At 42.0% G+C, this 143,603-nt stretch overlaps 5 protein-coding genes across 12 annotated transcripts in view; 3 read left to right on the forward strand and 2 right to left on the reverse strand.

The window, feature by feature from the left end:
* Positions 1-4,386: 4,386 nt before the first annotated feature.
* ipo11 (importin 11) lies at positions 4,387-68,422 on the reverse strand. Its single transcript, XM_037258685.1, has 30 exons — positions 68,292-68,422; positions 65,588-65,737; positions 64,394-64,494; positions 62,912-62,984; positions 60,867-61,073; positions 59,139-59,271; positions 58,016-58,074; positions 55,637-55,685; positions 54,520-54,590; positions 54,249-54,441; positions 53,586-53,738; positions 53,103-53,146; positions 52,336-52,426; positions 51,203-51,250; positions 48,905-49,010; positions 33,157-33,283; positions 29,404-29,437; positions 28,948-28,988; positions 28,759-28,875; positions 27,067-27,180; positions 26,260-26,375; positions 25,551-25,627; positions 19,105-19,184; positions 18,908-18,988; positions 17,766-17,861; positions 16,997-17,110; positions 16,429-16,550; positions 14,608-14,703; positions 13,497-13,581; positions 4,387-6,002 (listed from the first exon to the last, which is right to left on the reverse strand). Exons 2-30 carry the CDS (start codon positions 65,723-65,725, stop codon positions 5,838-5,840), a joined length of 2,931 nt encoding a protein of 976 aa, XP_037114580.1. The 5' UTR covers positions 65,726-65,737; positions 68,292-68,422; the 3' UTR covers positions 4,387-5,837.
* A 1,012-nt stretch (positions 68,423-69,434) lies between these two features.
* Positions 69,435-75,239, forward strand: hsd17b3 (hydroxysteroid (17-beta) dehydrogenase 3). 2 transcript variants are annotated; one of them, XM_037258824.1, is made up of 11 exons: positions 69,437-69,855; positions 71,450-71,496; positions 71,781-71,856; positions 71,941-72,048; positions 72,155-72,222; positions 72,344-72,388; positions 72,652-72,686; positions 72,921-73,002; positions 73,078-73,143; positions 73,209-73,358; positions 73,899-75,239. In XM_037258824.1, the coding sequence occupies exons 1-11, from the start codon at positions 69,702-69,704 to the stop codon at positions 74,022-74,024; spliced, it is 957 nt and encodes a 318-aa protein (XP_037114719.1). In that variant the 5' UTR covers positions 69,437-69,701; the 3' UTR covers positions 74,025-75,239. The 2 variants fall into 2 exon arrangements, with proteins under 2 accessions (XP_037114718.1, XP_037114719.1); XM_037258823.1 differs by having other exon boundaries at positions 69,435-69,855; positions 72,921-73,143.
* Positions 75,240-78,453: 3,214 nt separating this feature from the next.
* Positions 78,454-88,948, reverse strand: ercc6l2 (excision repair cross-complementation group 6-like 2). Of its 6 annotated transcripts, none has more exons than XM_037259299.1 (20): positions 88,714-88,948; positions 88,086-88,495; positions 87,257-87,373; positions 86,877-87,070; positions 86,626-86,719; positions 86,455-86,522; positions 86,098-86,305; positions 85,882-86,022; positions 85,496-85,612; positions 85,228-85,347; positions 85,033-85,104; positions 84,122-84,267; positions 83,883-83,978; positions 83,715-83,814; positions 83,298-83,444; positions 83,036-83,113; positions 81,565-82,300; positions 81,342-81,496; positions 81,071-81,198; positions 78,454-79,656 (listed from the first exon to the last, which is right to left on the reverse strand). In XM_037259299.1, the coding sequence occupies exons 1-20, from the start codon at positions 88,739-88,741 to the stop codon at positions 78,786-78,788; spliced, it is 4,026 nt and encodes a 1,341-aa protein (XP_037115194.1). In that variant the 5' UTR covers positions 88,742-88,948; the 3' UTR covers positions 78,454-78,785. The 6 variants fall into 6 exon arrangements, with proteins under 6 accessions (XP_037115194.1, XP_037115193.1, XP_037115192.1 ...); XM_037259298.1 differs by having other exon boundaries at positions 81,071-81,195; positions 88,086-88,498; XM_037259297.1 differs by having other exon boundaries at positions 88,086-88,498.
* A 12,060-nt stretch (positions 88,949-101,008) lies between these two features.
* ptch1 (patched 1) lies at positions 101,009-139,456 on the forward strand. Of its 2 annotated transcripts, XM_037258587.1 has the most exons (24): positions 101,398-101,595; positions 103,016-103,208; positions 114,120-114,309; positions 114,391-114,460; positions 114,777-114,868; positions 115,919-116,117; positions 116,223-116,344; positions 117,458-117,605; positions 118,837-118,968; positions 119,049-119,204; positions 119,284-119,382; positions 120,324-120,449; positions 123,210-123,328; positions 123,925-124,525; positions 125,091-125,400; positions 126,042-126,184; positions 129,175-129,358; positions 130,772-131,052; positions 132,328-132,465; positions 132,542-132,684; positions 135,054-135,153; positions 135,243-135,587; positions 136,118-136,571; positions 136,658-139,456. In XM_037258587.1, exons 1-23 carry the CDS (start codon positions 101,398-101,400, stop codon positions 136,568-136,570), a joined length of 4,542 nt encoding a protein of 1,513 aa, XP_037114482.1. In that variant the 3' UTR covers position 136,571; positions 136,658-139,456. The 2 variants fall into 2 exon arrangements, with proteins under 2 accessions (XP_037114483.1, XP_037114482.1); XM_037258588.1 differs by lacking the exons at positions 135,243-135,587; positions 136,118-136,571; positions 136,658-139,456 and adding an exon at positions 134,593-134,629 and having other exon boundaries at positions 101,009-101,595; positions 135,054-135,139.
* Positions 139,457-141,762: 2,306 nt separating this feature from the next.
* fancc (FA complementation group C) overlaps positions 141,763-143,603 on the forward strand; it is a 19,102-nt gene continuing 17,261 nt past the window's right edge. The window contains exon 1 of the mRNA XM_037259768.1: positions 141,763-141,842. The gene's annotated coding sequence lies outside the window, so the exon portion shown is untranslated. The remainder of the gene's footprint in view (positions 141,843-143,603) is intronic.

Raw genomic sequence — 143,603 nt, forward strand, 5'->3', positions numbered from 1 at the left:
GGAGTCATCAAGTATTTCAGAAAGATGTCTGCACCTACAGGCAAACATTAATTCCACTTTACGAGAATAAAACTATCAGAGGCAGTGGGAGTTGAGAAGCTTCTGACATTTTTTTATTTTTTTTTAGAGGAACATCATCATGCTGTCTGCGATATTAAAAGGCTGTGATCAGAATTTAAAGGCAATCTGAGGTAGTTCAACAGTTTGGTATATCTCATTTTTGTCAGAGTGCTATACTGTTGGGGAAAAAAGATGTCTATATTTGTCGAGGCTAATCAAGTGACCCCCTTGAAGCGGACGACACCCTGCCGTCTGTCACATTTGTTTCAAAAGATGGTGGCAAAAATTCCCACATGTTCGATATCAATCAGCCTCCAGGGGAGAGAGGTGACCATTCAGCACATTGCAGAACTTAACGGACGTGTGCGATGATGACAGACCCTCATCTAAACATCTCAGTAGGTGGATGATGTAATTACCAGGAACACCTTTCGCAAACAAGTCTTTTTAATAGATGCCATTCGGCCAATTATCAGGTAATGAAGTGCACTCATCCCTATCGGCCACTGGATTGGAAAATAACCCAGAAAGTGGATGCATGAGCTTATTATCTCCACCCACAAAGTATTCTGAATTGTACCTCTGAAAATGTTCTGCGCCATCCTTCCAGTGCTTATCCAACAGTGCCGATGGTGACTCCGGTGTCTGTCGAAGGTCAGAAGATAAGACAAGGCTCAAGGGAAATTCACTGGCAGCTGCAAACATGGGCAGGGAATATTGTCTTTTTCTGATAAAAGTTATCAAGTACCATCTCATGCTTCGGTGTCTTAACAAAATATTTGCAGGAGGAGACAATCATCAAGTAGTGACAGGGTGGTTTTTTTTTTTTTGGGTCACCTCCAAAAAGAAAACAAGAAATGCAGCTTTAGAAAAAAAATCGATCGCCCAGCCTCAAGTTTGACTCAATGATGTGACACAGTTATATCAGAGCTATTCATTTGCTCCAAGCTATGTAGGGGAATTAATTTATTTAGTTTGCAGTCCCGGACCCATGGGAGCCCACAGACCTCAGTTTGACAACCACTAATATAACAACTAAAACCGAGTAGGAAAAAAATGGTCATTTGGTGCTAATTGCAGCATAGCATCTATTAAAGCCTAGGGCAACGTTTTGGAGGACATGCAATATGTATCTGAGTCAAGTATTTAGTATCGACTGTAATAACTTTAATTGGGTTTAAACAGAGTGCTTGGTGAAAAAGCCAGCTCAGTGCTTCTCTGTCCTTCACATTGATTATCCTCTTTCAGTTGGGCCCCATTCTTCTTGTTTCGCATAGGCCTGAGTGCCTTAAAATGGCGCGCAACTGATAAGAGGATGTTTTAGATTTAGAACACCACCGATAAGAGGATGTTGCGGCCCTTTTTTTTTTTCTTTTAGATGCGACGCTTATCTGTTGTCTTTTGTGTGTTTGCCGCTTATCAATGATTCTTTTTTTTTTTTCTTTCCCATTACGGGGGAGGATTAGGCCAGATTTACGGAATTCTGCCTGTTAATACTGTCATGTCAGGGAGCCCGGTGATAACGCTGACAGCCGCTGCATTTGTTTGTGATACAACAGGTACTATTTTGTTCGTAATAATCTCCTGGTAACTCAATGTGAGATGATTGTGATTTGGGTGACTTTGAACAGAACTTTTATTTGTTGATGCCAGACAGATTGGCCTAGTTTCACAGCCTACAGGGATTTTTTTTTTTTCAACACGCACACAACCTTGAATCTTTAACCCTAACAAAAAAAGCAACTGGAGCAACAGACCACTTCGGAGCAAAAGAAATTGAGGTCATTATTCGCAGCGGAAAAGATGATTATTGTAAAAACACTTTGTGCTATCTCTGCTGTGACATTAGAATGCTTGGGTGTCAAAGTGAAAGCAAAAATGCAGTTGGCTTTCCTTTCGTTAATGGTCGTGAGCACGTATGGTGTCATCCTATAGTTAGTTCTTCACAGGAAAAGGAAGTCAGACTGTTCATTATTTCGAGATGCTGTCTTCAACATGTCACAGTGGGCTTGACACTCACTCGTTTAAATGGTGTGAAGGAAAACCGAGGGAAAAAGAGAACGCAATAATAGTTTGATAATCCTGAGAAAAGAAAATAGTGTTCAGAGGTCAACTCACCTTATGGACTCCAGCCTGACTCACAACAGTCTTTAGCGTCCTTCTTCAACTGGTTCCATCAGCCAAAAGCATGAAAGACTTGTCAAAACAAATAAAGACTGACTACTTGGTCAATACACAATTTCCCACAAAGTCTCAGCGCTCATTGATGGGTACCACTGGGAACAGAAGAAGCAAAGAACATGAAATAACTGAGACATTTCTACCGGTGACCAAAGCGGAAACAAGATAACTCAATTGGAAAGGAAGAATAAAAAGGTTTCTCCGCATAAATGGCATACAGTGTATGCTTCATTAACTAGTGTCAGATCAATTTGGACAATGCCAAGAATAGTTTAAGATACAACAGGCTGTGCCAAGCATACAATTATTCCTTACATGAAGACATGTTTAGTGTATTTTAATGAAGCTCTCTTTTATATATTTATTTTTAAATACACATACCTTGCATGCTGACTTTCTGTCTGGCTCGTGTAATTTCTTCAGCTTCATGAAAATCTGCATGCAGAATCCGGAGAAAATAGAAACCTTGCAGAAACCACTCACATTGAGTGCATATGTGAGTGACTAAACTGATACAAAATGAAATGTAAAAAAATGTGCTGTGGGTCAATAAAGGTTTGTAAACATTCAAATAGACCAATGGCCATTATTTGAGGAAAAGCTACAGAGGGACAGTATAGCATAGCACAAAGAGAAAATCATTTTTAATTTGCTTTGGACCAGTTTGTTTGTTTTAGCCAGCAGCTACAACAAATCAAGTTGAAGAAAAGTTGACGTGACATCTCACCCCTTTGATTCTTCCCCTCCTTCAAGACTGACATTTTAGTATTTTTCTCCTCTTCAACACAGCAGGAGGATTGAGGCTCATAAAATATTTGGCATTCAGGCGTGAATCAAGTTCCACCTCTGTTGTTTTATGCCGCTCATATCAATGAGTTTTACGCTGTGTAACCATAATGGATTTTTCACAACTTGGAGGGAAAAAGTCATTCATCTTGTTCTGATTAGTTTTCTGCTTAGAGAGTGACGTGTGGTTGGTTTTAATAACAGACACCAATGTGATAAAAAAAATTTAAAAAAAAGTGGTACTCACCCATTAGGCCACTGCCATTGGAATGGTCTGGCTGCAAAAAGAACAAACTCGCTCACAGCTTGAGGTAATTGTCTCAAAGGTCATTTTTAAAAGCTCTTTTCCAGTCAATAACACGCACGTTACACACTACTACCCGGTTCGACATATGCCATCCAATTATGTTAGCCTAGTGTTAATCATTTCGAAAGCTGGACAAGACTGGTTAAAAGGTTTTTAAAGCCCGGTCGGTGTAACAACAGGGCCAGCTGTTTCCTGACCTGTCAATTGACAGAATCAATTGGAAACGGTGAAATTGACCAATGTGACTTGTCAGAAAAAAAATGGACACTGTACTGTATGGGAGCAGTACTCCAGTCCAAGGTGCAGTACTCCATACCGAGGTCAACACTTGCTGGAGTTCAGCTCAAGTCAAATGAATGCCTCTGTAAACAGAATTCCTTAGAAGTCTCTTCGCACTCCATAAATCACTTAAGAGGCCAACGTGTCCGAGAGTACATCGGCTCCTCTAAGATAAATTGGTGCGGGCTGGGCCACTAGCGAGTGTCCGCTGCCTTATCGTCGCAGTGAGGAGAAACAAACAGTCTTGCTGAGAAGGACAATAAAATTTCTGTGTTTCAAACTTGGGCTTAATGGGCTACACTGTTGGTATAATACAAACAGTATTAACATTAAGAATCTAAGTTTTTGATCCAGGCACCTGTAACGTAAGCCGGACACCAATCAAACATAATGTGTACCCCAAAATGCAATGGGGATTTAAAAAATTGTCTTCTGCGGGGGAGCTACTATTAAAAATATTTACTGCTCAGCCAATTTTGCAGGATCTCTGAGAAAGATGCTCAAGAAATGGCTCTCAGTTGGAAGCAGTGCAGTTCACTACAACCACAATAGCCCAACTATTAAAAAAATACCTCTGTCAATCAAACAAAAGGCAGATATTGTGATTCAGCTTCTATATTAGTTTCCTTCAAGGTGACAGGTGATAATGTGTTGACTGATATACAGATTGGTCACGGCAACAAAGCAGTAGAGAAAAAAAAAGCACCATGACTCTTGGGATGATGAAATCACAGTAAACAAATATTGCGTTTTCGTCATATAGTCATAGAGCGTTTAACTTTTGGACTGAACAACTGCATTTTATTGAAAGCATAAGGGGTAAATAAGGATCATTTTATTTTGTGTTTTTTTCCCCTCCCCTTCCCAACAAAACACAAACAAAATTCAAAAGCAAAGTTGTCCTAGTAACATAATACGAGCAGAGAGATAATCTAGTGTTAACGGAATCAAGAAACACACTTTGAAAAAAGAAGAGCCGTGTTTTAAGCTAGAGGCCGCAAGGCGGGGAGTAGGCTGCATGTTTATATCCATCTTGTGTAAAACTAAAACTATTACGCAATAAAATAGAACTCTCACCTAATTTAATTATTATGCTCAACCAAAGTTCCCTTATGAACTCCAATTTTCCACACAATCGCTTTCAGTTTCGGAGTTCAAAAAACATTTAAAGACTTAATATATGTTGATCAATGAATGAAATTAAACTGTACTGAATACTGGTTCCACTACTAAATCAAATATATTCTCACAAGGAGTGGGCAAATAAAAGTCAAAATAAGGTACTGGCACATTAATTTGACAAAAAAAGTATGACTCTTAAGTGAAGGCATCCTGCTGATAGTCATTGTGTTGAGGAACACGTAGCAGTGATGAGAAGGAAGTTTTTGGTTATTAAAGTGCTCCGACACGCCCACAATTAGCAGCAGTACACATATATATATATATATATATATATATACATAATGTGGTTCCACATTCGAATCAATGGCTTGAAAAAAGGAAACATCACCAATTTTCAAGACGAGAACATAACCAAAAAAAAGAAAAGAAATTCAACCTCAGTAGTTACTTCAACTTGACCTCTGGTTATGACAACATCACTTTAAAACATGGAGGGAGGGGTGGGGGGGTAATGCAAAAGTAAAAACAAACTAAAATAGCCATGCAGATTATTGTCCGTACTTTACATACATACAAAAATTACATTTCTTTTTTTTTTTTTGGCTAGTTATTTTTTTTTTTTTTTAAGAATAGATTTTGTAAACACTGTTACAAGTCCTTCTGGTTTCCTTTCGGTTCGGCTCCAGTCTGTGGAATATTCCTTTGAACAGTCCCTTGCACGCAAACGATTTTTGGTTAGTACACTTCCACTCATTCCAATTCGAAACCACACAAACGGAAGAAACGGCAAGTTGAGAAGATGAGTGGAAGCTCGAGCGAGCTGATGTTTTACAAAATCACGGTAAATACAGACATGGCCTATATTTGTTTTTTGTTTTTATAAAAGAAATATAAAGCAATCGAGTTTTTTAACGGAGCAATGTGAGGCGTTAGCGGGGGAATGGGCAAAGCTCGTTCTGAATATAGATAAGGCATAACATGGGCAGCGTTTGGGAAGATTCGGATTGTTGGGTCGGGTATCTTTTCTTGAAAGGAAAGAAGGCGTCGAGAATTAAACGGCAGCCGTGTGTTGTGAACGGTGGTGAAGGACTGTGGATGTGGTTCAGAAACCTTGCAGGAACTCCTGGAGTTGCTTTACGAGCTCCGTGTCCACGGTCTCCATGAGGCCGCTGAAGCTCTGGTCCCCTAGAAGGGTCTGCTGAGCCTTCAGCTTCTCATAAACAAACTGTTGAAGTGAGACACTGTGCACGGGGTCCTCCAGGGCCAACTGCAATACAAGACAGAATGTTTTTTGTTTTTTTTTATTTATCAGTGAGGGAAGCGCAGCCATTGCACAGAACAAGAACCATTGCTCACTTTCTCGTTAACACACACAGCCCAACAAATTTGATAATCCAGAATTGTGTTATTGATTTAGTCACATTCCTTTGGGAGTTTTGTCAAAAGCAGGTCACAAACATGTTATGAGGACAGCTAGGATCTGTTTGAAATTGCGGGGGGGGGATTGCATGCCTCCTTTAAATAATCGAGCCGGTCCAATTTGAACCATTTAATTACTTTGATCAGCAGTTCACACATCACATCGACCATGTTTCACAGTGATAAACTGCTAAATGGCACAGCATCAGCTTCTTTGAACCAATGTGTTAAGGGCTTCTCTCTGCCAGTTTGACCACAGGCAATTTGTTGTTCTGTTAGCCCGCAGTACGAAACTCCACAGATCCACTTGGCTCGACTCATCTGTTTTCTTGCCGCCTTGAGTCTATTCAGTAAAATCATTTCACTATCATGGCAGGCACATGGCAAGAAGTCAAAAGACTTTCTGACCGATGCCTTCAGTGTGGTGTGGTTTTTGCAAAATCAATCCCGAATAACATTTCTATCATGCATGGTGACCACAGCAGCAGGGTGACAACTCTAAGGCCCAGAGGCACAAAGTTTGTGATGGCAATGAGCGTAAAGTAGATTTTTGACCAGTTCTCTGGCAGCCATAGAAATGATTCCACATCCTATTAATTCCTGCCAGGGTTGTCATCATAACATAAACAACCTTACAGTGTTTCACGCTCACAAACTGAAAGGAAGAAGGCAACAAAGATGAATTGCAATATCCAATTTCGATGTCCACCCCAAAACCTGAGGTTGAAATAATCCCCCCCCTGTATATTCAACAGCTGCCAGGTATCTTATAATGAAAGCAGCACGGACAATTGCAAGAAAAACAGGCAACAGAATTTTTGAAATATAAACCCAGCAGCTCAGATGAGTTATTTTTTCAGAGTGCAAACATCAAACGGAAAAGACAAAAGCAAAGAAACGTGGAATTTAAATTATAAAGACTAGTGGAGCGACAAATGCACACTAAAAAAAATCTGTTGCTCAATACCGGCAGATCTCAAGGTTGCAAAACACGATTTGATGACGTTGTGTGATGAGGACTAGTTATTCAAAAACTTTGGTAAAAATCAAAATCGCATTAGGTGACCTTTTTCACGTCCCCTCAACAAACAGATTACGGTGGTGTTGTTTTTTCCTCAGCCTGCCCTTTGAAACTAGGTCGGCGTACGGAGCCATACAAACAGCGTGCGGCTCTCTTTAATCACCTAATCAGCCAAAGTTGCATATGCCCTCACTGTAGACGGGCATCAAGAGAGGTGGAAAGGGCATGAAAAGAATCATTTGGAGCCCTTGGACAGCAACATTATTGTAAATGGCAACTCTTGGTCCCTTGCCAATCATGACACTTGTACTGCTCATTAGCTTGCTGCCATTACAGAGCAATCAAACTCCCGAAGAGTGGCTGCGGGAGTGTCTTAATGAGAAAAGCATATGACCATCATAATTTACTAACTGACGACTCTGCGCTCTGCTCTGTGTTTTCAGCTTACCCGTCATTTGTTGGAGATAGCAGGCAACATTTTCCGGGGAAAAAACAAACTCTATTGTGGAGTCAATTATATTACGATGCGCCTTGGGTAAAAGTTCGACGCTGAAGTTACCCATCTTTCAATCCAGTAAAAAGCAATCATTTCTCATATCTAGTACTCAATACATAAAACACTTGTTTGTCGAAAACGTCAACCTAGATGTGAATGTGGACTCCAGTGTGTCAAACACGGGAGGGGATGGATAAGATTGAGCAGACAGATATAGGAGCAAAACTAACAAGCTTGAGCTAAAACGATGAGAGAATGCTGAGGGGACCTGCTGCGCTAAGACACGAGCTACTTATCTGGGAAAAACAAGCGCACTCCGCTATCATCCCTGAGGAAAATCGGAGGCCCGAGAGGAGCACGGAGCAAAGAAGAACAAAGGAGAAATTTGAGAGGCGATGCAAGTGTGAGATTGAGGGAAGGAAAGGTGAAAAGGCGAGAAGAGCAAGGTGAGGGGGGGAATCATACACCAGTGAAGCAGAAGAACATTGTGTGTGCTAGTAAATCTAATAAAAAAACTCTAGGAAAGCTTTCGACTATGGGGAACATTACTGTAATAATAAATTTATCAATAGGGGCTGCGTGTGAACGAGTGGTATCGGTTTGAATCTCAGATTGCTTGTGTAGGTTTTTTCCAGCCACTATCAATTGCGATAGGCTGACAACCACAGGATCAGCTCTGTAGAAAACACATCAATGGATTGAATTGACAGGAATTTTAAGTCAAGGCATGACTGCAAAGACTTAACAGGGGGCCATCAATCACAGTAATGCGCAGTAATAACATATGCATGATTTTGAACTGAATGTTAAATATATTCTAATGAGTTCCTGCTTTTCTCAGAGTGTTGACAAGCTTCCCCCAGCCATATAACATTCACAGAAAAGAGACATACGGGAAGTCAAGGTGGCCTTGACATTTGGTCAACAATCTAATCAGTAAGTGAAACTTGAGTCAGGAACTCCTCCCATGAATCTGGAGACGTTACATCTAACAGAATGGCGCAACCATAAAAAACAAAAAACTTGCTGCTTGAGAGGGATTTGAAATGTAGCACTAATCGCCACGCAGATTTACCACATGTCGGCAACACGGTGTGTGCCGACACGCTCACGTGAGGTCTGATGAATTCAAGCATCAACCAAGAAGTGCCACAGATACGTTAATTCGATGAGCTCATATTTGACACGACATCTGCAACCGCGGCCAGCTGCGGAACTTCTCCGCCGCAGCGTGACACGACCGCCACGCAGTTCTTAATTTGTCCCATTTGTCACAAGCAACGTATCATCCACCGTGATCGATTCTTGTCGGTTTGAGTTTTTTTCCAACTCCCCTATGTGAGAAATTATAAATACATGAGGTGTGACCCACAGGGGGATTGACGGGAGGAGGTTCGGCCTGAGCCGTATCGATTGGTCAATAGACTTAATCCTTTAAAAGGGTTAGCTGATACTCGAGGGATAAAAAAAATTGACTGCATCTTTGAGCAACGTTAAATTAGCAAGCAGCTCATTCAAGGTATTTGATTCAAGATGATGAACTGTCAGGAAGTTAAACAGTTTGTGTCTGGGTAAAAAGAGGGTGAAAAAGACAAATGCTGAAGTGTTCTGCCCTTTAGTGAAGAGGGTCTTTGGCAACAGCAAGTGGAGAAAAACATGCACAAGTGACGTGCAAAACGATTTAGGCGGTGATACACAGCGCAAATAATATGATAGAGGGCTGAAGAGAGGCTTGAAGACTAAGTGGACTTGGAGGGATGATGAGAAAAACAACATCGATACAGAGGGAGCCCAAGGCTTTGACAAAGTCAAAGATAAATGAGGCGGATTGGTAGAAGCGAATAATCAGACGGGGGAAAAAGGAGATTTTTTTTTTTAAATTGCCTTGTTAGCAGAAGATCTAAATTAAAAGATAAACAGGTTGCATTTATACACAGCCTTTCTTGTTTTTTTTAGTCACCTTTACAACATTGACTCGTTCATAAAAGAATGGCAGAATCAGTTTAATATTTTGAAACAACCGAGGCTTGATTGTAAAAGTGTGAAGCTCTTTAAAGAAACAATAATTGGAGGTTTCCCCTCAAGATTTGACAACAATGTGATCCTGCTTTGACATTTCTTAAAGGATGGTTGGACAGTCTAAATGTTAAGTCGGACACAGATGTGACATTGATCAAAATGTCCCGAGAGATCAATACAATCATTACCGTAAGTGACCAGCGTCTAGACTTAATCGATGGCTGAGGTGAGACATGTAAGAAGGGTGTAACGGGACCAAGAAAAAAAAATACTCTTCACTGCCTGGTCTTTCTTTTATGGTCTCTTGGTTTAGTGGGAGGATTACATTTTGATTGCAGTCATTTGCTCAGGAAATGAGGCTGCACAAATTGGAATACGTCTCGCTAATCGGAATTGGTGGAGGGCGTAAATGCTGGTTATCCAACCAGGACTAGTGTACGCTTTCAACACAAATCCAGCCCACGCGTATGAAACCGAGACAACTTATGTCTCGCCGAGCGAGTATGTGACAGGCTCGCGTATGGTTGAGACGCTTGATGTCAAAATTTAAATCCTCCACAAGGTTACTTGTTTGGACTGAAAATGCACTCTGGAATACAAAATGGATTGTTGACCTTTGAGGCAAGTGTTTACAAGGAGTCAATAAATGTGTTTTGTAAATAAACATTATTTTGCTGCTACTATTTTTGTATGTCATGTAGAATGATTAAACAATAAAAAAAAAAAAGCATTTGAATCAATCTTGTATTTCCATATCTGACAAAGCCCATGTGAAACGCAGGCAGACTAATAACTGTTACTGCCAATTATTCAAGGTGAGTGTTTTATTTAAATGACTCCCATCTGTTCTCAACAAATCCCAATTAATCATAAATTGTGTGACAGTGTACTCCGAGTACCGGCAATATTTTACAAATCCCGGTGGAGTTTTAGGCTCAGGTTGCATCTCCAATTACTTGCTTCAAAGTCTTCTGAGCAAACAATCAACCAGAGATTAATTTGTACTGTAATGAGCCACCGTGAGCCATATCGGTAATTAAGATGTATTAGGATCAATTTAACAACTGAATCATCTGATCTGATATTAACGACTCCCATTAACTCGGTGAGACAAAAACCCCAATGAAGACCTAAAAGTGAGAATAAAAACTTAAAGACAATTATGTTTCATCCGAACACAAGGTAGAGCCTGAAAAAGGATCATGCCATTTGATATTGTGGTTCTGTCTGAGAATGCAATCAGGGGCATCATGAAAACAGTTAACTCTGAAGATGGTAAACACCAGCGTACGGTATTTGCACAATTTCCCCGCCCCGTGTGGGGACTGACATGATCAAATGGCAACGTCGAGATGGGAACTCAATGAGATGGTTGCGCATTGCCTCTGGCAGCAGAATGGCTAATCTTTCTAGGTGCTGGGGTAGAATAGCAGTCAGAGAGGTCTGTAATTCCCCCCCAAAAAAATCACATTATGCTAACACTGGCGGTCTGCTGAGATTGCGAGCAATAACAGAGCAAAATGCAAACGTCTTCATTACAAATGCCTTCTGTATCTCAGGGTGAATACATAATGCACAAAAAGTCATTTCGTATGAATATACGTATATCTCCACAAGAGGGACAGATGAGCTGAAGGAGGGTAATGGTTCATAAATATAAGAATAAAGGGGAGACAAAAAAATCGAATAACTAACAGTTGTGAATAATCATATAATCCATTGATTCATCTCGATAAAAATCTGCATCTCGTTTACCTGATCGAAGCAAACTCACGAGTGTGGACTCAATGTGAATTGTGCCAGTTTTCTTCCTGTCTGTTCATTTGAGTAAAATGTGCACACAAAGAGGAACTCGCATCAAAAAGTCACTTTGGGAGATGTGCTAAAGGGACAGTCTGACACCTTAAGCTATTTGAGGCCATTGAATATTTATTCCACTCTGATCATCGCAAAAATAGTTTAACGCTCTTCTTACCGTGGGCAATAAGAAAAAAAATGGCTTCATAAGAGCTGAGATATTATTTAAAAAAAATTCTCAATGCATGTTTCATATTAACAATAAGTGTAAGACGAGTCTAATAGCGTAAGAAAGGGTTGAACACACATGCGCTCACGCATTCACACTCTGCTGGTGGTTGAGTAACCCTCGTGAGTAGCCACAGGCAGGCTGACAGAAACGTGGCTACCAATGTGCCCCTGCGACCACCACCAAACATTTGCATGCAGTGCGAGTGGCACGGGAGGCGAGGTGTGTCAAGTGTTTTGCCCAAGGACACAACAACACATGAGTCAGACAGCGCTGGATTCGAACAGTACGGCAGGGTATCCCTTTATAATGTCCCACAAAGCACAATTTTACCATTAGTCTGTGTGAAAAGATCCATTCCAAATGTAAATTGCTCCTTTTGTGTCTACAAAATGGCTTTAAGTCCACTTCGTCTCTTGTCAGCAAAGTGTGTGTTCCCCTCTCCCCCCCGCCTCCTTTGGGTTCACTTTCTAAATTTGGAATAAGTAAGCGCATTATTATGCATTTTTTACTTGGAACTTTCAAAGTCTTCCAAAAGCTGTTCTAAGCAGTACGTGCTTGCATGTGTAGGAAACAAATATTTGATGATCATATCGCCCAGCCAGAATGCAATGTAAACATTTTTTTATGAGGAGTTTGAATTATCTACAGTCCCAATTAGAATGTATTATACACACTATTTTACACAACATATCCGCAAAAGCATCAGCAGCAGAAAGTCCAAAAGTCCTGTAAAATGTCAAAGGCAGTCCTTTCCCTCAAATTCTTCTTCTCAAAGTGCATTGCACACACACACACGCACACACACGCATTATCAAGTCGGGAGACGTGCTACTTTTAAGTCTCCTCTCTTCCTTGGAGCAAGAAGTCAGTGTCTGGGATGTGGTGATAAGTGCACCGGGAAGCACGTACATCCACGCTCAGTCCCTGAGAAGAACAAATGGTTTGGGACCAGAAAAAAAAAAAATAGACTGCTGTACGTTGTAAACCAAACAGCAATGGAATTCACTTTGAACACACGCAGTTTTGTTCAGGGATTCATTCCAGGTGCTGTATATAAACAAAGAGTATCGCTATTAAATATGTTTCCAAGGTGTTTATATTGCACCGTGTCAGTCTAATCCCAGACAGCATGCATGTTCAAGGGTTTTTGTGTTCAGTTCTTATTAAAGAGGCTTATCAGTTCTCTTTCAACATCTCGCCTCACATTAGTTGCTTCTAAACATGCAACCCTGACTCATCTTGTAAGAGTTGAACTTAACATGATGATGCAGCACCGTGACAGCAACTGAATCTCAAGATGGGTACTAAGCCTGAATGTGAAATTCAATTCAAAACTTGGTTACTCCCCAGCACCCAAACTTTCCCAAATACATCTTGGATTGCAAGAAGTAGTCAGATTTTCTTTTTATCCCTGGAGCCTTTCCACAACACATTTAGACAAACTCAAGCAGTGGCGTGAGAAGACTTCTTATGTGCTTTTGGCTGAAAACAGGATGATGATGATTTCAAGTAGTTAAAAAAGACAAGCACTTATGCTGTTGCTATTTCCTATTTCAAAAGAGTGGGTCAAAATCCAACAAATCCCAGAAGCATAAACTAATATGTATTCAAGTAAAATGAATACCGTGTCCAAAAGGGATATTAAATGTATTACTTTATAATTATAGGTTTGCAGTTGTTTTGCCCAGCTGCCTTTATAAATAAATAAAATCGTACTCTGGCGAGAATGGGGCATGAAATAAAAGGTGTAGAGTACTGCGTGTGCTGTTTGACTGACTCGTTTCTTTCTCTTGTCCTGTTCGGTCGGCGGCTCCTCGTCGTCACTCAGCTTGGGCTCCTCAAAGTGGCTCATCAGCATGCAGCTGCAAACACAATAATATTCCATTTAATATTAATAACCATACATATACTTGGACTGCGGGAGCTCACTTCAGAACAGGCATTATGCGTACACACACGCAAATAAACGCGGAGGGAAAACATAAGAAGCCTTCTGAGTCTAGCGTCCTGTAGCTATTAGGAAAAGTGTGTTTACCTACCACTGAGCTCACATTTGGCGATTTTGATAAGAGTTGCATTGTTCTTAAGATCTAAATAGAACCTCAAGCGAGTGAAACTTGTATCTGAGCATAAAGGGTCCAATCCAACAGCAATTTTATTTGTTTGATTGCAAAGTTGAATGCTGAGTTTTGATATCTAACTCATCTGGTTCTTTTATTCACATTTAAAGCTCATATATTTGGATTCAGGATGCAACTGTGTCCATTATAACAAGGTTGATGCAAAAAAAAAAAGTTTTGCAGGTGGTGCAAATACCCATGGACAGTTTCTTACATATTTTGAAGCCTAACACTTAAATAAATCTCATATAGGCATTGACGAGCAAACAGATACATCAAAACTAACCTTTGTGTTAAATCTATAAGTGGATTTTTCCCTGACACGTTGAGAGCCAGAAAAGAGCAACACCGACAGCAAGAAGCTCAGAAATGAGTCTGATGCCTCGGCCAGACAGAGCGCAGACATACTCCGAGGCAGATTTGCTTTCAAAGGACGGCAGGCTATTCCCTTCCCACATCAGGCTGATGTGCATGGGCCATTTTCTCTTCAACTGATTGACTTTGACAATAATGTGCTCCCACCAGTGTCGCGCGCCCTGCCTCAGCCCATCAATCACTAGCCAGGACTAAAGGCATGCACTTTCACCCTTGCCCTTATCTTGTGAGTGGGCGCCACGCTGATGCCAATCATGGCTTAATGAAAAGATGCAGTGATGAAAGTTCGTCTTCCATCACCGCATTCTTGGTGCTGGCAAAGTTCTATTGTTCTTAAAACTTTTTGGAGGAGAAAAATATCCCTTTTTTAGGTCATGACATAGACATACTTACTCTTTGTAGGTGCTCGTCTCGGGATCTTCCGTCATCACGTCATGCAAAGACTCGACGGAGACGTTGACAATCCCGCAAAACTTGTCTTGGATCACGCTGCGTGAGACATAAATAACCGGGTCATGACTTATGGTCACTGATGGCACTTGGACATGCAGCCATTTAATCAAATGGCTGTCAAAAGACACACGGCAACACCAAAAAAAAAAATCGTTACCATTCATCAATACTCTGTCAAGCGCTTATTTTAGGAATCACCCTCGACACTTCCCTTCTGACATTTGAAATTAACCTTTCTATTTGCGACATACACACTTGAGAGAGCATCTTAATATATCACAGTTCAAAGAGCATGAAGTGGAAAAAAAAACTCGTCCAAAACACCACCCAGACTTGGACAGCTTGCAGAGAGCCTTAATGCATTAATAATAAGCACATACTGTACTTGATGACAAAACTTTAAAGTGAGCCCAGAAAACAAATAAATGACCAAAAATGCACCGGAACGGCAAGACTGCATAATCACCGCTGGATACTAAAATCCAATTAAAGACTCCTTCACCGCACCGTTAAACGTATCCGTCAGTTGTGATTTTATCCAACGTCTCCCGTGATTGCTTTTCTAACGACTGACGACTAACTTGTGCCTTTGATTCAAAGTCGGTGAAATTTGATCTCAGAGTCAACAAGGTGCATGCAAATGACAAATGTGTTTCTGTGACATAAAAACACAGATAAGTGACCATTCAGGGTTCTTAAAGCAGAACAGAAAAAAGAATTGATGATGTAGGCCACAGGCCACACTAAGCAGCCAGCCAACTTAAATCACATTGAGCGAAAAGGGTGCCTGGACGAGACCCACATAACTAATTTGCAGTGCTAAACACTGCCCTTATCCGTCGCTCTTTCTTGCTTATTAGCAAATTAGCACTACAATTACCAACGACTGACAGCAGGAGTCAGAAAACTTTACAAACCTTTGCTCTACTCAACTTTAGTTTAACAACTCTGTCGCTCTTAGAGAAAGAACAAAATAATTAAATGCATAATGGGAAATGAAGATCAAGATACAAACCCCTTCCAATTTTCGCTGCGATTGTCTGCGGGACAGTTGATTTGTCATGCAGCGACCGACCAGCCAAGGCTGTCAAATCCAATTGGCAATGTCGCGCAAGCATGAGGGTATGACAAAGGATTTCATGGTTGTCTAACATTACATATTCAGGGCGGCGGAAAATGTCAGTCGTCTAAAAATCTTGCTGAAAAAGTGAATCGCTATGTAAGATCACCAGAACATGACGTTTCATTCAAAAATATGACATTGCTATTTAAACTGTCAAATTGGTGATCCTCTTTAAACAAAACAAAAATGAATGGATTAAAAATTCCTGCTCTTTACTCACCTTCTTTGTTTCAGTTACATTGGGAAACTGCAAAAAAATAAAAATTGCCGCATCCAACGGCAATGGAGGAAAATGATTGTCTCTTACATTTACTTCCCTACATGTGAGTAGGCACATTGTACAAAATGAGACTATTGGCAGCAAGAAAACAGACCGCTGCAGTAAAATGTCCTGCATTGCCCTTTACTATAGACTCCCTTGACACAAGATACTATCAGCAGTCACATTGTGGCATGGTGGAGCTTTAAAGAAAGCACACAAACAGGTAAGGATCTCAGCAAATAGCTGAGAATAGGAAAAAAATGTGAATTATACCATGGAAAGGTGGAGCGTGTATACTGTGCATCAGCACAAAAAAAAAAAAAAACTAGAATGGCTTCAAATCCCCAAATGCCTGTGACTGACAGATATGTCTTACCTGTTGTCAGATGGTAAAAGGGAAAGCAGGGCCAAAGAGGAAAGCTTCCTCCTTTCAGGCTGCGTGATGTTGTCCATGCGGTCCACCCACATCTCAATCACACTGCCTAACAACTGGTCAATCTGGTAAAGCAAAAGAGAAAGGAGTGGATATTAACAGTCTTTGAGGGCGCCTGAATTAATCTCACTGTTTATGAAAATTGACCTTCCCTATTTTCTCCGCCTCATTTAGCAGCCGGCGTCGAAGAGAGCGGCTTGGCACCGTAGAGTGACGGTTGAGGGATTTTTCAAACGGCCTATTCTTTCCTTTTATCCATTTCGATTAAGGCCAAACTATAAACAGTAGGTGATTCATTCCCCCTCTAGCGGGGGCAAAAACAATTTCAAAGTTTCAGAATCAAAGAGGGCGAGAGCTTTGACTTAGTGCCAGGGAACGGTACTATTTGCAATTCCATGGCTCCTCGCTTTGAGCCCACTTTTTGAATGATTCCATTTTCACAGGCATCTTCAACGGGCGTTGAAAGAGACCGCTGAGAAGGCGGAAATGAAGGCCGGGCGCCTATTCTCACCTCCTGACCCAACTCGGACGCCATCTGAGTGAGCAGCGATGAGAAGAAGCTGGAGTTCTGCAACAAGATGCGGCCCATGATGCCCAAGTAGGTGGACATCACCACAGGGTATCTCTGTATGAAACAAAAAAGAGCTGATTGCATATAAAGAAATGCAGATATGTGCTTCAGTAGGGCACTGCGGGAGGAAAAGGGAGCTGACGCAGCAGTCTAGTAACTTTTAATTGTGCTGATTGATCGATAAATGCTATCATAAGATATCTTTGTGACAGAAGAGGACAAGAAAAAATACTAGGGCATTTATTTACTCAAATCCAGGCTGGAAGAGGTGTCGAAGGACTTTATTTAGGATTTATCGGATAGCAAAGGGAATATTGCAATTTAGAAGACGGTCTATTATGGAGAAAATAAGTTGACTGAGTGGAGCAAATAAATTGAGTAGATGCACACAACTGTGGTGTAACCAAATGTCGGCGTTTACATAAAATGCAATTGTTGTTAAACGGCAATTGTCTCTTGAAATTTGTCTTCAATTTGACACGGGATCGCCAGTCTGCTGTTTTAATTGGCAACAAAACTCAAATATACCTTTTAAAGTCTGCGTATGAAGATTATGCCATTTATTTTCCATAATTGCATGACTCACTCTGTGGATAATTGTGGGCACAGCTTCTATTCGAGGGACAGCCAACCTTTGAGTCAAATGTATGTTTACAACCATACATACATTAGGACGGGGGTGGATGGGGAAGGCGGGGGGTCAACTCACCTCGCCATTCACAACACCTCTGAGGACAGCTGGCAGCAGGGATTGGAACATGTGGGCACCCAGTATGGGGCTAACCTTTAAAGCTATTTCTACTACCTGTCGAAACACACAGGTAGAAGTTGAAGGACAAAGCAGCAAGGACAATCACAGGAAAAATGCAAGGAAACCTGTTATGTAAATATTACCTATTAGAAAAAATAAAAAAAAGGGAATAATGGAATGGTTGGGGAGGGGAACAAGTGTCAGTCAGAAAAACGTATTAAAGGGAAATTCTTTGCTTTTAATTGGGGCTGTGACCTGCAGTTTGAGCGGAAAGGTGAAGTTTCAAGTTATGTTTCCGTGAGGTGCATAAGAAAGATGAAATAAAAAGAGGAACCGGCTTCGGTGCGAAAGTAAAAGCAAAATTAGAGCAGACTCACACTTCATTTTTATTATAAGTGAAGTGTACTTGCAAAATATATGAATAAATAAATAATATCCCGCTACTCAAGCAGCCTGCGCTTCACTAAAAGTCACAGCTCTGTTGATTTTTCCGGACTTCAAATGAATCCAATAAATAAGCACTCTCCTCGCTCACTAGCGTTCACACAATTAAACCTCTGCAGGAATCATCAATGGCATTTTCCTGTGCACTCAAGTGTGAGAGACCAAAAGGAAAAGGGCAGATAGCTGGCCTATGACACAAAATGTGAATTTTTCAAAGAAACACACACATGTCGCAAAGGACACGCATGTGTGTTATTGAGTGACACTGTGCGAGGTGACGTGTTCCTTTCAGCCAGAACAAAGGAGCTACATGTACTGGACATTAAGTATGCGCTGTGCACAGAAACATCACTAAAGCGTGAATATCATGCTGTGATGGTGGTGGAGGATGAAGAAACACTGTTGGTATTTGCCTGCTGATGCGCAGAAAGAAAGTCGGCTCTTGAATTTAGATGGAACAACTCGCCTCATTCTATCACTAACCTGAAAAAGATCAAATAAAAATAAAAAAAATCCAACGACGAAAGTAAGGAAGATGGTAACTGAATGTGCTTCCTTGTGCCGCTTCACAACGTCCTTAGGCTTCTGGCCAAATTAGTTCTTGCGCTCCATTTCTAACCTTAAAATGTCAGATGTCAGCATCGATGTAAACCAACCTTCAGAACTTGGACCTGTCCCTCGTTCGTGATGTCTTTCAGCAGATCACAGAAGGACTGGCATAAGGATTCGGCATAGTTCTGCAAAAATAAAATCATGTAAATACAAAGAAACTGAAACGGCAAAAAAAAAAAAAACATTACATATCAAAGATCAAATGATGTTATCTTCCAATTGAGCACTGTGGATATCTCACCTGAAGAAACTCCGTTGGAGACAAGTATAGGTAGGCATTGACAATCTGGTAGCACGTGCGCAGATTCTCTGTGCTCAACTCTGCACAAAAGAAATGTTACATCACAGTTTGTAAAGCTTTGACTGACAACGCCGACAGGGATACAAAAGGAAGGGAAATGAACAAGGGCAACCGTGAGCGAATGACAATGGTTCTACTTAATCATGGATCGGACAAAAACTAACTTGCCCGGCAGCGGGTATTGGGCTTGTAATGAAAGCAAATTTAGACAATGCTCCTTGTATAAAAATAGAAGACAAAAAAGGATCAACTCAGAAATCAGCTGATTCAGCCTTTTTTAATTACCCATCTCAGGATACGAGTAAATGAACAGCACAGCTTTGGGCTTAAGTGGCTCCAAAGAGACTGCTCATCTGCCAGCGCTAATGTAAGGCGCAATATTAACCTGACCTTTATTTTAACGACTCAACACCTTTGACTCCTTCATTAGGCAACTCTAACATCATTCATCCTTGACCTCCAGTATTTGCGTGACCTTCGCTGAAGCTTGTTGACATTCGAGCCTACTATTCGGGGTGATACGATCACCTTTTTTTTTTAATATCTGTTCATTTAATTTATCTATGCTACAGAAAAAGATAAATATTTTAAATCATCTCCTGGCGTGGGATACTATTTGATAGAGAATCGAAAGAACGCTAACCAACATGCTTCCTGTGAGAGGCGATGGATTTGGATGTGTGAGTTAAAACTTTAGACCAGTTGTTCTAAAAGTGTGCAATGTACGTCCCTCCGCTGTCAATCATATCGGTCACCGCTGGCACGAGCAATCTGCTGATGACCCACATCAAAAGATCCTGATCTATTTCTTCCAGGCCAGTAGTTTTTTTTAGAGGGCAAGAATCCCACGGCTGCATGCATGCTTCACTAACCGACGCGCCAGTGAGCTTTGAATCCAAAATGATGCCGTGAGATCGTTTTTTTACCTGTGACTAACATCGCCGGAAGGAAATTGAGCTCGGATTGCTCCACTGTCTATAAATGTGGGTGCACGCTTTTGGTTTGGTCAAGCCAAATTGACAAGCGGAAAAGAGGCAGAATCGAAATCAACATGGTTCTTTTATGATTCAAAACATCCCTGGCAGTTCAAGACATGAAGCAATCTGAAAGTGTGCAAATCTGCAATTCAAAGAGGAATTGAATGGTAGGAAATGAGCTTTCATTCCTACACACGCACAGAATTCCGTTGCCTTAATTATGAACTGACCCACTCACTCAACAACACATCCAGTAAAGGCGACTGTGTGACATTTTCAACTCCTAAATGGCCAGCCAAGACATCACATCGTAAAAATATATATCGTACTAAATTATTGCTAAACTACAATGTGTTTAGAATTGTGTGCAAATTCAGCTTACGTTGCCACCATGAGAACCAAAAAAAATTGTAAACCAAGGACCCATTTTACAGAGGCGTTAAAAGAAGCCATGAGAAAACACATTGAGAAGAAATTTGTTAAATCAGCCTGACAAAATAGTTCCATGCGAGGAACTGTAGCTTGATAAATCAGCCAAAGAGCAACTCTATTTACACCTTCGCTTGAAAGTAAGCCAACAGGCTCGACATTCTCTCGCATATAGAATAATAATAGCTTAATATGGACAAAGTGCACAAAGACGCACATCGGCAGGAAACAGAACACTTCAGAGGACCCGGAGGTACTTACTAAGAGGCTGTTGCTGTCGCCTCGAGCTGATCAGACATAATAAACAGCATCTAATACGTTTTGTTTTTGGCATATAGGTTGAACAGCTATGATAAACAGCATCCAATATGTTTTGTTGAATCTCAAGCCAGCCACAATGAGGCAAAAAAAGATCATCTTTGCTGCCATCCGTGCAAGTACGCAGTGTGCTCTCGAGGCTCTTTAAGTCAGCATGCGCCACCACATGAATATTCACATCAACAAAACACACGATGTGTTACACACAAGCAGAAAGCATCAGGATGAGAGCAAACTTTGGAAAATAATTCAAAGCGGAGTAGAATTGATGCCACACGACAACAAATGCCTGACCGCCGCAGGCCATTCATTTTGATCAGAAACAAGGTAAAGCTAAAAACAAAAACAAGATGAGCTGGGATCACACATGACACTTACGATAAAGGACGAGAGCACAACGTGCTCAAAACATTGCAGAGTAAATGAATGCCCTTGGACAAGTGGCATATATGGTCACTGTTTGATGAAAACCATGTATCTCCATTTTACACACTCTTCTGCACATATTCTTAAGCGCTCAAAGCTCAACAACCAACCAAATAAAAATAAATGCTCGGCTAAGTTTATAAACATCTTATTTAACCTCGGAAATGTCCTTCAAATCCTTTTTTGCTTTCTATTGAACACGACTGGACTCCCAAAACAACCTTTACTTTTCGTTAATAAACAAGTAAAGACAATCTTGTTTTAAGTATAAGGGTAAATTTCCGGTGAAATTAGTCCGATCGATGTGTGCGGGTCATAAATCGAGTGACTAAATTCACCGTTAATTAATTTTATGCATCCTATTTGAAGACATTAATTTTTGTAGAGACATTATTATCTCTACCCACCGAGAGGATCATTAACGGCAAGTATCTGCTTGTCACAGGACGCCATTATTTACCAGTCCTCATTAAGACGCGGACACTCCGGACAAGTACGTATAAACAGCTGCTTTAACGCTGCCAATGAAAGATGGGAATTTTCCAAAGTTTTCCCTCCGACATTGAATGACATGTGAAAAACGTGTGATCAGAAATGAAGGACAGCCAGAAGAGTGGTGCGCTATTGTTTCAGTCATTGCGTCTTCATTTGTATTCCAAACTGATTCACAAATGCCCCGCTGTTTTTCACATAAAGCTTTCACCACTAGCTGAAAAGGAATGAACCAATCACTTCCTCCAAACGCTGTTGACACAGCAGTAATACAGAACCAATGAACTATGACTGTGTATAAACAAAGTAAGGTTGTGATATTGTGACTACTGGTCACAATTTACATAATAATGGAAAATAGCAGCCATTTATAGAATCAATTTACTGGTGAGAGTAAATCTATCTTCTAAAACTACAGCCATTTTTCTTTAGTGTTTGATGATGTTCACAGCTACAAGGACATTACTGCAATTACTTATTATTAAACGTATATATATTAAAAAATTGAATTTATTTTATTTTTTTTTTACCCCAGGGGGTGTGCTCAGCAAATTACTGAGTGTACAAAACAGATAAACATTTAAATGATTAGAAAAAAATTCGACATTCTGATCATGGATCATTGTGTTTATGTGACCTTGGGGAAAGAAATGGAGGATAAAGGCGTAAAAATAAAAATACGCTTTGAATCAAACATAATTGGCGTTTAATTTCATATGTAATCACAAAATTGGATTATAACCAGCTGAGTGCTGGGCAAAGAGCTGCAATTGTGTTTTGTTGCTGTGATGCAGTCTACGCCAAGCCAAAAAAAAAACATCTACAAAAGAAAGAAGCTTAACCCTTGAGCACATGATGCAATCCCAACGTGCCTGACAAACCTCCATCTTAAATTTTACCAGTGAGGTGAGGTGTCACCACTTATGTTTCCACAAGCCTTGAATGACACCAGTGGAGACATTTATAGCCGAGCAAAAGGCAGCACCTCGGGAGTGGAAAAGAGAGTCGATTGTGTTTGGATGGCAGGCAAAACGACAAATACGAGAAAAAATGTGTTGCTTTAAAGAGGAGGTTGCCCTTGAGATGAAGAACCCTTTGAGAAAGCCTCCTCGTATGTGCTGCAGAAGAAAAACATTTGTATGCTATATAAGGCCAAAGACATTACGGCTTTAACCACACTTAATTGATTTTTTTTCCCAAGAGAAATATAATGGTTATGAACGTCTGTGCATCACAATAAATTACTTGATCAATAAATCCAGCTCCGACATATAATGAAAAGCTGGGTGACTACCACAACACAAAATCACATTTCTTCTCATAGTGGCCAAACAAATATTGTACAAACACAATTTAGTGATTAAAAATACATGTGGATTATATTTACGAAACAAAATTCTCAAAAATGTCATACTGGCTACATCTGCATATATAAAAGTTAATTGCAAGCTTAATGAGCAACAAAAGCAATTACAATTTGGCTTTTAACGATTGCTTTGTGAGTTTTGCAATTACAAAGCTGGAAAACTACAAGCAGCTCTTCAACAAAGTGGGCCGTTTCTGTCAAAAATCACGACCTTGATTTCTTTCAAAATTGCAGCTTTTCTTCTATTGCTCCTCACATAAAAATTATAGTGGCATTAAATAAAACGGCTGTTAGATTAATGAACACTCGAGCTGTCGGCGTAATGCTGGCAACCAAAAAAGAAAAAAAAAAAAAAATGCTGCTTTTTATGCACCTTCTTGTCGGCGCTTCACACGTGGCTGAAATGCGTCCTACTTGGAGGGCGAGGTGGCAGTATTACACAGGGAAAAGTGCTCGTTGAGTCAGGCCAAAGCGAGGCTCTTGACATTCTAATTAGGGAATTTGTTGCTCCGGTTTAGCCGTGATGGAGCGGGCTCTTTTATCAGGCAGGCCAGGCCACATACCTGGCAAGCTGCGGCACCAATCCCAGCCAGACGCTTTTCTATGGCCCAACTCTCTGCACTGCTCTCCATGGGCAAAAATAAATGAACTGCCGGATGCCGCGATAAAAAGGAGCCAAATTGTGATAAGTGACGAGTGTGACAAAAAAAAGAGAAGGGGAAAGTTAATTTGCTGTATCTATGGACTTATGTGGAAATGCAAGCATGAAATGCTCTTCCCCAAAATAACAGCCTACATATTTCCCTGTCTACTGCATTAAAGTGACAAATTGAATCTGTGTACTAATTTGTCTTGACCTGCTGCCATCATTCTGAGCTATTATCTTTCATTAGAGCAACTGGAGCGCTGCCCTCGCAAGTGCATTCAAGGTAATTAAGGGGCTTTAAATATGCTAATGTGACTTTCTCAGAAAAAAGATTTTTCAATGCACGGTAGAATTTTAGGAGGCAATAAAGCCACATAAATTGTGTTACTGACGAAATAAGTTGGAAATATTTCGCTCGATAAAGGTCAAGGGGAGTTAGCAAAAAAAAATTGTCATACGTTAAAATTGTATGACCTGACAGAAAAATATTATTAAAATGATCTTTTGCTCAAACTAATTGTTTAATTTTTCCTTTAATTATTAGTTTAAAAATGGTCCTATCGTAGTCCATGAGAGACCTAGAGAAAGAAGTTGAGCATGAGTGTTGCCATGTAGTGTCGCCATGCACACACCGTGTCCACATAGTGATAGAAAGCCGAGAAATGTGACTCCATAGTAAACTCAGCCAACGATAATAATAGTTGACCAAAACAGGTCAATCTTTTTTCCATGATGCTCGATCTTGATTAATGAGGGCATGGGCAGAACAGACTAACAAAAAATACTGATGATTGAAGGGGGGGGGGGCTGTGCCATTTAGTTTCAGTGAGGGGGTCACAATCTATGGAAATAAATGTGATTTAATGTTCTAAAAATGTTTACTACAAATGCCTACTGAGCTTTTGTGGGTTGGCTGTTGTCTTCTTAAAGGTGCTTGTTTTAGTTTTACAATTGCAAAGCAAGTTGGATCCGAATGCTTTTACTCTATACGGCCCACAAGCCACAGGTTTCCTACCCCAGCTGGAGTGTGGCGGATGACGATTTATGGCTCGTCCTCCTATCTGTCTTTTGCTCTTAAATCTAATTGATTCCAATCCATGCTGGGAATGATCAGGCACCCGAGTAAGCCAATAAGTCTAAACTGGTGTTCATATTAGTGCGTCTCATTCGGTGAAGAGCAGAAGCACCAAATCAATGCGGTTCCTCACCACACAAATCTAAAAGGAGTGTTGAGGGTGTAAAGTAGCGTCCCGGTGCTCGATCACGCAATTCGTTTCAATATACCAGCAGTTCCTGGCTTGCCTACAGATCTTAGCAAGGCCAGCGGCAAGATCATTACAGGCTGTCTGCTAAAGTGTGATGTAACACCCAAGCTCATCACAAAAGATCGCACCAATTTTCTGTCCCCATTCTGGAAATGTCCATGCGCTTCCTCACGACAGGAACGACATGCGCTTCTTTACGACAGGAACGTACATCAAGAGTGTGACTGTGCGTGGACTTTTTGTGCTTATGAATCTTGTTAGTCGAGCGGGAGCTTCTCGAGAGTTACATTACTGAGAAGTACTTTTTCTGAACCTTAACTTCGATCCAAAAACGTATTTGTAACAATGGCGACGTGAGATTTGTTTCCCAACCAACAACGAGGACTTTTTAGTCTCCAAAACATGAATGAATGCTGGAATCAAGTAGGTTGTGGTGTTATTTGAGCAAAAGAGATGGATTTGCTCACCAAGTAGAGCTGACATGTTCTGGAAAATTCTGAGCAGCTCAGGGGTGATGGCTGGACTGTTCTCCAAAGTCACGTACCTGGACGAAGAGAGGGACAAGCCGAGGGAGAAGAAAATAAGCCTTTGGGTAAAACTAAGAGTCGTTACACAACACCCTTTTAGCCAAAATGTTGAGTTTGAGCAGAATGATATGATCTTACTACGTCGAAAATAACTGGTGTGAATCAAGAGAGCAAGATGACAGAAGATAAAAACCAAATTGGATGAACAAGCTGACTGTAAACAAAGCAAATTGATATTTTGTGCGTGACTGTTTATCAATGGAAGCTAAAAGACTTTTTTTTGCCACACGCTCTAACATCGCAATAATCTGTCAGTGCTTGGTGGCAACACAAAGAGGGAGATTCAGGACGAGAGTTAAAAAGACAAGAGATGACAGGAGGGCAACAAAAAAAGGTAACACCTGCAAAGATTCCCCGCCACTCGGGCAAACCTTTTGCAGGTGCAACAAAAGGTTAGACGAGAGTGTGCTTTTAGATGTCTGAAACATGAATTGAAGAAAAAAAAAAAACCACTAGCCATGCCACATAGTCACAGCTCCTTCCATGTCACGAAAGATATGCAAAATTAGAACATAGTGACAATTACCACATATGCACCAATATCACAGAATGGCTAGCAGTGAAGCAAAAAACAAAACAAGGATCATACCAAAGCTCCAATCCATCCTCCAGCAGATACACATGAGGTGGCTGGGAGACGTCTGTGCTTAGCTGGATGACAGGAAGAAGGAAGGGATACAGGTTCTTGCTCTCCGCACCAAGGCCCTGCCAAAAAAAAAAATCAATGAAAGCTGAAGAGTTTAAAAACTGTACTTTCAACTGAGTGGTAGTTCTTTGCAGACCGCCTGAGAAGAATCAAGTGGAAACGATGTTAGGTTAAGTTCAGTAGAACTAAGCACAGGGCTCAGATACAATGATTGCTTTGGACACTAATGTGCATTTTATAGCCTCCAATCCAAAAGCCCTGTAATTCGATTTACTTCAATTGCTCGAGAAAAGCTTTGGGTGTAGTTCACAGACTATTTACTGCTCATACACATTTAACGGTCTTTCAAGTAATACTGGTGTATAGGGAACGGTGGAATTTTCACCACTGAAAACAAGATTAAAAACAAACTAATCAATTGATCAAGTTTTAATGATAGTGGCTCCACACCATTTAAGGTTTGACGCTTGAACATGGTTTGAGGTTTATGAGGATTTGTCGTCTGTGTGTGTCACGACAATAATTGGGTGTCAACATGCCACTTTCTTCAGTTCATGCCCCTCTGTGACTTGTGTATGACACTATGTAGTGCCAGGAAACAAATGAGAACGTGTTTTGCAGCACAGATTGACTGATGTTATTATGTTAATTAGGATTGGGTCCCTTGAGTTGTTTTGCAGGGACTACAATAGAAAGAGAATACTTCAAAGAATGTTATGATGGCAGCACCAACCCATAATGTGGACCTACCTGCACAAGGTGAACAAGAGTAGTAAGTATGGCACATCGTAGCATGTTGTGTTCTTCCGATTGCTTCCAAAGCAGGGGCAGGTACTGCACCAGACAACCTACATATGGTTTGATCTAAAATATAAAAAAAAAAAAAAGATCGATTGCAAAATGTTAAGTAAGGACACGACACAGCAACAATATCCAAATGGTATTAGAAATTGTAACAACCCAGCATTACTGAGACAATGGATCATAATTAAAAACAATTTAATTAGTAGAACAATTTGGAAGTCGGCCATCGTCACGGATTGGATTGTGTTCAACTTTGGTGGTTCCACTTTGGGAGCAGAGACAACAGTATTGCAGCTTTTGCTGTCCCCTCGGCAAAACATAATCATCCATCCAATTACTCCAGCGCTTACACCGCTAAGGGTCGCAGAGAGGTGCTGACAATACTGACTACACTCTGGACAGGCTGCCAGTAAAACACAGACAATCATTTAAACTCACACAACACTGTTGTATAACCTGGGCAAAAAAACAATACATGTAGTTGAATCCCGCCAATCTCAAATCATCTTGATCCTCCAGTAGATGATTATGTCCTTGACTGTGATTATGCAGCATCCCATTTGTGGTTTGTTGTGGTTCAAACAGCATTTAAAGGTGAACTGAAGTGTAAAGTGCTCTCCTAATGAGAATGCAATACACATATGCAGCCCACCATGCCGTCCTCACTTCACATCGTTGGTAATGTATTAAAAAGCCAGAGGCTAAATTGAGTATTTTTCAAAACAAACAAACAAACCAACAAAAAAGATACCCTCCCCAGTCGGAACATTAGCAATTTATTTATGTACCCTGTGACGGTTTTGTAAGTCGGCTACGTAACCCACACTGGAAATCTTTTACTTGATTACGCAACTTTGTAGGGAGGTGAAATGGGGAGAGAAAATAACTGTCGGAGAAAGAGAATATGAGCCTGATGAAGATATTGCGCCTGCAAACCAACCCTTCAAATGAAGTACGAGAACAAAAACAATTTTTTTTTTGGTCATCATCTTCTACACGCCCTGTGTATTTTTCTCAATCTCCCTACAGTCTTTGTGGGGACCAAAATCCCTTTCTGCCAGGGTTAGAATGTTAATAAGATTCGTGCTGACTCGAGAGGTTTAGTCGGGGTCGGGGACTGGGCGAAGACTTAACCAGACTGACAGTCCATGCGGATAAAAGTCATTTCTCTGACAGATTGAAGTCAAGGCATCGTTTAATGCAAGGTGCTTAAAGTGGATCAGAAAAGAGCCTGAGGAGGTCATTAAGAGGGTCAGCTTTTTTTTTTTTTTTTTTCTTTCCCCGTAGAGTCGGCAGATGTGGATGAGGGCAATTCATTGGATGCAAAAATATATAATCATTTTGCTACGGCCTTGAATTAAATCACGGTGGTGCAAGGGGCATCTGCGCCGCAGGGTTAAGTGAGGAATGACATGGATGCAGGAGCCGCTTAAAGACTTGCAGTTAGAGTCATTTGTGTTCCCGCTGTCAGGATGACAAATCATTGAGCTCCTTTGTGGGAAGACCCCCTGGGTGATAACTCTGAGCGATGTCTCCCCCAAGCAGACTACACCACTGGGTCTTCCTCAAAATTAAAAACATTCCTCTTGGCTTGCAACAAATGATGAATTCTCCACTTGTGAATGTCCCAAACCTCACCTGTGTGTTGACTCGTTCAATAACGCAGGAGATGACGTGGAGCACCTGCATTTTGGTGTCACACTCGGTCACCTGCTGCAACAGCTGGAAGAGCAGCCCAAAGATGGACTCCAAGTACTGCGTGGTGTGGTAAAGACATACTGTGAACATTTTCACACTTTAAACAACAATCCTTGTACAAGTACTCACGGGGAGGAACTGCTCTGTCCGGAACTCAAAGTCATCGACAGGTAGCGGTGAGTTAAGGGTCATGTTATTCCATTAATACAACTGTGATCTGTTTTTTGCATCATCTAAGTCAGTAGTTCTCAAATTGTGCAAAAGTGCAACCTCAAATAACTCATTAAGTATATCGTGACCAACAGTAGTGTAATAGTTCTAAGCGTTCGTGAGAAATGAGAATGAGTTTTATTCTTAAAAAAGTATATCAGTATGCACAATTTAACACAATACAATACATATTAGGAAATAAAATAAACTACACTCAAATAATGACAGAATTAAAACATCGACATAAAAGAATAAATAAATAAAAACTACTTCAAAGTTAAATACAGCCGAATTGTGATCAAGCAATGATTCTTTTCCACACCAAAAGCTGGAGCTTTGATTTCTCAATTGATCTTCAACGTAGTAAAAGGATATTGAGCTTCAGAGTTGTGGCTGTCTCAATTCGCACCTGTGGGGAAATAAAACATCACAATAAGCACAAGACAACAAATCCACTTTGCCACTCATCAGTTCAGTCTGGATTAGGCAAAGATACAATAATCATCCATTCATGGAGTTTTGGCACAAAGTCAGAACAGACGTTAACAAGCTAATAGTGCACAAATGATGTACTCACCAACTAAGCCTGCCGTTGCATAAAATGTCAAATTTGCGGCAAGTAGATGAAAACTTTTCATCACGTTAATTGACTGGGTGGCAAATGTCACAGCAACCCATTAGCTGAGTTGACAGGACCGGCGGGTTTATACCTCTACCAAGGTCAAATCCAAGCACTTTACAAGCACATTCAAAATCAAGTTAAACTTTTGAGAACACTCAGCACTAAAAACATTAAAAGGGATGCTGTTTTGTTTTTCTAATATCAATGGCAAAAGAAAGTAAAACTATATTACAGCGCATTTTAGAGATGCGAAAGTCCCCTTTGCAATAAAAGAAGCTTTTTATAGTTGCAGGAAGAAAAGCTAAAATATACAAAGACAAGATCCAAGTCTTGTAAAAGCTATGTAAATATATCTGGCTAAACGTAGCTTCTGCTTTCTAAAGTCACGCCACAGTCCACTTTCATATCCAAAGGGTGCAATCTTGCCGTGTCAGAGTGATGGAGGTGGTAATGACGCCCGGGGGGGGAAGAGCAAGCAGATGGAAGAGAGGAATTAAGGAAAGTAAACGAGTGAAGAAATTGGTGGGAGACTCATAAAGTCCATTACAGTCAGTGCTTTGCCGCCCTTATCCTCAACCAGCACGGATGCCTGGGTGAAAATAGAGTCAGCAGATTTTTTCTTTTTACGACAAATGTTATCAAGATCAATAAAGGGTGTTTTTACAAGGATTGGAATGAGTTCGTAGGGAGGACATCTTTCGCTGTATAATTCCTACTGTATTTTATTCCATTTAGATAAAACGTGAAGACATGCCATTTAAGAACAAGTGTTATTTGCGGTTATTTAAAAAAACAAAAATACTTTGGAGATATACTTTACTAAAGCAATGTTGTCAGCACTGGCCTTAATAATCCACCCTACATTTCAATTAGTGTGCAAAGTGCAGAAGATAACTTGATGACATTTGGTTAAAAAAACAATCTTGGTCGCAAGAAAGCCAATCTGAAAGCACCTAACTGAAAAATTGCTGTAACATTAATAATCATTCGGACAAATGCATCACATATTAAGATTAAATGAGGAGAAAATTAGTTTGACAAAGCTCACTGAATCAAACAGAGGAGTTTCAACTCGGGGCAGGAAAATAAAATATCTCCAAAAATCCCGCAACGCTCCTTTTGAGGAAATCTTTCCAGGGCTCAGCAAACAATTTCACCGTTAAATATAAATCCATGTTTAGCAAAAAAAAAAAAAAAGATTACCGTAATTTTCGGACTATAAGTCGCACCGGAGTATAAGTCGCACCAGCCATAAAATGCCCCAAAAAGTGAAAAAAAACATATATATGTATATAAGTCGCTCCTGAGTATAAGTCGCCCCCCCACCCAAACTATGAAAAAAACCGCGACTTATAGTCCGAAAATTACGGTAATTAAAAATGTAACACTAAGACACGTGCATCAAATATTAGTACTTAAAACTGTGAGACGGCACGTTGCAATCGAAATCAAGCTTGTTCATTACAGTTCCTCGCTCAAGTTAGTAATCTACTTTAATTTGTAGTCCTTTAAGAGAACATCCATATTTGAACACCTTCAAAGCCCTCCTGCAGACATTGCAACGTAATTAACGGTTTCCTATATCACTAGCATTTGACGTTTTCAAAGCGTGCTTACCCGCAAATTCAAAGTAAATCAATGCCGCCTACTACAAATGCAAATGGATAAAAAAATAAAAAGAACTTGTATGCATAAGATCAACGTAGAATCAGCAGGCGAGCATCGTTAATGGGGGGAAAAAAGCCAACGTTGTGTTGCCATTTCTTTGGCGACTGTCTTATCGCTCCGACAGAACGCAGCTGAACTCTCCCGTGTCTTCACTGCGAGGCTAATGGGTTTTGAGGCCAACTCCAAAACACTTTCAGTTATGGTCTTCAATAAGCTAGTTTCAACTGGTTAAATATAAATAATACATTTATCATTTATGCAAGACATTGTATTCCAGCTTGAGGGCTACCTCGAAATTGCTTCTGTCTAGTCCTCATCAACAACAACAAAAACAAAAAATCACCATGCCTCGGACAATTTCAGACTACACCTTGCCATTTCAAAACCTTTGGGGTCACTCAGTGCCAAACTGCAAATTTATGGATGTGGATGTCCACTATAACACCATTATGTCTTGCAACAATTTCGTTTCAGTTGAAAATCTCACTTTTTAGAGTAAAATTTCTCATTACTGACATGTAACATTCAATTGCAATTTTTTTTTTTCCTGACTTGCCGCACCACATAATAACGTATAGCCCGCATTTCACTTCTATACAAGGCGTTCCAGGCTGAACACTTGAAGGGATCAATGTATTGAATGGATTACATAAAGTGGGAAAATGACAAAGCTGAAATAAGAGCGCTACATTTGTGTATTGACTGCAAAAAGGTAAAGTTCTATGTAAAATGCCCATTGATTGCTGTTTGCAGCTATTATTCAGACATGTTTTTCGGGCAAAGTCAATTTCATGTTTCAGGGGCAACTAGTGTTGCTTATTGTTCACACTTTGTTGTTTGCTTCAATCTATTGAATTATCATCTAGCTGCTCAATCATTAAAAAAAAAAAAAATATATATATTAAACACGAGACAAACATCCTTAAACATGAGCTGAAGGTAAAAATCAATGTCTCTCCCTTGAATTAAATACAGAGTGCTAGTGTAGCAAGTGTAAATTTTAATCTTGTACCTACTTCTTTGAGGAGAACATTTTTAGAACTTGATAGCCATTGTTTCACTGTAGCCCATTTGTGATCAAAAATTCACTACGGCCCGGGAGACTCTAATTCACCCTGACAACATTGATCTGGAGCTGCTTTCGCCACACATCGTAATAACTAAAGCCCTGTTTTGCTTTGAAAATAAAAGCAATATGTGGAGTTACAAACATAATACACTGCTTCATATTTTCAACATGTACTGGGTAGGCGGAGAGCATGGAATTCGTGAGAGCTGCACTCTTCTTTTCCCTGAATTAATAGGATCTCAGAACGTATGTTCAGAATATGATTGCAGCGACCATGAACACGCAATGCTTACATCATAACAACAAACTTTGAGAGCTTATTAAAATAAGCATCTATTTGCAAGCTACAACTCAATATTGCAGGGGCAGTGGTATCTCTCGTCTAATGTGGGTGACTCAATCAAGTGCACATCTTATTTCGTCCTAAGGCTTTTAGTAAGCTTTTGTTTGCTGAGCTTTTGGGGTATATTGTGTGGGGTGGAGCTAGACGCGTTAATGTCTGCTGGTTTGTCAATAGAGTTGATTTGATGGAAATCAATGAATGGAAGGAAAAAAAAAAATGCTGGTCGTGAAATAAAACGAATGGCACTTCTGTGGGTGTTTGGTACTTTTGCTTCAAGGTAAGAAATAAAACATGATATACATCTCGATTTTATACCCGCAGGGGAAAGGCAAAACCTTGAGGAACTCGCAATGCATATTGTACGGAGGCGAGCAAAACTGAATGACACCGATCGGTGTAACCGGGGATTTTTAGAAGCGGACTCACCACTAAATCCGGATCCTGCATGAGACTGAGGATGACCTCGTAGAGTAAAGGGCGAAGGTCCGATTTGAATTTGACGGAGATCCACTGGCCTATTAGCCAAATGACCCTTCGACGAATCAGCTTGTACCTGCAAACAACAACAGGGTTGCATTTAGTACATTTAGAAAAAATTATTTTAAAATAGTTCACTAAGCAATCTTTAAACTGGCATGCAGAAGAAATGACGTTATCATTCTGCACAAAACATCCAAATATTTGCAGAAATATTACTGGCTTTGCTTGTTCAGGAGCTATAACAAGTCCCTGTCCAAATGCCAGATTTCTTCTTTTAAACAAGGAGACCGAGATCATTTCTACATTTGTTCCGGTATTAAAGTGACCTATAACCTGTACAACGCAGTTAAGGGGAAGTAAAAACAAGCAACTGAGTATATGGTAGCACAAATGTACACACGCGTGTTTTGTATTATTTCGATTTACATGTTGTTTTACAAACAACAACACTCAGCAGTCTTTTGTAATTCTAAAATAAACTCGTTTAATTTACAGCTACTAGTGAGCCTAACTGGAGTTGATTGATCTTCTCGCAAACAAAAGGTGGCATTTAAGCAATGGATCAAGTGAAGAGAACAGATGAGCATCTAATTAAATTGGGTTGAGAGACTCGCACTGCATTCTGATTTTAGCCGAGGCATATGGTAGACTTCAAGCATGAGCAAAGAGGTACAGCGATGCTAGAGAAAAATGGCTTTGGAAATGGTCCCAGAGTACACTGACTAATCAGGCAGCAAAAAAAAAAACAGCCCTGCTTTGAGCTGAGCATATTAAATATCATGTAAGTGATATCACAGACAAATAAAAGATGATTAGCTGTGATATATTCTTTAGGAAAAACAAACACCGACGGCTTCCTTCACGTACTGTTGGCAATATTCCTAAGTGGAAGCAGACAAAATTGTAAAACCCCGAAATTCCACTGATGAAACTGAGTCCCATTCCGGCCGGCCCTGTGTGTACTGCAAGAATTCGTACACCACCTGGGAGAGAGCGAGGCTTCATATATTGCAAACTAAAAAGGTCAGGCCACAAAAGGCAATGTAAAAATGTCAGTCTTTCACAACATTCATTGTAACCTGGCCAAGTGCCACAATGGAGCCTCTGCCCAACAATGTCTGGATGACACAAAAGCTCTTTCTTGGCTTATCAGCAATATTTAAGGCACAAATGATGAATGAGCATTAGTTGTATTTTCATTCTGCTTGGGCAAATTGACTTCCCTTTATTTGAGAATTCAAACATAATCAGCCATCACACTGCGACCAACTTCTACAACCTGATAATTATGCTCGATTTAACAAGAACGTGAACTGGCACAGCTACAGCTGATAAATGTGTAAGCTCATAGCTAAACATCATCTATTTGCGTGTACAGACGCCAGCCAGCATGGCCGTGCGAGTAGGATTAATTACCATATCCCTGCACAAATATGCCTCTGACAAAGTAACTTGCTTTTAACTCGTTCGCTGCCATTGACGGCTATTAGGGGTGTAAATCGCGGGTTTTGTAACGATACGATATCATATCGATACAAAGAAACACGATACGATATTTGCCGATATCTTAAAGCCTGCTGTGATTCATTCACGATACATCACGATATAGTGCTCTACGATCGATATAGAACAATATCCTGATTTATAACAATGCATACGCAAAATCAACAAGGTACTGCAAACTCTTTATTTAGGAAATTACAAAGTGCTTCCAAACGAATGACTTGAAGCCCAAAGGGGAGCGAATTTCCTCGTCTTCTTGGACACTAGCCATAGCACCAGCCCAGGAGCCGCGTAGTTGTCGGCTCCCCTTTCACGTGCCTGCTCTGCTCACAACACAACACGCCGCGCACTGCTCCCGCAAAGAGGAAGCAAGCAACAATGAACTGGATTTCAAAATAAGTGACTTTATTTTAGACGCGACTGTCTAATGTCCGAGGTCAAAAACGGGCGATATAGATCGATGTTTACGTTTAGCATCGATGCCAACAAATCGTAGAGCATTATATCGATTAATCGATGTGTATCGATGAATCGTTACACCTCTACTAATTAGGGTTTCAAACTAGGGTTAGGGTTTCCGACTAGGGTTTTAAACCAAGGTTAGGGTTACAAACTAGGTTTTAAAGCTAGGCTTAAGGTTTCCAACGAGGCTTTCAAACTACTTTTAGGGTTTCTAAGATTAGGGTTTCTAACTAGGCTTTCAAAACTAGGGTTAGGGTTTTCGACTAGGGTTTCCAAAGTTAGGGTTAGGGTTAGGATTAGGGTTGGGGTTAGGGTTTCTAACTAGGTTTTCAAAACTAGGGTTAGGGTTAGACTTAGGGTTAGGTAAGGGTTAGAGTTAGGGTTAGGGTTACTAACTAGGCTTTCAAAACTAGAGTTAGGGTTACGGTTTCTAACTAGGCTTTCAAAACTAGGGTTAGGGTTTCCGACTAGGGTTTCCAAGGAGTTTTGCCATCGCTAATTAGGGTTTCAAACTAGGCTCAGGGTTTCCGACAAGGGTTTTAAACATAGGTTAGGGTTTCAAACTAGGTTTTAAAGCTAGGGTTAGGGTTTCCAACGAGGGTTTCAAACTACTTTTAGGGTTTCTAAGATTAGGGTTTCTAACTAGGCTTTCAAAACGAGGGTTAGGGTTTTCGACCAGGGTTTCCAAGGAGTTTTGCCATTGCTATTTAGGGTTTCAAACTAGGGTTAGGGTTTCCGACTAGGGTTTTAAACCAAGGTTAGGGTTACAAACTAGGTTTTAAAGCTAGGCTTAAGGTTTCCAACGAGGGTTTCAAACTACTTTTAGGGTTTCTAAGATTAGGGTTTCTAACTAGGCTTTCAAAACTAGGGTTAGGGTTTTCGACTAGGGTTTCCAAAGTTAGGGTTAGGGTTAGGATTAGGGTTGGGGTTAGGGTTTCTAACTAGGCTTTCAAAACTAGGGTTGGGGTTAGGGTTAGACTTAGGGTTAGGTTAGGGTTAGAGTTAGAGTTAGGGTTAGAGTTAGGGTTAGGGTTACTAACTAGGCTTTCAAAACTAGAGTTAGGGTTAGGGTTTCTAACTAGGCTTTCAAAACTAGGGTTAGGGTTTCCGACTAGGGTTTCCAAGGAGTTTTGCCATCGCTAATTAGGGTTTCAAACTAGGCTCAGGGTTTCCGACTAGGGTTTTAAACATAGGTTAGGGTTTCAAACTAGGTTTTAAAGCTAGGGTTAGGGTTTCCAACGAGGGTTTCAAACTACTTTTAGGGTTTCTAAGATTAGGGTTTCTAACTAGGCTTTCAAAACGAGGGTTATGGTTTCCGACGAGGGTTTCCAAGGAGTTTTGCCATTGCTATTTAGGGTTTCAAACTAGGGTTAGGGTTTCTGACCAGGGTTTTAAACAAAGGTTAGTGTTTCAAACTAGGTTTTAAAGCTAGGGTTAGGGTTTCCAACGAGGGTTTCAAACTACTTTTAGGGTTTCTAAGATTAGGGTTTCTAACTAGGCTTTCAAAACTAGGGTTAGGGTTTTCGACTAGGGTTTCCCAAGTTAGGGTTAGGGTTGGGGTTAGGGTTTCTAACTAGGCTTTCAAAACTAGGGTTGGGGTTAGGGTTAGACTTAGGGTTAGGTTAGGGTTAGAGTTAGAGTTAGGGTTAGGGTTAGGGTTACTAACTAGGCTTTCAAAACTAGAGTTAGGGTTAGGGTTTCTAACTAGGCTTTCAAAACTAGGGTTAGGGTTTCCGACTAGGGTTTCCAAGGAGTTTTGCCATCGCTAATTAGGGTTTCAAACTAGGCTCAGGGTTTCCGACTAGGGTTTTAAACATAGGTTAGGGTTTCAAACTAGGTTTTAAAGCTAGGGTTAGGGTTTCCAACGAGGGTTTCAAACTACTTTTAGGGTTTCTAAGATTAGGGTTTCTAACTAGGCTTTCAAAACGAGGGTTATGGTTTCCGACGAGGGTTTCCAAGGAGTTTTGCCATTGCTATTTAGGGTTTCAAACTAGGGTTAGGGTTTCCGACCAGGGTTTTAAACAAAGGTTAGTGTTTCAAACTAGGTTTTAAAGCTAGGGTTAGGGTTTCCAACGAGGGTTTCAAACTACTTTTAGGGTTTCTAAGATTAGGGTTTCTAACTAGGCTTTCAAAACTAGGGTTAGGGTTTTCGACTAGGGTTTCCAAAGTTAGGGTTAGGGTTGGGGTTAGGGTTTCTAACTAGGCTTTCAAAACTAGGGTTGGGGTTAGGGTTACTAACTAGGCTTTCAAAACTAGAGTTAGGGTTACGGTTTCTAACTAGGCTTTCAAAACTAGGGTTAGGGTTTCCGACTAGGGTTTCCAAGGAGTTTTGCCATCGCTAATTAGGGTTTCAAACTAGGCTCAGGGTTTCCGACAAGGGTTTTAAACATAGGTTAGGGTTTCAAACTAGGTTTTAAAGCTAGGGTTAGGGTTTCCAACGAGGGTTTCAAACTACTTTTAGGGTTTCTAAGATTAGGGTTTCTAACTAGGCTTTCAAAACGAGGGTTAGGGTTTCCGACCAGGGTTTCCAAGGAGTTTTGCCATTGCTATTTAGGGTTTCAAACTAGGGTTAGGGTTTCCGACTAGGGTTTTAAACCAAGGTTCGGGTTACAAACTAGGTTTTAAAGCTAGGCTTAAGGTTTCCAACGAGGCTTTCAAACTACTTTTAGGGTTTCTAAGATTAGGGTTTCTAACTAGGCTTTCAAAACTAGGGTTAGGGTTTTCGACTAGGGTTTCCAAAGTTAGGGTTAGGGTTAGGATTAGGGTTGGGGTTAGGGTTTCTAACTAGGCTTTCAAAACTAGGGTTGGGGTTAGGGTTAGACTTAGGGTTAGGTTAGGGTTAGAGTTAGAGTTAGGGTTAGAGTTAGGGTTAGGGTTAGGGTTACTAACTAGGCTTTCAAAACTAGAGTTAGGGTTAGGGTTAGGGTTTCTAACTAGGCTTTCAAAACTAGGGTTAGGGTTTCCGACTAGGGTTTCCAAGGAGTTTTGCCATCGCTAATTAGGGTTTCAAAATAGGCTCAGGGTTTCCGACTAGGGTTTTAAACATAGGTTAGGGTTTCAAACTAGGTTTTAAAGCTAGGGTTAGGGTTTCCAACGAGGGTTTCAAACTACTTTTAGGGTTTCTAAGATTAGGGTTTCTAACTAGGCTTTCAAAACGAGGGTTATGGTTTCCGACGAGGGTTTCCAAGGAGTTTTGCCATTGCTATTTAGGGTTTCAAACTAGGGTTAGGGTTTCTGACCAGGGTTTTAAACAAAGGTTAGTGTTTCAAACTAGGTTTTAAAGCTAGGGTTAGGGTTTCCAACGAGGGTTTCAAACTACTTTTAGGGTTTCTAAGATTAGGGTTTCTAACTAGGCTTTCAAAACTAGGGTTAGGGTTTTCGACTAGGATTTCCCAAGTTAGGGTTAGGGTTAGGGTTGGGGTTAGGGTTTCTAACTAGGCTTTCAAAACTAGGGTTGGGGTTAGGGTTAGACTTAGGGTTAGGTTAGGGTTAGGGTTAGAGTTAGGGTTAGGGTTACTAACTAGGCTTTCAAAACTAGAGTTAGGGTTAGGGTTTCTAACTAGGCTTTCAAAACTAGGGTTAGGGTTTCCGACTAGGGTTTCCAAGGAGTTTTGCCATCGCTAATTAGGGTTTCAAACTAGGCTCAGGGTTTCCGACTAGGGTTTTAAACATAGGTTAGGGTTTCAAACTAGGTTTTAAAGCTAGGGTTAGGGTTTCCAACGAGGGTTTCAAACTACTTTTAGGGTTTCTAAGATTAGGGTTTCTAACTAGGCTTTCAAAACGAGGGTTATGGTTTCCGACGAGGGTTTCCAAGGAGTTTTGCCATTGCTATTTAGGGTTTCAAACTAGGGTTAGGGTTTCCGACCAGGGTTTTAAACAAAGGTTAGTGTTTCAAACTAGGTTTTAAAGCTAGGGTTAGGGTTTCCAACGAGGGTTTCAAACTACTTTTAGGGTTTCTAAGATTAGGGTTTCTAACTAGGCTTTCAAAACTAGGGTTAGGGTTTTCGACTAGGGTTTCCAAAGTTAGGGTTAGGGTTGGGGTTAGGGTTTCTAACTAGGCTTTCAAAACTAGGGTTGGGGTTAGGGTTACTAACTAGGCTTTCAAAACTAGAGTTAGGGTTACGGTTTCTAACTAGGCTTTCAAAACTAGGGTTAGGGTTTCCGACTAGGGTTTCCAAGGAGTTTTGCCATCGCTAATTAGGGTTTCAAACTAGGCTCAGGGTTTCCGACAAGGGTTTTAAACATAGGTTAGGGTTTCAAACTAGGTTTTAAAGCTAGGGTTAGGGTTTCCAACGAGGGTTTCAAACTACTTTTAGGGTTTCTAAGATTAGGGTTTCTAACTAGGCTTTCAAAACGAGGGTTAGGGTTTCCGACCAGGGTTTCCAAGGAGTTTTGCCATTGCTATTTAGGGTTTCAAACTAGGGTTAGGGTTTCCGACTAGGGTTTTAAACCAAGGTTCGGGTTACAAACTAGGTTTTAAAGCTAGGCTTAAGGTTTCCAACGAGGCTTTCAAACTACTTTTAGGGTTTCTAAGATTAGGGTTTCTAACTAGGCTTTCAAAACTAGGGTTAGGGTTTTCGACTAGGGTTTCCAAAGTTAGGGTTAGGGTTAGGATTAGGGTTGGGGTTAGGGTTTCTAACTAGGCTTTCAAAACTAGGGTTGGGGTTAGGGTTAGACTTAGGGTTAGGTTAGGGTTAGAGTTAGAGTTAGGGTTAGAGTTAGGGTTAGGGTTACTAACTAGGCTTTCAAAACTAGAGTTAGGGTTAGGGTTAGGGTTTCTAACTAGGCTTTCAAAACTAGGGTTAGGGTTTCCGACTAGGGTTTCCAAGGAGTTTTGCCATCGCTAATTAGGGTTTCAAACTAGGCTCAGGGTTTCCGACTAGGGTTTTAAACATAGGTTAGGGTTTCAAACTAGGTTTTAAAGCTAGGGTTAGGGTTTCCAACGAGGGTTTCAAACTACTTTTAGGGTTTCTAAGATTAGGGTTTCTAACTAGGCTTTCAAAACGAGGGTTATGGTTTCCGACGAGGGTTTCCAAGGAGTTTTGCCATTGCTATTTAGGGTTTCAAACTAGGGTTAGGGTTTCTGACCAGGGTTTTAAACAAAGGTTAGTGTTTCAAACTAGGTTTTAAAGCTAGGGTTAGGGTTTCCAACGAGGGTTTCAAACTACTTTTAGGGTTTCTAAGATTAGGGTTTCTAACTAGGCTTTCAAAACTAGGGTTAGGGTTTTCGACTAGGGTTTCCCAAGTTAGGGTTAGGGTTAGGGTTGGGGTTAGGGTTTCTAACTAGGCTTTCAAAACTAGGGTTGGGGTTAGGGTTAGACTTAGGGTTAGGTTAGGGTTAGGGTTAGAGTTAGAGTTAGGGTTAGGGTTACTAACTAGGCTTTCAAAACTAGAGTTAGGGTTAGGGTTTCTAACTAGGCTTTCAAAACTAGGGTTAGGGTTTCCGACTAGGGTTTCCAAGGAGTTTTGCCATCGCTAATTAGGGTTTCAAACTAGGCTCAGGGTTTCCGACTAGGGTTTTAAACATAGGTTAGGGTTTCAAACTAGGTTTTAAAGCTAGGGTTAGGGTTTCCAACGAGGGTTTCAAACTACTTTTAGGGTTTCTAAGATTAGGGTTTCTAACTAGGCTTTCAAAACGAGGGTTATGGTTTCCGACGAGGGTTTCCAAGGAGTTTTGCCATTGCTATTTAGGGTTTCAAACTAGGGTTAGGGTTTCCGACCAGGGTTTTAAACAAAGGTTAGTGTTTCAAACTAGGTTTTAAAGCTAGGGTTAGGGTTTCCAACGAGGGTTTCAAACTACTTTTAGGGTTTCTAAGATTAGGGTTTCTAACTAGGCTTTCAAAACTAGGGTTAGGGTTTTCGACTAGGGTTTCCAAAGTTAGGGTTAGGGTTGGGGTTAGGGTTTCTAACTAGGCTTTCAAAACTAGGGTTGGGGTTAGGGTTACTAACTAGGCTTTCAAAACTAGAGTTAGGGTTACGGTTTCTAACTAGGCTTTCAAAACTAGGGTTAGGGTTTCCGACTAGGGTTTCCAAGGAGTTTTGCCATCGCTAATTAGGGTTTCAAACTAGGCTCAGGGTTTCCGACAAGGGTTTTAAACATAGGTTAGGGTTTCAAACTAGGTTTTAAAGCTAGGGTTAGGGTTTCCAACGAGGGTTTCAAACTACTTTTAGGGTTTCTAAGATTAGGGTTTCTAACTAGGCTTTCAAAACGAGGGTTAGGGTTTCCGACCAGGGTTTCCAAGGAGTTTTGCCATTGCTATTTAGGGTTTCAAACTAGGGTTAGGGTTTCCGACTAGGGTTTTAAACCAAGGTTCGGGTTACAAACTAGGTTTTAAAGCTAGGCTTAAGGTTTCCAACGAGGCTTTCAAACTACTTTTAGGGTTTCTAAGATTAGGGTTTCTAACTAGGCTTTCAAAACTAGGGTTAGGGTTTTCGACTAGGGTTTCCAAAGTTAGGGTTAGGGTTAGGATTAGGGTTGGGGTTAGGGTTTCTAACTAGGCTTTCAAAACTAGGGTTGGAGTTAGGGTTAGACTTAGGGTTAGGTTAGGGTTAGAGTTAGAGTTAGGGTTAGAGTTAGGGTTAGGGTTACTAACTAGGCTTTCAAAACTAGAGTTAGGGTTAGGGTTAGGGTTTCTAACTAGGCTTTCAAAACTAGGGTTAGGGTTTCCGACTAGGGTTTCCAAGGAGTTTTGCCATCGCTAATTAGGGTTTCAAACTAGGCTCAGGGTTTCCGACTAGGGTTTTAAACATAGGTTAGGGTTTCAAACTAGGTTTTAAAGCTAGGGTTAGAGTTTCCAACGAGGGTTTCAAACTACTTTTAGGGTTTCTAAGATTAGGGTTTCTAACTAGGCTTTCAAAACGAGGGTTATGGTTTCCGACGAGGGTTTCCAAGGAGTTTTGCCATTGCTATTTAGGGTTTCAAACTAGGGTTAGGGTTTCTGACCAGGGTTTTAAACAAAGGTTAGTGTTTCAAACTAGGTTTTAAAGCTAGGGTTAGGGTTTCCAACGAGGGTTTCAAACTACTTTTAGGGTTTCTAAGATTAGGGTTTCTAACTAGGCTTTCAAAACTAGGGTTAGGGTTTTCGACTAGGGTTTCCAAAGTTAGGGTTAGGGTTAGGGTTGGGGTTAGGGTTTCTAACTAGGCTTTCAAAACTAGGGTTGGGGTTAGGGTTAGACTTAGGGTTAGGTTAGGGTTAGGGTTAGAGTTAGAGTTAGGGTTAGGGTTAGGGTTACTAACTAGGCTTTCAAAACTAGAGTTAGGGTTACGGTTTCTAACTAGGCTTTCAAAACTAGGGATAGGGTTTCCGACTAGGGTTTCCAAGGAGTTTTGCCATCGCTAATTAGGGTTTCAAACTAGGCTCAGGGTTTCCGACAAGGGTTTTAAACATAGGTTAGGGTTTCAAACTAGGTTTTAAAGCTAGGGTTAGGGTTTCCAACGAGGGTTTCAAACTACTTTTAGGGTTTCTAAGATTAGGGTTTCTAACTAGGCTTTCAAAACTAGGGTTAGGGTTTTCGACTAGGGTTTCCAAAGTTAGGGTTAGGGTTAGGATTAGGGTTGGGGTTAGGGTTTCTAACTAGGCTTTCAAAACTAGGGTTGGGGTTAGGGTTAGACTTAGGGTTAGGTTAGGGTTAGAGTTAGAGTTAGGGTTAGAGTTAGGGTTACTAACTAGGCTTTCAAAACTAGAGTTAGGGTTAGGGTTAGGGTTTCTAACTAGGCTTTCAAAACTAGGGTTAGGGTTTCCGACTAGGGTTTCCAAGGAGTTTTGCCATCGCTAATTAGGGTTTCAAACTAGGCTCAGGGTTTCCGACTAGGGTTTTAAACATAGGTTAGGGTTTCAAACTAGGTTTTAAAGCTAGGGTTAGAGTTTCCAACGAGGGTTTCAAACTACTTTTAGGGTTTCTAAGATTAGGGTTTCAAACTAGGTTTTAAAGCTAGGGTTAGGGTTTCCAACGAGGGTTTCAAACTACTTTTAGGGTTTCTAAGATTAGGGTTTCTAACTAGGCTTTCAAAACGAGGGTTATGGTTTCCGACGAGGGTTTCCAAGGAGTTTTGCCATTGCTATTTAGGGTTTCAAACTAGGGTTAGGGTTTCTGACCAGGGTTTTAAACAAAGGTTAGTGTTTCAAACTAGGTTTTAAAGCTAGGGTTAGGGTTTCCAACGAGGGTTTCAAACTACTTTTAGGGTTTCTAAGATTAGGGTTTCTAACTAGGCTTTCAAAACTAGGGTTAGGGTTTTCGACTAGGGTTTCCAAAGTTAGGGTTAGGGTTAGGGTTGGGGTTAGGGTTTCTAACTAGGCTTTCAAAACTAGGGTTGGGGTTAGGGTTAGACTTAGGGTTAGGTTAGGGTTAGGGTTAGAGTTAGAGTTAGGGTTAGGGTTAGGGTTACTAACTAGGCTTTCAAAACTAGAGTTAGGGTTACGGTTTCTAACTAGGCTTTCAAAACTAGGGATAGGGTTTCCGACTAGGGTTTCCAAGGAGTTTTGCCATCGCTAATTAGGGTTTCAAACTAGGCTCAGGGTTTCCGACAAGGGTTTTAAACATAGGTTAGGGTTTCAAACTAGGTTTTAAAGCTAGGGTTAGGGTTTCCAACGAGGGTTTCAAACTACTTTTAGGGTTTCTAAGATTAGGGTTTCTAACTAGGCTTTCAAAACTAGGGTTAGGGTTTTCGACTAGGGTTTCCAAAGTTAGGGTTAGGATTAGGGTTGGGGTTAGGGTTTCTAACTAGGCTTTCAAAACTAGGGTTAGGGTTAGATTTAGGGTTAGGTTAGGGTTAGAGTTAGGGTTAGGGTTACTAACTAGGCTTTCAAAACTAGAGTTAGGGTTAGGGTTAGGGTTTCTAACTAGGCTTTCAAAACTAGGGTTAGGGTTTCCGACTAGGGTTTCCAAGGAGTTTTGCCATCGCTAATTAGGGTTTCAAACTAGGCTCAGGGTTTCCGACTAGGGTTTTAAACATAGGTTAGGGTTTCAAACTAGGTTTTAAAGCTAGGGTTAGGGTTTCCAACGAGGGTTTCAAACTACTTTTAGGGTTTCTAAGATTAGGGTTTCTAACTAGGCTTTCAAAACGAGGGTTATGGTTTCCGACGAGGGTTTCCAAGGAGTTTTGCCATTGCTATTTAGGGTTTCAAACTAGGGTTAGGGTTTCCGACCAGGGTTTTAAACAAAGGTTAGGGTTTCAAACTAGGTTTTAAAGCTAGGGTTAGGGTTTCCAACGAGGGTTTCAAACTACTTTTAGGGTTTCTAAGATTAGGGTTTCTAACTAGGCTTTCAAAACTAGGGTTAGGGTTTTCGACTAGGGTTTCCAAAGTTAGGGTTAGGGTTAGGATTAGGGTTGGGGTTAGGGTTTCTAACTAGGCTTTCAAAACTAGGGTTGGGGTTAGGGTTAGACTTAGGGTTAGGTTAGGGTTAGAGTTAGAGTTAGGGTTAGAGTTAGGGTTACTAACTAGGCTTTCAAAACTAGAGTTAGGGTTAGGGTTAGGGTTTCTAACTAGGCTTTCAAAACTAGGGTTAGGGTTTCCGACTAAGGTTTCCAAGGAGTTTTGCCATCGCTAATTAGGGTTTCAAACTAGGCTCAGGGTTTCCGACTAGGGTTTTAAACATAGGTTAGGGTTTCAAACTAGGTTTTAAAGCTAGGGTTAGGGTTTCCAACGAGGGTTTCAAACTACTTTTAGGGTTTCTAAGATTAGGGTTTCTAACTAGGCTTTCAAAACGAGGGTTATGGTTTCCGACGAGGGTTTCCAAGGAGTTTTGCCATTGCTATTTAGGGTTTCAAACTAGGGTTAGGGTTTCCGACCAGGGTTTTAAACAAAGGTTAGGGTTACAAACTTGGTTTTAATGCTAGGGTTAGGGTTTCCAACGAGGGTTTCAAACTACTTTTATGGTTTCTAAGATCAGGGTCTCTAACTAGGCTTTCAAAACTAGGGTTAGGGTTTCCGACCAGGGTTTCCAAGGAGTTTTGCCATCGCTAATTAAAGTTTCAAACAAGGGGTAGGGTTTCCGACTAGGGTTTTAAACCAAGCTTAGGGTTACAAACTAGGTTTTAAAGCTAAGGTTAGGGTTTCCAACGAGGGTTTCAAACTACTTTTAGGGTTTCTAAGATTAGGGTTTCTAACTAGGCTTTCAAAACTAGGGTTAGGGTTTCCAACCAGGGTTTCCAAGGAGTTTTGCCATTGCTAATTAGGGTTTCAAGCTAGGGTTAGGATTTCCGACTAGGGTTTTAAATCAAGGTTAGGGTTACAAACTAGGGGTGTAAATCGCGGGTTTTGTAACGATACGATATCATATCGATACCAAGATACACGATACGATATTTGCCGATATCTTAAAGCCTGCTGTGATTCATTCACGATACATCACGATATAGTGCTCTACGATCGATATAGAACAATATCCTGATTTATAACAATTCATACGCAAAATCAACAACGTACCGCAAACTCTTTATTTAGGAAATTACAAAGTGCTTCCAAACGAATGACTTGAAGCCCAAAGGGGAGCGAATTTCCTCGTCTTCTTGGGCACTAGCCATAGCACCAGCCCAGGAGCCGCGTAGATGTCGGCTCCCCTTTCACGTGCCTGCTCTGCTCACAACACAACACGCCGGCACTGCTCCCGGAAAGAGGAAGCAAGCAACAATGAACTGGATTTCAAAATAAAGTCGTGTCTAATGTCCGAGGTCAAAAACGGTCGATATAGATCGATGTTTACGTTTAGCATCGATGCCAACAAATCGTAGAGCATTATATCGATTAATCGATGTGTATCGATGAATCGTTACACGCCTAACGGCTATAGATGTCAAAAATCAATTTTAACTGTGCTGGCAGTGAATAACTGGGCCCCTGCTATTGTTCGGTTTTAGACCTCGCAATATCCTACCCTTGCTGGCTCTGCTGAGGCTATTTTGCAGAACGCCTAGAAGCATTAATTCTTTAATGTTACAGCCGTAATGATCGTTCAATCACCATGTTGTTGCTAAAACACTACTCGCACAAAAGTTGTTGTTTTTTCCAAGCCAAACCTCGAAGTAGTTTTTTAACAAGTGGTGTCACTGGCAGTAAAGACGATTAGTAGACCGGACCAAGGACATCGGGACATTGACCATCTTGTTGATGAAGAGGCTCCAAATGTCACGCGGTGCACAGAGACTCTCATCGGTGCATTTGGCCGCATCATTGTACTGCTTCTGGTCCAAGCAGACATCTGTTTGGGCCACTGTGGCCCACAGGTTTCGCAAGACCTGCAGCAGATGGACTTTTTCGGTTCCACCCTGAAAGTTTTGTGGGCATAATATTATGTCAAACTTTTTTTTAATAAATACAAGCATCTTTTTCTATATCAATCCTTTTCATGGTGACAATGCATTTATTGCGCACTCTTAGACCACAAGTTTGTTATTCTGGTTTATCACAACACATTGTGACCTCCAGGAAACTCATGACAATTCCCTTACTTTACATAATTAAAGGAATATCTTCAGAGTTTCCTTCAGATCACCAAATAATTTCATGCAAGGAGATAACAGCTCATCTTCAATCAGTCAGGACAAATTATTTTGTGCTGCGTGAAGTTATTTTGAACAACCAGGTAAATATAATAATATATAAAGATAAATATGTTGTAAATTATGTTTTGCAATTAATGGTCTGTGTCTCCATGGGGTCAAGTAATGTCACAATGAAGTCTATTGGTGCACTTGGGGTCTTTTTTCAAGATGGTTTTGAACTCATAGTGCGATACGCGCCAAACGGGTTTAAATTTGAAAAGAGGTAAAAGACTAAGAAAAAGCTAAACTAAAAAAAAAAAGAAATTGGCATCTCACTCTTGGGCAGTTGACTATGGAGGTTCCGCTGCATCCAAAAGAAGTACTTCTTCTGAGGACACATGTATAGACACGTTCCATTTCCTATGACTACACCTTTTATGCAAAGGAGAAGTTTAGAAAGTCGACCAGCTGCCAGAAAAGCCTCTTGGAATGAGACTCTTGGCTTGAACTTCTCTTTTTGTTTCTCTTGAGAGACTGCCAAGTATATGACGCTACGGTGAAATGTATTTCCCGCTGTAATCAAAGTCTCAAAGTTGATTTTGATACGTGTATAATCATGACGAGGTCTATAGTGGCTTCTTTTCATCTTCAGAACTACATCAGAACAGAACAGGCACAGCTCTTGAGTTTTTTTGATAAGACAGTGACTGAAGATAGTGCTCCCACCAGGATGTTTTGTCCCTCATATGTCAGAGCACGTACTGTATATTATATTACTGTATATACAGACTAACGCACACCGCTGGGAACCATACATGCCAGCCTCTGCATGAACAAAGCATACACGCATCGCACGATAGACTACAAACACACACCAGTAATTGCTACAGAGGGAAAATGACTAACAGTTCAGAAAAGAAATGGTGGAGGGGTGAATATTTTAATATTCATGACGACTCTACATAAGCATAGCAGTCTCTTCAAACAACTCAAGAAACATGTCCAACCTGACAGAAACGTGTTTTGGTTTTTTAATTCCGCACACGAGAACAAGGAAAAGGCAGCAGGAGGTCTATGAATACATCTAACGCTGACTAAAAGGAACTGGTGGTGAGTTGCTATTATCATTATAGATGTACTTTTAATGAATAGGGATAATGACTACGTTTTGCAACACAAAGGGAAATTAAAATAGTTCCGCCCACCAAGTGCGGAGGGGCCAAAGTGGCCATGTGAGAAAAGGTTTGGGTTTGTTCAGATACTGTGGATTGGCCGGATTGAGATAAGCATAAGGAAACAACTTTCTGTAAGACCAAAACAAACTCTGATGACGCATTTTTTAACTTTGTGTTAATATCTGAGATGATGAAAATGCCCACGGAATGTTTGAATCCTTGGCATCACTAGCAAAACAAAGTCAAATGGCGTGAAGCACCTGAGCAACCGTGTCACAGTGACATCAGTCCGCCGACTCACTGACGTACGCAGCCGCCTGAGTGGCTGATCTTTGGAGTGATGCCGGGTTGCTACTTTGATTGCCCTGGCATTTGTGCCTGCAGGGCGCTCCTTTGTTCTTCATATCACTCACGGCAGCAACTCACTCTCCCACTTTCTCATCACTTTTTAAATGTGCTTATCTCCCGGCCCGCTGCCTGAGTCTGTAGACTGAGAACGTGACGAGGCCACATTGCCAACCCGACTGCTGCGTCACTAGTCTGGGAGCAATTGAGCGGACACAGGCGGCAGTTGTTAATGCAGCCGACGGATATCGGCTGGATACTAATGAGGCGTTTGGCAAAGACTGACCGTGCTGATTATTCGAATCAATAGCGTAACAGAGGTCAATAGGAAATTAGCTGGACTTATCTGATAAGGATGTTAAATCTGTAAGATCAATACTTGATGCTAGGGAAAAAACACCATACATTATGTTAAATGTCAATTTATATTAAAATAGTAGAAAAAGCAAATAGGATTTGAAAATAGCCTCTGCTGCTAGCTTGTTAGCAGACTTATTTCACGATGGCGTGTTGCAAATCAGTATGATATTTATTGTTAAAACACAGCCGCAGTTTGAAGTCTACTTGAGTGGTGACTGTTTTAACCCTGATGACTGACGGTGTGTTCTAATCAATAAAATTTGATTTTACACATCCTTTTGTAGTATGCCTAACCCCTCACCGCAAAAATGCAAAGTTTTCACCCAACTCGTAGTCGTATCTATTTAAAACAGAAAAGCAATGTCACCTGTGATGGCTGACTTGCAGCTCCCCGAGAAGCTGATTCTTGAACCATTGATCAAAGTCCACGTTGTCAAAAAGCTCAAAGGCAGCCAGGCCTACTGCGTTGAACACTGCAGACAATCAAAGAAAAAGCAGAGTCAGTCGATACACTTTTGATATTGAAGAATCCTAAAAAGAAATGAGCCATTTCATTTTTGTACAGCATTCCAGAAAAACTGTGAGATTTGATGTACTGTATATAGTTTTGTTTTATTAAAAATGAAGCTCTAGGATTCAACAGAAGAACGACTGCGGTATTCAGATGATCTGAATAATCTGCCCTTCAACTGCAGAAGGCAAGCAAAGTCAACATGACACTAAATAAAAGCAATTTGCTAGTAGTACATTTTTGGCATGGGCTTCTACAGCATGGAAACAACTGAGAATATGAAAAAGCATAGCAGTATACCACAGGAAACATCAATAATAAAAAAAGGAAAATCATCAGTGAATTGCTATGTTAACATTCAATGGGGGAAAGTAAATAATGTTGTAAAAAAATATAGACGAGAGCAGGAAATTCAATTAAAGGGAGAACATGGGGCTATTGTTGCAACGTCAGCTTCCTGCCGTTGGGACACGAATGTCTCACGATATTGAGGTCTGGGATTCGAATCCCGGTTTGCATGCTTCCCCCATGCTCGTGTGACTTTTCTCTGTACCTCAGCCTCCTCACATATTCCAAAATTGTACAAAAGTGTAACTGTTAAGTGCGAGTGGTTACTTGTCCATATGTGCCCTGCGATTGATTGGCTGTATACCGTCAGCTACCCAAATGAAAACAGGCACTATCGAAAATGGATTGGCTGGATAATTCAGATTTGCAGTGGAATGGAATTGCGGTGGAATGTGATGAGGGTGAAAAACAAGAGTGATACGTAAAATCGTGCAGTCAGTGACGCATTTAGGATGTCGATGACTGCAGGGTACATCCCCGCTACTGTGGGAGCGGGAAGCCAAGATAATGTCCTCCAAAGTAGATGGCAGCAGCACTGTGGTGAGAACATATGCCTCGAAGGGGAAAAAAAATAAAAAATTAAAAAGTGATGCAAGTGGCTTGTGCAGTTTGTGCAGCGCCACGCCTCAGTCACATTTGCTCTCCTTCATCATGACTAACAGATGCGCAAGTCCAAAGAGTCACACAGGACAGATGGGACGAAGGTGCCGAATCAAGCGCTTGGATTCTTCTCAATGAAACATTGCCAGAGGTCGACTCTCTGGGACAGGTAAAAGGAACTGTCGGAAACTCTGCACGTTTTGTTCAACTCACTTCTTACGAGCAATGAAAAGCGATTACAGACGCCGTTAAATAGATTCTTTGTCGGGAAGTCAATTAAGTTTTTTTTTTATGAGTGTCTGTCTTTTGTCTGGCCCTTTTTCACACGACCTTGCTAATGCCAAGCTAGTATACAACTTTTTCCTGCCGAAGGTCCGTGGACAGTATGAAAGATGATCTCCCTTTAGACTCAGACTATGACTTAAACATCAATTAAAATACCAGTAGGCTCCTCTCACTTCACAATGTTGTGTGTGTCCAAGTTTATGATGCAAGGAGCTGACCAAATTATTTCTTCTGCCCACCATGATCATAATCTTGCTTTTTCTCAACACCTTTCTGTAATAGTGAGCTTTTATTCAGTTTTAAATCCAAATTTCACACGACATAAATTTGAATGCCTCCCCCATATCTGCACTTCAACAAAAAAAAAAAACGCAACACAGTTTATGATCACAAAACGCTTCGCTCTTACGAGGCTAAGCCACCTTGGAAAACTTACTCGATACTGTCAAATCTAAAAACCTCAATGAGTAGTGCAGTTTAAAAAAAAAAAGAGTTATAAAGTTGACAACACACAGAGTCCCAATTTCTATTTATCAATTTACACATCATGTTTTATAGCCTGTATGATGGACGTGTGCGCCTGATCCAGACAACAACCTCAAGTTATCATTGAGAGTTGAGGATTAACAACCCAGCCGCATCATTAATGTCAGATTCTATTCAGAGTGATGTTAAAATTGCTTTTCTCTTCAACAAGGTTGACACTCACTATTATAATTATCTGCAGTAGTGCACACAGCTTCATCATCAAGTTGTGTTTTTATTAAAGGTGCCAGAAGATGACTGATTTCTCAATTGGAAACACTTTTGTAGAACTATCCACTTTGGGAGGCAATCCGATTGACTTTTGGATATTGTTAAATCATCCCAAGTGGCAGCGCTGACCTTCCTTAGAAAGACGAAAAGAGAAGTTTGACTCACCTGCGTCCTTCATTAACAGCTCAACAGGATTTTCCACATTGATTGGGCCTGCAATAAAAAAATTGACATTTTCATTCTCCTTTTTTTTTTTGGTCAATTTTACTGTGGTGAGTGACTTGGGAGGTGCATTTTAAAATATTCAATACAATCTGTAGGTCCTCTATTTTTGTTCAGAAACAAGCGCTTCATAACTGGCTATCATTCTTTTTTCCACACTTGATCACAGAGTTTGCGGCTGAGGCCCAAGTTGGTGTTGTCCACAAACTTTGTGATAGTAAATATTAAAAAAGTTTAACATAATAACCTTTCAGAGACATCCGTTTGCAGACTTCATTTAAATTTTGCAGGGTTGTTAAGAACGATCTTCTCTGTGGAGACATTATTTTCGATGGACTAGTTACACAAAGGTTGTGATTTCCATCTAGCGACTTCAAGTCACATCTCTTCACCAGTCTGCTTTCTACCTCTATTAGTCCTTGTGGTGCACCAAGGTCTCAAATCAATAGCTGACTCCCCTCAACCATAGAATTTCATAATCTGCTGTCGCTTTTTCTCCGTCTGAACCTATTTCCACTTTGTCACTTGAAGCTGAGAGCAGAATAGAAATAGAGGCCAGAAGCAAACCCTACAAAGACAACAAACAATGGCGACACAGAAAAGCCTGTCGCTATCAAGGCGCAAAGGCATATGTGGGAGTGTGACCGAGTGCTGGAGATGCCAGTGAGTGGTTATACAATAACAGGGATCTGTCACAAGGGAATTCAAGGTTGCTGACAAAGCGGTTACATACATTACTAAAGGCAACATGATTCTTTCATGCCTAAATGCTTTTCTGCTTTATAAACCACACTACATACATATATGTTGAGAGGACTATATCCACAGTAAGGGAGAATAGCGTCAGTTCTAAGGGCCTTTTTCTAAAGCAGCCAAAATGTGAGACTAACCTATTTGGTCAATAATTGAGAGATGATGATTATTTGTGTGAGAATTGAATTGCTGAATTTGCTGAATCTCAGTTCAATTTTAAGGATCTGTAATGTACATGTGCAATAACAATGACATGTTCTGTACGAAAGGTAATAATAAAGGACAAAAACCATCAACTACTCTTGGAAATGGAATTAACTAACCGTGGAGATTCTGAACCATATCCAGGAGCACAGGCGTCAAGGTCTGGCCGTAGTTGTGGAAGATGTCCAAAAACAACACTTCTGTACAGGGCTAAAAAAAAATAAAAATAAAAAAATCAGAGAGAGAGAAAATAATCATTAAGAATTTAGAAGAAAAAAAAAAACCATGTCACTCTGGAGAATAAGTCACATTCTTGCATGCACTCGCTCACCTTACCAACCCTGCAAGCGTAAAAAGACCAGCAGGGTGAATGAGTCAGACAAAGCCAATTCACTGGCTCCATTCACACAGGTTGATTGACGGCTAAGAGTCACTTCTAATCAGGCAGCGGGATTCATGAGCACAAAAGTTGCATGGTGACATGTCCTCCGTAGACCGTTCTTATCCATTCCCCTCACAGCACGCTGAAGCAAAGGTCAAAGTAGGCTGTGCAAAATACTATCGGAATGTAACGCGGAGTTTTGTGTTGAAAGCAAGCTGCCGCTGTCCAACGAGTCATGAATCTCATTGTCTGATTGCAAGGTAGCTCGGACATAACGCTTTATCTACTGTTGTGTTACGCCTCGGATGTGACAATTTTTTAGGACAACTGTGTTAAAAAAAATGCAGGAAAACTTGTGTTGACTAGATTGTGAGTGTACTTTTTTGTCCGCAGTAAACTTTTGCCATGATTAATATTATCAGGGAATACACTGGTGATATATTAAAGTTGAAGTAGCAAAATGGAAAGAGTTCTCCATCTCAAAATCGGAAAGTTTTTACTCACCCTCAAACTGTATTTCCAAGAGTCGCCTCCTGTTTCCTCAACAGCTGCAGAGGGGAGATTGAGAGGGAGTCAGATGGTGCTCAATGACATAGAGAAGCCTTCATTTAGAAAGTTTCTCTGTTTTTCTCAACCCATTCACTCCACCATTTGAGCTCAAAGCTTCTCTGTTTTTCTCAACCCATTCACTCCACCATTTGAGCTCAAAGCTAATCATGATTTTCCTCATTTAGATGCAGTGGAACCTCCTAAGTTGAACAAAATGGTTGATTTCCAAGTTGTTCTAATTGCAAATGTACTGTATGTGTCCATCGTGCAGGGTTTCAAATGATTAAAGTCATGCAATTATTATGCGAGACGTGTAATTGAGAGGTAAGATTAATCATATATATTCATGAACAGGAACGGAAATATCTGTTAAGTCTATCGATAATTAAAATTAGACTCTTGGTCACAAGGGAGTTGCGGGATTCATTTGATGTTTACCAAAACTCTCCGGATCCTCTTCCCACATGGTCAGCTCTTCTTCCGTGAGAAGGAAATAGTGGGAGACAAGTCGTCGTCCGATCTCAGTCAGTGTGGGGTGTGTGAAGAAAGCAGTCTTGATCTTGTGAGCTTCCAGACTTTCTGGTTTACTGTCTACAATGAGAGGACAATGAAGCCATTAGTAAATATTCAAATCCAGTTGGCACGTTATCTTTTGTCCTTGCCAACATTTCCTAAATCACAACAATTATTATTATTATTATTATTACAGAGTGCAACAATGCAGGAAAAAGTCATTTCCAACATCATTATTCATAATACTAATTACAAACAGCACATTAAAATATATGATCAGTGAGCCAATAGAGTCATTTGTTATTTTGCTTTCATTAGCGCTACGCTGCTTGTGGACCTGTCATACACGCAGATACACAAGAGACCTGCTGTCTGTATACATGATTGACGTCGCGGTTTGAAAAAAAATATGTCACAATAGCTACATCCAATATTTTTCTGCTAAATGCCCTAAAGGCTCTTTACCCTTGCGCTTCACAAAATTGCCCTGTGTGGAAGATGGGAACATCAAGACAAACTTGTATTCAGCTTAACTCAGTTTTACGGGTGTCGTGAACGTGATCTCAAACACATGTTCAACAAAATTACCTTCAATATTTTTGGCAGGTTTATAGGCGTCGTTCTTAACAATCATCTTGATGAGGTTCATGCATTGGACGATGAAGCGTTCGAAGGTGACGCCTTCTCCGACGGGCGTGAACACGTAGCTCACGGCGAATTCCAGCGAGCACTGGATTAGAGGTATAAATGCACATGGGTGGCACTCCAAGAAATCCAACAACTAAGGAAAAGAGAAGAAAAGTACAGTTAGATCTCACTATTCTGTTTATCAACTACCATTTGACTTCCTTGAACTCACAACTTTGGTGTAGAGTATGATCGTCTTTTCCAGCTTTTCCCTACAAGTGCTGCCTGTATCGATTTGTCGACCTAAAACGACACCACAATCAAAAGACAGTTGGACAATGACATCTGGAGTCTTAATGATTCATAATTGTCATGTTGCAGTAATTAAACCTTTACCAGTAAACACAATGCTTGCACGATTGCCCCAAATGCAACAGCATATTGAGGACTGTTTTATCAATCAATTCAAAGCAAACACTTTCATAATTTGTGACAGTGGTCTGATGGAGCCCCTTGTTTCATTAGTGAGCACCATATGGACCAAAGACATCTGTGGCGATGTTTGATTGACAGCAGAAAGCACAAACTGTGACAATTCAATTTTGTTTAAGAGTCGGAGCTGGCGGCTCGTCTGTCTGTTTCTGACATCGCAGCCATCAAAATGACTTCACACAAGTGTCAAGATGAGTGAACTAAAAAATTCATTTCGGTGGGGGGGGGGGTTGTATTTGCAGCTAGGCCGAGAATTTACAGTTATGAGGCCGTTGTCCGCTATTGAAAGAAACACGGCGTGTGAATCACCACTGTCATTTTCGACAACCTGGTTCAAGGACAAACATGCTTACAGTTCAGGGCTTCAAATCACCTCCCGTCATGTGGGTTTTTCTCTGTGTATATATTCCCACATTCCATACATGAAGTGAAGATAATCAATGGTTCATAGTTATAAATAATAATGACTGTAATGCTAATTTGCCTATATGTGCCTTGCGACTGGCTGGCGGCTAGTCCAAGACGTGCCCAAACTCTCAAGCAAAGTTTGCTGGCATAGGCTCCAGCTCACATGCGACCCTAATGAGAAAAACTGAAGAAAACGAAGGAACGAGCACAGTGGACTATAGATCATTAAAAAGAACCATAGAAAATAGACGGATAATTCAGGCCTAAATTTACAGGAAAACAAATGTAAGGGATTCTTTAATGAGGTGTGCAGACCCACTTAATTTTCTGCTCAGAAACTTGACTTCTCTAGTTTAGTACTGATAGCGTCACAAACTTTGGAGTCTTTCTTTGTGTCTTTCGTTCAAAAGTGTTCATATCTCACAGATGAAGAGAGGCCAAGTACTCACAGCAGTCCAGGAATTGTTTTAGCCTTTCAAACACTGCATTCAGGAAACCCTAAAAAGAAAAACAGATGTAATTGCCGCCATTTCTGCAGTTTAGGTGCTCACTATTTAAGCAAAGTTACACCTGCCTCTCCACTCAGGAGGATAAATAGCGGTGGCAGCCGCACACAGGATGAAAGAGAATCAATTTTCCGAAGCCCGGGGGTAGCCGTGACTAAAGAAATGGATTGATAAATGGAGATGCAGTCTGTTAAGATCTGCATTAGTGTTGAGCAATGAGGTCAACGGTGGAGTCATTAATCAGCCACCTCGCACCCACAGCCTGGACACCTTCATAGATTCTCCCAAAAAAAAAAAAGGAGTCAAGTGAGGTGGGCTTCATGAAAAGAAAGTAGGGGATGATGAAAACGACTTCCATGGCATGTCATTTGTTGAGCTTGGTGAGTGAAACGCACTTGACTGACGATTAAATGGAACCTCTGGGGATGAGTGATGAGAAAAAGATTGCAACTGTATCGATTTTTTATTAGGACGAGTTATGATAAGACAATAGCGACAGAGGGTAACCGATTGGGAAGATACACAAGTGCGTAAGAAAAAAGAAACTCCGCCTATAAACTGCAAATGGAAGCAGAGAGGCGATTGAGCTGTGCTTTAAGGTATTACTTTATATAAACGAAGGAATAATGCAATAAAAGCAGATTGTGAAAGTGTTGTTGTGATATACAAAAGAACATCTGCTCCCATGAGGAGAGGTTTTTATTGCGGTGGCCGGTCCAATTTGCAGTTATGCGATAGTGGACGACATTCGAAAATAAAAAGCAGTGGCTTCACGCCGCCTCTCCATTGCACGGCACAACTTGGTTTGCCTTGACCTGCCTTAATTGGCACAGTTGGCTTTCCACTTAAAATAATACCACCAAAAAAAGACAATTAGCTGGAACCACACCAAATATCAAACGACAAAAGTTTTCTGTATTTTCTTGTTAGCATAAGTCTACAAGGTCACATAATAACCTTCACATAATAAACTGGAAGGTTGTATAAAACCGGAGACTGTGGAATAAAATACTGCCTCATTCAGAGCTAAGGCCAACATTATTATTTGCTAACTCTACTTGACATAATATCAGGCAGCTTTGACCGTGGAAGACCTGTAAACTGGTTAGAAGTAGCAGATCGTGACAAAAACCACAAATAAACGTCCGTTTGAAGGCTTACTCTTACTTCGGAGAATGTCAAAGGAAATCCGAGGACGCCGAATGAACGCGAGTGAAAATGGTATTGCAAAGTAAAACAGGAACTAGCCTGAGCTACAACATGTAAATCCAATCTGAACATGAAATATTAACTCTAAAGCCATTATGTCTGCCCGCTGAGTTGGAATAACTAGCTCGAGGCAAATGACATTTTAATGTAAGAGTTACAGCCTCTGTAAGACCTTGTCCCTTCTAGCTAGAACTTAACTCATTTGTGCAGACTGAGTGATTATCAGCGATTAAATAAAAAAAGGCTTTGGCCTCTACAAGGTGAGCAAGTAGGACTGCAAACTAAAAAATAAAGGAGTAACTTAAAAAATAGAAAGTCTCTCACCATAAATGGCTAAGCATGTTTAGATGAACGCATTCAAAGCTTAAACAACTAAAGATGTGATGACGGCTAATTTAACGATGCGCTTGGACTAGATCATACTTTCAACTTCCTGTTTAATAAACTGCTCTCCATTATTAACGTATTTTAGACACTTTCAAGCACAGTCGAAGCTACATTGGCAGCGGGTTAATAAGAAACAAAATGGCAGACAATATTCTATTATTAAACCTCCATTTTAAGAGAGTTTCAAGTAACAGTTTGTTAGACGTGTCAATTTTTGCCTAAATGGAGCTTGGTGGCATTTGTGTTTTAAAACTTGCTGGCAGAAATTAGATCTAATTGGGCACAAACTAATTGTTATCGTTAGAGCGTTCAACCTAAAAGGCGTCACTGAATTTGTTTTAAAAAATAAAAAATAAATGGCCGACTGAACAGTAAGCAGCCATCTGCAGTTCAAAAAGAGGAGAAATGCGCACATTTGTTATTTTCAAGTGCGAGCCCTGAAAGCAAAAGGAGAAAAAGACTCGGGGTCATAAGGTGGTTGATGGGATGCAAAAATGAAATAGCTTTATGGATTTGGACTTTGTTTATGGCGACAGTTGGAGAGGGACTCAAACAACTCTGGGCTCTTTGAACACAGAGAGATAGATAGCTGCGGGCATTTCAAATCACCATGGCTATCCACATTTTTTGCACACTGAACTCTTAAATGAAGCATATAGAAATGCTGAAATGTCTTTTTCCTGGAAATATGTGCGTTTTAAGCAAAAAAAAAGTGATAACACTCACCATCACTTCCATATTCTGCTGTGGCTCTTGGAATCCATGGACGGTCAACTTGCGTAGTACTGAGGGGGAGGAAATATTTTTATAGCATTCCCAATGTTTTATTCATGATGCAGTGAAAAGAGAATTTCCTCTGCGTCTTTTTTTTTAACAAAATCCCAATTTCTACCGCCTGTGAAAGCTGTTCTGCATAAAAGACACTACTTGTTGTTTGAATCATCTTTACTATCCGAGGTTCCACTGAATCGTCAACTTGATTGGGTTCCACAAAGCACAGCCAAGTACTTAAAATTATTTTATCGGCGGGATGGCGATTGAGCCTTGTGGTGAATGATGAAAAACTGCGAATGCACCGCCAATTTGTTTCCTCTAAATGTTTAAACGGAATACATACCACTATGACCTCAAAGCACTTAAGAATCCTATGAATCTCATGTGACATAACCCTCTTGAATAAAACGGCTCACAGATGATCTCTAAATCATCCATCGACCCGGGCGAGTCCTCTGCTCTTTCGCTCACGGCGCAGGTTTTCAAAATGGTTGAGGCCTGGGAAATGAGACGGCCGTGGGAGGAGCTCGACTCTGTCTGGTGAACGATTTATAAAAGTTTCACTTAAATTTGACATCATTTTAAGCCTTTGAACACATCTTAACCAGCCAGGGGTGGCAATAATTATGGAAGGCATTTTATGTCAATTTAAAGCTTAGGAATTAAATAGCTCAATTACCACCCCAATTTACTGTTTGGACTGTCTTTATGATTGTCCCATTGCTATTGTTTTACATTATGTAATAAAATAAATTTTAAAAAATGAGTTTTTATTAATTTTTAAGCCTCCATGGCATAGATGTCAAACTCGAGGCCCGGGGGCCAAACACGGCCCGCTAAATCATTTCACAAATTTTGCGTCATTACTAAAATTACAAATTGTGTCCACTTTTTAAAAAATAGAAATGTTGCTGGCAATTTTGATTACGATTCATCTTTTTAAACTATTTTTACTAGTCTAATTTCAAAACTAGCTATTCATCACTTTTGAGGACATATTACGGCACCATTTACAACTCACAATAAGTGTTCCTCGTGTGTGTGGTGCAGGCGTTCGCATCATCGTGCCAACTACCTTTAAGCGACAGCAGTGTTCTCTCCAGCGATGCCATCGCCGCCGTCTCGTCACGGGCACAAATCTGCTGGAGGAAGAGGTCCGTGTGGTGGCTCCACATGGAACAGGCAAAGCTGTAAATGCCCGACGCCAACTGCCGACACGCACACACAAAACAGTCAATCACACACTGATCAAATCATTCTGGATCAATGGACATTTTGAACAACACGCCAGTGAGCGCATTGAATGAATCTTCGAGTAACATTCACATCGTAAAATATAATCACACGGCTGGAGAAGCTTCTGCACTAAAAGTGACACAAACAAACAAAGCAGACTCAAAAAGACAAGTAGGGAGAAAATAAGGACCTCGAGAGTCATCACGCTAATTTAAGTCTCAATGAACTGGCTATTTCTCTTACTCCCAAAACATTGCTATTTCTCTTACTCCCAAAACATTATTTGGGCAATTATATTTTCTCCAGGAAAGCATATACTCCAGTAGAACAAAATGGGATGATCAAAGGCAAATAAAAGCACGGCTGGTCCTTTTAACAGTGGGGTAGGTACCTCGTGTGGCTTACTACCTCAGACAATCAGCCAGAGCACGGTAATGAGCTTTGGGTTTTGATTTTCATTCCAATAAAAGTATGTATACATGTGCAATGTGGCGTAGGGCCCGAGCATTGCTGAATACATTCACAGAAAAACCAAGTGGATGCAAAAAAGGCTCATTAGGGTCGAATCAAGCCAAAGCTCTGGGCAACAGTTTCCTCTTCTAATTAAGCTTCTGCCAAGGGAGCGTCATTTTGTTCTAGTTTGTTACTTTTATTAAATAGTGGTTAACATCTGTTTGTACATTTCTGACAATTAAAGATGTTAAAATGTTTATTTAAATGTTTTTTTAATGGTCACAGAACAGTTCTGGGGGAAATCCTGACGACACTTCATTATTTAAACATTTTGGCATCTTCAGAATACTTGGTGCTCTGATGCCAATTATTCTCTGTCAACTCCAAGTTGTGCTAAGTAATTGACTTCCAGCACATATACTAAACAGATCAAAAGGTAAAATGTCCAAAAAGTATGCAATCATGCATGAAAGGAAGTCAAAGTGTCAAAGATAAAGGTAAGGAAAAACAAGGTTGAAATGACAATGACAGCAAACTTCAGAAGGTGATAACCATGCACATTAAAAATGCAAAGACAGAAATAGTCATCAACAAATGAAAGGAGACTCCAGAGAAACTGCAAATCCAGCAGCAATCATGGCATGAGGTAGGTACATGTCGAGGATTCAAGTTTAAAAAAAAATAAATAAAAAATAAATAGAAATGCTAGATCAGAAGGATAGGGAGCTGTAGGAAGCTTCCAAAACTGGGGGAGTACAGCCGTGCTTTGCTTAGTCTTTTTGATCGTTTCTTTGCCCCAACACTAAGTTTTTTTCTCCAACTCCATATCTTTTTTTTGCTTTAGTCTTATGTTCTTGAAAAGACTTGATGGCATTTAACAGAGAATCTTCAGATCTTCAGAATCAGAACGAGCATTACTTTGGATAAGCGCACGCATATATTCAGCTCACGTTTGACAGACACACAGCAGCTAAACAGCACCACCTACAGGCAACATCCAACTCTGCGTTAAAAACAAACTTCAACATTGGCAGCGGGGAGAGGACATGATGGAAAAAAATTAAAATATTTAAGAGACAGAATCTGTCCACAAATGAGGCCACTGATGACTTACGTCCTGAAACAGCCGTTTGTCCTGTGCCAGACGTTTGGACGAAAGTGTTTTGGTAACGTGATAGAAGGTGAGCAGCGCTCTGTGCTGCTGCAGGGCATCCTGGCCCTTGACGACAGACTCCAGCAGAATGGGGATGAGCTCTGGCCACTGCCGGGGGCAGTCCAGCCGGGCTACCTTGGCTATCAGCACCGCGATCTGGGTCGCTATCTGTTGGCAAAGCAGACGAACGCACACACACACGGAAAAGAGAATGACCGCAGGCAAACAGCATGAAACGGCAGAGGAGGGATGTGCCAGTGCATTTAGTTAAAAAACAATCCCTTGGAGAGATCACTTAGAAACACTTCTGCCAAAATAGTTTGGGGTTTTTATAACAGAGTTGCACTTCCAAAGTCAAACATAATCCATTTTAGGACACCGGTCAAATAATTTCCTGAGGTTCTAACATGAATTTCCATCCATAATATAGGAAGGTACCTTGGTTCATCATTTCTGCTTATTGTCTCGTAAACTGACATACAAGCTAACAGCTAATCAGAGTGATTAATTGTAACGCCGCTGAAAACCGACCCGCGCCTCCCCGACCTGAGCAGATGGCGCTCGCCAAGGACCGGCCAACTTCCCAACTGCTGACGTCAGATTGGTCTAAGAGGCCTTTACTTGCAGGTATTTGTTTACTTTAACCTTGATAAATGCATTCTTTCATTCCAAAAGCACACTAAGCCATTGGGAAATAAAACATCGAGCGGTCAGTCTGGTTTTGGTTAGCAAAAGAGAAGGTGCGACTGCGGAGCCATATGGTATTTAAACAGCCTGCCGTATGGACACTAATAATGTTTAAGGATCGCCCTTCGGGGAAAAGCAAGCAGTAGAGAACGGAATGCTAGCTGCCAGTCAGGGCCACCTAAATTATAAATCTTACACATTCTACAAACCTGTCTTGTTGATTCTAGTCCTTCTTGAAAAAAATTAAGTGTCATGAGCATGATTCTAAGGTGTAACTATCGTGGCATATTTGTTCAGCGAATTCTGTCCAACTTTAGGGGGTATTCAGGTTATAGGACACGAACATAAAAAAAAATTCCCAGCTCGTATCCGCACCTGGAGGCAGCAAGTTGGGTCGTCTTATCTTTCAAATAGCGTCAGGAGGTACTTTAGGCTACACGGCATGTTGGCAAAGAGTGCAAATGACTTCATGCCTTTCATCCTGCCAGCTGTGTCCAGTGGACAGCAAGAGAAATCCTGAATGGCTGAGTGCATATTCAGCCTTTCAAAGAGCTCCTCCGTGATCGCAATCAGAATCGTTGTATTGTTGTCATCTCCAGAAGGTTCGCGGCAACCTGATTTCCACCCGCCCCCCCGCGCCCAATTATAGCTTTGATCATGCCACCATAGGTCCAAGCCTTTAGAAAAATCATGATGATAAACAGTGGCCCACCACTGTCATGTTTATTTTTAAAAATCCCCATAAAACAAAAAACAGTGTAGTGACCAGAGTGAGTGAGTGAGTGAGTGAGTGAGTGAGTGAGTGAGTGAGTGAGTGAGTGAGTGAGTGAGTGAGTGAGTGAGTGAGTGAGTGAGTGAGTGAGTGAGTGAGTGAGTGAATTGGTGTGTGGCTGGATGGATGGATGGATGGGTGGATGGATGGATGGATGGATGGATGGATGGATGGATGGATGGATGGATGGATGGATGGATGGATGGATGGATGGATGGATGGATGGATGGATGGATGGACGGACGGACGGATGAGTTTGCATTGACATTTTTCTATCTGACTGCATGTTTTAATTCCCACAAGAACCGTGAGAATGGCAAACGTCGGCAAGCCTCGCTTCCTACCTCCGACCTGTGGTCAGCTCGGGCTGATGTAAATGCATGGATGGCAATCAGTGTTCTACATATGCTACCTGCTACAAATAGCATGTAGTAATCAAAATTTGATACGAGCAGGATTTCTCTGTGAGGCTCTTTAAAGGAGCCTGCCTACCTACCATCAGGGTAGGGCAGGTGTGATTTCAGCGGGGTGGAGTGAAACCACTAACCTGATTGACAGGCTCGTTGAAGTTTGTGATGAGACCAGCACGTAACGTGGTCTTCTCCTCCTCTGATAAAGCGCTGGCAACAGACGCACAGAGAAAACATGTTCAGGCTAGAGGAAGAAATAGCATCTGACAGCGCAAAGAATATGCCGTGTTTTTAATCCCGGAGAGATGCGAGTTGCAAGATGGCAGCCCTTTGCAGAGCTCAGCCTCTGCATTGTGAGGACAGCAAGCCTGCCAAACTCTTGGAAGAATCTTTCGCACTTGATTTGAAATATACACGTCCAAATAGAAATATGAAGACGTCTACTAAGATGCTAGGGGATCAATTCAAATCCTTGTATAGCAATGACACCAGCCAGTTGCCAACATTCTGTAAATCCTCTACCTCCATAAAACATCTTCAAAATTGCGACTGACGCTCTTACCATTGCTGTTTTGTGCAACGAATTTGCAAAACATACCAAAGAAAATTAAGCTGTAGATTTTAGCTGCAGCTGAAGCTTACTGGAGTAGGGGGAGTGCTGGATGATCACGGCGATGCATCACTGAGCAGTCAGAGCGAGGAGAAGGAGGTACACATGGAGGGTGCGACAATTTGCGATGCCTCGGCATGTGCTTCAGTAAAAGAGGATTTACACGCATGCTGGCAATGAGCAAAAGATTCAAATATACATCGGCATTGGGCAACCGGAGGTGAAAAGTGCTGTGGAAAAATCAATGGCTGGATAAAGACGAACAATCAGTTGATTCCGGTGGGCCAGAACAGACTGTGCTCAAAACAATCTCACAAATGGGGCTGTTACAAGACCATTTTTTTCCGAGTCCGTTGTCAGATACACTTATTAACGCGGTGCAACAGAGTCATAACGTGGCCTGCGCTTCATACCGTGACACCACATTCATCGCGCCATATCACGCTTCAATTCATGGCAATGAGCCCAAAGGTAATCAAATTACACGGTGGCCAAAGAAACCTTACACAGCACTCTAAAAAATGAAAGCGACTTCACTAAACTACCGACAGCTGCAAAACAAACTTGGTCGAAGGGAGGAAGAGGAGACGGTTGAGAAGAAGGAAATAACAGCGGGAAACAAAGTGGCCTAACACAAAGATTGCTGAGGCAGAACCAAAGACCTCGGGCCAGCCGCTGTCCTGTGGATTTATGGAGCAATGCTTCATTCAAATCCAACTAGAGTCATCTCATAAAGTAGCCTAAGACACACGGGGCTCGGTGGAAGCACAGAGGCCACACGGATCGGCATGCATTAAAAAGACAAAAAGCCCGGTATATATAAATAATCAGGGAGGGAAGACACAAGCTGTAGCAGTGAAGACGGTAATAAAGGCACAATACACATAGGAGAGCTGTAACGGGAAAATGGAACCAAAACAAAGATGAACGCCATAAAACGAGAGAAATAAAGAGAGCGGCAAAGGAGGAGAGCAAGGGAGGCATTAAAAAGTGAAAAACATGTACTTACTTAGGGGCCACTCTTCTCCAGTATCTGTCAATGCCGTTTTTGAAGTAGAGTACTGCCAGCCATCTCACGTTCACATCCAGCATATGGTTATTGAAGATGTTCTGAAGCCAAACAAGGAATCAATGGTGTAATCGGATAATCCATTCCAAAACGATTTATTTGTGACAGTCCGAATTGAAAGTATTTATACACAAGTATGACATCACTCGAGGCAACTATTTTCTTTTCTTTACAACCGAAAATAAAAAATTTGTATTCATTCAAATAAATAATAACACGATAAAACCTTACGTGTAACTTATGGTGTGCTGAAACCCGAGAGAGGTCGAGACTGCTTAATAATAATAATGCAAGGCAGTCAGCAAGAGCCCTGAGACTTAATCATATACATCACATTTTGCCGTTGAGTTTATTTGCGGAGTCTCAATGCAGCTCCATAATCACCCCGTATTGCCTGCATTTCAAAAATCGTGTGTCTAAAGCAAATGACCCGTTTAGAAATATTGAACTCAAATGCGATGCTGGTGCCTTCTACCGCACCTCGGTATCTCTTCGGATCGGGTATTTTATTATTATTTTTTTTCTTCCTGGGACCGGGATCATCGGTTGAGCCAGCGTAACTCTACGACGGCTTCCTGCTTATCCGGCCAGTGATGACCGGGTCCCTCGCCTTGGCCTTGCAGCCGCAACCCCTGTGGGGAGTCCGCTCCCTCGTGCTCGTCGGTACCAACGACTTTCGCCATGCTAGCCCCGTGGTGACCATCTGCACGTGCCCCAGCTGGGTGCCCGGGACGCTGCTCACACGTTTGCCTGCTTTGTGATGTTTTCACCGATTCACGACCACGGTCCATTGGGCGCCGTTGAACTGGACTGCCCTTACACCTGTCGATGGACCCCGTGGAGGCTATTTTGTGTGTTTTGGGGTTTTCTCTTGTATTGGGGGTGCTGGTTGGCCGCTGTTACTTTTTTTCCTTTGTCTTTTAGCTTTGTTTTGCTTTGATGGCTTTTATCTTGAGCACTTTCTGACTTTCTTTGTGGCGCCGTTGTGTGGCAGCCTTATGAGAGTTATTGAGTTGCGCTCATGCCATGTGTGTCTTTTGTATACCCATTCTGTGGTGTGGATACTGCTGGGGCCTGAATTTCCCCACCCCTGGGGACCAATAAATATTCAATCAATCAATAATTCTTGCCCACCAAGAGGACAGAGTAGAAGCCCGGCTGCGTCTCCCATTGTCTGAGCTGCTCCTCGGCGGGCTTCAGCACAGCCGTGTCTTGACTGGTGGCTTGGGTTAACGTCTTCAGCACCACCGAACTGGCACCGTCTATATCCATAGCTGGATATACCTGAAAGGAACACAGACAGAGACGTTTCAATGCTCTTGCTGCGTAAAAGTTCTGATTTTCACAGGGACTGTTAGAATACTATTTTGCAAAATAATAGTGAAAATAACAAAAACTTAAAAAGAAAAGAAAAAACTAAAAGAAATGTTTCACAACACTTTAGTCAGTGACACACAACAATTCCCTCTCCATTATTTCCTATGGGAGAAATTGTTTTAAAATGAAATTCAATCGGAAGTCAACATGTCACGGAACAAATTGAATTGCAAAATATTTTGCCCCCATTTTAAGGCAAACCAAGCCATTAACCTCAACACGCACATTGTCATTGTCTCCATGACTGCTTTCAATTATGTTCAAGCCTCACGGTCCACAATCATCTTCACTGAGCTTAAAAGACAATGAATGAGTCCGTCACTTTCAATAATGGGACTTTCGTGCCTAATAGTAGGGTAGTTAGGGAGTGATGTCTTTTTTGAAGCATGTGAAAACCTGTGAAGGTTACCGACCCTAGAGGGGTTGCTTTTTTATTCCCCTGCCTCATTCTGTGAGGAATCTGAAGTCAAGATCAGTTGACAGGCACTTAATTCCAAACATTTAATATTAATGAATATTAACAGGCTGCAATGTTTCAGGCCAGCAGAGGATGGAGCACAGTGTGTGGACAAGAATTTTGAGACATGCCTCTAGGTCAATTAGTTATAATGAGGCGGGATTACGACTATTAGTTCTACTGGACCTTAATGTGTGATTTTATCGCAACATCCTGGACAATTGTATGCCTCCACTCATGTGGAAACAGTTTGGGTCAAAATGGTTTACTGTTCCACCAGCGGAAGCTGTTCTAGACATAAAGAAGTGGCCAGATTCCATCCATTATAATGACCGCTTGTCCCAATACTTTTGTCCATTTGGCGGAGGGTGGCAAGGAGATGAGTTCGCATTGAGCAACACTGCCATCTTCAGGACAGTAGTTGACATTGAAAGGGATGTTTTGCTGGAATGCTGGAACATTGAGCATCAACAAGTGTCGCATGTGTGCGTGCATTAAATAGTAAATTTCTAAATGGGACTATTAAGAGCTACAGGTGATAGAATTTGGCATGATCATTAGCAAGGGTGCTAGCAGTCCTATCTGAAATTACTGTATATTCATATATTAAGACAATATTGTGTATATTAAGACAATAATGTAAAAAAAAAAAAAAATAGAATTGAAATAACTATTAAACGACAATATTAAATTTGATTGAAAAAAAATCACTGGTGATGGTGTGGTTAACATCTGAAACATTCTCACCATTAATTACATATAAATATTTGTTTTTAATTACAAATAACACCTAATAAAGTCTTTAAATACACATCTAGATTTGAAAAAATATTCCTTTTGATTGCATAAAGTCTAGTTATTACTAAATTATTACTGTATTATTACTATTATTTATTATTATTAATATTATTACAATTGTTTTTCTCCAACAGTAGGGCAGGTCCGCTTGGAAACACGTTAATTAGGATGCAATGTCATACTCATTACAATTTTATAGACAAACGATACTACTTGTAATCACTTAGTTGGGGGGATATATTATTCTTCCTATAGGGGCATAACAGAAAATAATTGAGAAGCACTGTCCCAATGTCTTAACCTTCCTAGGAAAACACAATGTCCCATCACTGGTGAGCTATTTTTAGAACAGGCTCACAGGCTACTCATGTGCTTTATGGGGGTAATTATGAAGTAGCTTGAATTGTGTTTATACATTTTAGGTGAACATAACTGCACGGATGTACATGGACAAAGATCTTGATCATTTTATTTTGTATTTTAAATTATGACGTCAAGAAAACATTAAAGACAAACAACCACCAACAACAAATACCACCTCTGTCTCAATTTAAGATATGAAAGCCACTGAAAAAAAATTAACAGTATCACAGTTCACAAAAGACCACCTGATCATCCAAACCGGACACGGACCAGGTTAGAAAGCCTATCTAGCCTGCACCACTACATGCATTTCATAGTTACACTTGCACTGTTGTTTATTCCTACATCACAGACACATGCAGGTGTCATCCTTTTATGCTGTGCAGCTGTCAAATGTTAGCAACAAGACCACCGCTTGTCAAGCCACAAACGGTGTCCAAGCTTGTTAGCCATGCCATTGGAGATCCCAAATACGGGCCTCTCAGCCCAGCCCACCTAAAACTGACCATTTGGCTTTTTTAATACAATCACCATACACTAAAATCACGATTAAATCTGATGTATGATCCGCGATTGACCAGATCGTACAGTCATGTAATGATTTGCACATAGCGGAGGCTTATTCGCAGGGGCCTCTTTTGGTGTCACTCGTTAAGAGAGTAATGACATTTGATCAAAACACACAATATACGAAACAGCAAAGCTAACTTTAAGGCTAACAAGGGAGCTAAACTTATTGAATAACAGATAAGATGAGAGCAATGCACGTTTAGCCACCAATAATGTCTTCATCATCTGAAATCAGCACACAACACATTTTCGAGAAAATGCTACGGGACTCACCTAAAAGATTGACTGCAGATGAGAAAATACAGAAGTAGGTAAATTGCAAGTAAAGCTGTGTTTAGTGGTACTCCGGCAGGGAGATGGGGGGACACACGCTTGTTAGAATGGCGCCAGCTCCACAACGCGGCGCGCTTTGATGACGTCAGTGGCAAAATGACGCTTCAGATGGGGAAACCGATGCATTGATTTAAATTGCGGTTTCCGCTGATAATAAAACTTTGCCGCCTGTATTTTGGCATTGTCCGTAAGTAAAATCCTTCTGGTTTTTTTTTTTTTTTAGAACGAGTTATATATTAAAAAAAAAACAAATATATATATATATATATATATATATATATATATATATATATATATATATATATATATATATATATATACTGTTATTTTGGAAGAATGTGCTCTTTGGTTTTGCTTGGAAAATGCATGAAAATGAAATTTGATTAATTACTTTTAATCATGGCAAAATTTCGCCAGTGGATCAGAGGCGTCATGATTACAGCGTGCATGACGTCACACACGTCTACTAAAGCTTTCTTTGAAAGGCTGGGTTGTTGTTTTTTTGTGCAAATTGCATTTGTTGAATAAGTATATAAGTAAATAATCGTTGTACATGTGTGACAATGACAATAAAGATCTATTCTATGTTTAAAATGGGTTTTCTGATCAAATAAAACCTTGAGCACATGACTGCATCTATCATACCCTTTGAAGGCACACATATAACACATGAATTGCAAATTCATACAGTGATTACACTTCATAAAAGCCATTTATATTGCCTTTTGTTATATTTTAGTCCATTTTAAAGGGTTATTTGTAAGAAATGTTATTTTCCCGCAGTAATATGTTCTCTGAGCCCACAGTAGTCTAAACACGGTATTCTGATGACTGCAACTGTAAATAAAGCAGATGAATCCACTTGGTTTTATCCATTTTATCGGGCTTTCATTTTCACATTATGCCACCCTCTCGTAAAAATATGGCATTTGGACCGGGGTGTGTTAACTTTTTATCAATGCATCCATTCATTTATCCAGAGTAAATGGACTGTGAGCAATCAACCTTTGTACACAACATCTTAGTCACACTGCAGTTTGACAAATGCAGTTTTTCAAGTTGTGCCTCTCTCTCCAAAAAGACTTGTACCAAAGTTAGTCACATGCCTTAGAGCATTTAATGGCTGACACCGACAGATACGATATGTTCACTAGTTGTTGGACAGAGGGGGGCAGAGAGAGTGTGTGTTGTTCCATACAAGGGAGTGTCTTCTCTGGCAAAGATCACTATTTTCTGTGTATATATATTTTGGTTGCATCACTCATCGAGATCCTGACTGGAGCACAAACACAGCTGTAAGCAGCAGCAGCAGCGGTGGGAACAGCACTGTGCCTCAGGTGCCGGACAAGCATGAAGAACTTTATGGAATGGTTTTTCACTACTCTCGGTGCTGTCGTTTTCATCTACTATGGAGCGAAGCTGCTTCTTTTTACAAGGATGCTTTATCCCAAAAGGTGGTTTCCGGTGCCAAAGTCTTTCTTTTTGTCCATGGGAGAATGGGCAGGTAAGCATGCTGTGTGTGTGAGTGTGCATGTGTAGCATAAACTATATGGGAACAGATTAGATATAGATTGAGGTTAACCATTCAGTAAATCAACATTTCACATTATTTTTCTTCTTGCTAAAGTTGACACTGTAACCTCCACTACAAAACAAATGATGGAACTAAATTGTCCCCAAAAATGACCCAAATCTAGATTCCTAAACATCATATGGGTCATGATTAAAACATTTTAACAAAACATTCTTAAATTAACCTGCTTTTCGAATCACTCAAATTGACATGACATTGACATGATTTACTTGCAAACCAAGAATTAATCATTGTGCCTAATCTTTCTAAATGTAATGATCTGGCACATTGGCTCACAGCTGTGTGGCAACAATCGTGTCAACAAACACACCACAAGTCCAGAATTGCCTATTCAAATACTTGTCAGACAGGAATCCAACAGTGTCTTTGATTATGGCAATCCGGAAGATCTAATACCTGCGTGAATTACTGGATTCTTTTCCCATCTGAGCTGCTTGGCAGTGTCAGAGTTGTGAAACTAATTTGTACTAACGATTAGTCTGGAGAGACGAGCAGTCACTTGCCATCTGTAACTGGTCCAACAGTTTCTTCTAAAGTTGACAGCATTTCCCTGTGACGGATTTTTAGTGGGATTAAACAGTAACCCTGTGGAAAAGTAATATTCCCATACACTTTGGTCATGCCCAAAGCAAAGGGTCATTAACCCTAACATTGTTTGACAAGGGATTCCAGCACAGTGTGACAGACAAAACAGTGACACTGCACAGTAGTCTAAAAATTATTTTCATTCATTTTTCTGAATCATTTTAATTTGAAGGATCATTTAACGACAGGACCCTCCAAATATAAGGCGCAGTTCGGAGACAAGGGTATAAGTCGAACTGCAAATCGTCTTGATCTACTCCTTAAACCTTGGTTGGTGGAAATTACACCAGCAATTCTGCCATATTTACACCACAAAATGAGATTTTCCCTCGATGTGCATGACTCCCTATTATAGGTTAAAAATTATACCACATAGTAACCTTATAGCATGTACGTACATACATACAGGCCAACAGTCAGAAGACCTGAGATTTATTTGGTATCGTACATGTGAGCTCCAGTCAGTCTGCTCCACAGTCTCCGCCCCTTAACTCCCAGATCCAATCACAAATCAGACTTGGTTGGTTAGACCCTCCCAGAAATGTGTTTATTTGTCTGTTTAAAAAAAAAGTTACAAAATTTTAGCTGGTTAAAATTATTTCTTCATTCCTTCCATAGCTGACCCACTCTTTTATTATAACAGTTCCAGTATGTCACAACTGACTTGGAAGCCCCCCAAAAGCTTGCTGGAACGGAAAATTGTTATCTAAGTATTCAGGGCCTAAGGAGATGACAGGGTAGTGGCAGGTTGGACATGTTCTCCGCACGTTCCTTATCAGAGGAACACGGTGTAAGTACAGAACGTAACTCGAATGTGATGAATCAGTAAACACAAGCCTTCTCTTTGACATCATGATGATACCAATGCATCCTTGTAGTGAGGAATGCTAAGTCAACTAACAAAGTGTTTCTGTTTCAGTGGTCACCGGTGCTTCAGAGGGCATAGGAAGACAATACGCCTTTGCGGTAAAATATTATTTCAATTGGGATTGGACATAACCTTTTATTAAATTAATTTCAAACCCAATATGTATGACATCAAACTTTTAATATTTGTGTCACTTTTCACAAATTCATCTATTCGCTTTTTTTTTATTCTGTGGACTCTATCTTCAACTATTCACTGAACACCTTAGATATTTTGCATCTTTTTGAAATACCCCAAGATGCCACAAGATGGCACCAGAACTCTGTCATGATAGGAAAGTAGTACTGTGTCGATGCTTTACCTCTTTTTGTCCCACTATTAGCTGGCTGAACATGGAATGAACGTGGTGATTATGAGCAGAACCAAAGTGACTTTGGACAAGGTGGCCAAGGAAATAAGTAAGGACTACCTCATTTTATTTTCAGTATCTACCAGTGTCATAACAGCCTTGGGTAGTATAGATATCGTGTGTCCATGTGCAGGTGAATCTACACAACGGGTGGTTAAAGTGGTCGTGGCAGACTTCACCAACGACAATATCTTCACTGACATTGAGGAGCATCTTAAGTACTTGGATGTCGGTGTATTAGGTACAACTTCAGCATGATAATTTGCTATCACAGTACAACTATACAATGCGTGCAAATTGTTATCAAATGCAATTCATCAAAGCTGTTTTTTACGACTGTGTGCTAGTCAACAATGTAGGCATGGTGCCCAGTGCGGTCCCTCGCAGATTCCTCGAAGGTGAAGATCTGGACCAGGTTAGTGGCGGCCGAGTTTGCAAGTATATTTGCTTGACAGAAAATGAGAAACTTTTGACACTGCACAGTTTTTTCTTCTCAAAGATGAAATGATTACAATGCTTGTTGTCTTCCCTTTCAGACAATCACGAGGGTGATCAATTGTAATGTGAAAACCATGGTGAAGGTAAGTGTCCAACCTCCACATTCAAAGGTCCCAAAAGTGATACAATTAGGACTTACACACATTTTTGGGGGGAGGGTCTCAAAATTCTGATAATAACAACAGAGAGAAAAATTAATTTTGTCGAAGGTAGGCAGTCTTAAGCGAAGACTTTGAACAAATTAATACATTTGCAAAAATCTAAAAATTGCCATTTGAGAGTAAAGCTCTAACAACAAAATTCTTTGCATTGCCCTAAAATCTTTCTCTCTTTCTCTTTGCAACAGATGTGCAAAATAATCCTCCCGGGCATGGAAAACAGGTTTCCTTTTCAGGTTTCCTTCATTTGCTGTAACAAATTATACTACTATAATGGCTGCTAGTAGTAGATGACGAATGACCATAAAAACCAAAAGCAAACACAGCGGCACCAACCGGCCACATACACCTGCACAACGATTTGTGATCCATTCCGTTGATAAAGATAAAAATTCCCCGCTCTCATTGGTATTATTTAATAACCAGTGGTTGAAGTTTGTGTGTATGTGGTATGCAGGAGAAAAGGTGTGATAGTAAACATTGCATCCGGAATTGCCAGCATTCCATTTCCTATGTATTCGCTGTACTCTGCATCCAAAGTGAGTATCGTTCAACCTCTCTTTGGCTCCAAACGTGTTGTTACTCTCATTAAACTGTGCGTATCACTTTTGCAGATATTTGTGGAGAGATTTTCTCAAGGTCTTCACGCTGAGTACAAAGATAAAGGCATAATTATACAGGTGCAACCTTTTCAAGTAGGGGCGGGGAAACAATTAGTCGAGCTTCTCTTTGACCTTTTCCTTAGGCAGTCACACCTTTTGGGGTCTCTACTCGCATGGCGGGCTACCAGAAAACCAACGTGACCATGCTGTCCCCGCGGGATTTTGTGGAGAGCTCGCTGCAGTATATCAGAGCTGGGGACAAAACTTACGGCAGCATCTGTCATATGTTGCTGGTAAGGAAGACTCGGTTATACTAAGATGTTGGTACAGAGCGCTTCACTTTGTCCATGTTTTGTTATCTCACAGCCTCATTCCAAAGTAGAACAACCCCCCCCACAGACACACAAATATTTCATGTTGTTCTTTATAAAGAATATGGAGTTTACATAATGTCCAATATTCATCCATGTTGTACATATTAAATTATGTACACTCAATATCAAGCATGTTAATTTTAGTATATTATGTTAGACATTTTTTTTAATTGGGATTATTTTTTGTTTGTGATTGCTATTTTCTTTGCTTATATTTTTTGTGATATTTTTGTTTGCTTCTTTTTTCTGTTTGTGATTTGCTCTGCCGTAACTGTGGCCAGTTTGGCCCATTCCTTTGCCACATCTCTCAAGCTCTGTCAGCAATCACAGTTATCCCGATGCCACATTTTTTATCTTGGCTGTAACATAGCAAATTTTGGAGAAAGTGGAGCCCTATGAACACTTTCTGGATGCAATGAACAAGAAAATAATTTGTCTATTGTACATGTGCACGCACAGGGCTGGTTACTACTCTCTATCCCACTCAAGATTCTCCATTCAGACTTTATGCTACAAGGTATGAAGGACTACGTGGAGAAAAAACAAGCAGAAAAGAGATCCAGAGCAGTAATAATGGAAACCTAAAGGAGGAGGAGTGTCATAACAGTGCCGAGTCAAATACATTGACAGTAGAATGTCCAAAATCAGACAGAATCGATTGTGATGTTGGGAATATGTTTTCCAGTTAGAAATCATGTAAAGTTGTTGCAGCTTCACTTAAGAAGTTTTAACGTGTAGTGCAATATTTAATGAGGCCACTAGAGGGTGCAAAAAGGCAAGTCTTTGGATGATACCCGTTGTGGCTGAGGACAGGATTTGTGCTTATGGATATTATATATTATATATATTATATATTATAAGTCTGAGACCTTTTAGAAGAAGAATTCTAGATTTGTTTTTGGTTGGTGCAGACAAGAAAAACATTGTCATGGGTTCATGCATATTTGGGAGGATTCTATTGAATTGGTTCGCACTAACAAAAGCAAAAATGTAAATAATGAAACTCAGTATTGGTAAGGTCAGAGAAGTACTTCATTTCACTGTTTATTTTACTGTGATTTTAATTTGCTGTGGTGTATTACTTTAATAGATGACTCTATACTTAATGTGGCTGAAATATCTTTTTCACTTGCAGGTAAAGCAACTAATATGAAATCAGTGCACAGAATCATAGACCAGTAACGTCCAACCACTGCACTAAAAATTATTTAATTTTGTCTTATTTGTATGCTATCCCATCCCAACCTCCTTCTATCTATTCAACATAGTATACTTCATGGCATACTTTAGTTTGCTTGTTTGTCATGAGATCTGATGTAACGTGCCTTGGCTACATTAAGTTATTTTTTTTTGGGGGGGCATCATTTGATAAGCTTGTGCAGGTATGTATGTTGGGTAAAAATAAGTCAGCTACATCCCATGAAACAAAACTTAATTGGCAAAGTTTTTGTCTCTACTGTACTTTACTTTAATGTGATGCTTACATGGGGATTTCCAGGTGTGTGTATGTTTATAGCGTGTATAGCTGAAATAAAACTTTGTTACTCCTCTTACAAAAGAACCAAAGGTGGGAGGGGATTTTTCTCACCTCAAGTGCTCTGCAATTTAGCGATGCCACGACTTTGTGCTACCTTGTAATTTACCATTTTTTCAAAAGCGACTGAATAGCACTTTTAATCATAGTACTTGTTCACTCACAAAATAATGTGCAAGCATCCCCCAACCACCAGGCTGTTGCATTGCACTAATGGCTTTATTTGTATAAAGGGATTTTTTGACTAATAAATATGGACAAAAATATTCAGATTCATTATGTGTGTATGGGCCCCTGTTGTCCCCCCATTTGTACGCCCCTGGTCACTGTAATATTCTTGATCAATTCTGAATCATGCACTATGTTGTATTTTCTAGTCCATGTGATTTTAGGGCAATATAAAAAGACTCCTGGTAGTACAAAAAAAAGCTGGGGGCTACTGATGGAACAGATCACAATTAAGCACAAACTCTCCATAAAAGTGGCCTCGAGAAGTGAGTGGAAGTCAAGGGAAAGTTGTTTTCACGTCACAAAACCCGTGGGTGGTCATGCTGGAGGACACTCTCCATATGAGTGATGGAGCGTACGCGTGTTAGAAGCGTTGAAGGCGGGACATGGGTGGAAGGAAATTGAGGAGGAGGGAGCGATGTCTTTGAGGATGCTGCCTGTGTGACATGGACACGCCTTGCCTGTTGTCTCAGTAAACGCAACGGTCCAAAGATGATCCAACACAAGCACACGGCAGCAGTGGCCCACCCAGGAGACGAGGTCAGCGGCCCTTTTTCCAGCTATGAGCCAAGAGTTGAGACACGGAAGTCGTTCTCATTGCCGCTATCGGCTATCAATCTTCTATTAACCCAGCTGTCATTTAATCTTTTCGTGAAAAAAATATGGTGACAATTAAAATGTAATGAGTACTAGAACAGCAAAAGGAGAAATTCAAGCAAATCTTTGTGGTCACATCGACGATAAGCCCAGTTTGGAAGATCAGATTGTGAAGACAAGATTGTGGCGGAAAAAGGATCATTAGCCAGTGATGAGACGGGAAAAGAGGTGGAATACTAAAAGAAGAACAGAGGGTGAAGAAAAAGTTCTCCATCGGGCCGCCGCTCACATATGGATCAGCTTTGCTTGTGTAGGCCCACTTCAAGGCGAAGGGCCTTGCAAACATAAACAGCGCAGGGGCTGCAGCTGGAGCGCGGAGGCAGCCGCTTGCTTAGCGAGACCTCCGTACGCTAAACAATGGATCAAGTGACGCACAGGCCCTTGGCAGCCCAACAGAGAGGCCGGCAGTTTAGCTTCAAAAAAATCCAGCCTTTCTTGCGTACGTTTATTTCTGCTCCCTCAATATTTACCCCCGTGAGAAAACACCGTTTCACTCACAAAGGGCAACATCAAATGCTGCTCAGGAAAAAAAATTAATAATCAATTTTTGGGTGAATTTTCAAGATAAACCTCAAATGCACTATAACCTTTGCAGCTGAACTTAATTTGAACTTCTATAAACTTTTAAAACATATCTTTCCAACTATTGTTTGTTTATTGTCACACTCACGGCAATTAGTTCCGGTACATCCACCAAAACGACCAATCGCGGCTAGTCATGATTGGTCGCTACTTGAGCTCTAAGCAACTGTGATGACATTTTCAGTCAACAGCAAGTGGCAAAATGGCCAACCACTGAAAAACGAGTGGAGTTTCTTGCTTAACTCATATTCCACATACACAATATGAATCAGAATTGCTTTTTTAGGAAGTGGGGGCACATACAATATATTTTTGGGTTGACCTCCCTTTCCAACCAGAGGGGGCCTCAGTTCCCCACCTCTGCTTTGGGGGTCACAGAGGCGGTATTTGGTAGCCTTGATACTTGACTTTTCCAGCTTGGGAACAAACCTGCACTTTGTTGGCCCTGGAAAAGCTACATACAGCTACCTACCCCGGAGTCTAGTAATTGGCCCTTCAACACAAAATGAATGCAGATTGCATCTTGAGGGACACTTCTTGACTCCTGCTCAACCTCCATTTCTGACAGTGTACGCTTAGGATGTGTTTCATCACATTGTTGTGTAGCCTATGCCGAGCATTGAGGAGTCTGGATATGGAAACCTGAGCCATACAGATGGATTGGGTGGGTCGGGAGCCCCTTGGGTCAATCAAGGCCGCCGATCGGTCATTCGCCGTTTTTTTTAACAAATCAAATCAAATTAGGTGTCACTATCTTGACTTGTGCAAATAAACCACACAAGGCCGCGTCACCACATCCACTTTGTAACACGTTCACTGACACTCAGCTTATTTTGGCAGGAAATGTAAACACTTGTCACACTAATCCATTTGAGGAACTGGGGAGGGAAAATGAAGCCTCACAGCTGTGGGGTTGCCTCAACAAGGAATACAATTAAAACAGTTATTACAAACTGGAGACAATTTCCCATATCACTCAAGGCAGTACAGCAATATATAGTCATCGTTCTTTGCAGACGATAAGAATACAAATGCCTGTGGATATTGTAGTATTGTCTGTCTACATGTGTTGCCTTACCATTTGTGTGCAGAAGGTGATGTTCCTGCCACGTTGATGCTAATTGTTTACCCGCGTGCCTATGGAGTTTCCCATTGCATGTTAACATTGGTGTAGGTGAAGGCATGTGTGTGCTTTAATTACATACACGTTATGTCACTGATTTTGTTTTGTTCACTTTAACAGTAACCTTTAACTTATAATGGCAATAAACGGTCAAGGAGTTAAAATTTGAACACTGAAACACAGAACTTGTGAAGCCTGCTTACCAATAGCACACCATCACTTTGCCGAGCCAGTTGACCTCCGCGTGGGTCCAACTAGTGTCAGTCAGTGGATGAGCCGTTCCATTGTCTCGTACTTCGACCGGCTGCCAAATGAATGATCGGAATCTAAAACAAAAAGGCAGTTGTGGGTGGAATAGAAGAGTGAAAAAAGGTGAACGTGAAAGGGGCCTTTTCTTCTCCTCTGGCTGGCGTGTAAACAGGTGTGACAGTGAAGACAGCAGCCATCGTACCACCCATGCACACAAAGATATTCCTGCTGAGCCACGCACCTCCGCTGTTGTTTAGCGATAGCTATCAACACTTTCTAGTGACAGATAAACAACTAGGGCAGCTCTGTTAATGTCTGCGCTGGGGCTGAAAGATATAAAACAGCTCAGAGTGTGACCTGAATGCACTTGAATCAAACTTTCTATTGGGCCGAAATGTGACCACCATGATGATTTAATGTTGCACACAAGATCTGTGTTAGTCTGGACTTTCTGGTAATTGGTTCATATAAAAAAAATACATTATTGTTACTAATCAATAAAAAGTCAATGTTTTTTTTTTTGGTCTTGTTTCAACATTAAATATTTGAGGATAAAAAAAAAAGTGATTTTCATTCAATAGAGCAAAATGGATTGAACAGATGGTGACAGACATGTCACACAAAATGTCTGAGTGGCAAAATCAAATGGAATGTGAGTTTATTCAAATAAATACCAAGAACCCCTCTTTGTCTGTTTTCATCTCATATCTCACAGTTCGCAAAAATTTTAAAAAAAATTAAAAAGAAAGATAAATATTGACCTTCAGTAAAGAAAAACTGCAAAACAATAAGCACATTGTTTTTGCAGTGGTGGGCAAAAAATACCTTCTCTTCTGGCCTAAATATGACTTTAAAAAAATGAGCAGTTTTAAGTCATCAGATTTCAAATTTATCTAACATCAGCATTTTCTCACCTGCTGATTGGATGGTCAGAGCAAAATCGGTAATAGTAGTCAAAACATTCATAAAAGATTTATTTCTTCCATATAAACTTGTCATTGGTCTTCCAGAGACTTTTGCTCTCCTCCACAGAATTAGCTCGAGCTGCCAAATTGGTTTTGAGGCAAACTCTCTGCACCTCGTCCAGGTCTGTGAGCCTATTGATACTCTCTTCGTTGCCCTCGTTCAAAATGTCCCAGAAGTCCCTGCAGCCTCGTCTTGCTGTTTTTTCTCGTGTACCCGTGTTTACAGAACTTCTAGATGAAGTGGGAGAATCTAGGACTGAGGTGGACGGTTTTTGGGGGGGACCCTTGGATTTGAACAAGTCATCCAGGATGGAGGTGTCGCCCAAGAGTTCTGTAAGAATGCAGGACTGTTCTTGAGGGGGAGTCTTTTCAGAGTGTTCTTGAACTATTGTAGTCAACTTTTGCTCCACGTTGAGGGGAATCTCCGCCAGCTCTAGAGGTTCTGGACAACTGCTGCTGTGGTTACTGGCCTGACACCCACCAAGACCACCAACAGCTCTGGACACACTAGCCTTCTTTGTTCTCGCATGACGTCTTGCACGGCTGACCGCCTCCTCCCGCTTTTCAGGATCCACATTTGGAACATCACTTGGAGACTCCTCCGCATTTTTTTGCCCTTTCAGCTGACTTTTTTTCTTGGGTAGAGGACTCTTCTGGTTGGATTTACGCCTTCTGGTCACGGTGTTTTTCGGAGATGGGGTCTGGGCTGGCAGTTGGAAGTTGCTGGTGACGAAGCTGGCAAGTTCAGGGTGGCCGAGAGTGACGTAATAGCGTCTCAGCCATTCGAGCCTCTGAGACGAGTCGCTACTCAGAACGTCGGCGGCGAGCTGATGGGCCGAGGGGAAATTCAACTTGGACGCCATCTCCTGCAGCTGCTGCCTACGCACCAAAACACAAACTTGACACAGTGAGCTTTTTAACACCTGCAGCTAATCCGGCTACCGAGTCAACGAAAGTGCAACAGACCTCGAATCTTCCTCTTAAAGATTGCATGATTTGGTATTCCAGGAAATCTTTCAGAAAAATCTGCCATGATGTGTGATATCAGTAAATCACTCTATGTTCCATTTCAAAACTTTTCAGTAAATGCTGTGGGTGACTAAATTTAGATAGCGGGGCACAAATTCCCCCCAGGCCATAGTTTGGAAACCACTGCTCAACATTCCCATCAGTGTGCATGTATGAAAGGTTGTTTTGTCTATATGTAGCTTGTTTGATTGACAACCCGTCCAGTGCCCCGCCTCTCACGCAAGTCAGCTGAGCAAGCAAGGCTCCAGCTCACTGCCAACTCTGCTACATAAAAAAATGGACGGACGTTGCAGGAAACATTTCCTCTATTGTAAATATCGCTTTCATGACGGTGAAAGTTCTCTGGTATGAATCGTTCCAAATATAATTGATATTAAGAGGAAATTCTGTTTTTATGTCTGCCAGCATCCCAGAATGCATTGTCTTCAACTGTGGCACTTCCGCTGTATTTTGAATGCACCATGTGCTACTTATTGTGTCTTTTTTTAAAAGCCACAAGCTATTAAACAAATATTCTGCGGGCATATCAAGCGGGACCCAAGATGAATACTTCTCCACATAGTCAGGCGTTTCCACTTTTTTTTTTTTTTTTCCTCCGGCGCTCCAAGGCACTTGTTATTAAAAGTGTGGTCTATCCGGACTCAGGAACAGAAACACTTCAAAGTGTGGCAGTATAACGGGTGGTGTTGGTTAATACAACTTGTGGCTTTCACTGGAAAAACAATAAATAAAAAAGTGATGGCAGTAAAACCCCCCGTGCGGACTTGAATTAAACGGAACAGGGAATCAATATGGCTGGTATGTGTTTTCACACCCTGGTGTGCCTCAGGGCGGAGATAGCTTCTTCCACCTGGGGAATGATATCACAGCCAAAGAAGGTGCCTGTGCGTGTGTGTGCCCACATTCATGAGTGTATTTTGGAGCAACGTCTACATTAAATGTTTTTTAGGAAGTACGTGCATATCCGTCGTAAAGTCCCTGGGGGGGGCATCTCTTTTTTTCCCCTGCACCTTCAGGTCTGAACACAAGTGTGCAATGTTTGGCAGGATGCTGGGAAAAAGGTGGTGGGGCAAGCTCAGAGGTGGTCTCTGTGTGAATGCACTCCATTTCCAAAGGCCCAGATGGGGGCGCTAGACATTCAATCTGCAGTGAGTTTTGGCCTGCGTCCCAACACTGCCAGGAATTCTCCCTCCCTGTAAAATCCACTACTTGTCTGGGAGGGTACACATACGCACTTTTTTTTGCCCACCTCACATCTTCGTACCTACGTATGGCCAGAGGGGTCTCCCCCAAGATGAAGGTGTTACATCTGGTGTGCTGCACGATGCTCTTGGTGAAAGTGACAGGAGCGGGGCAAGGCTGGTGGTCGGGTGGGGTTTCTGGCAAGCTCTGCTGGAATACAGTATTTTTTTGAAAAAAAATGAGACGAAAACAAACTTGCGAATTGTCATTCATTTTAGCCCCAAATGATTGCACCCACCCATCCTGCAATAAAAAGGGCTGCACTGTAAAGTGATTTTGTGTGTGTTGTGTACCTCATCGGGGGTGAGAACCTCATTTGCAGGGAATTGAGAGTACATCTTGCGCTCAAACACATCCTTCACCGCGGCTCTACTGATCAACTCCTCGGCTTTGCTCCCACCCACCACGCGCTGGTTGGAGTGGGTGTACGCCACCTCCTGCACCCCACCTTCCAATCAGGAATAGAGGCAATTCTAGTCAAATGCAACTCCTTAACATTTTTTTCCCCATTCTTACCTAAGAGGGTATCAATGGTTCCTGTGCATGAAGGATATTTTTGCCTTTTCACAGAGGTGAATGAAGCACCTTCACGTCGACCCATGCTTGAGCCATCTTTTGAGTGCCCTGCTTTGGCTTTATCTGAACTTGTGATGCCTTCATCCTCTGACGTTGTGCAGGTCTCAATGTCCTCGGTGAACATGGCGCCTCTGTTTATGTTTCTCTTTTTACTGGGTCCTTTTCTTCTTTGTATTTTGCGTACTGTGCTTTCGTGAGAATTCCGGCTACCATCCTTAGATCGTGTGAGCGTCTCAATGTCCAAATCGTCTGACTCATCGGAATAATGTTCAAAGGGGCGTTGTTTGGGATGCAATGGAGTTTTGGAACTTCTATCGCTCTCCTCGTCGCTCACTTCTAAATTACTCCTGCATGACTTCTGCCCTGGTTTTATATTTATTAACGAGCTTCTTCCCTTAATGAAGCTTTTGGAGGTCGAAGTGCTTGTCCCCTCACTACCTGAACTTGTGTCACCTTCACCTGATTCCGGCATGGCGTGAAGCCATTGGAGCAGTTGGGCAAAACCGTGCTGCAGCAGACTGGTTGGAGCAGGCCGGGCGGAGGAATCCACGCCACCCGCTCCACTCATACGTCCCCGCTCCTCTTCGACATCATCATCACTCTCGCTACTGAAGTCCAGAAGCCCTCCGGGGATCTTAGATGCACCCGTGCTCTCCTTCGATGCATCTCCAGCTTCCTGTAATCAGAAAAAAAACATAGGAGTACGTTGGCATAGAAAAGGGTCGGAAGCTATGAAAAAAACGGCCTATGAGAACATTCCTGGCGGGATACAAAACAGATGTTGGTAATAGCAAATCATAATAAACCACAATGCGACACAGGCTCCCATTATGATGTAATATGAGGAACTGACATGTCCAGAAGCTATAAATATTTGGACTTCATTTGGACCACCAACCACGATCGGATTTTTCGTATTCACTGGACAGATCTGTCCACATCGGGAGAATTTGCGTGCATGCATGTGGAACAGTAACCGCTATCAGCTTTAGTTTGTGTATAGTTCCGATTCTTTCCATGAATCGAATACTCAGAAATAAACCTGACTAAAGATGATAGGAGATATTTTGAAACAGATGGAAGGAATTGGACACAGTGCAGCAACCTAGATTGATCGTATGATGTCATTATTTTTCAATCCAATACATCAGAGGGTTTTATTTACAATTGTTTCGCTTCATTTAACTGTTGCCCAGTTATAATAATACTGTACTTGCAGTGGTTGCTTATTATTCTTTCACAGTTTCATCAGTCAACCGGTTGACAGACACACAGGAAGGCCCCCAATGAGGTATCCCCGTTTTTAGCATGGGAATGGGAGGTTTGAGCGGGCCACTGGGGAGAGAAGATGTGCGAGCAAGGGATGGGAACGATGTGTGCTTGAGTCTATGAGAAAAGCAGAGTTGCTCACGCTAACGCTTGGCGTCTTCTCCTCCTCCTTTGTGTGTGTGCTGGTTGTCATGACACCCGCCGCCACTTGTCCTTCACGCTGGAATGAGGAGAAATACATGCATGTTTAACATTTACATTGCAAAATGACTTCGCATTAGGGAAACGGCAGATAATACTTTGAAGATGTTACGAAACGCGCAAAGTCCTTTATTTTCCAGACTGGAGTCATATTTTCAAGACTAAAGTTTTGTATTTGAGGTAAAAACCACACCACGTCTTACCTCAAGTATCTTGCGGGTGAGGCACGTGCCTTGGGTCTGTAGCCTGAAGAGGTTATTGATCCCAAATAGTTCCCCCTTATGGGCGCCCTGCACGGCATCAAAGTATCGCCGTGGGCTCTCCACACCAACAACAGAGCTCTGCAATTGCTGTTTTGAAAAAAAAAATTTGACTATAATTCTTCATTTCAAAATGCCTGTACTTTTTTTTAGTATTTTAGCATTGCTAATCTTTTTAGGATACTGAAGGGCTGCTACAAACCAAAATGGCTGACCTCCTGTTCAGTTTTGAGCATGGGTCCTTGAGACAGTTGTCGGGCAATTATTTTGGGGTCTCACTGGGATATTATTACTATTTAAATAAATCTTTTTTTTTTTTAAAGCGAGATTTGATCATTTCTCACCACACGTCAGTAGTACCTGTTTGTAGACTTGTCTGAGGTAGGTAATTTCCTCCACAGTCCCCAAAGAGATGAGCCTGAAAACAGTCACGTCTCTGCACTGGCCAATGCGATATGCTCTAAGGACCATGCAAATCATGTTAAAATAGTGGCACAAAACACTGGATTCTGAAAAAAACAGACAAACCTGTCGATAGCCTGGAGGTCATTGGCTGGGTTCCATGTTGGGTCAAATAATATCACAACATTGGCCCCTACAAAGTTGAGACCAATACCTCCCGCCCTAGAAAGAGTCACATACCAAAAATGTTTAATACTTGAATAAATGTGTCATATGATCTAAAACAAAGCCCTCCCTCAATCTCCGTAGTTAATAGATAGTCATTTTGCATTTTGTGGGGAATATGTTTGTATGTGCATACTAACATAGTAGACACCAGGCACAGATTGATGTGAGAGGAGGTGTTGAACTCTTTGACGATGCAGACTCGCTCCTTGGCTTTGGTGGTCCCATCCAACCTGCTATAGTCATGCCCCTCGGCCATGCAGTAATTCTCCAGAATGTCCAAAAGCTGCAGTGACCAAAACAATTATTTTCCAAATTAAAGATGTACTATTGCTAAATCAACAAGAGTCAATGAAAGCATCATTATCAACATGAACAGCTCATGGCTGATTGCCATAAAAACGCTGACTTAATGTTATCGTTCAGTCTCCGGTGACACTGTGGTGTCTCACTTTCTTAAAAGCTCTAATTGCTTTGGCTTATAAAGCCCTGCGGCTTAGAGACTAATCTCAGTCAGGCGAGAGGGAAAGAGCCACGTCTGCTGCGTGTATTTTGTCTATAAATAAGGTGGGGGGGGGGGGGCTCTAACAGCAGCAGTAATTAAGTGTTTTAAACCTAAAAGCTGAGCGGCTGTGATTACAAGTCAGCATCTGAGAATGTTGACGCCCTCCAAATTCCGCCCGCAAAGATCACAAACCATCAAATTTCCAATTTCCTATGGGACAGCTGCCCGCCCAGTGAGACAATGGACACGTCATAAGACACAATTCAATCAAATTTAGGGAAAAAAAGTGTTGGAGTTTGACCAAAATTGAAAGGAAATGGAAATAAAAGGAGAGAATAGCTTGCATTATATTCTCATTTGTATGACAGTTAATATTGTTGAGATTTTACCTAAATTGTTGCCTATAAAGTAAAAAATAAGTTTTATGACTGTGACAGTTGGAACAAATAAACGGTGCATGCATTTTGATTAATGCTCTTGTCCACAAGGGTAGGCCTGAGCCATGATTCGAAACGAGAACCTGCTCACAATTTAAAGAGCCCTCACCTTAGTTGACAGTGAAAAGAGGAGCACCTTGTCTTTCTTTTGCAGATAGAATCTTAGGAGCCGATGCAAAACCTGAGAGGGGCAAATAAGTTCATTATTATAATACAAGTACAAGGGAAGTCTCAACTGTATTTTTGTGATACAAAGATAGACCACGATCCTTCAAAATGACTGAACCTCAACCCTGTGCCGCACCTTCATTTTGCCGCTGTACATCGGGTCCGACAGTGCCTCAAATGCTTCCTCTTTGCACCTCTGATTAAAGTCTGGAAACGTCTGGAACACCTTTTGACAAATAGCGCTGACACACTTTTCCTAGAAGAAGAAATGAGGCGTGTCACTGAAGCCAATCTATTAGTGGAATGTACGTTCAGTGTTATTGGGCCAACACAATGCTCACAATGATTTAGAAACGTTAGTCCAAGCATCATAGAAAATGCATAAAGGTGGAATCCACCTGTACCTGTTTCTTACTGGTGCCTGCAGTGGACTGGAGCAGTGCCACGTGACTGGCAACCTTCCTTAGGATGGACAGGTAAGTGAAGTATAGTGCCTTTACTGGCCCGCCCTCAGAATTCAGCTGCAAGGGAGGAACTTGGGTCATGAAAAACTGTCTTTTTAATGAAGGAACTATTCTCACGTCAAATGTGAAATCAAACAACCAAGTAAATCTTTTATCTGCCTATTCCTGATGTGTCTGCAAACAAAAACTGAACCTGGTTACCTAATGCTGGTAGTGACCAAATAACATTGTATTTGAAACGTTGTTATTCACGTGATTTTATAGTAAGTCGAAGAAAAACAATTATTCAACCCTTGTCCGCATTCCAAGGGCTGTAAAAGACTGACTTTATAACAGCATCTCCTCCGAGAACGTCCGCTTTGGCAATCGCATTTCTCGGAAGACTTCAGGAGCAATTGCACATCTTCAGAGTCCAGTACAGTTTGATAGACTGTCTGCTGAAAATCAGTCAGACAGCAGTACACCACCTAAACACAGCAAAAAAACACAAAAAAAACACATTATAATGCTACTTGATCATCATTGGCAAATACACTACCTACTCTGTCATCCTTCTTTGGGAGTTGGTCCTTGATCAGCGATTTGGTCCTTCGGAGAAAACAATGGGAAATCTTCCTCACCAGGTCTTTGATGGTCTTCCTCGCTGTTGCTAAGGCTCGCTTGGTTGCACTGTGTCTCTGGCCTCGCTCAATTGGATCTGATACCTTGCTCTTAAAATGGCCCAAGTTGCCAAGACAGCCAGGGACTGCCCTGTGTGGAAGAACAGAACAACAAAGTGAAATTACACGCAGTTCCCAGAACTAAAAAAGCAAAACACATGCCACTGAGCAAAGTCGAATGACATTCTGAATTGTACGACTTTGAATGATCCGAAAATGGCGACAAGATTAAAAACTCACCAGTCCATAACACACCACAACTCCTCAAGGTTATTTTGAAGGATGGTGCCAGTTAGGCCAATTCTGACCTGAGTTAAAAAAAAAAAAAAGCAGAATCAAAACAAAATGAACAAGACTGATTCATTTCAAAGCTACACATGGTGCTGTAGAAATATAAGGCCCAAATCTGACCTGACATTTGAGAGCCTTCATTGCTTGAGTGATTTGAGAGTTTGGATTCTTTATCTTGTGAGCCTCGTCTACAAACACCGCAGACCAGATGATGCTGCGGGAGAGAAGAGGAGGTCATGTGAAGAATACAAATGGGAATGAAAACTGTAGGGATCAACAGTACCTGAAACAATTTCACAGGTCAAACAACAGCTTTGATGCATACAGATAGTATCATTTGTGTCTTGTACTTGCATCTTCAAGTCTCTCACTTGTTAAATTGAGTCAGGCAGAGGCGGAGAGTGTCATAGGTGGTGAGCGTGATCTCCACGCGGCCCTTCTTGACGCGAGCCAGCTCCTCCTGTTTCCTCAACCCGTGGACCACCGCATACTGGAAGTGGCCCCAGGTGTCCAGTTCATCTTTCCAGTTATACAGCACTGACAGCGGGGCCACAATCAGGAAAAGCTACAACAGATCGCAAAAACACTCGCGCTGATGAGATTTGCAGACAACGGCAATCCCCGCCGCTCCCCCCTCACACACACACTCGCATTATAGTTGCACTTAATGCGGTCTTCATCTGGATGCATGTCATCTGAATGTCAACGTCCTGCCTAGAAATAATTTTTATGCTCTTAACGCGGCACCCACTTTATTTGGCTTCATTGGCTTGGATGGGATCTGACTTTGCAGAAAGTCGGGCTTGTTGTTCTCAATGTCCTCCCAAGTTCCTTTTTTGTGCAATGCAGCCGCTAGGAAACCGAGGACCTGCAACAAAACAACAATATGAAGAAACATTCCCCACTATTCTCAATGTGTTGACTTCTATGACATATCCTAAACTTTCTTCAAGGGATTTGATAAATTATGACTTGATGTGTTTTTTATATTTACCTGTTACAGTTTAACTTTGACAAACCTTCACTTGAGCTGTGGCAAGATAATGAAGCAAAATATTCTGCCTTTGCTTGAACTTTGGCAAGACAAACAAGCAAGCACACATACTTAAGACAACCGAAAAAAACACATAAGCCTTCACTTCACTGGTGGGTTGGCAACAAAATGAAGCAATAAATCGGGCCTTTGCTTGCACTTCAGCAACATAATAAAGCACCATTTCATGCTTCTTCTCGTACTCTGGCAAGATTAACAAACAAAGTAACATACTGCCTGTTTTTTATTTATTTGGTTTTATTTATTCTTTGTTGAACCGGGTAAGTCAATTGAGGAGAGTATCTAATTTACCATGTTGACCTGGACCCAGTGTCAAGAACACTTTGAAAACAAACAGTGTGAACCGGGATTCAAACCACCAACCTTGCTGTCACTGGACAAGCCGCTCAACCACCGTAGTCATGAAGCAACAAATTGTACCTTTGCTTCCACGTTTGGCAAGCAAACAGAAAATGCAGCATATTGTGCCTTTTCTTGCACTCTGGCCAACACGTTTACTAAATATCCAGGCTGTTTCAGTGTATACCTGCACGGTCTTTCCAAGGCCCATGTCATCCCCCAGGATACATCCTCTCGAACGGCTGTAGTTACTGAAAATAAACTTGATGCCTTCTCGCTGATAATCCCTCAGGTATCTGTTGATGGTGTAAGGGACACTGTCGTCACTTTCATCACACAGCTTTAAAGAAGCACATGCCTCAGAATGTTCCACACCACTGGAAAACAATGGTTTCTCTCGATTCCAATTATTTAAATCAGATCTTGTTTGTTTTGATGCCGCATCTTCTTCATCTTCTTGTGCTTCTTCCTCTTCAATGTCCTCATCAGTGGCATCATCGTCATCACAATGAGAAGTGGTGTTTCGTCTATGGGTGGTGTCTAAATGCTGGCTGTCGTCATTGTGATCAGGCACCAAGGGCTGATGGCTGTGCCAAGCTGCTGTAAAAAGAATAGAATCAGCTGTAAATGTGAGCTAGTCTTCTTGTTTTGGAGGTCCGAAAATAGAAGTAAACATCGCAGCTGACTAGATTGAGAAGAACCCTCTGTAGGCTTTATGTATTTAATGAGCAAACACTTATGAACGCTAATGGTGGCGATTAATGGAGGAATACCGACAAAAAAAGTTTAGAAATAAAAAAGTATGCTTTACTAACCTTCTCCAACTGAGGTAGACTCCATCATGCTACCGTTAGCACCCTCGTTTCGAGTCTCAGCGAATTTGGGCAGGGCTGTTTCTCAAAATACCTAATGCTTCATTTACTGGAGAATAAAACGCTTGTTCGCACAACATTTTCCTAAAATAGGTTTTGACTTGATGATTGAGAATAGAGACTCTTCGTTCATCTGTTGCCTAGCCATGATCCCAGCCGCGTTGTTTACTTATTTGTACGTTCGTCACGGCACTTTCGCTATTTCAGCTACGCAAAATGAAGTAGCTGTAAAAAAAAAAAAAAAAAAAAAAAGAAAGCAAGAAAAATTAAAAACTTTTTTTAAAAAATGAATAAATAAATTACATCTCCATCTAGAGCAGTTAATCTTCTTGGTTTGCTACAGAAGTATGTTGAAAATGCAGCACTGAAATTAAACTTGAGGTGCCGTTACACTTTTGCACGTTTGCTGATTATTTTGGATACTATTATTTTATTTATATGTATTTACACAATAAACTCTTTAACATCTTAAAATATATACTTTTATTGAATCGTGGGGGGAAATGAGCAGATTTTTACGTAAACGTTTAGATCACGTGAAACTTGTTGCTAGGCGAAACTCTGAAAAGCGTCGCTCTCCATCCCTAGTTCAATTTACTCTGTTTCACAACGTTTAATGAATGAAAGCGAAGATATTGCATTCCGTAAATTTCATGACACCACAAAACAAAAATGGCACAAAAGGTATATTTAGTGGATACTGAAATCAACCTAATTTAGACGTCTATTTTAGGTTTAAGTTAAACAATGGCTCTAAATCATAACTTGATTATTAAAATCGTTGTCGATTAATATGATAATCGATTAGTTGTCGATTAATCAATTAATTTGACGCCTCTACTGTGGGGCAGAATCAAGTTTTCTATCATAGGTTCCCTTAAAAACCAAAACAACAAAAAAGCGCTGACAGAATATTTGATATGTTACATTGTGCCAAGACCAACCTAGGTTCTGGGACTTGGAGTGAAATACTGTATTTGGCTGCAAGACAATATACAATAGCCCACCCAAGCCCATCCTCTCCTCACTTGTCTAAGGCACCCCTAACACAACATGCTGCATGACTGCACCTCCCAACAATGAGGCCACACAAAAAGCACCAGCTCAGCAGAACTGGACGTCCATTTCTCAGGCATTTAGGCATGCAATTATATTTCGTCCAACCTCCTAACTCACAATCAGGGTCGGGGGTGGGGAGTAGTTGGGAGAACACAACGTGGTGTCTGTCGTGGCTCACTCCTTACTGGGGACAAGGACACATTGCTCATTTAATAATATCTCATGAATTAAGAGATTCCGTTTTAGAATTTTTTTTTCCCAATTTGCTGGTGTCTGATTTGTTTAACATGGTTACCATGTTAAATAAACAACACTCCAAATAAGGGGTTCTCCAACTTTTGGGGTCTAGGCACCAAATTGCAAATTTGATCTACTGTAGATAACTAGGTTACCAATATGTAGATTTAATTTTGTAACAAATTGTATGCCTGATGTTCTTCATATGCGTCTATGCGTGTGCAGATGTGTGTTTTTACGGGGTGGTATCCAGCAGGGAGGTGTCCTGCTGAGGGCTAGGTCATGCATCCATGCGTGTAGCACACACACATTCACCATATGGAGTCCAGAGGAGGGGAGAGAAGGGGGGGTGACAGGATTCGCTCGGAGAGCCAGGCCAAGCCACGCTTATGGACCGTTTAGCACACGGTTCTCTCCCCACCACTGCACTGTACTGCAGTCCCATTTACACAGCAATCCAAGCAGGAAAACTTTACAGCGCACATTAAAAAGTAAGAAGACACCCCCAGAAGATCCCACAAGGAAGTACATTACTTTCTCTGACTCTTTGAGAATATTGTGGAATCAAACCCTGCATGATGATGATCAACATTGGCTTTTTGAATGTGTTTTAGTTATGCTGTTGGAGTACTTGTGCCTCGGTCCAAATTTTATGAATGATTATGATTCACGTAATTTTATTTCACTGAATATTGATTGCTGAGGCAAATGACTTGATTTAACCTGATTTGGCATTAATAAATGAGCACCCTGTGATGCAATTTCACTCGGCTAATAAACAGAACAAATACCTACTGTATATTCTATCACCACTACCAATAAATTAAACAAAATTAAAAAACATGATGCAAATTTAACTTTCTGTGTCATTGACAGAACACAATCACATAAAATTGGCACTATGATTTTCAAACCACTGTTGTAAACACCAAGTGATGTTAAAATGTTCTCTGCTCCCTTCAGGTGACCCCACCTATCTTCATCCTTTGTCTTGATTCCCTTCTTCACATGTGCCCTCCTTCCTTCCTTCCTTCCGTGCATTTGTGCATGTGTGGTCTGAGACATTGTGAGTAGCGATACTCTAAGCTCACACAGAGCGCCACCCAATGTGACACCCTCCTTATCAGCTACCATGTCACACCAGCTGGCTCATACACTTTATGTCCTTATCGCTCCTCTAAGACACCCTAATCAGGAAATCTATCCATTTTGGAATTGTGTCACTAGTTTGCATTAAAAATAAAACACACAACAGAAAAGGTCAGGAATCAGCTGGATGGCAAAACAATGTAGTCCCTCAAATGTAGTACTCATTCGGGTTGCAGGCAAGATGACCATGCGAGAGGTGATTTAGAGTCTTTAGTAAAGCTGACATGGGAACAGCGAGGACATGCAAACTCCATGCAGGAAGGCCTGAGAATTGTGCCTTCCACCTGAGCGGCGCCGCCGCACACAAACAAATCATGCATGCTGTGACCATCGGTGGGATTAATCTAAGTCACACTCTAGAAAGAGTGGAGGCGGTGAAAAAGAAATCCTGCCGACTGACTTGGGTGGTCTCCCAGGCACAAATATCATCGTTCCCTTTCATTCTCTCTCTCTAGTTCACGTCAACAAACACAAACAAACAACGTGGAGTGCAGATAAAGGCGGGCAACACAGGACAGATGGACGGGAGGGTGAAAGAGGGCAAATGTGAAAAAAAAGAGAGAGCGAGCGTGACTGAGAAGGAGGGAAAACGTGGCGAGAGATCTTCACACGTCTCCGTGTGTGGTCTCGAAGACCTCCGAATGAGCGTGCCCTTCCCGGCCGCATGGAGAAAGTCTTCACAATGGAGCTGGGGAATGTTTGCCTTGCATGAGCATGGGAGAGAAGGAACAGGACTGTTCCTTTATTTGGAATACACAAGCAAATAGTGGCGTGTTTGGCCCTGCCATGGTAGAGATGGACATGTTGTCAACAAGGCCACCAAAGAGGATCTATGAAAGCACACACACACAGACACACACACACATTCTTAATATTTTCTTTTTGTTAAATGATATCTCATTACAGTCATTATACACAGTTAACAAGAGGTGGAGAACTCGAGCCACAAGTTGATTCGAGTTGCCAATTTTAGGACTTGCTTGGGCAGCATGTTAACCTAGTGGGACTTAACGTTTTTAACTTTAGTGGTTAGCATATCCGCCTCACAGCATTGAGGTTGAGGGCTTGAATCTGGCCACAGCTTTTTTTTGTGTGAAATGCACACGTTAAGTGGATCTATTTATGTCCTGCAATTGGCTGATGACCAATCCAGGGTGTATCCTGACTCTCACCTCAACGTCAGCTGGGATAGACGCTAGCTCAACCGTAACTCTAATGAGGAGAAGCTACTTTAGCTTCACAGTTACGCTAACTGTTAGCTTCGTTTATTTACTGTCTAAAAATAAAGCAAATTATGAATATTTGCTGTAGGTAAAAATAGGTTTAGGGAAACAAAAAGTATATTTTTTACTCTTCTGCACCAATATGATTTCCTGTTCTATGGTTGTCATCACATTTTTCCTCATTAGTACTGCCCGGGGTGAAAGAGTTCTGTCATCCACTCATGTTTCACCGCCCTCTTTCACATGTCACATGAAATCATGACGATCAGAGCACTCCCTGCACATGATCTTAACATGACAAAGCGGCCATTGGATGGCATTCGCACATGTGTAGTGGTGCTGGCCCACATCAAATGCATCGTGCCGCGTAATTGCGCTCAATTAACATCAACAATTGGCGAGAGGCCTCGGAGCCTGAAACAATTTCACTTGGAGGTATTTTTTATGTGGCATCAGCGAAGCGGAATACACTCGCAATAGAGCACAAAGAGAGCCAGCATAAAGACTGCAATTGGATTCCGTCACTCATCAGTTCTGCCGGGTCAGGTTTTTACTACCTTTGACCGAGAGGGACTCATGCCAAGATTCTTGCACATAAAAGATGCTTGTGCTATATTGCATATATGAATGATTCTGTGGGTGGCAAAGCACATATGGTTGACGGGCGGCATTTGTTGGCATGACGACAATAATGGTACACCGGTACTACTTTTTTTTTTTTACACCAGTGTCTGTACTTACATTTACACTTTTGCCAGCCCTGTATGACGCCATCCGTCACCAACACACTCATGTATGCACAGAGTGTTTATGGAGGCTGTATTCCATCCCCCCTTCAGATTACAGCATTGAGTTGAGGTCATCCACGGCGGAACATATGGACTTTTTAGCCTGAGCAGGACGTCCTGTCTGACAGCTAGAAATAATCACCTTCATTAGTCACTCGGTTCAAAGATGCTTAAGGCCGCAAAAGAAACAGGCAAACACTACACCTAAGTACGGCTGCACAAACACAAACCCGTTAGGTATGCATGGACATGCGCGGGTACAGAAAGATTTGTCCTTGTAGTCTGACTAAGAGTCTGAATTTCAAATGTGCCATGAATTCATAAGACAAAATATAGGCAAACACCCCGAATAAATACACAATGAGTGGTTCTCAAAGGCAGCTCCACTAAATATGAGAAAACAGAAAGTGGACTTAAATGAAACTATCTGAAAAGGTATTCAACTTAAAAATTAAATACAACTGAACTGTACTCAGGATGTGATTCTGTTGCATACCACTAGAGGGAGCCCTGTATCACACATAGTCCACTTTGAAAATCAATGCAAAATATAGACTTTTCGTCAATATTTTGTTCTCCCTCTCTCTTGTCTGATTTATTTAAACATGCTTATCTTTTTGTGTTTTTGGGTGTAACCAATAAATTTACCCCCTGTGGAATCAAGAAAGTCTCATCCTTTGGTGATCTAACTCATTCGGCCTCAAGCAGACATTTTATATGCAACAACAACACAAAGCAGGTTAGCAGCCTCATACTGTGCATCAGACTGTACAGTACTACACTAATTGTTGTGTTTGTCAAGAAAAGGGAGAGTGCCGTTTTTACAAGTAGCCTGCGGAGCGTTCCCACATTTCCCACAGACTCGCATACAGGTGTGTGTGCGGGTGTATGCTGCAACACCACATCCTTGTTGCAAAGCACAGACACTCACAATTTGCTAGAATGTTTGTGAGAAGCAGCAATAAAAAAATTTGTTTAAGTGTTACATCATGTTTGGGTCAAATTAAACCGGGTTTTTTAAAAATACCCTAATGTGTTGGCGCTCAAACCTGATCTTTGTTGACTAAAATGAATTAAAAAAATTATTACTACGTTAAATCAAGGGTAATGCTAGTGATGGTGGCAATTTTGAAACTGTGAAACTGTATATGCTAAAAAATTTTGCATTATTATAATTTTTAATCGGACAGTGGTTACTGTGGGAGATTGAGAGAGAATATGTTTTAAGCATTAATCATCCATTCTGTAATTTACAATTTGATACAAAAAAATATGAAATCATCGTTGGCCATACTGTGGTCCATATTATGTGTGCATGGAACATGAACCTTGTGCAGGGTTAAACATTCCAAGTGCGATTCTGTGAAGGCTAAACATCCCATCTGCGTTGTTTTCCCTTGTTGTGACACATTAACAAACAAGCAAAGGGAAACAAAGGGCCCCTCGTGTCGAGTGGAGCCAGATGTGCCTCTTGAGATGTTGATTGTGTTTGTCTTGTTTACAAATACAGCCGTAAAAGTCCACATTTTCCAGTCTCTCTTATTATTGTGATTTGTTTTTCCCTGTAATGAATGTACACACATTCCTTTTGTTCGCATGTAAACTGACAAGGAGTGCCTGTGCCTTAAGTTAGGAGGCAACGTATTGTTGAAACCATAAACTGTCCAATAAATGTGATATATCAGATCGCAACACTGCCATACACAGTAGCTGGATCAATTCGGAATTAATATTCATCTAAACAAGTCTTGCTCTGATCAACCAATCACAGCACGGGAAAATGTTGATGTCATCAAGGGCCAGAAGACAATTTTCTTTTACAATTGAGAGTCTTCAATGTAGGAAAAGATGGAATAGAACACAAGCAACCTCACAGAGATTCATAGCCAGAACCTCCGAATTATGAAGCAGAAGTGCTCACCACTAGTCCAGTCACTCATTTATAGTCCGCTATTTCACTGCTTGTAAATTTGTAATTTATTTGAACAAAACCCAAATATTGTGTTGCCCAGCTGGCTGTCCTCCAACATCATCATCTTTGGGCCTCCCACCATGGGCCCCAGTTTCAGGTCAAACAATGTGGCCCCTTTGCGTCCCTCGCGGTCCCCCGGGCAGGAAATGACCTCACGCGCGGGGAATGAACCCCACGCCGACGCACAACAACCCCATTCACCCCGGGTCAGAGGTCAAAGGAGTCAGGAGGGAGTCACAATGTGTGCGTTTGGATCGTGGTATCCAAGTCTCTGATCAATTGTCAACAGCGGACAGTTGTGAGTGGCCCGTGTGTTTCCGTGAGGGATTCTGTGGTATGTCAGGCATGTATGTTTGCTTTTGAAGTGTATTTGTGTGTGTGTGTTGACCGGGGGGGGTCAGGTGATGGTGTGTTTTTGTGTTTGGGATTTTGGGGATAAAAGCACGTGTGTTTCCTCTCAAAATCACGCACGGGCGCTCCATGATGAGGTGAGGTCGCTTTACTTACTGGAAGTCGTCTCACTTTGACAGTTCTGCGAAAAAGTTGTGCGCCGTCATGTGACTGGTTTGTGGAAGATGATGACTGCACCAGTATATGATTCTTGGGGGACGGACGTTTCCGCTGTGACTTAAATCATAACAGTGGATGCATCTGCACCTTTATGCAGATTCCCTAAACCAAATGTTGCCTTGCTCGATTCATCAAAAACTTTCATCAATGTCGCTTATTTTTGTTTATTAATGATGCGGTAGTCCAAATGTTCCCTCTCTCATGATATTTTTACAGCCTGGATATTCCGCAGAGAAAAGTTCCCACTGTGTTTTTTTTATGAGGAGGTCCTGGTTCTTGTAAACAGGTCCAAACATCTTCCGAGCTTCTTACCCACTTTTAAATGTGTCACTTTTTCCATGTGGGCCTCCCACGGAGCCAACGAAGCCTTGAGTGTGATGTGCAATCAAGAGCATGTATATTTGTCTGTCCCGTCCTCCTATTTTGAGCTGCCCTTTCTTTCTTTTGCGACGTGTGGAGCTGCAGCACCGATATGAAATTAGACTTGCTTATTTGCGGAGGCCGGGTGCGTGTGTGTATACGTCCAAAGCGGTGCACGTTTCCTGTTAATGTTGGAGGGCTGTGCCGCCTTCCAAAAATTATAGCTTCTCGAGAGCTCTCAGTTTGCGCAAGAACAGGCCGCTGCCTTGTCTAAATATCAGCCGATTCCAACATTGTCTATCCCCAAAAAGTTAAGGTAAATATTGGCCCATGTGGAGCATTGTACTGCCACGTGTTTGCTCTGAATAATCTTAAATAGTCACTAGAAACAGAAGTTAGTCTGACAGAAATCATAGCAGTGTGAAAAGTATTCCTCACTTGACCTTATTTCAGGCAAAACATTTTTGCACGTTTTCTGTTGTTTTTGTTGTTGTTTGAAAAATAGTGACCTTGGCGTTAGCTTGTCTGCCAATTATTTTATTTTTTATTTTGTCATTTATAGCCTATCTGTATTTATTAGATTAATTATCTATATTTGCTCTTAAACCTTAGTTATTTATGTTATAGGTAAGAGCATGTGTGTGTGTGTGTGTGCTTTGGCAAAGATGAATTTTGTCTTTGGACATAATTCATCAAATGTGCGTATATAGTGTAAATAGTGTATATTTGGCAAGTGCAAAGTCAGGACATAAAAAAAAGACACTTTAGTGGTTTTCAAAGTGGGGGCATTGGGGCTTCAGAAAAAAACTTAAAGGTAGATTTTGTTTTGAATGTCTGTGGTATGAAAGCAGAGAAATCCTTTTAAATAAAGGCTCTTATTAAAAGTGGCAGCATGGTGGCCCTTGTGGTTAGCCCTGCCCGACCGTAAAGCGGGCTGAAGGATTAAATTCTCTGGCTTCCCTTCACGTTCCAAAAACATGCATGTACACTAACAGCCTTCAGTGACTTTAATCAAAAGTGGGAAAATTGTTCATCCAGATCCACACAAAGAGCAAGTCTCCACACGGAAGGATTTGCCATTGTCGATAATGCTATGAATTTATGATTGTCTGACTGCTTCTCCAGGAGATTGAGAAAAAAACCAACACAGTTAACACACCCCGCACCGCAGGAAAATCGCTCAGGATAATATTTCAGAGACAACCGATAATCAGGACTTTGCTGATTTTGTTTGAAAAGAGGCATAATGATCCCAATTCTATCCAATTAAAAGGTCGGTTGATTGTGTTTGGATTTTTTTTTTGACTGATGTTGCGTATTTACCAAAGTACAGATTATTATTATGTTGAACGTTTTACTTAACATTGAGGGATCAGAGATGTCTGCAACAATTATTACTCCAACACCCCCAAATGCAACGGAACAGCACACAGCTGTGTAAGGAACATTATCTGGAACAGCAATAATCTACTGATTATTAAATGTGTGCAGATGATCACAAATGTGAATCTTGTGAGTCACACTTTGCTTGCTTTCACCAACCAATCAGAGGATGGAAGCCAAGGAAACACTAAAAAATGAAGAGACTTCAATGTAGGGAATACATTTGCACAACTATACGGAACTAATATCATAATTTAAGTTGTAAATGGAGGTCCGTGCTTTTGATGGGCCAAATTGAGATGGAATGCATTGTGAATTTTTTTTTTCAGGGGGGGGGGGGGGGACACAATGCAGGCATACTCAAGATAAATATTTACCCACTTTGAATTTACCTCTAGAAAACATTCCTCGGCCATCGTCTTGCAAAGCGTTGCCATGTTGGATTCCTCCGCTGATTGTGAGCACAAAGCCAGAAATTAGGAAAGCTAAACATAAACCGGCCAGCGTTGCTGCAAGCTGTCAAACAGCTCCGCGTATGATTGAAGACAACCTTGAGTTGGAACATAAACATCCCCGCAGGCACTTCATTTGCACTCTCGCTCGCCGCTGCACCAGGCGACCATGAGGTGAGCTGGAGGAGGGTGGGTGTGGTTTATATGACATGGAAGAATTATTGCAATATGTACCAGTAGAGGGCTTCAAATGGGCATGCACTGAGGCGTATAGCTTCCCAAAGTTGACCATGTGGTGTCCAAGCTAAGGCTCGTGGGCCAGCATATACTGTACAATGGTACCTTGACTTCGTATCCCAATTTTCAAGATTCTTCAAGCTACAAGACAGATTTTTTTGTGGTAAATATTGGTGAGCAATGACTGATCTGAGTAACCTCCAGAGCCTCCATTGCTCTAAAGAAGTTGAAAAACTGGAGCAGTCAAGGTCGAACTTTCTTGGGTTTCCAAATTGTGCTTCCTGATATCCACACGGAACACTCAACGCTCACACAGCGTAAACATCATTCATGTTGTGTAGTTCAGATGAAACTATAAAAAGTCCACCAGCAGCTACATTCAAATACCTCAATCACTTCGCTAGGGCGACGCCTGCAACAGTTTTCCGGTTACGACGTGTATTTTCCACATTATTAGCGATTGCATCTTATCTGGAGTTACACCTCTGTTGCTACAGCCAGTAAGCAAACAAAGCAACACTTCATGAGGAGGTAAACTTCATTTGCTTGACAAAATCTGTCATTGCATCGACAAACGGCGCACCGATTAGATTCCATTGTGATGTCATGACCGTGTGGCGTAATTACCGGAGTAAGGATAAAAATGTTCCTTTGAATTGCTGCTGTTCCTTGTAATATTCGTCCAGTATCGGTTCATATGTAGTTCTACTCTCTTACATCCATCCCAGGTGGGTGAGTAAAGCTGTATTCTGTGGGAAAATCTTTACTTTTGTTGCAATTATAATCGGCAAAAAAAAAGATTGAAGTAAGCATTATCAAAATGTTGGCTCACCTCCACTGTCAACTGTAATCCACCTGCAAATCATAACTAGCCGCACGCGTTAATCAACATCCTTCCCCTTTTTTTCCCATGGCCGCACTCCAGCCAGCAACCCCTAGGGCTATAAATGACCCTGCCCAGGGTCAGCCAAGGTGATGGGCTAATGAAGTCATTCCGGGACGAACGCCCAGAGCGCTCCGGCTCCTACTTCATATCCTATCTCATTAAGAAATCCATGTGAATTTGGTCTGGCAGGACTCGATAAATTGGAATGATGACAGATCGAGAAAGTAGTACAAGTGCTTTGACTTTACTACAAAATGTTTAAACTTCCAGGCTTTGCGTTGTTGTGTCAAATTACAAGAATGTAGAATGGAACAGACCCTTACCTTCAAATAAGAAGCACTATATAAATATATGAATAAATTATATAAAAATCTAAATCGCACGGACCATTTATTTATGACAAATGATTAAATTACAAATTAAAATGTAAATATAGAATGTGACTATTTCTTATCTGTCAGCAATTTATTTTCAAGGTTATTATGGTAAATTTGACATTACATTAAATGCCTTGGATTTTTTGTATGTTTACGGTTTAAAATGATAGACAATTATACACATCTAGGGGCGGGGCTTCAGTTACTCACGGTTTTTCACTGTTAGTAACTGGACTCGTTTCCGTAAATCATTGTAATCTCATGTGTATTCTATTAGTTCACACAGATGCTCGCAATATAATCTTCTAGTACATTTTACAAGAATATCTTTACAGCCGTCACACTATGCTTTTCTTCTTAATGCCAACGACCTTTTTCCACATTTCCCGCAACCTGATGGTCTCTTGCTGAGTTACAGCATGTCTCTCATAGATGCTGCGAAACGGATGTGACTCCTGCGAGAGGTACGTCCCGTTGAGATGGGTGTCCATGCAGATTAAGTTGTTTTTACAAAAAAAATCTGCAAACTTGCAACTCCTTTATTATATTAGAAACTTCACAATAAAGTAAAGGAAGCTATTCTACTCATGTCCTGCAGGTAGCAGTAGTGTAAATTACAAGACAACTACGTGCCACCTGCCAACCAATGAAGAATATATTTTTTAAGTGAGTTCCTAGAGGTACTTGGCAGTATTGTAAACTACTGAACAACACGTAGAAATAACTTAAAATCTTTTCACAATTACACATTTTTGGCTTTTACAAATGGTAAGTCTTTGTAATTTGTATTATTATGATTATTTCATGTAATTATCATTATTATTAATTTCTTTTTCCATGGCCCTTGTAGTACTACTGACGGCCTGCGGGTGGTGCTAGTGTAAATTGCAATTCAAACCAATTAGGCGCCACCTGCAAAACAAAGATCTTGAACAGTGCGTTGTTTTTATTGTAAAAGTACAGAAAATATTTTCACACACTTTTAGCAGGTAAGTTTTTCATATCTATTGTCTGTGATGTTACAGTATGTGCGTTCACTATCGTGACAGTATATTTGTCAATGGGGCGGTAAAGTTCGCTGCGGGCTACATGACGTTTAACAGTGAGTAGGATTCTTTAAGCGCTATAATGGACATTTTTTAAAAGTCACGTACGACTGTAGACATTTTTCTTGAGTGACGCCTGGTTAATTTAAACGTTAAGCCTACAAAATACTACATCTTAGCTCCATTTAACAAGCAAATTTGTAGCTCGTTGGGCATCCCCATACACCCCACCCCACCTCCCCTTCCCTCCCCTCTCTGCTTGGGTGGTCCTTCTTCCCTCCCTCCCCTTCTTTACTTTAGCGAGCTGTTGCTAAGCAGCTAATAATAGTCGTGTTTGCTGAGTAATTTTTGCCCTTCTGGAACCAATCAGAAGCGAGCAAACTGTGCGGTGTGACAGCGGCGAGAGGCGGGATCTTGTGTGTGTGTGTTTTGCGGGCCCCCTCCTCCTCCTCCTCCTTCTCCCTCCCTTTCCACCCCACCTCCTTCTCCTCCTCCTCCTCTTCGAGCTCTTTTTCTGCTCTTCTATTCAAAGTCAGAGTTGGCCGTGACGCGCGGCCCAAGGGAAGACGAGCAGCAGCAGCACACAACTCGGCACAATGCAGCGAGAAGCGTCCAGCGATCTGGCGTGCGGCTCGTTTTGAGAGACACTCCCGTTGTATTCCTGTGTTTTTCTATTTGCTCGCTTTGTTGTTGTCGTTGTGCCTGACGGGGTCTGGAAAACGCGGTGCAAAAGGCGGCGGAGACCCTTACCGGATCACGCGATGTGGGGATGGACGGCGCGCACTACTTTGACTCGCCCTCTCCAAGCGGACTATGAGGTCCCCCCTCCGAGTGAAACTTTGTCGGATCGCAAGTGGGAATCGGTAAGCAGCGCGCAGTCCCCGCAACATGGCCTCGGCTGCTAGTGCGCCCCCCGAGCCGGGGACAGGAGAGCCCGGCCGACCGAGGCTAACGCGGAGGACCCGGAGGGAATCAAGCCGCGAGCCGCCAGCGCAGCCGCATCCGCAGTCTCCACCGCCGGATTTGGACTACCTGCAGCGGCCGAGCTACTGCGACGCGGGCTTCGCTTTGGAGCAGATCTCCCAGGTAACTACTTTACATTCAGAAACACAGAACACCCACGTTCACCGGCGTGTTGCTTACACCCCCTTCTACCCGCTCCCCCACACGCTTGTTTGGACTCCTTCCTCTTGTTTTCCAAACACATAACGTCTTGTCGTCATATCGCAAGCTTGCGTGTTATGTGGACCAGCGTGGAAGTCCATGTGCCCCCCCGCTTCCCAGCACCAGTCCACGGACCACATGCAAAGCAATGCAATGCACTCTTTTCTCCACTGAATCTCCCTTTTATTGCACAACGCTAATGACTGTGCAAATGTTTGCGCTCAAATGGGATGTTATTTGTTGATATCGAAAAAAGGCCTGCATTTGAATCACGTTGGAGACTTTCACAGCTTTTATTTAATACACACACACACCCACCTCGGATCCAACCCGGAGGTCCAGCTGCAAGCTTTCTTTTGGACTCCTACTTACTGTCACTCGTCGTTTTTGTTACTCTCTGGAATTGTGCCTGGGGTGTGTGCCAACTTGTGTGAGTTACCTGTGGAGTGATTTAAAAATCACTTTCTATTGAATTTGTGATTTACTCTGCATGAATTTGCCGTTTAATACTCGAACACGGTGCAGCCCACGAACGCCCCAAAAGTAGTTAAACTGGAGTTGAACTACAACATAAGCCTTAAAAGTCAGTATGTGTGGACTTTTTCTTAGTGAGTAACTAAACGGGATTATTGTCATTTGCGTGTCAAACATTTTGTTTTTGGGGTGTTTTATGGCTTTTTTGTGATGCCATCCTAGAAAGGTACGAGTGATGATAACCATAGAGCAGGAAATTGAATTTGCTGTGATATCACTATTGTAATATGATCAAATATCTGTTAAATGCACAAACTATAAGCTTCACTAAGAAAATGCAAACTACACTTGTTATACAACGCTCATTAAGTAGAGCAGTGTCTTTAGAGCGCCACTATATGACGGAAGCACTATACAAACACTTAAAATTACAAATTACAAAACTTTAAAATTCCATGTGACATTGTCGACATTCAACGTCTTAAAGTCACAGACAACGCACAACAGATTAGTTTGTGCAGAGGTGTAAGAATATGTAGTCTCACAAGGCAAGTTCATTTACGTTATTGTTAGATTTTGGCCCAGGAGGGCTTTCATTCAAATATTTAATCTCGCTATGACTTTACTGCTGCATTAAGGTAAGCTCATGATAAACTACCACGCCATTTATGTGCAAATTTGGGTTTACACCACCCCTGTAGCAACACAAGTCCATCAGAAATGCTTTGTTACTTTGAACAAATTCAGCGCAGAAACACTTAAAGTTGTGTATGACTCACTTGTGCAGGTAAGTGCATTGTTTCCCAGTTGAATCGGACCATAATGCTTCTTCTTTGGTGTCCTTTTTTTTTTTTCTCTCTCCCTTTAGGGCAAGGCGACCGGGAGGAAAGCACCGCTATGGCTGAGAGCAAAGTTCCAGAGATTTTTATTCAGGCTGGGCTGCTACATACAAAAGAACTGTGGAAAGTTTTTGGTGGTGGGCCTCATGATTTTCGGAGCGTTCGCGGTGGGCTTACGGGCAGCTAATTTGGAGACGGACGTGGAGAAGCTTTGGGTGGAAGGTAAGACACTTGCTTCCGCCTTTTCATTATATTTTTTTGGGATTTGTGGGCTTTGTATCAAACAAAAGCACATTTATAGGGGCATGTTTATTGTTGTTCAGTGCAACGGTTGGCTCATGTGCAATCATCAAAAAGTCCTCCCTGCTTCTGCAAATACACCAAAGTTATAATTAAGCAGCTTTTGGGGTAGACCTTTTTTTTTTCTCCCTTTTTGCCAAGCCGCCATTTTGTGTGCGAGTGTGTGTGTGTGTGTGTGTGTGTGTGTGTGTCTGTGAGTGTGTGTGCCTGCCCCCAGCAGTTGAATGCTCACAGTCTGTGTGTGTGGTCCCGTTTTGGACAGCTCTCAACTTTCCAAAAGGATTTGCCTCCGGCTGCAAGGGGAAGGGAGGGGGGAAAATAAGAGTGAGAGAGAGAGCGAGAGGGAGAAGCTACTCGAGTGAGGACAGGAACTCATGTTTGTGAGGCGGATCATAAAGCTCTCGCTTGTTGTTGCTCAAAGAGAAAATATACACAATGAAAGATTTAGTGAGGAAAAAAAAGAGAAAAGATTGTGCATGGGTGGTGTTGTTGGAGAGGAGGTGGGGGGTGTTCAGCGGCTGTGCTTTTTTTTTTCTTCTTCTCCCTTTTCTTCCCTTTGATCCACATTCCAGCATGGTCGTATGGCCCATTCATGAATGGAAGAGCACATTTTCCTCCTAAATATACATTAAACAATGTTTTGGAAATTAAGATGACAAAAAAAAATGCAGTTTCACATTTGAATGTTGGCGATTCTGCAGCATTGCTCATGTTGATTTTGTGCACAGAGAAACTATAGTGCAGTCAGGTTTTGTTACCCGAAAGATTGTTTTTCTATTTTTGATTAATTATTGATTGATTGAAGATTAGTTTGAAATCAAGTCTTGACACATCAAGTCGTTTATATTTGAAAAAAAAAATAGTCTGTGCTTTTGGGGTGTTACTTAGTGAAAGGGCGATTTGGATTTGTTAGCATTATTTTTAGCATTTCAAGTCCACAGACGATGCACACTACAGACACCTACAGGACTTAAGTGGATCAGCAACAATTGCGCCACACCGTGGACTTAAATCCAGCTCTGAATTTGCGTTGCCAGAGATAAGTCTGAAGCGATTGGTTTGAATTGTTCTGTTGAGTTTGATTCTGTTGAGCATCAGATACTCTAAAACTGCCGCTAGATGTCTACATTATCTACTTTTACTGTCTTGACTGACCTGTACACTGCACACAAAGAGCAGGCCTCAGTGGTTTCCTCGGTCCTGTACGTGAAGGGTTCCAGATGTTGGTGGGGAGAGATGTGTTTGTTTAGATTAGACTACACAGCTGAGGGATAGATTAGTTCTGCCTGGACCGTGGAACGCCGTGCATTGGTGCGGTGGAGGTGGTGGTGGTGACGGAGGGAGGGGAGGGGAGGGGAGGGGTGGGGGGTGTCCTGGCCAAGTCATCCAAGAGGAAAGAGAGCGGGAATGAGCGTATGGAGGGGCTGTTTATGTTTCATTTGGAGCTGCCCTCTGCTGCTGACCCGTGATCGACCCCGCTTGGAAGCTGTGTGGGCCCGTGGATGCACATGCACCCGCCTCAACCTACAGGGATTGCTTTTTTTTTTTTTAAAAACAAAAAACTTTTGGGTTTTTTTAGGATTGCAATGTAATGCGCACTCCAAAGTCAGTAGTCATCACATAGCGATAAAGATACGTTTCTGACAAGTATCGTTCTATCAAAGGGTGAAGCCATGCTGTTTGGTAAGCTAACCTAAGATCGACTCGCCTAGCTCGTTTAACACCCAAATTGGAGAGATGCTCTTCCAATCAAGGCGCTACTGCAAAATATAACGAGCCTTGGAGTTATGGTCATGAAATATTGTCCATACATTGTCTCATGTAACACTTTGTAAAAGGGATGTGTTTCTGGAGACATTTTCCGTCCATTTTCTATCTCACTTTTCCTCATTAGAGTGGCAAGTGAGCTGGAGCCTATACTGTACTAACTGACTGGTGAGAGGCATGACACACCCTTGACTGGTCGCCAGCCAAATGCAGTACCTTATATTCCCTTTTGAAATAAATTATTCTCATTATTACCGTATTGACAGACCATAATGCTAGAAAATGCTTTTCAGTTTGTAGTATCTATCCCGGTGGCCATCACGTGCTACAGCCAGTTTTTTTTTTAAACCCAAGTTGGTCTCCTCACTCATAGCAGTGTTTATAAGCACTCTGACACAGGAAGTTGTGTTTATTAGACAAAGTGACAGAGAGTGATGTGGATGGAGAGTCTTGCTTACACAAAGAGGTGAATGTGTCAAACCTAAGAGCCAAATATTTTGCACAGGATCTTTTTTTTTTTTTTATTCCACCCTTTCCCCCGCCTCGACTGAGTGGCTAAATGCCATGTTTATGCCAACTATGGCACTCGCAGGAAGTCATTTGCTAGAACAGGAAGTTGTAGTATTGTTGTTTGCCCTCAACCTCCAGCTGACTTGGCTTTCTGCTCATCTTTCGAGTATCACGTTGCAGATGTGGATTTGCCGATTATCCGCTATTAAGCTGATGCAGCGGAGCGTAGGAATAAGACCCCCCTCTTCATTTTTTTGTTTTTAAGAGCTCCACCCGGCTGCAAAATGGAAAACGGAGCCATCCCTCAGCATTCTGGGTTCAGGCAAACACAGGCCAAATTGTAAAGAAAATAGCGACACCACCTGCCTCTAATTAAAACAGTATCGCATAAACATTGGCCTTTCCTGTAGGACGGGCCCTCACGTGTTCGAAGACGGCCCGGGATGTGGCTCGGGCCAGTCAGCGCCGATGGGGTGGGGGTGGGGGGTGAAGGGGCTACGGTGAGGAGAGAATTTGCAAATGGGCCTTTTGAAGCTGAAGCTTTCCACGGAGGTTGGAGTTGAAACTGAGGATGAAGCCGCGCTGTGTTTAACATGTAGTTTTGCCTAGTTATGATCCGTTACGCTAGCAAGCTTAGCCAGCTAAGATGATGATGTGGTCTTGGTTGCTGTGACCATGACCAATTGCATATTGCCTTGTGAAAAAATCAACAGGCACACACTCTGAAAGGCACAGTTTGTCTACTTTACCGTAAACAATGTATTATCCGTAAAATAAGGATATGTCGTTGAGTGTGAATATTTCGGAGTCTATATGTGCCTTGTGATTGGCTGGCGACCAGTCCAGGGTGACAGACTTGAGCTCACTTGCGGCCTAAGCTACAAACGCTCGCTAGAAGTACTTGGTAGCATCGTTTGTACTGATCAATAGAATTCCAGAGGAGATATAGAGCTAGCCAATTATCTCCCATTAAAAAGTCAAATGTAGAGTTTTTTTGTTATCCTGTGGTTATGTGACCTATGACCATGGAATGAACAAGACTTTGGTGTGCATTTTTTCAGGTTCTAGCCTAAAAGATATATAGAGTACTTTTGTATGTGTGTCTGTGGGAGGGGTTATGGGGCATAGCGTAGAGGCCAGGGGCCACAGGGGTAGACCCTTGGGATCCTGAGGTCATCTCGTAGGGGCCTACGCTATTTAAAAGCTCACCTGATACTCACCCTGTGGCCTGAGTGCAGAGTGAAGACTCACAGCAGAGCGAAGGAGGCTGGAGCAGGGCTTGGGAAGAGTGGTGGTCTTTGGGAGGGGGGTCTTGAAATGCAGTACAGGTTGCAGCTGTCATCCGTCATTGTTTGTGTCCTGTGTGTAAGCATGTGTCGAATATACCAGGTGTCGAATGTGAGGTCATTTGCTGTATCATTACTCCATGAATGGACCCTATAGGTCCATTTTCTAACAGTACAATTTGAAAGGATAACACTTCTTTTCCTGGCTTCAACCTTTGCATCTGTTTTGCATCGCGTGTGATTGAGAGCTGACTTGACAGAGTTAGTGCTCATTTTGTTGTTGTGCTTGTAAGCACGGTGGGGGGGCCAGGGGGTTGTGCGTGCGGAAGATGACGAGGGGGGGCGGTTGCACGTATGGATGAGCCCGTTTTTTTATTTTATTTTTATGGGCATGGGAGCACACACACAGTCACATAAGCAGAGTTGGAATTTTGGTTGACCTGGACAAGGCTTACTATGCTATTTTCTCCTCTTTTCATTTTTTTCCCCTCCTCTCCACGCTTCGTCTCCAACCGCTCTCATTCGGCAACGACTCAAACATGGCCACACATCCCATGCTCGTACTATTTTTGCACATAACATCTAGCTTTCTCTTATTGATTGTTGTGTTCAAAGAGAGGCATCAAACACATACAAATGGATGTCTTTGCCACCCAAACTCGGAGCGAGCTTGCGTTGACCAGAAAATGGATTAAAGTTCTGTTGAAAGGAATAACATTCCAGCGTTGTTGTGTTAAACTTTATGAGTTGATGAAAAGTACAGACTAGCTGGTGAGGGATTTAGTGTGGGGAAACACTGCGCCTGTGGTACACTTTTTTTTTTTCTTTTTTTTTTTATCAAGCTAGCTGGCTCGCCTTTGAAAGCAACTTTGTGTACATTACCCATAAAAAGCTACAGTAGACCCGGCCATTCGTGGTTAACTTCCAAATTGTTCTCATTTCAAAACAAAGGAAATACTGTGAAATAAATTCATTTGTTCCATCAGCAAACCTATTAAGTTGCCAGAGAGAATTTTCATTTACATTTTCACATCACAGGTAGAAGTGTAAAAAGAGGGTTAGGGTTAGCTTTAAGCCATGCAAGTCTTACAAGTACACCTCTAACCTAAATTTTGTCTTTGTATAAGTCTTTGTATGATCACAACCTGTGTAGTGAGGGAAACTGAAAACAAAAATTACAGAGATCTGCAATTGGGTCATTCTCCCAATCTGCCACCGCCATAGTTGAATAAAGTACTCCTGGCGCCTGATCGATCAGCAATATCCATTATTCTGTCCACCGAGCACATGTATCTCATTATGTCCCTTCCATCAAAGTGAGATGTAAATTCACTTGGATGGAATGTTGACAGATAAATGCTAGTTTTATCGCTATGCTCCATTGTTATTCATTGGCGCACTGCCGCTACTTTGCTGCCAATGTGGCTGCGTAAAAGAGACATCCGGAGCTCCATAACTGCCAAATAATTATTAAGAAAAGGTAGACTGCGTAATAATGCTACTGTGTAGCTAAAACAAAAATTTGGTAAAATTACTAAAAAGTTCTGCTTTTTTTTGAGAGAAAAGAAAAAGCTCACTTAGCTCAAGTCCGACAAGATTTTCTGCCCTCTGACTTTCTAGGCACATTTTTCCTCCCAGACCCAAATTTGATGACTTCAGCAGTGTCCAACTTTGGAGCTTTGACTGTATACGCAAATGACAGTCATGTTATCTCTGTGTGTATGCGTCAGCGTGCACGGTATAAGGTGCTCCCACTCTCATTCACAAATGACAAGCCGAGAGATGCCTCCAAGCCGCTCTGTTTACATTTTGCATTCTTGCAGGCGCTCATATTCAAAAAGCAGAGCGAGGCCTGCGAATGACCGAGCACAGGAGACTGTGGAGAGAATTACCCTCCCTCCCGCTCTCTCTCTCCTTCTCTTTGCCAGAAAGGTCTCTCTCTTTTACCCCTCCTGCCCCCCCCCCCTCCCATCCCTGGCTGGAGAGAGTGGCCTCAGAATGCCAGATGTATTACAGAGTGAGCCACGGCAATGTAAACACTCAGGCCTGCCATGAGATCAGGGTGGTCTGGCCTCCCTCCCTCTGTCCCTCTTTCTCCTTCCATCCCTCCCTCCCTCCCTCCGTCTTCCTCTTCACCTCCCTCTCTCCCTCCCAACATTGGTTGCCAGAGGGGTGGAGGAAGCAGCAAACAGCATAGGGAGAGTGTGTTTGTAGCTGGAGCATAGTAGCCGCAGTGTTTTTCAATGCAAAGCATACGACGTATAAAGTTGTTTGGCAGCCCTCCAGCCAGCCAGCCAGCCAGCCAGCCAGCCAGCCAGCCCTCTGGCACGCACGTCGTCGAACACTCGCAATTCCCGCTGCAAGGCCTCGGAGAATCTGGCAATTACACCGATACCACACATGCGCATGTGACGCCGAGTAAAGATTTAGAGATGCAAAACATTTCCGCTCTTGCCGAGGCTTCGCAGAGCCAGACGGTGTCACTGTGTGTGTGTGTGTGTGTGTGTGTGTCTCGCACAAGTTGTTTGCGTGTTACTGGAGCATTGAAGATGGGGTGATGAATACATTTCCTTCATCGCTTTTGAGGAAAATGAATTATTAATATACTAGTGGTTATTATATCTTCCACACAGTTCTTTGGTTCTACTGATCCAATTCTGGATCATTGCACATTTTTGGTGTTAGAAGTGGGGATGTAATGCATGCCTTCAAAGAAGACGGCCACCTGAACATTATCAATTGCTATTGTCGTTGATATGTCTCTACAGTACGTGAACGCAAAGTAACCCTATGGCTGCCGTAACCACGGCAACTTGTTATGTCAAAGCAAAGAAGTTTGGTGGGGGGAATGAAATCAATTTGTCGTTAGTGTGCGTGCGCCACGCTTTAGGAATGTGCCACTTGGGGACACCTGGAATCACGGGGGCTATCTTTCCAGGAAATGACGAAGAGATGGCTGCTGCAGATTGGCCGCTCCGACCGAGGGGATGTTGGCCAATCAAGCAAAAGCAGGGACGGGCTCAGCTGTGTTGAATTTGATGGACACTGATACGAATTTTCCCAACTGAGCTGCAGCAACAATGTGCTCAGATATGGTACAGTTATTTTTAATTGTCCGCCAACCGCAGCATTTTCCAGCTCTCCTTCCAGTACTGCGCAAATCCGTTGCACTTGAATACCTTTTTTTTTTTTTTTTTTTGGGGAGGGAAGGGGGAGCGAGAGGGCAGACCTGAATGAAGGCAGTAACGTGGAAGAATCTGCCCATTGAGGCAGTGTGTGAATGTACACCTCATTCCGACTACTAAATACACCCATTTTAGGGGCCACAGGGGCCGGACAGGTGATTAGCATAATCAGGGGCGAGAGAAGCCATACATATGTTAATGTGGGCTGATTGGTGGCAGCAGCTGAGCGGTTTTAATAGCAGGAAGGAGGCAAATGGACAGCAGACACATACTGAGGATTTCCTGTGGTAAACCGTACCTGCCGACACGAGGACACCAAAGATTTTTCTCACTTGGCTGTTTTGTTCTTGTGGCGTGAGTGGAGGAAGTTGATTTACAGCCACATCATGGCTGATCTGATGTTAAAAAAAAACATCCCTGCTCACATATGGATAGAGTGAAATTGTGGTTGTTATTGAGAGGCGGCTTTAATCCCATGATGTCATGTCACACTTACATAATGCATTGTATTGTCCTCAGCCGTTTTTAATAGTGGTGCGTGAATAAAATTTATTTTACCGTCAAAACATGCTCGTACATTGCCATTTATCTAACCTGCAAGACGACATGTGCTCATAGTGCACGTGTTGTGTTCTTGTCAAGTCATTTTTGCGTCTGACTTTTGGGGGTCTCAGGGCATGGGAGGTCGCCTCGTGCTTTGTGGCGGAGAGATGACCTGGTTTTGGGGGGCTTCCTCCCCCACCGCAGGGGGTCTCTGCTGATAGGGGCTCTAATCCAGCTAATCCTTTTTCTACACACACACACTCACACACGCGCACACTTCCTCAAATCCACACACTGTATCTTGTACACACATCGTGATGCAATGTGCTCACGTCTGGTTCATTTACTACCCCGAATTTGTTTTTATGAGTTTTAATTTGAGCCGCTAAAGCGATGCTTATTTTGCTACTGGGTTGCCCATGCGTGTGTGTTTTATTATTGATATTGTTGGTTTGTGTTTTCCTGGCTTCCGTTGTCACGCACGCAACATGTGCATGAAGGGCGTGGGGCTGTGTTGTCGCGAAAGCTGCAGAAGTGGTGGGGAGGTGGGGCAGGAGGAAAAAAAAAGAAAAGAAAAGGGGGGCTCTGGCTTTGACAGAGGGGCTGGGCTGATTGCCATCATGATCTGGCCAATCACAAGCCGGCTTTGAATAGAGCAAAAAAAAAAAGGGGGGAGAGTGTAAAAAGGAGGAGGAGAAAGGGGGAGTTCAGAGCTGAAAGGAAGGAGGGAGGGGGGTGGGGGTCAGTGTCAGTTCCTTAGAAGCCCACTTTCTCTCCCTCCATTATCTAGAAAAGAGGGGAGTAGGGGTTAATGTTATGCAACACGCTGAATACTCACACAAGCCTTCGCCGACCTCATCTAATACTTTTAGAGCATCCATCGACTGGACTGTCTCATCATATTTGCGCTAAGGTAGATTGCAGATGCACACATGGTGGACACCTGGCTGTCTCACTATTAGAAAGTGAAAATGGAAGAAAATATGGGAAGACTTTGTTTTGGCCCATTCATCTGACCAAGTGTTTGACGGCCTCGTTCGTCCATATAGAACTTATCCAAACAAATATGACTGATCGAAATGTGTGAATTTAGGGAGGCCCCATGAATCGGGACGTGAAGACCGGAGTTGGCACAGGAAGTACTCAAAGGTCAGGGACACCTTTCGGATGCCGTCATACATTAGGGGTCAAGCAGTTTTTGGAAGAGAAGGAATATGTGTCACTGAGGAAACACAGCTGTGTGTACACACACACACACACACACACACATTTTCCTGGTCCAGCTGGGGTGTTAATCTCACCCCGAGGCTGTGTAAGTGTTGACCCCAAAAACGCTGTAACCTCGTGAAGTGAGGAATTCTGCTAGCCCGAGGCCGTAATGTGCTGTTTCCTGTCCAGCGACTACATTCCTTTAAGTTGTCCCGTCGTTTGCTCTGCCAACTTTGGTTGCCCCCCCCCCATTCTGTCCCAGAATATGTCTAAATAGGACGCGCCTCTTCCCACATTTGTGCAATTTGCTCTTTGCAGTGGACTTGAACGGAGCCTGGGGGGTCAACTTGAACTCCCGAGTGTTGAGTGTATCAGACAGACCGGCCCGGCCCCGGCCCGGCCGTCTAGTGCACTGTCTCCAAATCACTTCCATGCGTGCTCCTTTTTTTCGGGGAGAAAAGGAAGAACGGCGTAACGTTGCCGCATGTCGCTTTGCTTGGACGTGGCCTGCTATTAATGAGGACTCAGTATTACAAGCATGCGATCAGATGGGAATGCTGCTTGTGGTTCGGGGAATAAAAAGAAATCAAGTATGTTTTCCTAATGCCCCCAGACATGGCTCCCCTCTCTCTTCCCGCCTCTTCTCTGGGTGGTCCTTGCCTCAGCAGAACAAGCATGCTTATGTTTAACTTTAATGCCATTACAACGGCTTGAAAATATTCAATCTATGCCCGCTTACGCCAACTAAGCCGCATTGTTAAATTGGGTTAAGATGTCATAAAATGTTACAGGTTTTTCACACTCGGTGCTTGGTGCGTCTATGCGGATGCATACAGATCTCAAGTTGCATGCATGGAAGCCAAAATCTAAATCGGGGAAATTTTTTAATGAACTGAATGAATATGTGCATACAGATCTGCACTGGTTGGTTTTGTTTTTGACATTTTATGATTCATAGGTGATTAATGCATGATCAAGATGGTTCGTCTTTACCAGAGGCAAGTGCTCCAATCTAGTTCTTTCCATGTGATGAGACGTTCCTCTAGAAGAGACTCCAAACGTTTGCACCAGTGCAGTCTCATGCATTTGTCGACCCGTGTGTGTTTGCGCGAGAGGCTTTGCCAGGGCAGCTTGGCCGTACCGGAGAGGAGGCGGCCAGCGGAAGGAGCTGAAAGGCCGCTTTTGTAGCCGGGGTGAGCTGAGAGCCGAGGGCGCACGCACAGGGCTTAGTCCCACCGTGATACTGGGAGCACAAGTTGGAAGAGAGCCACCCTCTTTATCACACACACACTTTCAGTCCACCTCATGTTCGAGTGGAAGCGTCAAATGTGGATTTGCTCATCGACCGATTGTATGAAAAAAGAAAAGTGCTGTTCTTGAAGATGTGATTAGGTTGAGGTCAGGCGTGCATGACTGTGGCTTTGCTTTGACAACTACAAAGGAGCATTTTTGCGCTCACACAGATGTTGAAGCACGTTGCAGTTTGTGGCTTAAGCACACTCGCTGGTCACTTTTTTGGGTCTTACCAAAAAATAGCTAACATAAGAAAGGACATTTTCAAGAATGGTTGATGCCATGTCCAAAGATTCAAACATCAATCACCATGTAATTAGCCTTATAATTCACTGGGATGAGCGCAGACACATTTTTTAAGATCTTTTAAGACCACACTGCTCTTATGGTGTGTGATGTACTCCAGATGACCAACAAAATATTCCACACACTGAACAACTCCACCACCACTCTACGAGTCTTCTACCCCAAACCAGATGCCTCAAGAGTTATCTTTTCACCTGTTGCTGAACTTAATTCATTAATATTACTGAATAAATTACTACTTTGGATATTACATACTTCCTGTATATTATTATTATTATTATAATTATTATTATTAAAACTTGATGTGCTAGAAACAAAAACAAGGCAGATTCAGAATCAGCGGCAAAAAATTACTTCACTAATGTTAAAAAAAAAAAAAGAATTAGTAAAAAGTGCTTTGATCGGAATGCCCACATTTTGCTTCTGATTGCCGACGTGTGTAACTTGTTTTAAATTTTTCTCAACTTGCAGCACGTGTGGTTAGTTCATTTTAAGTGTAGGACATTTTGGACTATCAGTTGAACCACCTCAAATACATTGTCCACTATAAGTTTGAGAGAAAAAAAAGACTTTGAAGGCAAACTCCCCACAGAGAAGCAGACGGTTTTCAACTTTTCCTTTACAACTTCTTTTAGAACTCATACTAAATCTTATCAGTGGTCGACTCATTGCAAAAAAAAAAAACGTACCATCAAACGTTTTAAAACGTCTTTTCTTTTTCCTCTCCCCGGCAGTGGGCGGGCGTGTGAACCAGGAACTGAAGTACACGCGACAGAAGATCGGCGAAGAAGCCATGTTCAACCCTCAGCTCATGATCCAGACGCCACGCCAGGAAGGAGCCAGCGTGCTGACTGTGGATGCGCTGCTACAGCATCTGGAGTCAGCCTTGCGAGCCAGCAGAGTTCACGTTTACCTTTATAATCGGTAATGTCACCATTGTCACCCACTCTTGCGAAATATCATAAATGTGGTGACAACATTTAATTTCTCCTTTTTTTCCCCCAGACAATGGAAATTGGAACATTTATGCTATAAATCAGGAGAACTAGTCACGGAAACACATTATATGGATCAGGTAAGATTCTCTTTCAATATATATATGCTCAAATAAGAGCAGACTGGAAGTATAATGCAAAAATCAAGACCTCCCCCAAACCAAAGAACTGATCTCTGGTGCGCCATAGGACTCACCAAAAATTCACCAGGCGCACCTTCACAATCTAATGAAACGCAGTAAAATGCAAATGCTGCATGGAAAATGCTCAGTATTGATTGGATCTGTCACAGGTTTTCATTTGACATTATGAAAGGTCAATAAAGAGTCAACAAACCAGAATAAATGTCTGAATTCTAAGCTGACCCTAACGTGCGTGTATGCCGTGTGTGATCAGATCATCGAAAAGCTTCATCCCTGTCTCATCATCACACCTCTGGACTGTTTCTGGGAGGGAGCCAAGCTCCAGTCTGGGATGGTCTATTTACCGTGAGTATTCTCGCCTTCATCGTTTTCCTCCTGATCATTAGGATGCTTAGTCCATTGCCTCACTTCTAAACTGGCCAAGCGAATTAAAAATTAATTATCCGCATAATGTTTCCTTCTCGGTAAGAACCGGTTCCTTGTTTTGGGGTCAGTGATTACTAAATGCATTGGAGGTTGACAGAGTTGCACTCTCATGCAGATCCCATTACTCTGATTCCCATTGTGAAGACTACCTTTAGCTCAGTTGGGATAGACAGCCATCTTGGAATGGTTGTCATGGCAGCACTATAACAGTGAGTTTGTTTACAAGAGAAGAAGATGGGCATCTTTGAATCTTGTTTTTCTATCTTTTATGTGCGCTTCCCAGGCACACTGAACCCAACCATCAGACTCCGCAAGCGTGTGTGTGTGTGTCCTGAATTCGTCCCCTCTGAAGGCTCCATTGTAGTGGTTGTTGGCATGCGTATCGCTGGCGATCGCCTCTCTTCAGCCCTGGGCCTCACATCATTGTCTGGCCTTTCTGTTGCTAATGGCCTGTTGCTACAGTAATACTTTTCCTCAGCATATTTGCGTTTGCATGCACATGTGTGCGCTTCTCTATGTGAATCGCCGGCTCGAGTTGACTCGGATCAAGTAGCGGTTGGTTATCGATCTACACAGGCAATGCTTCCGTTTGTCCTTTGGATGAGAAGCGATCGATGAAGTTTTTTTACCATGTTCTGGTTGGGAGCCTGTGAATAATAACCCAAGCCTGGTTAAGCACATACAATGTGCTATGAATGACAGAGAAAGAGAAAGAGGGAGATTTAGGCTGGAATGTGCAAGGCATGGAGAGCTTAGAAGGGGACAAGGAGCACTCGGGGCAGGAATCCGACCCTGGCACTGGGAAATTCCTCTTTGCTGTCACCTTGCAAATAAAAGAAAACTTGGTATGGTGCCTTAGCATGAACATGAATGAAGATGAATGTCTTTCCGCCTCATGATTGCTTTTATATGATCATTCAGTATGAAGGTTGGTTGTATTCTTATCTGCGTCACCGTACCTTCGCACAGAGGTAAAGACGCTTTGCAGTGGACCAATTTTGACCCCAAGGACTTCCTGGAGGACCTGCGACGGGCACACTTCCCTGTGGAGAGCTTTGAGGAAATGTTGGAAAAAGCTGACGTGGGCCACGGCTACATGGACCGACCCTGCCTGAACCCCGCCGACCCCGACTGCCCCCTCACTGCCCCCAACAAGAACTCCACCAAGGTCGGCAGGCGTTCTTTATATATTTTTTGGATCCATGTCAGTTTTTTGAAGGTAGCTGTTGACAGTTTATTTTCCCTTCTTGTTTTGCTTCCATCGCGCCAAAAGCCGTTAGATGTGGCATGGACCCTGAGCGGCGGCTGCCACGGCCTGTCCAGGAAATACATGCACTGGCAGGAGGAGCTGATTGTAGGCGGGACCACCAAGAACGGTAGCGGACCCTTGCTCAGGTAACACATCCAACAAGATCTGCGCCTTGCTTATTCTGGAGCGAGTGTGTGTTTTCTGTTCTTCTTTACTCTCAATGTATTCTGAAATTGTGTTTGTGGGCGTGTAAATCTTGCAGTCGTTAGAAGAAGTCTTTTATTTCCAGCTGCTCCATTTCACCACATCCGTGGACACTACACGTACACACTCATCAGCACGCATACTCACAATGATCTATGGCCTCGCTAGTTTATCCAAATATACCACATTTTTTTGCTCCACAGACCTAATTCCAAAGCAATCCGCCAGACAAATATTTCAGGTCATGCGGAGGACACCTGCTTTATGTACAGGAATGTTCTGTGTGCTCTATGTTCATAAATGAATGATCAATAAGCATAAACATTATTTAGTAAGCTAAACAAAACTGGTGTTATTAGGGATGACATAGAATTTGGGAAACATTGTTTTATTTGTAAAGTATGACTGAGCTTGTTGCAGCATCCCGATACTAAAGGGATGAAACATTTGGGCACAGCTCTTAAGGAAATAATTACATTATGTCTGCAGTTCTTTAACTCATTCACTGCCATTGATGACTATAGATGTCAGATATCCATTTTAACTGGGGTGGCACAGAATGAGTTAAAAATGTACTGTAGATGGTCCACAATTAAATGCTAGCTTTTCTTAAACACACCTTTTGCTATTCATAGGTCTTAAAAACGCCACAGATACAGTTAACAATGTTGCTATATGTTTTTTTTTTTGTTTTTTTTAAATGACTGTTTCACGTTTTGGACACCAACCAAAATACAATCATGTTGAACAAGCTGATTAGATAAAGTATGTAATAATAAGCACACAAGAACTTTGATTGAAGTGGCTTTAAAAGGTCTTATTTGTCATTCCTGCAGATACACTGTATTGTAATGCATTGTCATCTCTGTGTTAGATGCTTGAGCAAAGTCCATGAAAGCATACTTGTTGTGGAAGCACTTTCTTTTGGATGAATGGCCAGGCATCTCATAGAGTGTCTGCTCTGAGTTTCGTTTTTTCTCTTTCCAAAAAAGAAGAGAAAAGAATCGCTAGTTGTGTTCGTCTTCCATCAATATGAACGTCTCTTCTCCCTCCAGCGCTCAAGCCTTACAGACCATGTTCCAGCTGATGACTCCCAAGCAGATGTTTGAGCACTTCAGGGGCTACGAGGAGGTTTCTCACATCAACTGGAATGAGGAAAAGGCCGCAGCCATACTGGAGGCCTGGCAGAGAAGATATTCAGAGGTACGCAAGCGAGACGGGAAAATAAATCTCCCGTGAATCCCCAACGATGATATTCTGAGGTTAGCATGTGAATTCAAGGAGCCCCTGATGGATGCTAGGTCGCTTGATGATATCTGCTAGAGGGTAGTAGTGGGTACAACGTATAGTATAGTAGTAAGCTGGCCATGTCTGGAATATATTAGGAACATTCGGATCTAACATAACAATCACTTTCCCAGCTGTGGCCCCATTGGTGGCTCGGGTGTGACATCATCTCGCCCAACCCCCACCCACCCCACACCAACCCCCCTGCTTGACACACAGTGACCTCGGTGTGTGCATGTGTGCGCACCATTCATCTTAGGGGCCCGGGGGGGTGCCGCCACAGAAAAAGATCATTTGTTCAATGGCTGTATATGTTTTTTTTTTTTTTATCAATGGTTGTAATCCAAGCTGCTGGCGTCGTGCTGTGTTGCGTGTGTTCAAATGTGCGGCGTTGGGCGTGCCTGCGAGATGTGTACACGTGGTTGGTGCAAATGTGTGTGTGTGTGTTCAAGAGGATGTGTGTGAGAATGTGTGTCAGCCAGCCGTGCTCCCCGCTGAGCAGTAACTGCAGGTCAATGTTGAAGACATCTGTCTGCACACAGATAGGAAGACGGGGAGAAGGTGGATCGTGGTACTGTCTTACAAAAACAAGTTTAGAATGGATACACAGCCCTGATTACCTCCCCCAAGGAGTTTAGGTTTTCTGCTATGTGACTCCTTCACTGATTTGCTTGTTTTTGTGAGCAGGTTTCTGTCGGGATTTTTCGGACACACCTCAATTAGTGGCCTGGGGAGTTTATTTACTCAACTGTAGAAAGCACCAGGCTTTATTTGAAGGAAGGCGTCTATGTCTTGAGATGAGGCCTTTGTTTAAGAATTGATTGTCATCCATCCACTTTCTATAGTGCCTGTTCTCATTACGGTCAAGGGTGGACTATAATCGATCCCAGTTGACTTTAAGATAAGAGACAGTGGACACCATATGTATATATGAACAACGCTAAGCTAGTCGAGACAAACACATCAGCACAAGAAAGTAAACCAGATGAAACTTGTGTTAAAATAAGCAATTTATGATTTAAACGTTAATGTCTCATGTCCAGGACTGCATGCATCCAATTCTATTGACCCAATTTGTTATCATTGAAGGTGCCAAATAAACATCAACACTTGCACACTAATTTTCATTTCATGAATTCTGTTCCAGGCTGTTTTGCAGAGCGTGGCAGCCAACTCATCCCAGAAGGTCTTGACTTTCACCACCACCACCCTGGAGGATATTCTCAAGTCCTTCTCCGACATAAGCGTCATCCGCGTGGCCAGCGGCTACTTGCTCATGGTAGAAGACAGGCCTGCTCGTCCATATCCGAACGAGAGAGTTGTATTCCCCCGTGAGTCATCTTCATTATCCGTCCCCAGCTGGCCTACGCGTGTCTGACCATGCTGCGGTGGGATTGCGCCAAATCCCAGGGGGCCGTCGGGTTGGCGGGAGTCCTGCTGGTGACGCTGTCGGTGGCGGCGGGCCTCGGCCTCTGCTCTCTACTGGGCATCACCTTCAATGCTGCCACCACACAGGTAACGCAGATGAAGACACGAAATATAATAAAACAAATATGCATTGTATTATTTACAATCAATCATTTTTGGCGTGCAGGTTCTCCCGTTTCTGGCTTTGGGTGTCGGCGTGGATGACGTCTTCCTCCTCGCTCACGCCTTCAGTGAGACAGGACAGAATAAGAGGATCCCATTTGAGGTGAGTTGAAAAACATCTAAATATTTTGTGTACAGCCCAAATAGTTTGCACTGCTTGGTGAAAAGAAAAAAATTATTTTTTTGACTCGTCCGCTGTTTAACCACCATTATGAGCCGGTGCCTTATGTTAAAAACAGTAGTCGGGATTGCTTGTCACTGTGAAAGTGCGTACAAAAATGGCAACTTCCTATTTGTGTAAAAGAAGTGACATGTTTTTCTTCGGATCTTAAGCCCCCTTTTGCACTGCCAAAAGACACAGAATGGGTGGTTAGAGGACTCGTGAATTTGTGGCCATATTAGAGGCAATGTGAAAGGGAGCTGTTATGCTATTTGTATTATGTCAAGTTCACAGTTTGCATGGCTCTAAATTAACGTTTCGTCATTAGAACAATCTGATGGATTCTACAACAACAAAGTGTGTAGACGCGTGTGTTTTTGTCTGATAATTTAATCTCCTGTAGGGGAAAACAGGCATGCATTTGCTTGTTATTGTTGTCTGCATCTCTCCCTCCACCTCCAGCTTCCTCTGAGGAGATGAAAACTAAACAGAGCTGAACCAGATCTTGCCTCCCTCTCTCTCTCCCCCTCTCTCCTACACACACACACTTGCACAAACATGCCCGCAAGCAGACGCTCCCTGTGTGGTCCCGCACGTTGTCAAATCTTCACATAGTAGTTGCCGCCAAGCCTTCCTCGTGCTTATCCGCGTGCGTTTTCAAATATGAGAAAAAAACAAAAAGTTGCCACAATGATCTGCTTTGAGAGACATCAGCTTCCTCTCTTGTATAAGCTAATAGCACTTGAGCTGGCTGCAATCACTGTCAGTCAGCATCAGTGCCATGATAATGCTCCTCCGTCTCAAGTATTACACATTTGCCTGTGGCTACAGACAAAGTTGCATCAATAAGGCAGTAAGTCATTCCTTTGTCTCATCTGGCACAGGACCGAACCGGCGAATGTCTAAAGAGGACCGGAGCCAGCGTGGCGCTCACTTCCATCAGCAACGTCACCGCCTTCTTCATGGCCGCCCTCATACCCATTCCAGCGCTACGGGCGTTCTCATTACAGGTACGCACGGATCTAATTTCATGTAAACAGGAATTAAAGATTCAGGCAAGAGAACCTTTTTTAAGTTCCATTCCCTCTTCTCTGGTGGTCATTACACATTTTCTTCTCTGACAATGGTGACTCCAAATTTTGTTTGACTTTTGAGGTGTAGTTTTCCAAAATATTTTGCTTGGATAGTTACACTTTTGATTCAACTTTGGAGGTTCTTCTGTACCGTGTGTGTTTATGTGGAAATGTGTGTCTGTGATTAGAAGTCTGAATTCTAAATTGAAATTCACCTCCCTTCGTGGTCGGTCTGGTATCTATCCAGATTGTGGATGAGGTCCATGTAACTGAATCTCTATGTGAGTGTGTGTGTCACGTTTATGTGTGAGTTTGCAGGAAATGTGGAATCTAAGTGGGAGGTTTAAATAGCAATGAAACGCAATGATTTAGCTGTATATGTGTATAAAGATGGGGGCGGGCATTGTCCAGTGGGGGTTCTGACTTCTCTTACATCTGTCACAAATTAGAGACGTCATAAAAACAATGAAAAGTGGGACAAAATGCGACGCCTGTCACTTCAGCACAAGGGCCTCACGCTTATACAACATTATGCTTAAATAAAATGAATACATTTTTGCAAACCTGAATGAGTGCAAGATCAAAGCTATTAATAGTATTTTAATAATCATTAAGAATTAAGTCTCAATACTTTGGTAGAAACCAGGGCCTGAGGCGCTTTTACTTAAGGACCTTTGAAGAGGAATGTGGAACAGCTCAATCGTTGGATCAAAATGAGCAACATTTCCATGATTACCACTACCACTGATTAAACCTTGTGCAGGACTGTGTTAAATTTTGGAGGCGACAACATCAATTTAAATATTACTAAGCTGATAGGTAGCAGAAGTTTAAATAGCACTTTGCCAAGGGGGTGGAAAGAATGATGTATTTCTGTCTGCCAGAGGCTATAACAAATACAAAATCAACGAAATTCACCTTTAAGAATGCAGTGCGTGTTGGTATTTGTTTATTTTAAGTTAAACCAAAACTATATTGCTGTCTTTATTCATGTAGCATAGGAAATAGTGATCTTGTAACACATGCACGCAGAGGCCAGAGTGAGTATTAGCATGTGTGGATGGATGGCTTTAGTACAGCCACTCTGTCAAACATGATCTATTTACCCCATGGGTCGCACACAGGCTGCTTCATTGTAAGCTCACACTTGCATTTAGCAGCACATGCCTAATGCACATAGCATCCATTCTTATGTACGCTTCCTCTGCCTGTGCAGCGACCAATCATAGCGCTCTTGCATTCTTTCCCCTCCCGCGGGATCGACATGGCTCTGCTCGCTTTTGACACTTTTCAGGCACTCTTATATAGCACATGGTCAGGATGAATGGGGAATGAATTCCCCACAGACACACTTGACATCTGGAAAAACTCCCCGATTGGGCGAATCCATGTTCCACATGTCCCAATATTTTTGTCCAGGGAGTGTGTATCTCCTGCAGCAAGAAGCACTTCCTGCTTCCTGTCTTCATTAGCTTCCCTCCCCATGTCAGTAAAGGGCAGGCAATTGTGTCCAGATAACGGCACAAAGATGCACAGTGGAACACACACGTTTCATGTGTGGAAGACAAATGTGATGGTAAATCTTCCCACTCGGAGGTCAGCGAGCGGTCAACTTGTGTGTGTGTGTGTGTGTGTGTGTTTGGAGTCATAGGGGATCAGTCTGGACATTAGCGGGCCAATTGAGAATGAATTGTTTTTGCACGCTGTCTCTTGTTGTCTCTCACATTACTCCTGACTGCATAGTGAGCAGAGGAATGAGTGGGCGGGCACAGATGTTTGTGAGTCTGTGTGTTGAGAAGCAGTTTTTTTTTCTTGTGTTGCTGTTTTTCTAGTGCATATTTTGTTGTGTAAGAGTTGTCTGCACCTCCTCTCAGGCCTCTTGACTCCTTGGGTGGTCTCGCACAAGACTATGTGCCTATCGGGTGTGTTTTGTGTGTAGCGGTCTGGCAGCCGAGCAAGTCCCAGATTACGCACCGGGCAGCGCCCCAGCCCAATTCCACTTCTCCCCATCATTATCATGATCCTCCAGCGCTCAGTGCACCGACTTCACAAAGTCAACCACAATACTGCACCTACTTGGATTTCATTTTTCATAGCAATATGTTCCCCTTGACACAAGCTTATTCTTATCATAAATGAAAAACTTCTTCATTCCTAATATGTTGTAAATGTACTATTTTGATTTTTTTAAATCGTTCAAAAAACAAAAAGTTTAGTCGTGATTGATTCGAATATTTATTTCATTAGTCCACAGACATTCGTTTCATAAGACATCAAATATATTGATTATTAGTCTTGTTCTATTCATTTGGGATTTCTAGCTATCATAATTATTCAATGTGAGTGTAACCATTATCAGTTAATAGAAAATCAATACTATGAAAAATATATGTAAAAACAGAGAAATCCTATTATACTTTTAGTATATTGTAGCAGGAAAAATGATGTGGCCAAACCAAAGATATTCTTGTGTCTATTGTGGTCATAGTTTTCAGTGAGAGCTATTTTTAATATGTCTACGACATCTCATGAAGCTAAGGTAGCCAAAAATGTACAAATACTTTCCCTCATAAACAATTAAAATGGTAACCCAAACATGTACTAAGTCAGCAGCAAACATTCCCTAACCCCTATTTTCTTTCTTCTGTTAAAGTGACTTTTCCGGAAGGCTAAGAAAGTTTTGTGTGTTCCCGGCAGGCTGCAGTGGTGGTGGTGTTTAACTTTGCCATGGTCCTGCTCATTTTCCCCGCCATCCTCAGCATGGACCTCTACCGACGAGAAGACAGACGCTTCGACATTTTCTGCTGCTTTCACAGGTTTGGATTGCACACACAAACTCGTTTCTGACAGTGACGATGTCTGACCCACGCAGCCTTTTTACCCTAATGACTTCTCAAGTTGTCTAGTACTGTCTGATGGCTTGCTTGATTTGTTGGTTGTCTGCCTTGGCCTTTGTTGTGAAAGCCTCGCCAGTTGGCTGCCAGTCTGGGCATGCTTTTTGGCGCTGTACTCGCACAGATGTGCATAGTCTAAACACACACACACAAAGTCAAATCCTCGTTGGCTCAGCTCCTCATTTTTCTGAAAACACAACATTCGGTACACCTGCATCAGTGAATGAGAGCCAATTCAAGAGCGGTACCAAAAAGAACAAATACAACGGCACCTCCCAGGTTGAACCCAAGCTATTCTGGAAAGTTGGTCCAATTTGTTTGTTTTGCCAAACACTTCTGAGAGACACTTGAAATTGTTGCTTCAATATTGGAAAATTGCTACTTATACTGTCAACTTCACGCCCCCATTCCATGTTTGTGCTGTTTAAACAAAACAACACCATGGAGAAAACAAGGCATAAAAATGCCAGCTTTTACAGGGTCTCGTTTGTTGAGTTCTAACGTGTCTGTCTTTGCAGCCCTTGTGCCAACCGTGTGATCCAGATGGAGCCTCAGGCGTACCTGGATGGATCAGACGGGAGTCGCTACAGCCCTCCGCCATCCTACCGCACGGCGCTCCCCTCATACCACACGCCTCCGCCCAGCTACAGCCCGCCGCCGTCCTACAGCAGTCACAGCTTTGCCCAGCAGACCCAGATCACCATGCAGTCCACCGTTCAGCTCCGGACCGAGTACGACCCCCGCACGCAGGCTTTCTACACCACAGCCGAGCCCCGGTCCGAGATCTCCGTGCAGCCCATCAACCCGCCTCCCGGCCGCAGCAACCCTCGCAGTGACTATTACAACAATAACAATAACAACAGCGGGAGGCGGAGTCACCGGACAGCTCGGTATCGTCACCCCGGGGCCCCGGCCGCTGCTACGGGGACAGTCCCTCAGCCAGATTCCCCTGAGGGAAGCCAGATTCCAGAGAATAACAACTCCACACGTGACTTGCTCTCCCAGTTCGGGGAGGCCTCCCATGGCCCGAGGTGCATGGAACCCCGCTGCACCCGCTGGACACTGGCTTCTTTTGCTGAGAGGCACTACGCTCCCTTTCTGCTGCAGTCCACCACCAAGGTGAGCAGAGTGGCTTCTGTGTGAGCGTGTGGGAGTTTGAACGAGGAGCGTTAGTCACCAGAGCTCATGACAGAGTAGGAGGAAATCTGGAGTCATGTCCTATCTGAATCACACACAGTCTGACCTCAGTCTAGTGGGTGGCCGGCCCTCTCAAAACACTCGCACAACTCAAATCATCTGGTGGCCTGTACTTGACATCATTACCGAATCTTTTCTTTGTCTTTTTATCGTGCTGTCAAATATTTCTCCACTTTAGCAAATTATTTCATGCGCAATCCTCTCCCTGCTGCCAAACGGCTAAAAGGAACATTCCAGTTTATTCCATCTGCGCTCTTTGATCCACCACTATTAGCCAAATCTGGCAACACATGGTCAGATGATCACAGGCTTTGTATACAAGATTATACAAACCCCTTTTAGAAGGAGATGTAACCGCAAGTGACTGTTACTGAGGGTGCATGCGCTTTGCTTCGAAAATATGCCGTGGCGCGTGTTCCGCTTTCCTTCCTCGAAGTACTTGGATTTTCTTTCACTTTTCCGAGTTAACCGGCCACTGCTCTTGCAGGTGGTGGTGATCGTGCTCTTCCTCTGCCTCCTGGGGGTCAGCCTGTACGGCACCACCCAGGTGCGGGACGGCCTGGAGCTGACCGACATTGTGCCGCGGGAGACCAGCGAGTATGACTTCATCGGCGCCCAGTTCAAGTTCTTCTCCTTCTACAACATGTACGTGGTGACGCAGCGGGCCGACTATGCTCACAAACAGCCGCTCCTGCACCAGCTGCACCGCAGGTTCCGCACCGTCCGCTACGTGCTGAAGGAGGATAATGGACAGCTGCCCCCCATGTGGCTTGACTACTTCAGGGACTGGCTGAAAGGTACTGTTGATGTTACATGAAATGAGATTAGAACAACAGGAGTCCAATTTTCTTCACCCATCTGCGACACAGTCAGTCAATCCGGCACAAAAGAAAAAGCTACGGTTAATCCTCTAATTCTCGCTGAACTGAGGTTTAATGAGGTTTACTCACGCAAAACGTCTCGTGACTATGTTTGTGGCAGCCAAAGAAAGCAATTGTATAAATTCTGTTAAGTCACGTACAATAGGGACGTGGACTGGCTGACTTTGTCCTGTGGAGATTGTGCGCATGCAGTGTGTATGTGCATGTGTGTGTAAACCACACAGAGAGAGCTTGTGTGTGCGATATTGATGTGTGCAATGGCGGGACAAATTGGAGCCAGACAGGCCCGAGGAACGAGACCCAAAACAACATCTCCCGCAGTCGGCCCTCGGTGTGAGCATTGGGAGAGCGCGGCGCAGGCACATATGGATGAAGAGAAAGGGACACATGTTCTTAATAGTTCCCCCTCGTGGTCTCTATGAATAAAAAAACATAACATTTTCAGCTTTTTCCAAGGTGGTTCGGGGCCAGTTATCATATTAAATCAGCCAATCTTGTTAGTCAAGGATACAGTTGAAGTTTCCGGTGTTGAGTTGTGCACGTGTGTGATCTCGCAGGTTTGCAGCAGGCATTCGACAAGGACTGGGAGGCCGGCCGCATCACTCCCAACAGCTACAAGAACGGCTCTGACGACGGCGTCTTGGCGTACAAGCTTCTGGTGCAGACCGGACGCAGAGACAAGCCCATCAACCAAAACCTGGTAAGCTTCAGCTGTCATACGAGACGCCTTTGCCTGTGTAGCGGCCGTTTGATTGGGCCAAGCCGAACGACGCCCACCTTGCAAACTCGCCCCCTCCTTGTCTGTCTTCCCTCATCGTCTCGCGCTTTGTGATGACTTTACCGAGCTCAGGAATTTAAAGCTCTCACTGGGACCCTCGGCCCGCCTTCTGAAAAACCTATTAACTCTTGCCGTGCGTTAGCGTGTGATGGATGAATGTGCGTGAGGGATTCCGACAGCGGGATGTCTCCTCGTAGCATGCGGCCTGTCAGCTTAACACTTTGTCTGGGATTCCGAAGCCTAGCACAAAGAAGCTGTTGCGTGAACCTATGACCAGAACTCATCCAAGCCATCACTTTAACGTGCATTCTACAGTTCAGGGTCGCTTCTTTTAAAGGGGGCATATTATCCCAAATCAACTTTTTTGCTGGCTTTTCAGCATTTCTATGGATTTTAACGGGAAACAATATTTCCATTTCTGAACCCTTGAGGTTCCAAACGGGTTCATGCAACCTGCTCAGTTTGAAACTTTAGGTTGCACTTTAGTGTTTGGTGACGTGTCGTATATATGAACTGCTGCCGCCAGGACTAAAAATACATTTATTGTCTTTATGACATTTGTTTGTAACAAAAATCCACATGCATTCTTTTAAAGCAAAAATAATATCCAGTCGTGCTTTCATTGGTGTAATTTGGGATCAGCGATTGGGCAAGTTTAACGCCATTCCCGTATTTGTAGCCCTTGAACTGCTAAGCTGTTTGTGGCTTTTCTAAAGAGGCCTCATCATCGTTGGTGATGAGCGTCTGAGATGCTGCTGAGTTAATACCTCCACTCAAATAAGCTTACAGCCAGTGCGGAACTGGAGAGGAAATGACACCGGCAAAGTTCTCAACGGGAGGTCCGGATAGCCTCACAGAGTGGGATTAACATCATGCCTCCTCTTCGGCAGGACCGAAATGCGAACCTCTGTCAATGGCCCATAAAAGGAGATGTTAATACCATATGGGAGAATTAAACCACTGCTGCTCATTGAAATTGGACAAAAACGATAAAAAATACACATGCTAGCATGAGCGTACCCTCAAGTTCTCTCTTAACTGCACCTTCTCCACTTTTTGGCAGGGGCTCTTATATCCTCTGAGATGAAATAAAAGTCTCCTAACTGAGAAGTAAATCCAGGAAAATTTTGTCTCCATCAATTGCTCTTTGTTAGCATCCCAACTCTGCTCAACAAGAAGGACATACACAAGATCTCTTTAATTGTGATTTGGTAAAATACAAACGAATTAATTAAATGGCAGCGCAATTTTTTTATTTTCTCATGTACATATGCAGTACACTACATCCCTCTTACATCAGTTCCTGCATCCTTGACAACTTAAGGTGGTTGCATTTCCTGTTGTTCAGCTTCACCAAATCCCCCGCCCTTTCCCCTCTTCTCGCGCACCGCTACCGCATCCCCTTTCAAGCAGAGAAGTCGAAGCACATGGTTCCTTTTCACGCTGCTCGGTGTGCGTCTGTTGTGCTACGACTAAGGAGTGCCTTCTCTCTGGAGCTGCGTTTGTCCACAGCGCCAGGCATTGTGTGTAGGGGGTCAGGAGAAGCAAGCACAAGCAACATTTGTACAGATGTCGTGTTATTTTTATTGCTCTCCTCCATTTGCTGGGTGGCATTTCCTTCAGTGTTAACAACCAGGTTAACTACACACAGACGGGCTCAGGGACTCCAGCCAATTTTTTTTATTGTTACGCTAACTCAAGCAAATTTTTTTTACTTCACAAAAAAAAAAAGAAAAAGAACATCTACCTAAGCCCATTAGTACAGCTAACCCCCCCAACCTTTCCCTTCCTCCCTTGAAGGAGGAATTTACGGCTGAGTAGAGGGAGAGTGGCAGCGCAATGTATAGTAAAGCTTCTAACTCCCAATGCAAGGTTACACTCATTTGCCTCCACATGGGAGGCCAAGAAACAAGAGCCTTTACTTTACTCTTGACGAAATACAACGGAAAAAAAAGTCTGTCGTATTTTATAGAAGTCATAGACTTGACTTAGGGCTAATAAAAACTCTCCGATAGGCGCCTCGTCTTTGCTATCAGGAGAAACACGGGTAATAATTGCAATGAAGTTCCATGCTCTTGCCTTATTTATTAATGTTTCAGTTAGCCAGTGTTTTGCAACTTTTATTGAGCCAAAACACCTATTTTACATTGGAAATCTCACAAGTTGCCACCAAACAAAAATGTTTCACTCTCAATTTGACTCGTGAAATCTGGGCATGTTTAGTTGAACACAAAGCCATTATGGCAACAGGTGGATGAGTTGGTTATTGGATGTTCTGCCATCTAGTGGAAGAGCATTTCATTCAACTACCTGTTGATGGCATTGATAGATGAACAAAGATACATTATTAGTTGTACATAAATGATTATCTGTGTTTCTGATTCTCAGAGCTGTTCCTTTGACTTTTTTGCCACGTTGCTGCATTTTATTTTGTTCTAAATTCCAAGGTAAATTGTAATACTGTATGCCGGTAACATTGTTCAATATGATCCTCAAACCGCATTGCATAGAAATAGAGGCCTCACCTCTTTCACGGTTGAAAGAATAAATGTCCCTCTCCAAAGTGGGGTATTTCCAGGATTTAATGTGGCATGATAATTCTGGGAAGAGGTGAGCATGTCGGGAATTTTCATAAGTGAAACCCCTTAGGCGTCTCCCCCATCCATCAGTTGGAAAGATAGATGAACTAATATTTGAATTTTATTTTGAGAGCTTCACTCGTCCTCTTGCCCTCACTCATGTGCTTAAATATGCATTTCTGTGGTCACACTGTTTTCAATTCAGCACGTCTTCTTGCTTCAATATTTTCTCATGTCCATGTTACACTAGGATTTCCAATAAAACAACACAGAATTGTAAGTCTGTCGAAAGATTTAGAACACGGGGCTCAATTGCTCTGTCTGTTTTGCCAGCTGACACGTCACAGGCTTGTGGACGCCGACGGGATCATCAACCCCGGAGCCTTCTACATCTACCTGACGGCCTGGGTCAGCAACGATCCGGTGGCTTATGCCGCCTCGCAGGCCAATATCCGCCCGCATCCTCCCGAGTGGCTGCACGACCGCACCGACTCCATGCCCGAGACACGCCTCAGCAGTAAGTAAACGTGCCTCATTGTCACAAAATATTCGAACTTTGCCCACACAACATTGTGGCGTGACATCTCACACATACCTGCAAACTCATCTGGATGCTGCTGTTTTGGTTAGCAAAGTAATTGAAGATAAAACAGGATGGCTCAGTACAATAAAAATACCCCTACAGACACACACAGGAGCGCTACACAAGATTATGTATTTTTATGATGTTTCATAGCAATTAGGATGCGGTAATGGCGCTGATTGTGACATTTGTAATTACAGCGGTTCAACGTTAGCGCTGACACTCGGCCATGTCTGGAACTGATAGGCCCTCATTAGGCCGGCTGGCCCACAAACTAGCTGGCTTGGACTCAATGAAGCTCTGTTTCACACTGTTCCATCCACCCCCACCACACACACACGTGCGCACACACACACACACACACACACACACACACACACACACACACACACACACACAGTTAAAACTGCTCCACAGCTTGGTATTGGTAGTTTATCCAAGAATAATCCAAAATAAGTAAAAACTATCCCTACTATGAATGCATGAATGCTAAAAAAACATTCCAACTTCAAAATAGTCATCTTATTTGTGATATTTTGGAAAGTATTGGCGACGTTCCCCAAATTCTAACATTTTTCAGTATTGCGCGTGACAGGACAAAATTTGCAAATTGAAAAGAATATGTTGCTAATTTATCTTTGACTCTTGTCTTTTTACTTTTGTTGACTAACGCGAACCGTTCCTACTTTGAACTTTCCCACTCGTTCAAGACATCTACAGTTTTCAGATGAATTTGTTCCAGAATGTCTGCCTAAAACTGAATTGTACAAAAACCAAAGCAATATTTCTCACGACAATAATGTAAATCTAATATATCCTTTCCAGATACTCCAAAATATTAACAACAAATACATTACATATATAATAATTATAGCAGCCGACCAGTCTACTCAGCAGCACATGTACAAACAGTCCTTCAAAATAAAAGCACAGCAGTATTATATAAGGTTCACCACACTTTCTTTGGCCCCAAGGTTGCTTATTTAGTGGTCGTGCTGAAACTATTTTATGCTTGTTTATTGAGTGCCACTGCTAAGTAAGCCGCCATGTGGCCAAAATCTGCATGTTTTTTTTTCTTGGGGTTCTGATCTTTGACAGGATATGCTATGCTGATGTTGCCCGGGAATGTTTATTGCCTTGACTTCTTCATAAAACTTGAAATACGCCTTGCGGGAAACAAATGGCTGTGACCCACGTTTTTTGTCGACCATTGAAATGGGGGGAAAACAAAATTAAAAACCGAATTGTGTCAAAACCAAGGTTCTACTCTAAATGTTATCATATTAGCGTCTGAGCAATTCTACAGAAATTGTTTAACGCCGTGTTATTGCTTTTTTCATTCTTTAGTCCCGGCGGCCGAGCCTATCGAATACGCACAGTTCCCCTTCTACCTCAATGGGCTCCGGGAGACGCCGCAGTTCGTGGAGGCCATCGAGAGCGTGCGGGCCATCTGCAGCAACTACAGTCGCCAAGGCCTGCCCTCCTACCCCAACGGCTATCCCTTCCTCTTCTGGGAGCAGTACGTCAGTCTTCGCCACTGGCTCCTGCTCTCCATCAGCGTGGTGCTCGCCTGCACCTTCCTGGTGTGCGCCCTGTTCCTGCTCAACCCGTGGACCGCCGGTGTCATTGTGAGTACTGCGCACACATAATACATACTGGGTAAGAATTATTAAGGGAGATCATCTTCTAAGGCAGTCGAGATCGTTATAAGCTAATTTTCTACTGTTCACAAACCAATACGAAGCAGCACACTAATCCATGGTGAAAAATGCCATCATGACAAATTTAAAAATGATTTATTAATTGTTTATTTTCTTGATTTTACTTGATAACGCTATAAAATATTGCATAGTCACCGTGTCATAAATAATGGTAGGCCTTTATTAAAATGTAAAAAAAAAAGAAAGTTGTGCAATTTAAAAAAAGAACACTACTAAAACCACCAAGGAGGTAGTGTCAAAATGATGATGAATTTTTCCAATGTGCAGAGAGCAATGTTTAGTTGGCAGATTGTCTTGCGCTCTATATTTTGGGCTTTTTTTTCCCTGTGTGGTCCAGTGGGCATCTCCAAGAGAAGCGCAAGGAAGGAAGACGCAACTGCTGAGTGTTATTGTAGGCCCAGTCACCAATGTTTATCTTGTGCTGCTTAGTCTACACTAACACTCCCGGACACTAAATAGACAGTGAAAGGAGACAAACCTGCTCTCAACTTTTAAACCTAGAAAAAAAGTTTGATTTGATTTCCAATCCACCCGACTTCTCTTCTCTTTCCTGTCCATGGCGGTGTTTCTACGGAGACACGCAGGCGAACGTATGTGGCTGAACGCATAAACACACCGCGACATAATTCAAACACATACGCATATATAGCTCTGTTTTTTCTCTCTGGCGGTGAGCTGTATTTTATGGCAGGCAGCCGCCTCGGCCACCCGAGTCCTTGGACTGGAATGGGAGGAACTGCCCTCATATTTATCCGTCCAGTTTTACAAGCAAAATCAAAGGACAGGTTATGAAGGAGTGTCATATTCAACCGTTACTAAATGAAGCTTCGTTTAAGCCCATCTCACTTACTTGACTGCGGACTCCTCATCAATGAACAAAAAGGATCATACACTCCAAAATCCTGCTCATGGAAATTTATGTATGTAGTATATTCTGGGACACAGAGTTCCCTCCCTTGCACACTTTCTTCATGGCATTTAGTCCAGCCTCATGTCCTTCTCTTCTCATTGGCCTCCATACAGACACACACATTTCTCACACATGTGCTGGTAGTACACATCTGTAAGAGCATACTGTACACGCATCTGTCTCTGCAACAGATCACTACAGACAGGATGTAGAAGCAAATCTTTTTAAGGCCTTCTATTTACCACCCCTGCTCTGGCATCTGTGTCCTGTAGGTGCTGGTGCTGTCTCTCATGACAGTGGAACTGTTTGGCTTCATGGGGCTGATGGGAATCAAGCTGAGCGCCGTCCCCGTGGTCATCCTCATCGCCTCGGTGGGCATCGGAGTGGAGTTCACCGTCCACGTGGCCCTGGTACGCGCTTCCAGTCTACATTTTGTGCATAGCAATGTGAGCTTGAGGGTGAGAGATGTTTTTGTGTGTGTTGAAGGCCTTCCTGACAGCCATAGGGGACCGTCACAAGCGGGCAGTGCTGGCTCTGGAGCACATGTTTGCGCCGGTGCTCGACGGTGCCTTCTCAACGTTGTTGGGCGTTCTGATGCTCGCGGGCTCCGAGTTCGATTTCATTGTCAGGTGAGCGCACGTCAACACTTATGGAAACGGAAGGTTGTAAGCTGACAGGATCGCCCCTACGTGGAACGCTTTATCGGGGTCTGCGTGGCGTCAGCAGACCACTGAGACCATGTCTCAACCTGCATGCCGCCCTGGAATCTACCTGAGATGCTGGTCATGCATGAGGGCTTCCTCCCCTTCTCATTCCCCCTGTAATCCTCTTTCTTCTTGCAGCTACCTAAAGAACACCTTTTGTGTCTCCCATACCTGTCGGATAAAGAGTTGAAGGTCACGAGAAGGAAAGTTGGAGAGATTAAAAGGAGGGCATGCAAAATGAAAAGGGGACGGCGAGGTTTTGTTGGAAAAGCAGAAAAGTCCTCTCTGGCTTTTGAAATCTCTTTCAGCTCATTTTAACAACCCTCGCTAGACATCTATAAACGTAGGGTGTGGACGCACCGGCTGGGGGGGCTAAGAGCGCAGCTGTGGAAAGCCGGGAGAAGTGGAAATTAAAGCCGACACACTGTGGGGGCTCTGTGTTGGTGGTTGCTCGAGTAAGTGGAGAGTCTGCGAAGGCAGCGGCTTAACTGACGCCGAAGTTGGTACGCCGTTCTATACGTTCGCACGGCCAAAGAGCATTATGAGAAGTTTCCAGTGAGCTCAGAGAGTAATTTAACATCCACGTCGGGTTGCGTGAAGCCGCAACACGGGCTGGCCGTGTAATTTGCCCGGCCTGCTCCTTTAAGAAAAGGCAGCTCTGTGCTCCATGTGACCTCCAAACATGCAAACTTAAGTCATGTGCACGCACACCAATGCCGCCATCCCTCCCTCCGACCTGCTCTCTGACCTCTTAATCATGAGGGTCAACGATGGCGTGCCTTCCAGCTAGGACGCACGCACACACACCGGTAGACCCCACGGACACTTCGCTCCTCACCTCCAGCGGCGCGCTCCGCTTTCTGGGCCTCCGTTTGGAAGGTTCTGCTGTTGAGTGAGCAAACAAAGCAGCGCTCCGAGACGGCGCATTAACAACAAGGCCCCGCTCGTATTTTCTTGCTGGGAGTGTTTCCCTGACTTTCTCCCGTCAACCCTGTGAATGTTTTCACTCCAAACAGCTCGTCGGGGGCACCGGGCCCCGATGTGTAGGCCGCACACGGACGTGAGTGTGCGCCTCCTAAAGGTGATGTAGCCTTTACCCCACACGGTGTGGAGCACAATCATAATTGTAGTTTGGATTCCAGTAATTCCTCACATATTTCAGATTCACTTTTCACTCGTCCACCGACAGTATGGCTGAATGGCAAACAAATATGATTTGACATGTGCATGTTTATTTGCATTGTCACAAAATGGCAGCTTTGTTAGGGTCCTGTTTGTAGGTGAGTGAAGTGGTTCACGGGCCAAGTGTACCTCTGATAGAGACCTCCAGCTAATGATGGCAGCTTGAGAGAGTAAGAGGGGTGTTTCTTACCTGATACGTTGGAGATTTAAGCAGACGGTGGAGATTTTGGAGTGGCCCGGGAACGTCACAGTGGCTTAGCTAGGAAAGAAGGTAGAGAAAAAGCGAGGGAATGAAATAAAAGACAGGGGGGGTGAAGAGGTAGAGGGACACGGAGCTCCTCCTTCCTCCTCCACTAAATTGTTGTAGCTTCTAAATTCTATACCCCTCACTCCATTCACTTTCTTAAGAGGAGGCCCCCTCGTCGCCCCTCTTTTACCCCGCGCCTCCTCCCTTCACATTCCTTCTTGCTTTGTTTTCTCCATGTTTTGCTTACACACACCACACACACACTCACACACACACACACACTCAAGAGAGAGCGCCCTTACACCCAGTCAGCCCCCAACCGCCTCACAATACATCACTCTTTGAATTAACTTGCGCTGGCTAATTATGCTTCCTCTTTCTCTTCTCTCCGTGGCATCTTAAAGACTAACCCTCTTTTAGCCGGACTTAAAATCTCATCAGGTACATTTCTGGTTTGCTCCAAATACACAAAGTGCATGCCTCAATGTGTAAGGGGGGTTAAGTGAGTTTGCTTTCATGTGGTGGTAGTGGCCGGGCATGTCTAAATGTCTGTGGTTTGTGGTTTTTTTTTATTTTTATTTGGTGTCTGCTTTGTTTCAATTCATATTCTTTTATAACTGGCATGTTTCAGATGAGCGCATACATGTATGCAAGTGCGTAAGAAGAACTTATAAAGTTGATCTCTTTTGTGACATATAATATAAAGCTAATATAAAGTAAAGCTCCTTGAGCAGTCTTAGCAACAACATTCATAGGTTTAAGAAAAAGTTGCTCAACTGTATTTTGTAAGATATTGTACATTTCCCCTGTGATGTTAGTTAATTCTACTTTTGGAACTTGACTTTAGTGTGGGTTGTGCTTGCAGGTATTTCTTTGCAGTATTGGCCATCCTAACTGTTCTGGGAGTTCTGAACGGACTTGTCCTTCTTCCCGTTTTACTGTCCTACTTTGGGCCCTATCCTGAGGCAAGCATTTGAACAAACTAGGAAAAAATACAGGCGCAAAGTATATCGGACCAGCCTTAAACAATATATTTGACCAATTTATTATTTAGGTGTCTCCAGTGGATGGTCGCAGCAGGTTACCCACCCCGGAGTCGCCGCCCCACGTGGTCCGCTTCTCCGTCCGACCTCGCCCTACAGCCTCGGCCTCGGCCACCTCGGCAGCAGCCTCGGACTCGTCTGATTCCGAGTACAGCTCCAACAGCAGTACATCGGGCGTCAACCAGGAACTGCCGAGCGACAACAGGGGACAGGCTGGATCCCAGGAACAGCAGCAACAGTACCACCTCCCCACCAGCAGGGGCAGGATACCCAGGACAGAAGAGGAAAGGAGAGCGGGATCAGGGCACAGGCGCTCGACCAGGCAGCCCGATCCCACAGCCTATATTGCGTCCTCGGTAAGACTACACGATGGGTGCCAATTCACTGATCTTTCAGTATTTTGTTGCAATGGATTGTTCATTGTCATTTAAAAAGGGAGTTCTAAAACAAAACAAAATGGTATTTAACAGTAAGCTTAATATTTTCCATTTTCAAAACACGAAAAAGAGCAATTGTTAAAAAACCAGCATCTTTATCTGGCTTTTTTTTTAAACCATCACTAATAATAATTGCTGTATATTTCTCATCTTTCTATTATCTACTAATATATGAAGAGGTTTTAAAATAAAAACAAAAGTTTGAAAATGCAACAAAAATATCTTAGTTTCTTAAATTACTTTTTGAAATAATACCTATGATTTTATTAAAAAAACAACAACTATAATACCAATGTAAAATACATGCATATACCAGATCATTTTTAAATTTATGTTATTTTCCCCAATATTCATTAAAATATAAAATGCCCATATGCGCCTTCTAAATAACTCCAAATAACTTGTAATTAATACTATGAGTAAAACACTTGACAATGTTTTTCTTGCAGTCTCAGGGTTGTAATGCAGGACCAGGGCCCAGCGCTTCTCAGCGTGCCAGGGACCCCAAGAGCCAGCAGCACCGGCAGGCCCCGCCCCCAGGCCGCCCGCGCACGGACGCTTTTGAAACCTCCACCGAGGCCGGCGCCCATGGCCACAGGGAACACTTTGCGGGCCACCGGGGGCGCGTCCCCCCACACCACACCAACCCTTATGGCCAGCCCATCACCACGGTGACGGCGTCGGCCTCCGTCACCGTCGCCGTCCACCCCCCTGGCTCCTCTTACCCGGGGTACGCTGCGACAGACGCTTACCGCCAGGAGGAGCCCCATTCTTCCTTCCAGGACCCCCATGTGCCCGCGGACCCCCACACGGGTGCCAGAAGGAGCACAGTGGAGGCAATGGAGCTCCAGGATCTGGAGTTTGAGGCAGCTGACAACAATAGTGGCAGAAGGGCCAGCTGAGGTATGTCACCACAATTATTTTGATAATAGAAAACCTAAAAATAATACTTCAGATTATAATATTTAGTAATACTTTCTGTCTTCCAGTAAGCTTGTGCGTGTCATGGCCAAAGATGGACTACAGGCAGATAACCTGGTCCGGCCCAGCTCGCCCATGGTCCCAATCCCTTCAACTCATGGTGCTCATTTTTACTGTAATCCCATGATCTCTTGTCTTAAAATATTTCTATCTATATTTAAAAAGATGTATACATATGTAAATAGGAACAAATCAATTAGCTATCTTTTTTTAAGGGAGAAAGTTGTGCAAGTCCTCATGTTAACAGACTGGGGCCGCCAATTTGTATGGTGTGTCGTGTGTGTGTGTGTTAACCCATTTTTGAACTATGCAAATTTAGGAATGTGTACGAAGACATGATTTGTTGATGGTGGGCATCACAACGTAATATGACATGATATGATATCCTAATACATTTCCTAATACATTTCTACGATAACCAAGCAAATCACCTATGCATAAAAATATCAAACAAACTATAGAAAAAATTACCAGATTAAAATTAGTCTAAATGGTAAAAAATATAATATCATCATACGATCATGTGCATCGTGTTATAATTAACATTGTTGGCAAGATTTTGTATTTCGATATTAATATTTTTGGCAAAAATACCGTATTATGAATATGTATTATTGGTTTAGTACGGTATCATACTATTGGTATTGTGGAAAAAGAAATGATCCTAATATTATTGATATTGTGATACTATTGGTACCATTAACAAAATACCATATTTTGATACACTTGCCATCGTTGACAGAATGCCATATCGTGATTCTGAGATTCCACCCCTTATGTGTGTGTTAGGTCTGTTAGCAAGCATCTTAGTTTACGTTCATTTCATATATGAGGGAAAACATCATTAGCATTGTTTGCTAGTACAACATGTGTGTGTTTGTGTGTGTGTGCGTGTGAGAATGATGATTGTTGTACAATGGTACGCATGTTGAATTCTGACTTCTTATCACAAACCTGTGGTAGTTTTTGTAACAATGACTGTTTTAACTCCACACGCTATGCGTGCTATTTAAGACAAGTAGATATGAAGACTTTTTTTATGAAGCTGTTTTTTGTTCATTTGTTTGTTTTCAAATCACTGCCTCTACATTGGAACCTGTTTGTGCATTCAGCTTCTCTTTCCAGTGTTTTTTGTTTTTTCTTGTAGAAAAGGGTGGGGAACCATTGAAGTTTTTATAAAGTCCTACAAGTTGGCAAAAGTAGTCACACTACAGTGTACATAAGTAGAAATACAGGCACTTGTTTTTTAAAAAAGACTGGTAGAAGTACTGGTTCAATTACTGTACTTAAATAAAAAAGTACACACTGAAACGTAATTTAAAAAAAAAAAAAAAAAAAACTGTCATACATGTTTTGGTAACATGCTCATTAAAAAAATATGTGCACAAAATGGTTTACATTTTTTATGAACTTATATTATAAATGCTTATTCAGCAATTAAAAAATTAACAATTAGAAAAAGGGTAGCATCAAATGTTCTGATATGGTCAACGAGCCATATGATTCCCCACCCGTACTGTAGAAGCTTGTCATTTAATCTACAAACAGGTTTTTTTCACTTTCCTTAAACCACCTCAGAAAGTTCTGGAACAGGGTTCAAAACAACCAGTAGGGGCACTAACTGACCCCACTTTGGTTCTACCCTAGCGGATAAGCTAAATAGTCACACCACATACTGTATAAGTTGGCCCAACCAGGCCATCAGTTATTTTTCAACTTGTAGCAACAACTTTCCTCATGTAGATGTCTTTTTCCTTTAAGGCAAAACAATAAGCTATTTAGCCCGCTAGCCTGCTAATGGCTAAATTCTACACGATGTGTCGAAACTTCTACATCATGTGTATGTATCATTACCCTCTGTTATCACTTAACTGGAGTTAGCTTGATGATGCTAATTGGATCCCGCTCACCCTTCAATGCCAAATGGTACCGCCCAAGCACCCCTCTGTGTGTGAATATGTCTCCTCTTTATGTTCTCTGTCCAGTCAGCTGCTTGCATGAACAAGGTTGTTTTATGATTATTATTACTATTATTATTACTATTATTATTATTTGTTGTTTTCTCTCCGTGTCATATTGGCATTAGTGGAGAAAATCATAGCTGGCAACTATTTTATTCAATTTGTTTTGTTTGTTTGTTCTTGACAGTCAATTGCTATATTTATATTTTTGTGTAATATAAGATGTTTTTTGCCATTGTTGTTGTGATGCCAGTGGATAACAAATGCAGGGAATTTTATGAGATAAAAAACAATACAGTTTATTGTTTTGATCTGTATAAAGTGCTTACTAATGTTAAATAGGAGGATAAGAAAAAGATGATATAACATTTTTACACTACAGGTCTCATCATAGCTCTTAGAGAATTTTTTTAAGTAAAAATGGAGAAAAAAAGTGATTGTTTCAGACTGCCATTTTGGATGTATGCTGTTGTTCCGTTACAAAGATAAATGTATGCCATATAATTTATTTATATGAAAATTTATTTTTGTAGTGTACATAGTAGCGGTCAAGGCTATTTTGACAGAAGTATATTTGAAAGAGTTTATATGGAATGATATACAGTACCATACCACGGGAAAGGTGCACACGTCATCACCTCCCCTTCAGTATTACACAGCTGTTTGTGCGCATGTATATACGTACATGTGTGCATGCGTGCGTGCGTGGCCATCCAAGTAGAACATTGTACTAGCTCGCCAAATATTCATGTTCAAACACTGATAGAATTCTAACTAATAAAATCAAAAATATAACTTATTTGTGTCTGTTTAACTTTAATAATAAAAAAGAAACTGCAAAAATGATTGCATGTGTGATGGTTTATTTTAATTTGATCATATGTATGTACATTTTCCTAGCCACAGTATTGAAATTTTATTAAATATTTTCAAAAACCTTTCCACACATAGTGGTAGCAAAGGAATGCCTGTTCATAAATGTATTTTATTTTACGTGACAAATTTCGGAACAGTCAAGAAGTTATGTATTATTTCACATGTGTATTTGTTTTTTCACATCTTTTTCCACTCAATAATTTTTAAGTGAGGCTTGTTATTTTTTATTTATCACTCTTTGAATGTCATTGAACCCTCCAAAATAAACTTTTACCTATCATTTAAAAAAATTAATTTACACACCTCAATTTCTTTAACAACCCTTTAATCAATGTATTTTCTGTTTATCTATACATACATCTGTAGAATTAATGAGTGGTGAGAATGAATTCAAAATCTATACACGGTTCCTCCTACATGTGGCCTATTGCCCCCATTGCCGCCCCTCTGTTGCCTTGCCCCTCGCACCCCCCGCCTCCATTTTATGATTTTGATTGACAGCTTTATAGACTGCAAGGAAATTGGTTGTAGTCAGAATACAGCTGGCCCTGTTCGGAGTCATGAAAAAAAGGCCAAGTGGCCTCGAGCTGGCAACGTGGCCGGGACGGCAGTCAGGACATATCCCCACCCCAACCACCCGCCATTGCCCTTGTCAACGACATGGGTGGCAGCCCTATTTCAGCTTGTAGCTCAGCATTGAAAGCAAATAAAGTTAAAATGGATGCTGGGGAATGTCCCACTATGTCGCTGAGTCAACATCGTTTTCATCAAAAACACTTGTATAATTCATTTTTTATTGTCCACAGAAGTGTTCCTAATATCGTGCACACTAACTAAATAAGGCAAGAAAGACTGGAATAGACCATGAGAATCTCTAACTAATCTCTAACTCTTCTATTAATATATCCCTAAGACTGTAAGGTTGGATAAAACATATTGAAAACAATCAATCGGTCAGTTTATGCGTCTCAAGTCCTGGTGCAAAATCAATCAAATAAAACTGTAAGTCCATTATTTTCATTTGGAATAACTACGAAAGGACACAAAAGAGTCAAATAATCAAGACAATGATGTTAACCAGTGGTCAGGGTCCCCTGTTTTTACTATCCTGGGGTGGGGCAGGTATGCGAAAGTACCCCCATGGGCCCCTCTTTCCTGAGGAAGCAACACAACAACCTGGTGGTTAACTTTTTACAGGTGTGCCGTGGACACTGTCATCTCAAAGTGCATCACAGCATGGTGCGGCCGCCGCACTGAAGGCTCATTAAAATCACTCGCCTCATGACTGGGGCCCACCTAACTACAAATAGGGGGGACATTGAGCACTGTTGTCAAGTATGGGCCCTAAACATCATCCTGGCCACGACCACCTCCCTCTGTAATGAATCACAAAACAGAAGCCAGAACACACTGCCATTAAGTTTTGACATTGAATTTAAATTTAGCAAATTTATTGGCATGAATTAGTCAAAATGGCACTAAAAAGTATTCATAGAAAATGCACACATTAAAACTCTTTCACTCCGTCTCTCATTTCTGTAAAGAAAAGAAAATATTTGATCATATAGCACAAAAAGCATAAAATAGACAATGTGGATGATACAAACGATTATTTCCTCTGTATCTGAAACACAGGAAAAACTTTGTCAGTTTGTGTATCTTCTATGAAGTATGTATTTGTATGCATTGCCGTGGATGTGTGCCAACAGACTCTGCAACGCTGTTTCACATTGGTCACAGCAGCCTTTGACTTTTTTTCTGCTGATCTCTCGTTTCCTCTTGAAGCCAAAAACCTTGAAAAGAATGCTCTGAAGGTATAATATTTGCGCTTTGGGTGGATGTGTGTCTGCTATTCAATACATTATGATTTGCTGTATACACATAAAACTATATTTGAAGGATACCGTAAAATATCTACAATATTGTTGAGGTATGAGAAAGGAATTCAGAGTTTTGCCTAGCTTCCAGAGGAATACGGAATTCAGAACCCCTAAAATGATTGACCATTTTGTGCATGTATGTATTGTCAATATGTGCATTTATTATCATAATTATTTAAAAATACTGTTTGAATATATTTTCGTTTTTAAATGAATCATTGTATTTCAAACTGTGTTTAAATGTGCATTTTGTATGATAGAATTGGTGCAGCTGCATGGCCCTGGTGCCTCGGGTATCAAGACTACTACATTTCCCACAAGGCAATGTGTGCAGTAAAACTGACGTCAGTGTCCATCAGCCAATCGAATTCCTTCGTACGCGGAAGAGGGAAATACGGACTAATTAACTTGATTTCTTTAGTGTAAAATGAAAGCGATACATTCAATATGCTACGATTTTGTCTAGCTATTCAAGGGTAAGTAGCTATTCGTCGTTTGTTGTACATATGGCACCGTCACCAGGGTGTCAAAAATGCTTGCAAATAGCTAGTGCCTGTTCGTTGAATTATTCAACGTAGGAGGCTTGTTTACATATTAATTTTCATATTTATATTGAGATAACACACATTTGGTCCAAGGTAAAGGAAAAGACACTTCCAATAGACCAGTTATTGTATCGCTAAAGTTTCCAAAAGTGTATTATATTTCTTAAATCTACATTTTCCTTATCGTTCATACTTCTTCAGGGTTTTCCTAATATTTTCACACTCTTTTATAACACCGTTAGTTTTAAATAGAAAGTGAAGTTTTACAGATTTGATTATACTGGAATAATATAAACAGTCTCATAATTGGAACAGCAAACCGACCCCAACCTAAAATCCACAAGCTTAGTCGTACAAATCTTCAAAGATAATATTTGACCAGTCACATCTTGTTCCTTCTCCGGAGGCTCTCTGGGCAGTCAGAAACTAAGGCAGCAGTTGAGCGCTTTTTGTGCATGTACATATATTTGTGGACAATTTGTGTGCTTGTTGTCATTGTGTACTGAATGTGCAATATGAACTTCCAGTGTAGGATAGAAGGTTTGCATTGTACTCTTGATGAAAACTTAAGTTTGTTTTACTTTTTCAAACCACTTCAAAATGTCCACCATTCCAAATGTCGCCACTTTATTTTGGAACTTTTTGCAGAGCATGTCACTGAGCAACATTTTGCGAAGAATAGTTAAATTCATAAATGCTGAGTTGCAAATATTTAATATGCTAGGACACTGTATTAATTGATTTATAATGGTCAGTTTACATTCACATATTTTGTTCTGTCTTGGAGTTACCATTGGTTACTATATCGTCACATGATGCTTGTCAGCTATAGTTTGCAGTTGCCTTGGTGATGGCTGTGTGGCATTAGATGTTATGACATCACAAAGGTTGGAAGCCCAATACAAAAGGACTGCTGCGTCTTCCACTAGTGCTTTGACATGCACGATTGTAAACATGCTTTTTGTAGTCCACAATGTTTTCACGGCTGTTGCGATTAGCCTTTGACATCTACGGCCTGGCCTGCCAGAAGATGTTCGGTATGTTCTTCGTGGCAGAGAAGGATCGTCTTAAAATGGAGGTGAGGGACCTGCAAGCGCAGCTCCAGTGTCTGGAGGAGCAGGTCAAGTCACAAGGGCCCGCCGTGGAGGAGCTCTCGGCCAAACTGCGACTGGAAATGGACGAGTACAAGACCCTGTGGGAGCAGGTGGAGTATTTGACCAAAAAGTTGGAAGTGGAGAAGATGAGGAAAAAAAGCGAGAGAGATCTTCTCCAAAAGGTACGGGACATGTGTTTGAGAGACGAGCACGAGAGGATGAGACAACTCCAAGAATTGGCCACGGAGGGAGACCACGTGGCCGCCAAAGGTCCGACGCAGCCTTTCCCAAAAGAAGAGGTTGAGGGCGACGAGCGAATGTGGAACGAGATCTTTGTGGAACTGATGGAAGCAGAAAGCCAGTTGTCTTATCAGAAGGGTCTGGAGGAAGTGTTGGCCTTGAAAGAGCGCCAACTTCGCAAGGAGGAAGCCCAGAACAACCTCCTCCAGTGGGTCATTGACAAGGAGAAGGTGTTTGCCGCCGATTACGAGAACGAGTTGCAGAGACTTTACAAGCGCAACAATGAAGGCATTTCTCACAGTTGAGTAAAAGTTTCAAGAGAAGCAACATTCATTTGCAATGAACACTTTTATGTATT

Source organism: Syngnathus acus, chromosome 9 (assembly GCF_901709675.1).
Source record: "Syngnathus acus chromosome 9, fSynAcu1.2, whole genome shotgun sequence".
NCBI classification, from domain to species: Eukaryota; Metazoa; Chordata; class Actinopteri; order Syngnathiformes; family Syngnathidae; genus Syngnathus; species Syngnathus acus.

What these genes read in the sequence shown, in the direction of transcription:
- ipo11 (XM_037258685.1), bottom strand. Translation starts at nt 65,725, where the DNA reads ATGGATATAGACGGTGCCAGTTCGGTGGTGCTGAAGACGTTAACCCAA. An exon ending in AGAGGATCCGGAGAGTTTTG is followed by an intron (nt 53,147 to 53,585) that starts GTAAACATCAAA and finishes TCCCCTCTGCAG; the next exon opens with CTGTTGAGGAAACAGGAGGC. An exon ending in AGGACAAGAGAAAGAAACGA is followed by an intron (nt 6,003 to 13,496) that starts GTCAGTCAAACA and finishes CTTGTATTGCAG; the next exon opens with TTGGCCCTGGAGGACCCCGT.
- hsd17b3 (XM_037258823.1), top strand. Translation starts at nt 69,702, where the DNA reads ATGAAGAACTTTATGGAATGGTTTTTCACTACTCTCGGTGCTGTCGTT. An exon ending in CAAGGTGGCCAAGGAAATAA is followed by an intron (nt 71,857 to 71,940) that starts GTAAGGACTACC and finishes GTCCATGTGCAG; the next exon opens with GTGAATCTACACAACGGGTG. An exon ending in GCATCTGTCATATGTTGCTG is followed by an intron (nt 73,359 to 73,898) that starts GTAAGGAAGACT and finishes GTGCACGCACAG; the next exon opens with GGCTGGTTACTACTCTCTAT.
- ercc6l2 (XM_037259297.1), bottom strand. Translation starts at nt 88,741, where the DNA reads ATGATGGAGTCTACCTCAGTTGGAGAAG. An exon ending in GTCTACCTCAGTTGGAGAAG is followed by an intron (nt 88,499 to 88,713) that starts GTTAGTAAAGCA and finishes TTCTTTTTACAG; the next exon opens with CAGCTTGGCACAGCCATCAG. An exon ending in ACCCCTCTGGCCATACGTAG is followed by an intron (nt 79,657 to 81,070) that starts GTACGAAGATGT and finishes TTTGGTGCGTAG; the next exon opens with GCAGCAGCTGCAGGAGATGG.
- ptch1 (XM_037258587.1), top strand. Translation starts at nt 101,398, where the DNA reads ATGGCCTCGGCTGCTAGTGCGCCCCCCGAGCCGGGGACAGGAGAGCCC. An exon ending in CTTTGGAGCAGATCTCCCAG is followed by an intron (nt 101,596 to 103,015) that starts GTAACTACTTTA and finishes CTCTCCCTTTAG; the next exon opens with GGCAAGGCGACCGGGAGGAA. An exon ending in TGCTGCAGTCCACCACCAAG is followed by an intron (nt 124,526 to 125,090) that starts GTGAGCAGAGTG and finishes CTGCTCTTGCAG; the next exon opens with GTGGTGGTGATCGTGCTCTT.